Source organism: Melospiza melodia, chromosome 20 (genome assembly GCF_035770615.1).
Source record: "Melospiza melodia melodia isolate bMelMel2 chromosome 20, bMelMel2.pri, whole genome shotgun sequence".
In the NCBI taxonomy this organism is placed as follows: Eukaryota; Metazoa; Chordata; class Aves; order Passeriformes; family Passerellidae; genus Melospiza; species Melospiza melodia.
In genome coordinates, this window is record NC_086213.1 from 15,144,447 (window position 1) to 15,286,154 (window position 141,708).

At 43.8% G+C, this 141,708-nt stretch overlaps 2 protein-coding genes and 3 long non-coding RNA genes across 15 annotated transcripts; 3 read left to right on the plus strand and 2 right to left on the minus strand.

Moving 5' to 3' along the window:
* Window positions 1-491: 491 nt before the first annotated feature.
* Window positions 492-37,098, plus strand: SFSWAP (splicing factor SWAP). 2 transcript variants are annotated; one of them, XM_063173277.1, is made up of 19 exons: window positions 492-962; window positions 3,438-3,607; window positions 4,132-4,269; window positions 5,671-5,756; window positions 8,520-8,745; window positions 9,179-9,294; window positions 10,147-10,282; window positions 11,877-12,114; window positions 12,407-12,538; window positions 12,910-13,003; window positions 15,227-15,401; window positions 17,206-17,439; window positions 18,938-19,128; window positions 26,003-26,268; window positions 30,139-30,294; window positions 31,179-31,304; window positions 33,990-34,160; window positions 34,720-34,792; window positions 36,684-37,098. In XM_063173277.1, exons 1-19 carry the CDS (start codon window positions 709-711, stop codon window positions 36,747-36,749), a joined length of 3,048 nt encoding a protein of 1,015 aa, XP_063029347.1. In that variant the 5' UTR covers window positions 492-708; the 3' UTR covers window positions 36,750-37,098. The 2 variants fall into 2 exon arrangements, with proteins under 2 accessions (XP_063029347.1, XP_063029348.1); XM_063173278.1 differs by lacking the exon at window positions 30,139-30,294 and having other exon boundaries at window positions 576-962.
* A 12,432-nt stretch (window positions 37,099-49,530) lies between these two features.
* Window positions 49,531-56,218, minus strand: LOC134427477 (uncharacterized). Of its 2 annotated transcripts, XR_010030183.1 has the most exons (3): window positions 56,084-56,217; window positions 54,403-54,503; window positions 49,531-52,256 (listed from the first exon to the last, which is right to left on the minus strand). It is a non-coding gene; the product is annotated as an uncharacterized LOC134427477 (long non-coding RNA). The 2 variants fall into 2 exon arrangements; XR_010030184.1 differs by lacking the exon at window positions 54,403-54,503 and having other exon boundaries at window positions 56,084-56,218.
* A 472-nt stretch (window positions 56,219-56,690) lies between these two features.
* Window positions 56,691-106,127, plus strand: MMP17 (matrix metallopeptidase 17). 2 transcript variants are annotated; one of them, XM_063173281.1, is made up of 11 exons: window positions 56,835-56,850; window positions 82,254-82,402; window positions 85,144-85,276; window positions 86,885-87,011; window positions 92,715-92,998; window positions 95,838-96,014; window positions 96,147-96,246; window positions 97,812-97,894; window positions 101,396-101,548; window positions 103,700-103,957; window positions 105,146-106,127. In XM_063173281.1, exons 3-11 carry the CDS (start codon window positions 85,237-85,239, stop codon window positions 105,472-105,474), a joined length of 1,551 nt encoding a protein of 516 aa, XP_063029351.1. In that variant the 5' UTR covers window positions 56,835-56,850; window positions 82,254-82,402; window positions 85,144-85,236; the 3' UTR covers window positions 105,475-106,127. The 2 variants fall into 2 exon arrangements, with proteins under 2 accessions (XP_063029350.1, XP_063029351.1); XM_063173280.1 differs by lacking the exon at window positions 82,254-82,402 and having other exon boundaries at window positions 56,691-56,850.
* A 5,207-nt stretch (window positions 106,128-111,334) lies between these two features.
* LOC134427447 (uncharacterized) lies at window positions 111,335-118,387 on the minus strand. Of its 2 annotated transcripts, XR_010030169.1 has the most exons (3): window positions 117,963-118,387; window positions 113,270-115,169; window positions 111,335-111,444 (listed from the first exon to the last, which is right to left on the minus strand). It is a non-coding gene; the product is annotated as an uncharacterized LOC134427447 (long non-coding RNA). The 2 variants fall into 2 exon arrangements; XR_010030170.1 differs by lacking the exons at window positions 111,335-111,444; window positions 113,270-115,169 and adding an exon at window positions 117,093-117,485.
* A 14,783-nt stretch (window positions 118,388-133,170) lies between these two features.
* On the plus strand, window positions 133,171-138,179 carry LOC134427444 (uncharacterized). 7 transcript variants are annotated; one of them, XR_010030164.1, is made up of 6 exons: window positions 133,171-134,054; window positions 134,731-134,811; window positions 135,422-135,485; window positions 136,177-136,252; window positions 136,370-136,550; window positions 137,020-138,179. It is a non-coding gene; the product is annotated as an uncharacterized LOC134427444 (long non-coding RNA). The 7 variants fall into 7 exon arrangements; XR_010030162.1 differs by having other exon boundaries at window positions 133,284-134,054; window positions 134,747-134,811; XR_010030160.1 differs by lacking the exon at window positions 133,171-134,054 and having other exon boundaries at window positions 134,563-134,811; window positions 137,020-137,138; window positions 137,799-138,179.
* Window positions 138,180-141,708: the final 3,529 nt, after the last annotated feature.

A 141,708-nucleotide genomic window follows, 5' to 3' on the forward strand; every position in this document is an offset into this window, starting at 1 on the left:
TTCAAAGACTGGACGTGGCACTCGGTGCCCTGGTCTGCTTGATAAGGTGGTGTTCGGTCATAGATTGGATTCGATGGTCTCAGAGCTCTTTTCCCAACCGCATGGATTCTGTGATTCCCACCCTGCCTCCCAGGCTTTCCCCTCGAGCTTCATGGGCGCAGCCTGAGGTTGATGCCCGCTTTGTGCCGCAGATCCTTGCACTGCCTTGAGCCCCTCAGCCTCCGCTGGGGCTCCAAAGCAGCGCGGCGGACACCAGGATTTGTTTCGGTTTTGTTTTTAAGCTCCTCGAGCCCGCTCCGGCGGAGCCCGCCGCTCCCCGCCCGCCTCGGGCCCTCAGCGCGCCGGGCGGCACCGCCCCGCCCTCCGCCGTGCTGCACTTTCGTCAGGCCGCGCCCATGGCTCCACCGTCCCGCCGGGCCTCGACCGTTGTCAGTGAGCGCGTAGTGTCCTCGCCGGTACTGCGGAGTCACGTTATCCTCGGATTTAACATTCGGGCTGCCGGAACTTGATTCGAATCTGCCGTCGCCAAAAGCCAGCCCGTCCCTGCGCCTCCAGCGGAACCGGAAGCGTCGCCATTTTGTTTCGGGTGATGGCGGCTGTGGTGCTCTGCGGCCGGGGGCTTTAGCGCGGGCCTGGCCGTGCGGGGACTCGCTGCTCGGACAGTCGGTGCTCCTGCGAGCCGCCTTCGCCTCGCTGCGCTCTCCGGTGATGTACGGAGGGCTCGGAGGGTCTCGACGGACTGCAGAAGAAGCAGGCCCGCCGCCCCTAATGTTGTTGTCAGGCGGGGGAACGGTGCCCGGCCCCCCCGGAGGAGGTGGAGGTGGAGGCGGGAGTAGCCGTGTGGAGCTGCTGGTGTTCGGCTATGCCTGCAAGCTGTTTCGGGATGATGAGAAGGCTCAGTACCAGGAGCAGGGGCGACACCTTATTCCTTGGATGGGAGACCCCAAGATCATGATCGATAGGTCGGTGTAACACAACCCCCAGACTGTGCTGCGAGATCTCCTGTGATAGCCTCTTTCTGTTCCCCCCCTTGTGCTGTGGGCAGTGAGGGCGGGGGTTGAGCAGACGGCTCGCTCTGGCAGGTGCGTCGGGATCTTCCGTGGCGAGGCTGGAGGCAGCTGCTCCCGGCACAGCGCTCCGAGGGTGCTCTGGGAACGCTGCAGGCCCCCCGTCTGCGGGAACTTGGGGTTTCCCGCTCTCGCAGCGCTGGGAGATCCCTCTCCTCCTGGCAGTCAGCGTGCGATGGGTCTTTCTGCTCCGCTTGTCAAGGCAGGTTCGGCAGGGTGGAGAGTGGGAATGATCTGTTCCTTTTCAGTGCAAACCACAAACATCCTCTTTTTTTCACTTGGAATCCAAGGGAGCCTGATTGTCGGAGTATTTATTAGGCACATTGTGTGTTCTGTAGGTGAGAATGGGGCAGTGTTGGGAGTGCAAAGGTGTTTATCCATCTTAAAGAAAATGGGGATTTCCTGTTTCTCGTACATAATCTGGCTGCAGGCTGTTGATGGGACACCCCAAAAGTAGTTCTTGGTCTCTTTACTTTTCCTGGTGCCATGATTTACTGCATCAGACAGAATGGATTTGATTTTGGGTGCTTGCTCTTGAAATTTTATGTCAGGGCTGGCTTCTTGGTTTGTTCTGCCGTAGGTCCAGGTTCGTGGCCGCAGAAAGTAATAGAATCTGCTTTGATGTTTCTTCTGGTCTCTTGAGTTGTTTCAGCATTGCAGGGTGGGATTTGGAAATAAACTCATTCAGAAAAGGTTACCTGAATGTTTTGTTGGACAAAGTGAAGATGAGAGATCAGGTTGGTTATGTTTGAGTGGAGCACTGAAGGAATAATTACAAGTTGTGGCTGACCCTGAAAACCTCAGTGGGAAAGATGGAAGGATTTTGGTTTGAAAAGGCTCACATAACATACTATAGATATTTGTTCCCTCAGTTTCATCACTGCTTTAGTGCTAGACAGGATTTTCTTATTTTGACTTAAAACCATATTTGTTTTGGAAAAATGTCAGTAGGGGAAGGTCTTTTGATTGCCTTCCATAGGACTGGAGAAAAAAGAAAGTGCCCTTGCACTGTTTTGGTGCTTACTCCAGTAGTGACCATCATCATTGAAATAAATTTGTTAAATTGACATAGACACGAAGGCAGGACAAAGCAACCATAAATATTTGTGGTTTTGTTTCATTTCTCACTTACACAGCAGTGGAAGTGTTGTGTTGCACACTTCTAAAAAATCAAAAATAATAACTAAAAGTAATTACTGTGATTGATCTCATTCATAGGTAGAGGCGGATTTTGGGGTGCTCTGCAGCAGAGCCCTGTTCACAGGTGTTACAGAAATTGTAGGGAGCAAACACTAAGTATGTGCATGTCTGTGCACACATACTGAAATACCAAATAACAGTACATTTGTGAGTTAAGGCAGCTTGCAATTGCTAATCTTATAAACTCCTTTGGAAGCTTAGATTCCTTTTATCTCCAGCAGCAGGAAGTCTTCATTTTCACCATTTTGAGAAAAGCACATTGCTATGAGAAGACTTGGGTTCAGATTTTCCTGTGGACAGAGCTTGATTAACCAGACCTATGTTTCATTTGCTTTTTGCTATAAGAATATTTACTTTCTTTGTTTTTGGTCTAGCAAGTTGGCACAAGTCAAGAGTTGTGTGTGGGAAGACACCTCAGCGGAGTCAAGCTTACTGTCACTTTACTTTCCAATCAGTTTCTCTTACTGATGCGTAAACATTATCCCAATGCAGTGCTTTTCCTGCAAATAAAGTGATTTCGTAGTAGAAAGGAACTGTACATCTTTGATCTTTGCCGATTTTGCGGTGAACCTCCTTAAATTGCATGTTTATGTTACTGTTCCTATGTATGTGTGTCTCTCTATCACATAACCCAGAACTTATTTCCTCAGCCAAATGGCTAGGGGCCGAGCCTAGCCATGATTTTACCTCCAATGGACGCAAGTTTCTATGGTGAAGATTTCTCCTGAGAGTTCGGGACTAGCAGAAAGAAGCGAGGAAATTTCGACCGTTTGGTTCTTACGGATAGGTATTTATGTACTCGGGTTTGTGTGAATGTAAGCTATTTGACTTTCCAGAAAAACGTATTTTGCAAGTGGCATTGATTGGTTGGTTGAAGCACGTACGGTAAGAGCTGTTAAGGAAGTGGATCTCACTTAAACTATTAAAGGATACCTTTGGCTTTAATTGTAATAATTTATTAGTTTCTTTGAGAGGAATTTAGACTATTAAACAAATTTTCGATAGTTGGTGACAAATGATTAGCAAAATTAATTGTAACTTCTAAAAGGGAGTATGCATTAACATATAAGTTGTTTTTTTTTTTTTTCATTTTTATTGGGTAAGTATTTAAGTAGTCGCATAAACCCAAGCCCTAAGTTCTTTGCATTGACCAGCTGTTTCATCCTGCAGGTATGATGGGCGTGGTCACCTGCATGACCTTTCTGAATATGATGCTGAGTATTCCACCTGGAACAGAGATTATCAATTGTCCGAAGAGGAGGCTAGAATAGAAGCCCTCTGTGATGAAGAGAGGTATTTAGCCTTGCATACGGACTTGCTTGAGGAGGAGGCAAGGCAAGGTATTGCTCAAGGAATAACATGGTTATTTAAAAAAGCAGGTTTAAATAAATTATTATGAAACTAAATTTACTCCTAATTTTATACTCTCTTTTTCTGATATTATCTTGACAGTACCCAGTGGATTCGAAAAACAGGAGTCTCTGCGTATGTGAGAGGACTCTAGGATAGTTTAACTGTAGATCCACAGAGAAATTGCCCAGATTCTGAGGGCAGACTGGGATTTCAGACCCCCCCAAAATAAACAGATTCTTCTTCATTTTTAGTGTTGTTTAAAGGAAATTCTGTGCTTTTATATGCATAATTGCATTAGCATGTCTTAATCCACAGCCTGTGTCTCTTCGAGAAGAAATAAATAAATGGTCAGCATGTGTACATACTTGTTTTTCTGTTCCATTTTTAATGACAGCTAAAGTGATCAGGAGAAAAGTTCTTATTTAAAAACTAAAGTAAGAAATATTACATTTTTAAAAATACATTAGCTTCTGAACATGTTCTAATGTTGGCAATTGTATTTTTGTTCAAGAGGAGGAATATAAAAGACTCAGTGAAGCTTTGGCAGAGGATGGTACCTATAATGCAGTGGGATTCCGTTATGGCAGTGATTATTATGACCCTTCAGAACCCACTGAAGAGGAGGAGCATCAGCCTGCAAGACAAAGAGGTATGGGGTTAAAATAACAAGGGTTAATTGAAAGGGGGGACATAGCACTTCTGTCTTGCAGTTGAGTGTTTAAAATATATGTGCTATTAAAAAGCAGTTAAAAATTCTGAGAACATTTCATCAGTCTTTATGGTACTCTGTTACTGAGTTTTGAAGACTTTGTTCTCTTTGAGCTTAAAAATGTTTTCCTGCTATGGTACAGTCAGTACTGCAGTAGTCGTGGAATTTAACTCTGCTGTCATGACGATTCTTAACAGAAATAAATAGTAATTCCTTACATTGGCTGTCTGCTAACACTGTGTTTCTCAGTCAAGATGAAAAATATCACTGCAAGCATAAAATAATAATTAATAAGAATGTAAATTTCTAAGTTCTGCTTTTGTCATCTTAATTGCTATAAATGAGTCTGTCTTCAGCTTAGTGTGCCCTGCTCCATGACCTCAAAAATACAGAATTCAGTTGTCATGTTGTCATCTATAATTCCAGTAACTTCATATTTTTGTCATACATTCTTTAGGAAGGTTTCAAATGTTGTTGAACTATGTCTTAGTAAAGTGAGGATTGTTTAATTAACAATTGGGTTGCTCAATTATATCTTGGTGGGTTACTGTGATATGTGTTTTTTTCCCTCCAAGTTGCAGTGCAAGATCATTTTAGGTGCTAAAGTTTATTTAAGTGTTTTTTGCTGTGTCTGAGAGATTGTGTACTTTTGTACTGAAGCAGAATTGATTGTCTTTTCTGGGGTTTAATTAATTTGTTTAAGACCCTATAACCACATACTGTTAGCTGGAGCTGCTGCCAAAAGAAACAGTATATTCTTCTTGTCTGTGGCTCTTTCCTTCTTTCTTGGCTGCTAAAATTTCTCTGTACCTTTGTGGAGTTAAACTATTTGAGTTCATTACAAAAAACATAACAAAACCAAACTCACTAGAAAGTAACCAAAAAAGTGAATTCCCCTTGTTGCATGGTTTGTCCTCAGTAATTACTGGGTCATCTCATTCCTTACGAGGTTGTTCTGTTTCCACAGCTCCCATGGTCAGGTGTTCCTGCACTTGTTCTAATCTGTCAGGGGAAAAGGGGAATACAATTTCTCTTAAGGCTAGTGGAATAGATAATACCATAAGATTTTTAAGAAGTAAACTTTTAACTTCAATTATTATAAAAATCTGTAAAGCAAAGTATTTTCAGAGGAATATTTCTGCTACATCAAGTAGTGGACTGTAATACATGTTATTCTTTTAAACCATGTTTAAATGTCTTCAGTATAAATGCAGTTTATATAGCTGCATTTGATTAGTTCCTTGATTGCACATCACTTTAGAAATATTTTATTTCAAAAAATTTTAAGCATTTGTGTACTTTGTTTTTTTCCTAAATACTTTGTTCTGGCATTTCTTGCAGAAATGGCTCAGACAGAAAATACAGAGGAAAATGAGGAACCTTTTGTTGCCCCTCCAGGACTGAATGTACCCTCTGATGTGGAACTGGTATGTGTGCATGTAATGCAGCCTACACTTCTGCCAGCTTTTGAGCAGTTGATGGTGCTTTGTTTGGTGGTTGGGTTCATTTTTTTTTTCAATTTACTTTTAGTGTGGTACATTTTAAATTATTCTGATGTAGTAAGTTAATTTCAGGTGTTCTGTTGTGAACTCTTGAGTTCCGTGAACACCCTTGAATCTTCTTTTTCACACTGAAATGATTGCTGTGCTTATGCTAAGTGCATTTGGTATCACTTGTGATATTATTTTAGCTAATGCAGAGAAGAGGCAGTTGTTCTTGGAATGGATGCTTGCTGAGATGTAAGATTCAACATTCCAAACATAAAGGACCATTAAACTAAAAGTTCGCTTGTGTTCAAGAATTCTTTTCTAGAATCTTTTTAATTGGGTCCCAGTCTGAAGGGGATAGGAACTGATCAATTCTTAATGCTGTATATAAAACTAGCATATTCGAGGAGAAAAACAGTAATTTATTTCTAGCAAAGTCTGAAATACCTTGAAAGTATTAGAATATAGAAGCACCTTCCTTCATGTGATGTTGCTAGAATTTGCTGTGTTCTATAGACTTAATTGGACTTGTGTATTGTTCTTGAAGGGAGCTGAACAGACACCTGCTTGAGTACAGATCGAATTATAGGGGTTTTCAATGTATTTCAAGTTTCATAAAAGATGCTGGAAAATCAGGTCATATTCTTTCTTGTATAACTGTGGTCATGAAAGTGTTAATTTAGTTGTGGGCTCAGCTTGGTATTCTCACCTTGATAACGTTGGCCAGTGAAGACTCAGAACATGCCTTTAGAATAACTAATACTGACCACAGAGTATTTGTGTGTTTCTATTTTTCGTTAGCTTTTATTTAAAGAACCTTCAGTTTTCAGAGAAAAGGTTCTTATTTTGCATTTTGAAACTGTTTCCAAAACTTACCTGCTGGTGAAAGAGTGTTGGTTTAGATAGCTGCCTGGCTTGAGTTTTTTTCTGAAATTTAGACTGTATTTCCTATTTACATTGCCTAGTGTAGTGTGGGGCTTACTAAAGTAATTTCTCAGTCAGCTGTTGGACTCCAGTATATTCACATAAAAAGAAAGCAAATAGAGGTGTATTTGGTTTTGATTAAAATAAAAATAAACCCAGCAAGCATCAAAATGTCTAGACAGCAGCTCTGAAAGGAGTGTATACTTAACCTTGGATTGGGAATTGTGAGAATTTTTTTTGTAAGCCTTAATTTGTTGTTGCTGTTCTATTCAAGTCATTCAGCTTTACCATGGAAGATATTTATTCTGTTTAAATTTAAGAAATTTGAGAATCAGCTTGCTAGACTGGGAGACTTTGCTCCCAGTCTGCAAGGTGCAGTTCAATAAAGACACATACTTTATATCTCCTGTAATAGAGATCAATGCAAAGTGGAAATATTTGGTGAAGACAAGCCAGGCAGCAAAAAAAAGAACTATGGAATGTTCAGTCTATGGGAGCTCCAGTTGCAGCAGTAATATCATTCTGGAGTTTAGAATGGAAGAGCTGTGAGAAGCAGGTCAAAGGTCTTCCACTACTTTAAAGTGATAATGGGCAAAGATGGTTGTTCTTCACCAGGGCACTTTAAGAAGTCTGTGGATGCTCTTGAAGTGGCCTGTTAGAGGAAATTTCTGCTTAATAACTTCTGAGGAGAGATAGAGAAAAACTTGATACATGATGTGAAACTGATAATGCACAAAATGTTACAAGTTTAAGAACCTCATTGCCTCTCATTAAAGGAATATTTGCTGTGGTTTTAGCAGGACAAATAAAACTTGAAACAGCCAGTCATTTTTCATATTGAACATGTCCTGGTAAATGATTCAATTGGCAGAAAACAGCTTTTAAAATTGGACTGTTTGATAGTATTCAGATTTTTCCCTACATGGAGCACCTTTGTCTCAAGTGTTTCCAGTCTTCTGAGAAACATTTTCTGAGGTTTGCAACGTAGCCGGTTATCTGTGCAGTAAAAATGCAGAGCTAAACCAAATTAATGTGACACTCCAGTCTTCATAGGCACACAGATTGTTTTTTTACAGTTTACTGAGTACAGGATGAAACAGCTGAGTACGAGATTAAAAGCAGTGACTAATGTTCATTCATTCTTTAACTGTACTCCTGTTCTCTTCACATCTTGGGTTTCATATCACACTGCTCCCTAGGGATTTCTGGAGTGAAAAAGCAAGGATGCTGCTAAACTTTATTTACTTTATCTTTTGCTTTATTGATGGAGCTTTCAATGACTCTTAAGGGAATGGACGTGGGAATTGTAGTTTGGATGTTGGTCTTGAGAGGCAACATGTTCTTCCCAAACAAATATGAAGTAAGAAATTTCTAGTTAGGGAGCAATGTTTGTGCATTCAGAGATAACAGAATTAAGGACAGCTTGTGGGAAGGAAACCGTACATGTTGAGTGTTCAGAGCACCTTGAGATATTGTAACACCAAGGTCATCCAGGATCTGTTGCCCTCTTCAGTTTGGTGTTCAATGCAGAAACAGCTGTGCTGGTAAAAGAAGAGGATCTTGCAAAAGGAATGGATTGAGCAGCTGAGGAAGTTTGGGACTGTTTTGGTTATTTTTTTAGGGCTGATGTACTATCACTAGTTTTAAGTGATTATGAAACTTAAGTTGCTAAAGAAAGCCGAGAAGGACAGGGAACTATTTTCTCATTCCCTTTGGAGTTCTAACACACTGTACAAGCTGCTTATGAAAATACAAATATGTCTTATTTTACTTTCACAGCCACCAACGGCAAAAATGCATGCGATCATTGAGCGAACTGCAAACTTTGTGTGCAAGCAGGGAGCCCAGTTTGAGATCATGCTGAAAGCCAAGCAAGCACGCAACTCCCAGTTTGACTTTCTGCGGTTTGATCACTACCTCAATCCCTACTACAAATTCATCCAGAAGGCCATGAAGGAAGGACGCTATGCGGCTCCTTCGGAAAGTAAAGCTGACGAGAAAAAACGTGAGTTTTTCCTTAGGAAATGCTGGCTTCAGGATGGGAATCAGTGAAACAGATGCTGGTCATTTTGTTAGAATAGCCACGTTTTTCTGGAATTCCACTGCAGCTGAGATTGATGTGATGAATCAAAATTTTGCTTACATTGGAGATTTAAAGAAAAAAATATTGTTTGTGGAAACTTTCAGCTACAGGAGCTGCTATGATGTGGAAGTTTTAGGAACAGTCATATAGCTCAAGTCCAACCGAAGGTTGGTCTGTCTATTTAGGGTTCAGTTTTATTGATGTTGGGCAATATCTTGGAACTATGCTTTTGTGACTAAGCTGATGTATATGAATGATGCTTTCCTAAGAATTCATGCTTGTCCTGTATCATCATTCTCCCCCAAAGCAAGGTCATAGCAAACCCAAATAAAATTCAGACTTTGCTTTTATTTAGACTCGAAAGTCAAATCTGAGGAAGATGATGATGATGATGATGACGATGATGGAAATTATCTTCATCCAAGTCTTTTTGCATCTAAAAAATGCAGTAGGCTTGAAGAGCTCATGAAGGTACTTGACATTATTAAAATTACCTTTTTATTTTGTAAAACACCTGATTCATGGACACAAAAATTCTAATATGCAGGTGCTCAGGTCTTTTATGGACAGAGGTCTGGGGTTCTTTTTGGACTGTAATTTAAGTCTGTTTTGGTAAACTTTTGAGTTACCTTTTCTCTAGTACACAATTTGTTATTTTTACATTTCCAAGGAATTAGATTTCTGTTTCTGATGCCCTCTGGTATTGAGGGCACCACTCAAGGATTTATCCTACAGAACCTGTGTTGAAGCAAAGAGATTAAGGTATTTAATGTCTTCTGTATATAAGCTGAGAGAGATATCTTTTTCTTCTTAGGTTTTAGTAGATAAAATGTTGACATGAAATAACAGTTCCAGCAAATAAATAGTTCACCAGAATTTGCACTCATTACATGTAAATTTTGCTAAATGTTAGTTGTTTTTATTTTCTGAGACTGAGCAGCAATGGAATAATAGGAGTGACAGACAGTTGTATGTATCTGAGGCTTTCAGAGGAATGGCTGTGATGCTGTCTGATATTTAGACAAGGCAGGTTTTGTGCCTTATCCCAGACATGGCAGTCATTGGCTAACAGTAATAACCATTTTTTTTGTTTCTGTCATTAATTTCTGTTTACATGAAAATGATTTTGTCTTGTTTTTTACTTATTTTCAAATACATTGATTCGGATGTGAGAGCTACAAAAACAGTAACTTCAGGGTTTGCACATAATTACTGATGTCTATTAACATAGATAAATTTGCTTTCCCAAATATGTTGATGCTACTGTTCTTAAAATATGTACTTCCAATTTTAATCTTTTTTCCTACTTCAAAATACTTTCAGCCTTTGAAGGTGGTAGACCCTGATCACCCCCTTGCAGCACTGGTGCGCAAAGCACAATCAGATAATAATTCATCTACTCCACAGTCAACAGACGGGGCAGCTGTGCAGACATCACAGGCAGAATATTCCTCTGATTGTAAGTGCTTTGTGAGGAGGCAGCTGGTGGTGTGTTTTGATGAATTGTGTGTGGATGCTGGTGAGAAGAGAATAAATTTGGCTTCATGCTTCATCCTGTGTGTTAGTTCTTTTGCAATCTCCTGAATTTTTGAAGTTCTATTCTGAGTATCTGTTGAGTGGCAGCTCAGGGAAACCAGGAATGGTGGGGGGGGGGTGAGCAGGCAGGAAGCCAAGTCTCCCGTCTGTGAGTAAGTTTAGAACAATACCCTTATTATTATATTATTTTGTTCTTGCAGATTTTGTAAATTCTGATACTTAAAAAGATAGTCAAGCTTAAATGAGTTTGTGTGCCTCTTAATTCTTTTCAGCTTTCAGAATTCTGAAAGTCCTTGATTCCTTAAATATAGAAATGCAACTTACCCTTTAATTTATGGGACTGACAATATGACGCTACTGAGATATAAGAAAATTTGTAGTGAAGCCTTCGCTACAGTAGAGTTTCATGTTATTATACATTTGTAAGTAATGACCAGTGTGGTGCTGATTGAGTTCTTGGTTTTTCAGCAGCGTTGCTGCAGTTCAGTTATCACCATAATAACTGAGTTGATTTTTATGCATCATAGATTCAGAACCCCCAAAGGATTACAGGTGTTGTCAGTGTAATGTGTATATGCAAGGAAGTAATTTGTATTTAAAACTGTACCATAAGGGAATCTTAAAATCAAAGTAAGATTTCTGTGAAGAAATTGAAAATCACCTGTTATTTCAAGAAAGAAAAAAATCAGAATAAGTATCTTAATAGAGCAGAGCTAGTCAGCTTTTTGATTACTTTCATGTCAGGTTTGAACCTAAACGTATATGATAGAAACTGGGAGATTATAATTTAGTACCAAAACTAGGTCAGTTTGCAGCTCCTCTCCCTGCTTTTAAAACTTAACAGAACTTTATTCTGTTCTCATTACAATTTATTCTTTGAAGAAAGTAAATACTGCCACATGAGAATGTTTATGAAACTTTTAAGATAATAATTAATTGAAATCTAGTCCATTGATTAAACCTTGCTTCTAGAAGTGCAAACTCTTACTGTAATTAATTTGAAATATTGTATCGCCTATATATGTCTCCTATATATAATATTATATATATTATATATATCTATAATATAGGGCTTTAATATGTGTATAGTGATTCTAGTGGTTTAGTTTGTTAATGCTAATTTTGAATATATGCACATTTCCTTCTTAATGAAAACATAGTTTTAATGGAGTTAAATTGCCAGACATGAGTTAGATTAGGAAGTGTGATTTCATACTAGCTCCTTTTTAAATATGCCTACTCTAGTTCACTTCTGTATTCACATCTATGACCCTCAGTACATTTGCATTCTGTCTCATAATCTACTTATTTCTTACTCATCCTAAATTTGTTAATGTGAGCCTTTCCTTTTTTGCCTTGTGTTTGGTTGGTTTTTTTTTTTTACACAAGAAATGAGATGCCATTTCATAGTGTGTTGTGTGAATCCGGATTCTCAGTGTGTTTGTATTAATGTAATAGTGCATTGCGTTGGGTGGTTTTCGTCTAATTAGAAGTTGTTCTTAAATGTGTCTTTGTAGCAACTGTGGCAGCCATGTATTACAGCTACTACATGCTCCCGGATGGCACCTATTGCCTGGCGCCTCCGCCGCCGGGAATTGATGTTGCTGCCTACTACAGCGCCCTGCCCCCAGGGGTGACTGTGTCCAGCACTACCGGGGTAGCGACGGTTCCTCCCCCTCCCGGTACCACACCCCCGCCTCCCCCGGACACAACTGACAGCGCCACTGGGTTGGCTTCCACCACGACATCTACAAGGTACCTCGGACAGATTTGCTTGTTGATTGGGGGAGTCGTGTTCCTGCACTTCAATACGGAGTGCTTAGCAAGAGTTCTGTTATTGAATCAAGCTATTTTAACAGCACAATGAACAAAGAGAGCAAACATCTCTGTATTGTTTGTTCAGGGATTTTTTGTTGACTTTGTTTTGGTTTTTGTTTATTTAGGGGTTTGTTTTTGTTTTTTGGGTTTTTTTTTTTTTTTTGTTAAAGCAAAACTCTGAAAGATTTTTGTTCTATTTTTAAAAAACATTTACTTGTGATGTTTTCAGCACAATTGCTCCAGTGGTTGCCATTATACCTCCACCTCCAGATATCCAGCCTGTTATTGACAAGCTAGCTGAGTATGTTGCTAGGAATGGGGTAAAATTTGAAACTAGTGTTCGTGCCAAGAATGATCTCAGGTAAGAGAAAATATTGTTTAAACTGCTATTTCAAAAGCTAAGGTTTTAAATTTTTAAGATATTAAATTGCAGGACATGCAGGTTTTGAGAAGAGGAGTATTATTGTTTGCTTTTTTGTTTAATTGAAATTTAGGGACATACTTAATGGCAATGGGAAAGCATTATGGCTCAAGTTATCAAAACAACCAACCTGTGAAAAATGTCTCTAGTAAGCATGCTCTGAATTCGTATCCTCTGAAGTTTAGGATTAAGTATGAGTGCTTCTAAACATCAAATAACAATCCATTTGCTAGAGAAGACTAGATGGTAAGGAATTGTTAGTATTAGCTGTGTTCATGTGCATCTTCACATGCTCAGTTTTATTTCAACAGGTTTGAATTCCTGCAACCATGGCACCAGTATAATGCATATTATGAATTTAAAAAACAGTTCTTCCTTCAAAAAGAGAGTGGTGACAATTGCCAGGTACATGTATTTTTATACATACTTCTATTAAAAATGCAGTAAACGTGAGAAAAGGACTTACCAGTTGTCATACCATGAGATATTTTAAAAGTGAAACGCTAAATTAGGAAGAAATTGATCAGCAAAGGATGTGAATGCTTTTTTTAGTTTTTTCGTTTTGTACAGCATTAAAGTAAGGATCTGTGAGGTGGTGTGATATTTAATTCTTGCTTTTTACTATATGCCAGTCCACTGTGGCTGTAATATAAAATGACAACCTGAAAATCTTCTGGCTTTCTATACGAGGGAAAAGATGCTTTGTGTAGGTTTAGAGCTTTGTAGGATTGTGATTAGTGTTCTGCTGTCAGAAGGGTTAGCTATGGCTTTTAACCCCCATACCTTCCCATATGCCTCGACCTTCTTTGTACAACAGTAGCACAGAGGCTAGAGGAGCTTTCTGACATGCCTTTTTCTGAGGCAGGTTTTGTTAGTGTCCAGTCATGACTGCAACAATACTGGAGCTTCAGAATCTCACAGCAGTTTCCTACTTGCTTTGCTTCTTCTAGTCCATGTTATTAGAAAGTGGTAGCCAGACTTGGCATCCATGTTTTTAACTATTCTCATGTTAGATAATTAGATTGTTCTCTTACTGAAAAGAAAATTGCAAATAATATCAGAACTACATTATCTGATGTTAACTTTTCATGGGAAAGAGCTATTTTTTTTTTAGGCCCTATGTCATTTGTCATCTCAAGGCTTAGATTGGGGAGCCTTAAACTGAAGAAGGTAGGCCTGTGGGTAAACTCCTCGGAATTGCTTTGTGGAAAATGAAGAAATTCAATAATGGTTGCTGTTTGGAACACTTGTGTCTGATGTTTTGTTTTAATAGTGAAAAAATGTTTTGGAAACACTATTTATAAAGATAAGCCATGGTAAATATGATCTTACTCAGCTGATAAATTACAACCAAAATTGTCCTGTGCCACAATGCTGACTGTTGTTCTACCAAGTGTTATTTGCAAAGCAGTGGGTTGAATTCATAATACTTACATAATTAATAAGGACTTGTTAACATGTAGTTGGGGGGAAATTGTACACTAACCAAAGCATTATAGTGTAAAGGATTCATTTTAAATGTTCAAATGAGTACAGCTAAAAAGAAACTGAAACTGGTTTAAGTCCCTTGAGGTCAAGCATAGCAATGCATATTTTTGTACTGCATGGCTTTGTAGATAATACCATTCTCTTCAGTTTCTTAAAATAATGACTTTGATATTATCTTTATGCTCTAGTAATGTATGTATAGGCAACTAATGCAACTGATGCTTTTCCTTTTGGCCATTAAAATTAATAAGAAACCATACTACTGACTTCAGTAAATACAGGGTGAAGTGCTTGATTTCATTGTGCTTTTCCCCTTTGAGGACCTTCAGAAATCTGTTCTGTTGGTCAGGGAATGGCTGCAGGGAAGATCTGCTAAATGTCTCAGTTTCAATGTCATGTATGCTTAACAGCCAGAGCAACCAAACTCTTGGTTGACTATGTTGAATTACTTGATGTTATCACACAACTCACTATGCAAATACTTTGAATGTTCTATAATATCCTTCTTGAATTTTTTTTGATGTGAGTTTAGAAATCATGCTGAATGTTTCAGTCGTGTAATGGTGGAACCAGTAATGCTTTACCTCCTTGAAAATCTCAGCACATCTGTTGTGACAAAAAAAATCTTGCTAGGCCCAGTGTTCTTCAGCAGAATGTTGGAACAAATCAAACATTATTCCTGTGAAATCTGATTCTGCAAAAAATTTACATGCAGTTGTACATAAGGAAAAAGTGTCACAAGCTTTCACCCTCTCCCTTGGAATTGACTTTATGGATTTGGTTTGGGACCCTGGAAATCAAGACCTAAATAAATATACAAAAGAAGTACATGCTTTTAGGGTCTAATTTTAAAAATACGGTTTTAAAGCAGTTTTGGCAGAAGTGTGTCAGCTGAAGAACTTTTTTTTTTTTTTGCTGTAAAATAACATGTTCTTACTGTAGGTCTGGAGGTTTTACAACCTGTGGGTTGACATGGGGCGGAATTATGGTCATGAGTGCTGACTGATATAACATCACCTGTAGTGTGATTGACTGATAATGTGATTTTTCAAATGGCTGACAAAACTGCAGCTCCACAGACATTGTATTAATGATTTCATAAGTATCCTGTTAGTAATTCTGCTAATTTCTTTTGAAAAGGGAGTGTCTTCTTCTGAAGATGTTCCAGCAGACACTGCCAATGATACACCGAGTGAGACTCAATTTGCAGATGAACATGCACCTGAAGATGCATCTGAGCCAAGTGCTAAGGGAATTCCAGGAGCTAAAAAGGATATTCCTTCTAAAGCTGTCAGTGATGGTAAACTGGTGAAAGGTATGTAAACATGATTTATTGGGCATGAAAATATTTCATAACATATACATAAAAAAAGAAAAGAAGGTAGGGAAAAGAATTTCATCATGTGAAAAATGCATTTTCAATGCAGGCATCAAAAAAGTCTGCAATAAGTAATTTGCTTGCTTTCATATTTCTTTCTTATCAGTTTATGGTCTGACACAATAAATTGTTTTACTTCAGTTTTGTGCAAAGTTGAAGGCTTTCATCAGTGATGCCAGTAAAATCTTTTTTTGTTATTTTCAACTTGACAGCTATAAGTTTTGTGGAAGAGTGGAATCATTCATTCTAAAGAAAAGCAGTGGTCTTATTTGAAAGGATACATGTGGAGGATGCATTGTTGCTCATTCTTCCTGTGTTATGCATTAGTTATGCTGGAAGAAAAGGCCCTTTTCTTTTCTAAATGAAATGTTTTTACTCTTGCAGTCATGGCAGCAGAGGGACAAAATGGGAAGATCTCTCTGGAAGCCACTCAAAGCTAGCTAGCACACTATTAGTGTCCTGAGTTACAGAAATTATTGTTTATATCTGGGAGCTGATTTATTGTCCTGTCAGGAGAAGATATGTTAAAAATTCTTATTTTCAGTAAAACTTAAAAATGTGCATCTTTTAACTGGAACTGAAAGCCACTGTAAAAAACAAATAGAAAAAGCACTCTTTAACTGGGTTTCCATGAATGGAAACTTACTTCCTGCCGCCTGAGTGGCTTACCTAATTACTGATAATTTTATCTACTCCCTGTGGTTCCTTGGAATTCTCTCTTCTTGCTTCTCACTGTGCTCGCATTTCCTCCACAACCAGCAAACACTGGGCTCCTTGCTGTGGCTGTCTGACTCTCCAGACTCTGCAGTTTCTTCTCTGAGCAGCTTGAGTAGCTTCCCTGGAGAAGGAACAATCTTCCCTGCCTTCAAAGATGCCTTATTAAGAGCTGCAATGTACACCAAGAAATATGTATTGTTTCTGTAGTCCTGCTATCAATAAGTGGCAAACTGGAGCCTGGACTTTAATAGTGTAATCTGCTCAAATTTACTTAATGGAATATAACCAATGAGTCATTTTGTGGCAATCTGATTCCTATAAACTTATTTTCATTTCCTTTAATATGGTACAAATCCCACTTTATTATAACCTAAATGCGGTACTTGCCTCCAAGACAGACATAGCATCCATACTAGACTTTTCTTCTGCCTCTGAGGAAATAAAATCCCATTTTAGGATTTGTTCAATCCCATGAAAAAATTGGAAATCACAGTTACCTCTTCTCTTGGAATTCTGGAGTTCTTTGTTTCTGAGTCTATTTCCTTACCCTGTTATTACCAGAATCAAAGCTTATTTTTTATAAACTGGTATGTAATTTAATTACTGTATTTAAATTTCCCTAATTGCAATTTCATAGGGCATATATGCAAAAAGCATCTTGAGGAACATAAGTATTGCAACAGACAGTACAGTACTAGGTAGTGAAAATTAAATTCTTCTATTCGTTTTTCTTTAAAGTGGTTTTTTTTATAAATGGGTTAGAGATTAGTGCCGGGTTTTTGTTTGGTGTTTTTTTTTTTTTATTTGAGATCTTTACACTGCAAATGAAGTTTCCCATGTTTGTTTAAAAACACAGAAAGGGCAAAAGTGGATTATGTTGTCCTTTTCACCAAAATAATTAGCGTTATAGAATGATGACTTTTTTTGTGGCATAGTCTGCAGGAGTAATGGGTAAAGTCAGGAAATTGAACCTGCCTTCTACTGTAGTCTAATGATGCGTGGAATCTTACCCATTCATTCACAGCATCCTTTGCTCCAATAAGCTTTGCAATCAAGGCCAAAGAAAACGACCTTCTTCCTTTGGAGAAAAACCGTGTTAAATTAGATGATGACAGTGATGAGGAGGAAGAGGAGGGAAAGGAAGGCCAAGAGAGTGCTAACAGTGCATCAAACCATACTCCAGCAATTACTGCTCCTTGTACTGCTCCTGAAGAGAAAAAGCCTCAACTTACACAGGAGGAGTTGGAAGCTAAACAAGGTATTCCATGCAGCACTGAAAACAAACTGGTTTGAGTCCTTCACACAAACTGCGCAATGGCCATGTGTGGCATTCTAGGTGTTTTGAATAATTTATGTGTCACATTAATAAGAACCAGAATTTTGTTCCCACAATTTCCTCCTTATTTTTAACAATGAAATCTTCATTGTTCTTCAAAGTCAAACTTAGAGCACACAGGGGTGGTTGAATGCTTTGTCCTAATGCCTTATCTTTCTGAATTTTGTTTTGGTTTTTCATTACAACCTTCTAGTAAAGCACTGACTGTGTAGTTTCCAAATTGCATTAACAAAGCCCAGCAAAGACATACCTGTTTGTCATTTTCTTCAGTGAGCAGTGAATTGCTACAAGCTATTTTTCATTTATATAGCACGCCCATATAGAATGATATTGCCTTGTTGATGCTTTGTTGCTGTTATAATGCAATGCCATTAAATCTTTGTATGGGTTTTTCCTGTTACTGTGTTAATGTGCATTAGGGCAGAAGTGCATGCTGTGTGAATTTCAATGAAATAATGCTTTAAAAGAAGCCAGTTTCACCCATTCCTCCCCAAGGCTGTTTCACAGCAGAGTGTGCTTATTAAAGTGGATGCTCTGTCAGTATTTACCAGCTTAAAAATTCAGTATTTCTCACAACTATGAGTATGCCACAGGTATTTAGTTTTTAATTTTCAAAATGGAGGTTTTTTGCCTCGAAGTAGCAGTTGCTTTGTAAACTGCAGTAGCACAAAGTATGCTGTGGTGTTACATATCTAAAGCAAATATGAAGTTTTTTGTATGATAATAAAAATGAAGAGTGAAACACACTTGGGAAGATCTGTGTGTTGAAAAACCTGTGAACAAAACAATCTGGTTGCTTTGTATGTATACCAAGTACAAAAATGAAAGTGAAAGATGAAAAACATTACACTAAGTAGCTGTTAGGTGCATAGCTAAATCAATTCGCTTATTCTCTTCATGTAATCGTGTACAACATGTAATCACACTCAACAAAATCTGCTGGTTGTAAGTTTCTGGAACAGCTCTTTCTATAAACATATTAACATATATTTAAATAGGAATGGAAACTGTGAAGATCACATCAGTGGAAAGAGCAAACTGGAGAGTTAGCATCACTTTAAGACTTAAAAAAGCTTCTCATTTTATGGAGCTAGTTTCTTTAGATAGCTTTTATAAATAGAAAAGGACAAGTATCCTGAATAATCAGGATTGGATTTTCTTGTAATTTTAAGTTAGAAGTTTTTACTTCACTGCTTTACATCTGCTTTACATTAAGCAAATGATGTATGTATTAATTAAGATGGTTGGAGTTTCTTAATTTCAAGCTGATGTTCTTATCATGTCATTGAATGGCTATATTGGGAAGGCTTGAGAATGGCTGGAGGGGCTGTTTGGGATGGGGATGGGTGTTTGTTTTAAGGAAGCCTGAGTTCCCCAAGCATGACTCACTCTGAACTTAATGCTTAATTGTCTTTTTTAGCAAAGCAGAAACTAGAGGATAGATTAGCAGCTGCAGCAAGGGAGAAACTTGCACAGGCCTCCAAAGAATCCAAGGAGAAGCAGCTACAAGCGGAACGCAAAAGGAAAGCTGCCTTGTTCTTGCAGACCCTGAAAAACCCTTTGGCAGAGGCAGAAACTGAGAAGATAGAGGAGAACTCCTTCAGTAGTGAGGTAAGCAAGAAATAAATTTCTCTTTCCCATAAAGCTGGTAGAAAATACCTCTAGAATGTGACTCTGACAGTGTGTTATGAACTTGACTGATGAAATAGAAGCTTTTCTAAATGGAGAGAAATTTGAATTTTAAACACTGTTAAAATGTATGTCTCTCATCTTCATTAAAGAACTGGTAGAGAAGTAGGCTGCACAATTCCTAGGTCAGTTAGACAGGTACAGAAAGGAAAAGGTGCTTCCATGTTTTAACTATGTACTAGTGAACCAAGTGTTGGAATGCTCACCTTGCAAGAATATTGGGATGGCTTACTTAAGCTGTGAAACTTTCTCATTTGATGTGTATATTGATGGTTTTGCTGTACATTACAAATATAAATGCTGATGAAGTAGAATCTCGGGTTCCTGGGTTTGGAATTACATTGCTTTCAGAAAAGCCAGTAAAATCACTCTTGGTTGCACTAGTCAAGCAAAAGGTAATCTCTGGATACCAATGGAAAATATAAGCTTTTGATTGTGACAGACTGGCTACAAGAAATAATGACATGGCTTTCAATTGTTTCCTTTCCCTCAGAAAGAATTCCAGTACCTAGCAAGTAGTTCATTGCCCAGTTCTCGATTTTTCCAAATAAATCATGGATTACCCCTCAAAACACTTTCAAGAGAAAAGTTGAAAGAGGCATACCTGCAGTTTAGGTAGTCCATACCAGCAGAGAGTGGCAGATATGTGAATTAAGTGTGGTCACATCCCAAAAGAGATCCTGTTTGGGTTTTTCATTGCTACTGCTAACAAATTTTCCCTGACACAAGTGTTCAGTACTTCTGTTTTTAGTTATATATTGAAGAGTGAATGCAAAGAGACAATGACAGTGCGAAACTCCCCATATTTGCAGTTCTGCTCTTTTTCCCAAGGGAATTTGTCAAGGACATGGACATTCCTAAGCTAAGGATCCTTTGATATTTTTCTTTAAGAGAATGCCTGAAATAACCAGTGAGAGCTGACTCTTTTTTAGAAGAGCAGATGAGTGTTCTTGCTCACATCTGAACTTACTGAAGTTCTAAGCTGAACTTGCTAGTGAACTTCTCAACAAAAAACTATACCCTATCCCACTTCTCAGTAAATTGAATTTCTAGAAACTTCTTTTTCTTCCACAGAGGTACAGTCTCAGAGAAGGCATCTATTTTTTCTTACACAAAAAATTCCACTGTATTTGAGAATTTTAAAGTAATCAGTTTCACTGTTTCTTACCAGTAGAAATTGTTTATTATTAAAGGGTTTATTTAGCATTTCAGATGTGTATTTAAATATTTTCTGATGTGAACTTGCTTTTTAAAAATAAATTGGCTATTGTATTGGGAGTGCTTGTACTGTTTTAATGAAGAGTCAAAAATGCCCTAATGTGTTTGGAAGTAGTATTCCTGCTAAATGTGGTTTGCTTAGTGACATGCTTGCCTAGATACATGGATATAGACTTTTGAAGATAAAAGCTTATTTTGAAACATAAATGTTTTTCAAGCTTGTTTTTTCATTTGCCATATTCAAAAAAGCATTCATTTCCATTCATTTCAAATAATCTGCCTTTTATTCTCCTTGCCTGTTTTGCCTATTTGTAACAGTCCATTTGAGTTAAGAAATCATATTGAAGAAAGATGAGTGAAATAATACTGCAGATTTGTTAACCTCTGTTCTATTTACCGAGAACCCAGTATGCTGCATTATGATGTCTGAATCAGCTTGTAAATAAATATGTAGCACTGGCTTGGTTTTTTAGGCTTTTTCAGTAGTGTTTCAGACTTTCAGCCATGTTTCAGACTAAAGATGCATCTAACGATACTGATTGCAAACGTAACAAGAGATAACTACAGTGGCTGTAATATAAAGTATGTTAAAAAGTTGAGCGAGGCAGATATGTAAAATTTTGGTAGTTTGGTCAATGGAACTAATTGGGGTAATTAAATCAGAAAACTAATAAAATCAGAAAACAAAAAATTAAATACTTGTGTCCGCCAAAAATGTCACTAAATGTATTTCATTTCTTGTTTTGGGGGTCGGAACATCCAATGAGGAATCGAGGAAACAAAGACTGATATACACTGGTCAGAGTTAATTTAGTAACATGACTTCTGTAGCTTAAAATTTGTCTCAAAAATGGAGGAATGGCTGAGTTGTATAATAAAGCACAGAGAGGAGTTGAGAATATCTATGGGAGGTGCATAATCTCCATTACATTGCCCCAGCCTAATAAGTATATAAAAAAAACAGTAATGCTATTTATGTGTATACACAGCGTACATTTGTGCTGAAAATCGGTTTATCGCGATGTGCAGAAATAAATTAAATGCACAAAGCATTTGTGACCTCTGTCAGATTTTCCTGATACCTTGTATTTATTGAAAGGATCACTGGTACCAAGTGTACATTACATCTTTGAATGAAATCGATTCTACTAACTGCAGGTAAAGGACAGTCAGTACCCCAGAACAGAGCGCTTCTAAGCTGTTTTGGCTTCAGCTGAGTCTTAAAAATAGTTTGTTCTGTGTTTTCCATAGCTGAATTGTTTCTTTTATATGGCTTCCTGTTTTTCTTTAAAGTGAAATCAAGCAAGAGAAACAAAAGACTGACAAAACTTGAGCAGTGAAGCAGCACAGCTTTTCACAAATGGCTCCTTACCGTCCTTGCATGCATTAGAACAGCACAGTTAGGCACAGTATTTCCTCAGACCAGTACTTGGAAAGCATGGAGCTTATTTTAGTTTGCAGAACTGATGAACTTCCAGTGATGCTGTGGCCAGTGAAGTCTGTGCCCTTGTTCAGGACATGGAGAAATAGTAAAAGGTTGATGTTTCCCTTCTTGTGCTTACATGTATAATTCATATAGACTCTTGGTCTTGGTACACATAGACTCTTCAGCACATCTGTCAGTGTCACTGAGAAGTTGTCTACATTCTGCAGTGAATGTAGGTTCCTTGTCCTGGAACAGCAAACAACTGCAGTTCTACCATGCTGAGCTGAAATATGCCAGGTTATATGCCAGCTTCACTGAACTGCCTTTTTTACTTCAGAACAAATAAAGTAAGGTGTTTCATGATCTGAAATGCAAATCTCATTCCAAAATTACTTAATTCAAATTTTAAGAAATAAGATTATATATCCTCGGTAGTGGGACATGGCATGTTTTGTTCTGCATGTTTAAATGTCATATTTTACTCTGTGTCAGAAATGTTTTAGTGGTGATAGTGCTTTGATAGCCATGTAAAAGCCAGTTGGTTATACCCAAACTTACCTGTATAAACCTTAGTATCTGATTTAAACAGAAAAGTAATCCACAGTCATTATGTTGCAAAATCAGACAAGCACATGATTTGAAAGTGATGCTTTTTTAATGGCTTGTCCCAAATGTCATCTGGTGTTATGCCTCAGAATATATAGATTCTATGGCACAAAGCAAAAGTTCCCTTCTTTTGGCTCTTTCATCTTCCCAGGTTTTGAAGCCCTGTTTTATCATTTGTTTCTTTAGATGACTTGTCCTTACTTTTGTCCTGTATGTAAAAATTATTTTTTTCTTGTGGAAAGTAGTCTTATTTATGAGTGAAATAGAAGTGTGCTGTGTTTCAAAAATGAGATGCTCTTCTAGTTTTGTCAAGCATAATAGGGTTATCAACAGCTGTAGATAGTGTATGTTTTTCACACTACTGTAGTTTATCCTACTTTTTTTTGCAGTGGACTGTAGATATTCCTGCATGCCTTTTTGAAATAATAATAATGTATAACATCATTTTAGGTTTTGTGTATTTTCTTTGTTAATTTTTGAGCAAAATATAATTGACTAATAAATCCCATAAGTATTTAAAGATAAAATTTTTTTTTAATATTTTGGAACCATTCACTTTTTTCTGTACTTTTTTTGCAGACTATAGGTATCTACATCTTCTGATTAGCATGGGAGGGGAGGTTAGGTTTGCTTGTACATTCATCTGTCCTTTTGAAAAAGCAAGATAAAGAAAAAACATAAATGTCACATACTAATGTGGCATTTAGGGGGTTAGATAACTTGCTAGCATTTGGAACTTTTTTTTATTGCAATAACCCCGCTTTAAAAAACTACATGAGGGTTGCAGTTCCTTATAGCATAAATACTTAAGTCATTTTTAAATGGGGGAACCAGGGTAAATATTAGGAACTGCCATTTTAATTAAGATAGGTGAAGAGGTAAGAATATTTATGTGTTGATTTTTAGTTTTCAAAGTGCTCAAAATAAAAGGGTATATTGATCCACACAGCAAACAGATTCACAGCCACTAATTTCCTTGCAGTTGGCCCTGTCAAAATCTCTGTTTTTGAAGACCTTACCATGGTCAGTGTACTGCTAAAAGGTGTTTTTTGGTGCAGCAGAGTAACCCTGATAAAACTGTTGAGTCTTTGAGTTCCTATAGAACAAATTCTGTATGAGCGTATTCTATAAGAAATACTTTTATCTCTTCAAATTAACATTTTGGGCCAGTTCATGAATACTAGGACTGACAGGCTTCTAAATAGAAGTAACAGCTTGCTTTGTTCCACAAATCAATGAATACATAAATAATACACTTCCATTGCTGGTAGACAGCTGCTTTGTAATTCTCAGTCAGGGAATACTTCACTATAAGCTTTGAGGAACCTGGAGTAAGAAAGATAGAGTGGTAGAAAAGAATCTGGAGTACTTTTGGATTTTAGTGACCTGAAAGAATTGTTGATTAACTTTTTACAGTTCTGACATTCTTCACTCTTTGCAGTTTTTATCTAACATAGGATTCCAATTGCTGTAAAATGCATCTAAGCTGTTTGTAATATTATTGATGATGTCCTTTGCTAGTTGAACCAGACACAGTGCTAGGGGTTTTTTCCGATTGCAATAAGCATGTTCTGGTTAATTTCTAATTTTGACTTTAAGTATTGATTAAGTAGTGTAACCCCAAAATAACTAATGTATGTTCTGGGCTTACGAATACTGCAAATATGCAAATGCACTGAAGTACTCATTTCTGTTCTCATATGGCTATAAATTCTCCCTATTTACAGAGCTCTTTCCTAATCCATTCCTGCTAAACAAGAGTTGTCAAATCATGTTTTGGCATTACTTGTGTAAGATTTGCTTCAGTCATGCAAATAAAATGCTGAAGAACAACTCTGCCAGAGAATTTGTCTGACAGCATAGCATTTAATAAAGGCCAAAAAAACCATGCTGTTTAGTAGGCCAAAAAAACAGACAAAGAAGTGAGATTCAGTGAATGCTATCTGAATGTTTGCAGTTTAACTTCTTAGAAGAGCTCTCAGACAATGTAAATCTCTCATCCCTTGAGATGCGTAATAAATTTCATCAGGTGACAGGTTTGTTTCCATGCCTTCCGAAACGGTTCTGCTGGCCTGCATATTGGCAGAGCCTGCTCAGTGTCATTCATTTATTAACTTCCTTCTTGGCAGTGATAGGAGAGCTTGTGTTTTATGTGGCCGAACAAACCTGAGCAGTGAAAACCATTGGGTTTTTCTCCTCTCTCATTTTCCTCTTAATGCTACTTTGCCTACGGCTTTTTCATTTGAAGCTACTAGAGGTGTCTACTTCAAGGCAGACTGGGCTATTCCATATTCAGTAGTGTTCAAAGCAGAGGCTCAGGTACCATATCAAGAGGTGAATAATGTTGTCAAAGGAATGAAAGTCGACTGTGGTGGCCTCTTAGGAAACTGGAGAAGAGGTGTCTGTGAGGTGCCTGCAGTTACACATGGGAGTTTGTGAAATTAGAAACAGGACTCTGGACTCAACCACTCAAATGATCATGCTGTAAAATGTTTATAATCTTTGAGGCAAGCTTCTTTAGTACTGCTTTGTTGCTGGTTTTGTAATAAATATTGTGATAACAGTTATCAGTTAAAGCATGAAAAAGTGTCATGTCTCTAACTTGAAGCAGAGCTGCCTTTTTGATTATTCAAATGTCATTGTTCAGTTACCATCTTTATGTATTCATGGTAGGAGAAGGGCAAAAAGAAAGAAAAAGATTACCTGTTTCTAATTTGGTTATTTCAGGTTTTAATGTATTACTTTTTATTCCAGTCATAGTAAGTATCCTTGTATCAAACAGTGAAACTCAGATAAGGTGGAGCAGAAATTATGACAGGGAAACAGATTTCTCCAGTTGCCTTGAAATGGCAGCTGGCGGAATGACAGGCTTTGAAATGAGGTGCATATCTATGGTGCCTGACTTGAATTGTTCTAAAGAAGGCATTGAGCTGAATTCTCTGGGGTTCAAGGTGATAATTTGAAAATGTTGTGGTATGATTTTGCTTAAGCTCCTTCAGCTGGAATTATTCACTGAACATTAACTGTGCATGGACCTGTTCTGTCTTGTGATCTTCCCAATTGTTTACATTTAGAACATTTATTTTGAAAAGTTCAGGCATAATTTCTATCACTACTTGTTCATTTTGCTGTTGAAATTGTCATCCAAACGGCACAGTTCATGGAGGAAAGTGACCCTAAAACTTAGTTTTGAATGTCACTAGTTCCTGATTGTATTTCTAGGTTTATCCTGTTTTAAGTAAAACATGTAAATAAATTAAAAGATACCTGATAGTAGCCATTCTTTTAGAACACATTTCTTCTAAAAACTAAAGATGAAAAGTTCAGAACTATGTCCTGATTAAGCTGACAATCTTAGTATGCATATACCAACTTGCATGTGTATCTTTGGGAAACTGTACAGGCCTCCATTAAATTTTTCTTTATGCATGTGTTTGAAGATGTCAGCCTTACTTCTGAACATTTTACATAATCCCAATGCAGCACTAGCTAACTTTGACTAATTTTGGAAACTGATCACCGTTCTTTGTTTATCTTTGATTTTAGAGCGTCAGTAGTATACCATGTCCTGTGACTGCAGTCAGAACTTTACCCACCTTAGAAGTTAAACAAGCAGAAAGGCCTTCAAGCAGAAGCAGAGATCCTCCTAGGGATGAAGAAAAGGAAAAGAAAAGGAAAAAACACAAGAAAAGATCTCGGTCAAGATCTCGATCACCATTCAAGTATCATTCATCATCTAAGTCCAGGTCTAGATCACATTCAAAAGCAAAACACTCACTTCCCACTGCCTATAGGACTGTCAGGCATTCAAGGTGGGTTTGGAAACCAAACATATTCTTTAGCATTCTGTGTGGGTTAAAACGTAAAACGTCTTTGCACTTCTTCTATTACATAGGTGTTTTTATACCCATTGCAAAGGTCACAGTCACCTTGAAGGCAGTATGTGGCACATACAGATCGAATGTGGCAGGTCTTTTGAAAGTCCTTTTAGTGAAATAATGAATCGGTAATCTCTTGTTACAAAGTACAAAACTTTTACCCGTAAATGCTTTTTCCTGATCTTCTTTGAAATACCTGGGGATAGTACATAGAAATGGGATGATAGCAGGAAGAGAGCTTGCTAATAAATCTCTGTCTGTTACTGGAACAAAGTAACTTAGACAATATTCAGATAAGATATAGAGGTAGAGTACTAGGTGGTTGAGCAGCAAAGCTCAGAGGAAAACAAAGCAGTTGAGTAACAAGTGAAAAAATATGATGGAGATATATGGCAGGAATCCAAGAAGAGTGTGAACAGAGGTGAAAGAGAGAGATACTACAGAAGAGTGTAACCCAGTGCTGTTAACTCTGTACTTAATCATTAATGAGATTAAATACACTATGCTAATTATCCAGCTATAAGATGATGTATATTGTGTTTTACTGATACTGTTAATTCTGTCAAAGGTATTTGGGTCTAGGCACCTTCAAAGCTTACTGTCTGTAAATGCTTTTCTGCAGTGAAGTTACTATGGTCAGTAGGAGGGGCTTTGAGGGTGCATTCTGTGGATCAGTGTACAGAACAGTGTAACTACTTATGTAGCTTGTAGTTCAAGCAAATTGCATATAAATACTGCCACAGCTGTATAAGTATGTGATGCATATGAAACCCTCTAGTACTTCCTCTTTTTGTCTCTGTCTATGACTCATGCCTGAAAAAAGCTGCTAGCCTCTGATGACAGTGTCTTAGTTTTCTTGTGCTTTTTTGTTCAATGAAGTGTCTTAACTACACTAGCAGGAGTGTTAACATGTTACAACTTACTGGTTTATACGTAATTTTTGAGTTTAAGAGCAATACTTTTCTGCAGAAATCTCTGCTATTCAGAGATGCCAGGAATTAAATAAGCGCAACTTGGACTGAAACGATCAGTCCGACATGCTGCTTATTTGACTACCTTTGACAGTAAGTTGTCATGACATGCTATGTCTTAACCAAAAGTCATCAAGAATAGGTAATCTGTAGGAGTTAATCTTGTGTTTGCCTCCTTGGACAAATCAAATGACAAGCACACAACAGCATGAAAATCATGAATCACCACAACACCTGATTAAATTTGGTCAGATATTTCCTTGAGGAGCTGTTGAATTCTGAAATCTCAGAAGTCTAATAAGCTTGATGCTGGCTGGCTGAATTTTAAAATTATTTAGAAGAACAGCACCAGATTTTGCACTGAAAACATTTTGCATATTTTAACTTCATAGAAGTTAGAGCTGAACAGGAAAGGCCTTGAAGAAGAAATGGTGATGATTGAAGGTGTGCTTTATTGAAGGTGTTTGCTATGCCTTAACATACTGTATTTCCAAAGTTAGAGCTCTTGCTCCTGAAACAGAAAAATTGTTGAATAATCAAGAGCAAGAGGCTGATTCATAACCCTTTTAGATACTGATGTGTTTTGATTCTCAAATGTTTAGGCAAAAATAGTACCTTGTCTTAATAATTGCCACAAAAAGGCTCATGTTGTTGCCTAGATAGAAGATATTACTGGTCTTTTTTATCATTATTATTATTTGTTCTTACTTTACTGTTGTTTCAGATAAAATAATTTCAGTGCATTGTGTTGCTTCATTCAAAGCTTGGCATGTTTCACATATCTTTGCTAATCAGTTTTCCTTAGAACAGTATTCTTCAGCTTCACCTAGAACAGTTTTCTTCCCTTGCTTCCCAAAGCACTGGATATTACAGCTTTCAGCTGAATGAATAGTTTCGTAAAGAGCCATCCTCTCCTGGAATAAAGTGTAAACTGTTTCTCGATGTTAATATGTTCATTGTGTATTAAGTGGATGGCGCTTGGAGACAGTCATTACTGTGTGGACAGTGATGCTAAATTACTTTGAAACAGCCCTATTTTGAGTATCTGTGCAGTATTTGAATGCCCCAGTCTAATGATGTTGCCTTATTTTAATCTGTTCAAAATACAGATTGAAAATGATCTTTACCATATAACTTATTGTGATAAGTTACTGGGGAATAAAATGTGGGAAGTGTAGATAAACATCAAAATTTGCAATAACATTCTTTGCTTTTTATTCAAGGAATGTTTAGGATACTTTGCAAGCTCTTCGTTTTTGGTTTATCATCTTATTCTTTTTTTCCAAAATGCATATTGTGCTTAGGAATCCCACAAATGAACTTTGCAGTATACTTCTTTGTATAGCATTTTACATCACTTGCTTATCATTTATTTTTGCATTGTTAGAGGCTTAGAGGCTCTGCTGCATTTAAGAGTAGTCTTTGGTCATAAGATACAATTTTGAAACTGTTGCATTTTTTTATATTTTCTTATGCATCTTCAGCCGTAATAAAGTTGAAAAATTCTGTTCCAATAACATGAAGTTGATTCAGAGCATGTTTTGCATATTCATTTCTCAGGTTAACAGCCAAACCTATTTTACAGAAACAAGTTTAAAAAAATCATAGCTATATAGAGAACCCAGATAATACTAGCTTAATTGTAGCATGTGATGTGCTAACAGCAATTCTCTGTATAAATGCTTGTTATTTTCTGGAACAAAATTAGTCCTATAAAGCTTGGTATCATGCAATTTTAATTCTAGACCTACATGACAGATTAAACAAGCCAAGTACACAGTAAACAGTGTCCCAGAGTTCTCTAAGGTACTGCAGAACAGACCTGTCATTCCCAGAGAGGTCATTCCCAGAGAGTACTTACAAGTAAGTACTTGATATCAAAGATGGGGCATATTTATTAAATCTGTCTTGGAAAACAAAGGTTTTGGTATCTTAGTATTAAGTGTAGTAAATACTAAATCACTGTTTTTATTTCTCATGGGCTTCAAAGCACTGTTAAAGAATTGGGTCTGAGCTGTTTCTGGTAGTGATGCTGGGTGTCAGAGGAGATGAAGGGAAGTGATTTGATTTGGTGAAATTTGGATGTTCATTTCGAACTAGAGATGGAAAGTCAAAACTTCAGTATTGCTGCTTTACTTTATACTGTTTAGTAATGGAGTAGTACTAAAGCCCATAATATATCCAGTTAATGAATATTAGCAGTAATTGGTTGTATATTTTGTTAACAGGTTACTTTGCGGTAAGTTTGGATAGGGTGCACCTGTGTGGGAGTTTCTGTGAGACTTTTTGCCTCAGTATATCAGTAGACTTGGAAGTAGCTGTTCTTTGTTAAAAAAGATTGTTTGGTGTTGGGGTTTTTTTCTCCTACAAAAGTCATTTTCTTATTGCTGAGGCAGTGTCTAGTCACATAATTTTAATTCCAGTTTTGTAATGAGACATGCCAAGCTTCATAACCCTTTGAACTTTTGGGACCCTTCTAAGCATAAGTCATAAAGGAACAAAGTGCCTTCTGGAATTACAGTCTAATGAAAGTTACAATTTACATATTGCAGTAAAACTGATTAGCTGTCTTCTAATTGTTTGGAGCAAATGGCCTAAGTTCTTAATATTTGGTGATTGGAAGAATGCTGTAGAACCACAAATGTCAGTTCATAAAAATAAAGCTAATGTCTTTTTCTTTCTGATTGTTTGGACTTTTTTAGGCTGGTCCATACAGGCGTGTTTCACTAAAGTTCAGCTTTTGGTTAAGGGACTAAGCCTTTTCAGGATTCTAGTTAATACCAAAACTAGGACATTTTAGTCTGGATGTGAAGTGTGTGCCTCCATATCACAGACTCACAGCATCCACAGCGACACTGAGCATGGAGCCGAGTCTGAGCAGCTCATCAGTGGCAGCAGCAGCAGAGTGGAAAAATTATCAGGCAACTTGGGCAATGAAAAGATTTGACTGCTGGAGCTCTTTTGAGGGAGATCCTGGTAAAATGTCAAGGTGTCTGACTGAACCCAAGTTTTATAATCTGTTGGTCTTTTCCTTTTTTTTAATCCTTCTGAATGGCTTGGTAAAGATCAGATTTTAAAAGTGTCAAAGCAGTTAATTTGCAACAGTTATCTGCCATTGAGATTTCTTTTCAGTTGGGCTTTTTTGTTGTAGGTGTAACAGAAATGGCTCAGGACCTTGTAGGTGTGTATATATTATCTATATTATGTGAACCTGAAGCTCTCTGATCTTAACTGGGCATGCTTTCTATTTTCACTTCTTGTTCTCCTCACTTTTCTAGGAAAAATATTTCAAGTCAAAGTGCTAGTGCCAAACAACACTGATAATGGGTTGTTGGTCACTTGCACTGGTGAAAATACTGGCTGTGCTAGGATTGTTCTGCAGCATCCAGGACATTTCCTGGACTTGTCAGTGTTAGACAGCCACTGCATCAAGAATGTGCATTTATCTCTGTGAGACATCAGTTCTAGAAGCACACCACTAATTTAAGAAGACAAGGTCAGGTCTGCCAATCCCAGGCTTTGTGCAAATTTGATTTCTGCATACCAATTTTAGCAAAATGTGTTGCCACAAAAGGTGACTAGAGTAAAAAAAAAGTTTTTGCATCAAATAATACGGAAGTTGTCATAGCAGACAAGAACAAAAAATAATTTCTTTTTTTAGCCCCCTATTGGGCACGAAAAGCAATGGATAACTTCATCTCAAATGTCTTGGATAGGCAAGAAATTTTTATGTAGCTGACAAGTCTTGGAGACTAAATGCACCATGTTGGTATAAAATAGCTGTTTGCATTTGGTGAAGCACAATTCCACTGAAGTAAAAGTTTTGAAATAAGTAACAAAAAGCAAACTTTTGAATGTTTTTTCTCTCCTCAGGTCACGATCAAGGTCACCCCGGAGAAGGGCTCACACACCAGAACGGCGGAGAGACGAGAGAAGCGTTCCCACAGCGTATCGCATCAGCAATAGTCCTGGGAACAGCAGGAAACGGCCCCGCTCCAAGTAAGGGCTCCTGGTCCTGGACAGTGGGGTCTTGGCATCCTAACAGCCTGATGGATTGTAGACTCCTTAGCTAGAACTTAACCATTGTATCCTTTGTAGGTTCTGGAGATTTATTTTGATAGAAAAATACTTTTTCGGGAGAAAAAAAAATATGGATGCACTTGTTGTTCTTCCCTTCTCTTGCATATGTTTGAACAGCAGCTGTACAGTCAAATTGGTGGATGTTAATACACTGCTGTTTGCTGGCTATGAGAGTTCACATTTCACTGGGAGTTTCGCATTTCCCTCTTTTTGGGTCATTTTCTCATGCTGTGATTGTGCAAGCTGTATGACCTCTGTACAAGTCATAGCCCAACTATGATGTCAGCTTTCTTGACATCACATCATATCTGCATAAGGGCAACACTGATTTAGCAAACAGTTATTTAACAGTTGTTTTACTGGCAGACTGGAATGTGAAGTATGAATCATAGTGTCATTTTGAGAGCATCCTGCATACAGTCATTCTTAAACTATTATAATCAAAATGGCATTTAGTCTTCAACTTCTTTCTCCATATGTCTTGTGGAATAAGAAAGAAAGAGATAACTTTCAGCTTCATTTAAAAAATTCTTTTGTTTCTTATGACATCTCTTGATAGCCTGTAATTAATTTATGTGTGGTAGGTATTATTGAGAACTTCTTAAGTATACTTCAAATGATTTAGTTTTTACATTCATCAAATGTGGAATTAATGCAAATTGGGTTAAGCGGAAAATGTGGAAGCTTAAAATATTTGTTTTCCTATAAATGCACAAAAGACGCTTTTTTCACATCTCCATGCTGTTCTTAATGCTGTGTTGATGTGTCTGCTGCTTTAAATGCATTCAGCATTTAAAAGTATGAAGTATTTTTAGAATTTTGCTACTCCAAGTTGTAAATTATAAGTTAGTAATTGTGAATAATATTGCTATATAGGTCAAAATTTTAAACTTCTGTTAGGCATCAAACAGGAAACCAGAAAGTGGCACAATAAAATATGGCAGTAAGTACAGAAGATGTAGACTGAAGAAGGAGTAACATGTAGTTAAACATAGATAAGGATATTTTGCAGCTCTGATTGCAGAAATTAAATCAGAAACTGTTTCAGCCCTGACATGTTAAATTTTCAAGTAAAAATGTGATGGACCAGTTTCCATGTTGAATTATGGAACAGATTTCTTCATCATTCAGCTGTTCTATTTGTTCATTGTAGTCTGAGATGAAAAACACTGAAAAAGCTTACAGTAAAATACTTTTCTTGCACGACAAATATTTGCCAAGATTTTCAAGAGTCAAATATGAGATCTGTTCACAGCTTGGTTACGTGAGGATGTTTAAAGAAACAAAGCGAATAAAGTACATAGCTAGTCAAGGAATAACTGACTTTGTAGTTGATGGTTTTGTGTAGTCATGAATATGTTAGAGGCTGTGGGGTTTTTTGTCTGCCTCTTAATAATTTTTTATTCAAGAAAAGTGTAAGGAGGTTTTGCAATTTTAAATCTTGAGTGTTTTCTGTATATAAAAGTGTATGTATTATGTCTCTATATAAAATATAATAGATCTCTGTATAAAAAATTGTGGGGTAAATTCTAAGGTTCAGAGTTGTACGCTGTTTATATGGAAATTCAATGTGTTACAGTATAGCACCTTTTAAAGTAGAAAATTCCCACAAAAATTCAAAGTAAAGGAATGAATAATATGATATTTAAAAGGTGGCTGAAAGTTTTAGTGTTCTAAGATGTTCTAGAAGCTTTAAGAACATTGCTCTGAATAGACCTCTAGGAGTGCATACTAGAGAGGGATGCTTATAGTGAGATATTGCCTACCTCTAATTAAGGCATCACTCTAGTTATTCTAATTATAGTAATATCAATAGTAGTGTGTAAATCATAAAGACATAAGTTCATAGCCAGGTAAAAAGATTCAGTAGTTTCATCTTTAATATATTACTAATTGAATTCTCTTTGAACTTAATATTGGCTTGCGTGGTGAATATCTCCGTTCCCTTCTGTCAGTAATGAACACATCAGGTACCCATAAGTCCTTTGTTTCAGCTTCCATATTGACAAACATTTGTGGATCTAATTTCCAGGTCTGAAACATGGAAATTCTCACTTAGGCACACTGTTAGGTCCAGATTACTCTGAGCGCAGTACACCATCTCATTTAAAATTTTGATCCTGTGGTTTGTTGCATTGCAGGTTGGATCACAAAGAAAAGGGAGGTTTTTTTTGTTTTAAAAACCAAACAAACTGGATTTGCCTTATAGATATTTCATATAGCCATGATTCCATGTTTTGTTTATTTTATGAGCTAGGAAAATTGTAAGGGATATAAACTCTTACTTTTCTTTTTGCATCCTTAGTGTCTGTTGTTGTTTGGGAAGGAACTTCCCTCTAGCAAAATTATTCTGCAAATCTCCATTGAAAGGCTTTTTGTTGTTGTCCTGCATTCCAAGTGAGAACATCAGGAACCAGAAGTTTCCTAATGTAGTATATTAAAAAGAGCTTCTGATAAACTATTTTGTACAGCCATAAATGTGCAGTATTGGGTAAGACTAATGCTTGCTAAGTGCAAGAGAAACAGAAGTGTGCCAAGTAACTTCAGTGTAGCTAGTGTAATATTGCTTTAAATATTCTTCACTAAAATATTTTCTTCTCACAGAAGTCCCCATGAAAAGAAGAAGAAAAGGCGGTCTAGATCACGTACTAAATCCAGAGCAAGGTCTCCCTCACCATCCATGTCACCAGGCAAACCATCCACACACAAAAATTCTGTACATTCAACTAGTGTCTCTCCTGTGGAGAGCAGGGAATCCAGCCAGGAACGCTCCAGGTACCGTACTCTGTTAGTGTCTTACTGCAGTGCTGCTGCCTCTTGACTGTCAGGGTGTCTGTGACCAGAGTCTGTGTGTGTGCAATGTGTGCTTATCAAAAGTAAAAATCATTAGGAGCACAGCACTGTCTGAATCAGTCTGATAAACATATTGGGTCTCTTTTGCTTTCTGGAGTAAATTTCTCAACCTTACAGGAAAACTGGTGCAGAAAATTCTACAACCTATTTCTAAGTTGGAAATTGGAAGCTTTCATGAAATGGGATAACTCTTTGAAGTAGAACTTTAATAGAGTGGTTTAAATTATAACATGTGTCAAGATTCATGATTAAATTATTTCTAGAATATAGAACAGCCCTGTTAAAAATTCTCAAGCTGCTGTTCAGATTTGTCGGAGCAGTTGTACAAGTGATTTTTCTGACCCTGACTTACATTCTCTGGTTGACTGAAAGAGCTGTTGACTAACATAGGAGAAACATGTACAATAAAACCCAAATCAAGATGGTGAGTGAAATGCATTTTCAAAACTTTTACTATAAATTTCTGATTTTATTTTTTTAGGGGAGTTTCTCAGGAAAAAGATGGTCAAATCTCTTCAGCAATTGTGTCATCAGTGCAGAGTAAAATCACTCAGGTACAAGTGGTCAAAATCAGAGTATATTGCCTAATTAAGTATGTCCAACATATTGCTTTTTTCTCTTACCACCTTGGGCAATTCTGAACTTTGCGTATGATGTAGAGACATGTTCACTGTCTTTTTTAATCTGTTTGCTTATGGGAGCAACGGTGTTGTTGCTTCCCTAGGTGCTGTCCTTTCAATTTTCATCAAGCCTCTAAAGACCGAGCTAAATTCATTAGGCTGCAGTTGTATCCACTGTAAAGATGCTAAAGTCCATGTTATGCTGCAATACTCCCTTTATCAACAGCCCATCTTACCATGTAGAGCCCTTCACAAGTTTCATGGAAGAAGGAAATATTTAACTTTTTTCAATTGGATAAGCCAACTTTAAAGGGAAAATTGTCTTAATTATGCTTTGAAAAATTCACAGTAGAAAATCAGAGCTGCTTTTTATATTCTGATGTTTTTTCAGTGGATAATTTATTCTTTCAATAAATAGATATTGTTCAAAAATATAGTTCTGCTATGGAAATAGTGGTAGTTGGAAATTGATACTTGTGGTCTAGTACCTTACATACAAAATTTGATCCATTTCTTATGACAAACCCTAAACAAGATTATTCAGGAAAAATAATAAGTATAGGCAGCAGAGGAAGAAAAAGGAGTGTTAATATCACAGCATTTCTTATGCTACCAAACAAATGCGTGGGAAGTCGTGGTATGAGAAATGAGATACAAACTACAGCATGGTCTTCAAAGGAGAGTTAACATCCCACCCTTCAAACACGTATACCCTTCAAAGATCATTGGTTTATGCATTTTTGGGTTAAATGTTGCTTATGGCATAGCATTTCCTATTTTAGTATTAGACTGCTTGTTTGAAGTACAGCTGTAAGAGAAGGAATGATTACTTAAGCAAAATACAGTTCTTGGTTGCTATTTGCAAAAAATAAAAAATAGGAATGAAACTTAGATGAATTTTGTAAGATATTTCCCAATAGAGATGAGTTTATCATTAAGGGCTCCAAAAAATGGAATTTAACTAATTATTAAATTGTTGTGCTGCCATTGTCCTGCCTGACCCTAACTAAGTCAGTATTTTTTCTCATTCAGATCCTTCCATCTGTAAAGCAGAAGGAGTAATGATGCTAAATTCCCCTCTGGTGTGTTTTGAGAACTTCAGATGCAATATGCTTTAAAAGCACTAAGGAGTTTATTTATGTTGCCTTTGTGAACAAATGTTTAAGTAACTCAGATTTGTTACCAATACACACTTTTTATTTTGTCATCATTTTTTGCAACCCAGTTATTCAATGCCGTTTACATGAAATTTCATTTCTTTTTGTAATGCTGTTCCAACTGGCTGCTCAGACAAGACTGAGAGTCTGTTTGCTTTTACAGTCACTGTCATATGAAAAAATGCCTCTGCTGTGTAAATTTTTGGTTCAGATTTACAAACCAAGGAAAAAAACTTTCTGTTTTAGAGTAATTGTTACATTCTTTTCTTACCAGCTCTCTCTCTTTTTCTCTTTTCTTTTTTCCCATTTTAAACCTCCAGTGGTTAGTAATTGTGTGTTCATTACAGGATTTCTTTGAAGATGTGGTCACAGTTTTTCTATTCCAATTGATATGATTTCAGTGCTTTGTTGTGTAGAAACTGCTTGATATATTTATGCAGAGCACTGTTGCATTCTGGTAAAACCAGAATTCAGTTGCTGTCATAGGAACTTTGTCCAAATTATTTGACTCATTTAGCCTAGGAGCTAAACATTTGATAGTCATGAGTCCAAGTATCCCACATGACTGGAATGCACACTAACCCTTTCAGGTGGAGTTTTTCAGTCATGTGTTTTAGCTCTTTTCAAACGTCAGACACGTTTGATCATTTTCCTTTTATTGTCTACAGGATCTTATGGCCAAAGTGAGAGCAATGCTTGCAGCTTCCAAAAACATCCAAACCAGTGCCTCCTGAGACCTGTTGGAGCTGACCATCAATAAATTGTGAGAAAAGAACAATTGAAAAAGAACTGCCTCATCTCAAATGTACAGCTGAGTTTGGCTCACTTGGTTCACAACTTGCCTAATTTACCGGAACTCAAGAAGCTAAAACCTATCTTTCTGTACAGAAGCATCTCCTTGAAATTTCATTAAATTTTTTCAGCCAGAATATCTTTGAAAAGTTTTTGGGTTTTGTAAATTGATTTTTTTGACTAATTCTTCGATAACATTTTATGATCAGCAGTCTGTATGTGTATATTTGTAAATACTATGTTTCTGTGAAAAGTATTACACAATAATAAAGAAGGAAACATCTTTCATTAGCTAGAGTTTTTGTGGAGTCCTTAATTGTTTGCAGTTAATTTTGTTACAAATTAATTGTTTTTTTATTATTTTCTGCTTTTTAATTTGACAGCTGTCTTTCCTGCTGACCATCTTAAGCTGAGAAATTCTGTTTATCTTCCTTCATGCACAGGATGATCTCAGAAAAATGCTTGTATACTTGGATGTCAGTAGCAGACAGTTTTTGAACAAGGCAAAATTTGTAGCTGGTGGCTGGTGGTGGTGTGCCTGCAGTCCCTGCTGGGCTACCTGGTAACATCCATCACAGCATTTGTGTAGAGGCCCAGAGAAGGACACTGATGGAGTGCAGGGAGGGAGCAAAGTTCCCAGCTCTTTTTTCTGCAGGTATTTTGCAGCAGGAATGGTTGGGTTTCTTTCTGTATTATGGGATTTTGGGTGCATAGGAGAGAAATCAAGGGATGGTGATGCTCATAGGCAACTCTGCTGCTCGAGCCAGCAGTCAGAGCTGAGCTGAGGGACTTGGCGTGCCAAGGGGGCAAGAAGACTGAGTGGATGTGCAGTCTAGCCCAGTGTGGGAAGGCAGGGAGGGGAACTGTGGTGGTGCCTAATGGATTGTCATTCAGAAATGTAGCATTTGCCTCTGGGAATGATGCTTGCATGGCTGAGCCAGGGGTGCTTGAAGTGAATTAGGCTGTATAGTTTCAGGTTGTCTTTGAGTCAAAGAAAACTTTTGGAAATTCATTCTTTATTGATGTGTTTTCTCTTGCTTCAGAGACAGAAAAGGGAATTTCCTGCAAGGTGGAAAAAAACCCAATCAACTACTTTCCATCTTGCTTGTAAAAAGCGCCTCAAGATTTTTATGAATTCTTTGTTACAGATTGCCAACAAAGTTAATTGAAAGACTGGACAAAAACCCAGATTTTTTTTTTTCTTTATCAGAATCCTTGCCTGTGCTTTGCCTAAGAGCACTCAGTGCCTGCGCTATTGAATGTGTCCATGTGCAAAATGAAAATGGATTGCGGCTGGAAAGTTAAAGAAAAAAGCAACAAAAACTAACCTTGAATTGCTCAAAATAATTCTTGCATGATATCTTGTTGGCTTAAGGCTGACAGTACCTCAGATGTAGAAAACCAACAATGCACCCCTTCTTTCTCAGATAACTGGAGAAGTAAGTGAAGAGAAGCTTTTGTTGTGCCCTCAGCCCTGGCTGGCACTGAACATACCCAATGTTCTGTGCTTTCTGTTGCTAATTGGGGTGGCCTCTTCCTGCTGGGGATCTGTTCCACACCAGCAACAGCAGGTCCTGAAGCCTTTGAGAGCCTCTGATGCCAGTTTGTGCCTGCATCTTCTCACAGCAGAGTGGTAAATTTATGAAACACCTCTGCTGGGAAACCACTGGCTTTTCTTTTGGTCCGGCTTTCGCAGTGCTGGAAGGAGCAATGATCCATGTTGAGAACAAAGAGGGAGGAACAGCTTCCAACATGTTTTACTGCATGGGAATGACAGTGGCACATCAGCTTTTATCATTCACTGAGGGCACAGAGGCTAGCTCTGTGGGGGGATACTGCTGAGGTGAAATCTCCTCCACTATTTTCAATAAGAGATGTGCAGAGCATAAACAGGTCGGTATCTTTGACATGAGCAGCAGAACAGCGCTGGATTCACTCCTGTGTAATGCTCTGCTTTATTTACAGCAGCTCTGGATGTGTCCTCATGTAACATATGTGCCCACGTTTAACAGCTGGAAATGCAGCATGGCCATTGGCCCTGACCTGCTCACACTGCAACAGGAGAATCGCAGGTTCGACAGGAAATCGGAATCATTCCTCAGGCTCCTCTCTTGGCTCAGCTCAAGGTTTGTGCAATTGATGTCATCCTTTGTCAAACAGCTTCCACACCAACAAACCAGAGCAAAAATAACTCCTGTCTCCTGCCTGCTACCTGATTAAGGTTTTTAAGGTCAAGATTCTTTCTTAGTAGCTATCCTGTAACTGCTATGGTACAGTCTGGTCTCGTTCAAGCCCTTTCAGGGCTGTTTTTGTACCAGTGAGTACAGTCCAGGTTGCTTTGGGGCTGGATGCTACCATTACATCCCAGTCACACTCCTGAATGGCAGCCAAGTTTCCTTGCCTGGTAAAGAAAATATATAGCAGCAAGTTTTATGACTTACTGAGGCTACAGATAGAATGCAAGCGGCATGTCTTTCTTAAGGTACATTCCTTTTCATCAGAGTGAACTGCATTTTGAAGTAAAAATGTTGTCAATTTTCCTTATGTGCTGAAAAGCACAGAGAATTAGAGGATATCTGCGTTGGAAGGGACCCATCAGGATCATTGAGTCCTGCTCCTGGGCTTACACAGGATACCTCAAAAATCCCACCATGTTCCTGAGAGCATTGTCCAAATGCTTCTTGAACGTGGGCTTGGTGCTTTGGCCGCTTACCTGGGGACCCTGTTCCAGAGACATTACCTCCCAGAAAGGCTGAGTTTTGTAGCATGAGGGGACTCTCATGCTGCTGCTGTGTCACTGCTGGGCCTGACAGCTCACTGACTCAGACCTGAGTTCAGTAGCCAGACCTGTTAATGTGCCCAGCACACCCCAAGCTGCTCCTGCTGCCCCCAGGCAGCAATGCTGCTGGCAGGGCCTGGATGGGAGCCTGGGAACCCCATGGGAAAATGCATTTGAAGAGTGGGGCAGAAGAAGAGGAGGACACATGGAAGGTGGAGGGCTCAGTATCACAGTCCAGCAGCCACAGGATTAATGCTCAGCTGCTTTTTGTCTTGCATGAAACACCCAAGAGACGAGAGTTAAAGGAACTAAATGGTGACTGATTGAATGGTACTGGCACAGTGAAATCAGATGTGTCAGTGGCTTTTGGGCGCAACTGGAGCCATCAGCTGCATGCTGGGGAAAGGGAAGGGGAAGAAACATGGGTCTGATCATGCCCTTGGGGACATTGCCCTGAGCCCTGTGCTGATGTGCAGGAGACAGGATGGCAGTGGGATGGGCACAGCCTGCCAGCACAGTGGCTTCAGAGCATGGAGAGAGCAGATACCACTGTTACCAATCTGCTCCTTTACTTCTGGGCTCATGCTTTTGAGACAGGTTGGCCTGGACTGGACACATCACATGAGCTGAAGTGCCTTGTTTGATATTAATACAGTTGGGTCTTAGAATAACTTCTGCCAGACATTTATCATCTGTGTGCTGATTGCTGATATTCACCTCCCTTAGACCCAAGCGAGGTGCAAGAAGCCTGTAATCCTTTTCTCTCAGCACATTAGTGTAAAGCCTCATGAATCTCTATTAAATTTGAGAGAGAACATGAAGCTAGGTTGCAGCTGCCTTGTTGATTTTATATTTCCTCTCATTACAGCGCCTTGCCATGGAACTGAGAATTAAATGGCTAATAAGGCATCTGCTCCAAGCAGGAGTCTCAAGATTATGACAAAAGCATCTTACATCAGGGTTTCGGTTATTGGTTTTTCTTGCCAACACATATCATGTTATTAAAATCATTAGTGATACCTGATCAGAGGTAGTGACTGTCAAAGGCAGCTTAGCTGGCAGAGCAGGTAAGTAGGTGTCTCTGGACTTAGCTGGGTGCTGGAGCTGCGTCTGGGAAGTGGCTGGAGCTGTGGGGCTGGGCAGCATCCGCAGGAGGAGGACTGTGGAGGCACAGGGGCCTGGCTGGCTGCTGCTCTCTACAGAACCTGTGACTGATAAGCTGAAATCCTTGAAGAAATAGATTCTGAAAGAAACTCAAGTGTGCTCTGTTTTGGGGTGGCAGATGGAAAATGCACTAAAACATCTCCCAGTCTCCATCTGGAAGAGCGATGCCCAAAGGGAAAGGAACCCTCTCTGGGAGCAGGAGGCAGGGCCCGGGTCAGACTTACTGTCTGACAGGGAGTTGGCTGTGGGCCTGGGAGGTGGTAGCAGTCCTGTGGCATTTTGCACTCATTCCATAAGGATGGGATGAAGTGTAATGTCACCAATTTTAGGGATTAATTAGACTCACATTTTGTGGTATAGTTAAAATACTGTTAAAAAACCAAAACAAAAAAAAAAAAAAAAAAAAAAAAAAAAAACAAAACAAAAAAGCTCTGCAAGAGATTTTCTGCTCTGCTCTAAACCTCTAGCATTGTGTGCCTCTAGAGAGACACATTTGTACCAGCAAAGACAATTATGACTGATGGGTTGGTGTGATTGGCATTACTTGGTTTTTTTTTCTTCCCTGTAGGTGAAGTTCACTGTTAAAATTGGGCTTTACTGTGTCAGAAATCATTCCAAGGCACAACCTTAGTCCCTGCTTTTGAATTTTTCCACATAAACACCAATAGGAGGAGACTGGAGCTGACTGATTTTGGGGAGGACTTGCCTGCCTTCTGGGTCCTGCAGAAGGGTTCAACTCTTTCTGCTCTGTAAGTTCCTACTCCTCCTTCTCCCTCCTAGCAGTTACTACAGGCTGATGTAAGTGCTGTCCAGCCTTGAATGCATTATACAGATACATTTCACCCCTTTAAAATGCTCAGTATGGAAGGAACAGTGTGCTTGTCCTCTCTCAGCTACTCAAACACTCCTGCCTCTGTTTGCTGAATGCTCCAAGTCTTCCTCTGGGCTTTTCTTCCCCCTCCCCTTGGAAAGGGAGATCCTTGTTTCCAGGATATAGGACACTGTAGGATCATTTCCAGCACACTTCAGAGAAGGGGCTTCAAGTGAATTTGTTTGTTTCAAGAACCTTGGCATGAGCACCAGGCTGGTCCACCCTTCATCCTCACTTGAGACAGTCTTGCCATAACCTGGCCCTCAAATGCTGCTTATGCAAATGCTCCTTTGCATAGCTAATGGCTATTTATTAATGCTAACCAAGCCAAAAGAAGTCACTGCTTATTAAAACTGCATTGCCTTCCCCGGCCTTGAATTTATCCTTGAAGTCTACTTAAAAAGATGCTAAGAGTCCCCAGGTGACTGTTACCTTGACTCAAAGTGGCTACAAAGAGTTTTCCCAGTGACCTGGCAGAGCTGTGCAAGCTGCTTTTGCTGGGTTTTTACTCTGAATCTCCCAGTTTTACCCATGTGAACATGTTGCCATGTTTCTCAGGCTGCTGTTAACTCCACCAGACCAGTGACTGTCTGTCAAGAGTCTTTGTGCCACAGCTGTGTTCTGGGATATGGAGGCAGGTACCACGTGTCTTAAGACGGGTACTCTCTTCACTTCCATTTTAAACATCTAATTCTACCTTCAGCAAGGTTGGTCTTCACCCCTTCCCCTTTGCTCCCATCAAGCTAGTGTTAAACACCTTCCACATCTTGCCCCTTTTGGTTTTAACATGCTCAGATTAACAATGACCGTGTTCAGTGGGTAGGAAAGAATATATATATATATATTCCACTTGACTTTGCTGGTGCTCTTCAGGTCAATAGGAAGAAATTTTTCTGGTGATAAAGGGAAAGGCCATTTAAAAATAAAGCTGTGACAGCCTGTGCTGCCAGCACATGAACTGAAAGGATGAGTTCATTTGGGGAATGTTACCTCCCCTCCTGAAATACTTCACTATCTGTTTCTAATTACAGCAGGACTCAGAGAGCAGGGTGATGTTGATGGCCAAGATGAAGAGCAATGGAGAGGCTCTAAAGATCAGGAGAACTGAGTTTCCAGCTCTGCCACACAACTCTGGGCTGATACCTTGGTCTGGAGGAGTCTTGTGTTCTGTAGGCAATGGCCCCAGGAAGGGAACATCTGGCTCAGAGGAAGACAGAGGCTCCCAGAGCTGACCCTGCTGTGTGGGCAGCCAAGACAAGGCTGGGGCTGCAAAGGCTACAGGACACCTGTGCTGGGGCAAAGAGCTGAGCTGCTTTACCCTGGTAAAGATATAGCTGCTGCTACTAAATTTGCCATATCTTCTAAAACTGCCATAAAGACAGGTGACAGATGAACTCCTCACAGAGTTTGGGATCCCTTCCTTGCTGCTCTTTGTAGACATTTCTCTTTCCTCTTCCCCTCCACACACTTATATTTTTGTGGGGTAGGATGCTAAACTCGGTAGAAGAAAATCATGGTGTGGCTGGGGCAGCAACATCAGGACAAAGCTCCCACCAAGGGCTGAAACCAGCGCAATGCTGCCTGCTGGCCTTAAGAGAACATCCTGACAGCATCAGGTGAAGGGAGAGAATGGAGTGGGATGTGAAATCCATGTCTGGCATGGCCAAGAGCCAGAGGTGGGGCTGACTTGAACTGGGACAAAATGTTCTGTGACTGTCTGGGGGGTGGTAAAATCTGGAGCCCTCTGCTCCACTGCATTCCTGTGATCTGCCCTCATGTATGCTGGAGAAGACAGGAGAAAAGGCACAACTCAACCAGACTCCATATCACCAGAACAATGATAAAATGCTTGTCAGGAACACTTCTCCCAGTGTCAGGCTCAGGAGAGCAGCTTGAGGCTGCAGTCTGCTGTCATGCTGGGATAGGGACCAATTCCACTCCCTGCTTCCCTGCAGAGTTGTTTGCTCAGGCTCTGCAAGGTGGCAATTGCTGGAGCTCTGGGGTGTTGCAGCAGCTTGTAAAGGTCAAGACAAAATCTCTCAGCCCTGTGTTTGGTTTGCTTGTTATTAGCTGGGCTGCCAGGGCTGTGCTGCACAGGGCACCGGGGCCTCTGTGTAACTCCCAGGGTGATGTCCTGGCTGTGCATGGGAGCTGCATTGCTGTTTGACAGGGCAGGGGCACACAGACATTTTTTTCAGAGGTACAAAACGCAGCAGCTCTTAAAAACCCCCACAGTCACCCCAAATCCCTCCTAAGCCCATAAAGCAAGACTAGAAGAACCCCCAACACAACTGGCATATACGACTAGGCTCCACTTTTGCCTCACTGCCAGTGCTCAAGTTTAGCACAGCAGTTTCCCACAGCTCCACTCCCGTTGCTCACATTGGGAGCAGAGATGTTGCAGTAATGGAAGATGCTTAGGATAACTGAAGATAGAAGAAGGTACTTCAGTATGGGGCCAGCTAAAAGTCCTGGAGTTATCACACAATTAAATAAGACTTGTACCTTAAGCACCTGAAAGTCTCATCAAATATAACCTGCTCATGAAGGATTTGCAATTTATGTTGAAGTCTCTGAATGTAGCCGTTAAACTTTTTGGGGACCAGCCTGATGTGCCCACTCTAAGGATATCTAAACATGTCACATACCAGCTTTACTCACTGCATTATAATAGCATTCAACAGGATTTAAATTAGCTTCAGCACTCTAATCGTGTTGCTACTATAACAGCAGCAAGATAACTCCCAGGCGTTGGTTATGTAGCCTCTGAGGGAAAGAGATTTCAGATGTGTTCAGCAGAAATGCACCGTGTGAGCCATGGTTATAATTTCATTAACAGGATGCTACTCAGCTCCTACTGGGAGTTGGAGGAGATTAGCATTATAATGGGGATCAGAGCCTTTCCTTGTGTTTGCACCGATCTCCAGCCTGCAGGAGAATGAGCTGTCAGAAGACGTGATCCTCAGACCTCTAGCCTGGTATTTGACACAAACTTGAAGCTTCTTAGAACGTGCTGAGCTCTGCACAGCCTCTGCCTGAGAGGCAGTGCTGCTGGCGTTTGGGACATTTGCTGTGCTACAGGCTCTGGCATCCCATGCTCCAGCCAAGGGTTGTTCTCATCCTCATGGGTCTCCGGCAGCGAGGCCAAGCTTACAGTGATGGTCAGGGCAGCTGGGGACTGGTTTCAGTGGGACATAGTGGGATGCTGGGTGGGAGGTGAGGAGCCAAGTACCAGCATGATGTACCTGCCATCGCTCGCTTCCTTGGAACTGCCTGTCCTATGGCAGGGGTATGCTTCTCAAAGGCCAGGGCATATCCCTTGCAGGACAAATCTTGACTAAACACTTAGGCACATCCAGCTAGATTTGAGCTGCTTACAGAGAGAAGAAGCCTAGAATGACTGCCCAGGTGCCTCCAGCATCCTGGAAACCTTCAGGTCACCTCCTCCTTCCTAAGCATGGAGACTGCAGTGTCCAGCTTTGGGGAAGAACAGGTAGGTATCCATGCTCTGAAAGGTCTGGATGCTTGCCAGGGAAGACTTACAAGTACTGACCTTTAACTCCTTACCTGCTCTGAGACAGGAAAAAGCAGCCCCAGCATGCCTGACCTGCAAAAGGCTGACCTTTCCAAGAGCCCCTAACACCTCTTGCTCAGATTATTGTGCCATCTCTGGCTGTGAACATCATGTTGAGCACTCAGTGTGCATCCTGTGGGAAACCCACACAGCAGCTGGATGCATTGGCATCACTGACTATGCACATGGGAAAGACACGCATAGCCCATGCTCAGCAGGCAGGAGAACTGGGACAGTCCAGCCAGGGTGGCCCCTTGCCATAGCCTGACAGCTTCCTACAGCCGACGTCCCAGCCTTGCCACCAGCCTGGGGATACTGCAGAGAGCAGTGGGAAGAATAGGCCTAAATGTCTCCTCTAACAGAACTGCACCAAAACTCACACCCAGCATGGGTTTCCACAGGTGCATTTAACCTTTGTAACACAGCAGTGACAGATACCCACCACACAACTCCAGGCAGAATGGAGGCAGGAGTTTTCCAGGAGCTTTCAAGCAGTTCCTGAGCATTTTTAGAGATCACAGCAGCCCAGTACCAGCACAGGCCCTGCACCATGTTTACACACACACAAGCTCCATGGGAGCAGCAGGACCCCAGGAGGGGATAGGGGCCTGTAAGAACATCAGCAGGCCCAGGGCACAAAGCTCTCTGTACTACTTTTCCTATTGCTTTTTTAAGTAGACCAAGTTTAAACAAGGTTTCTCTGGGATTTCTTCTGGAACTCCATTGTTTCTCCATTGCTATGGCACCATCTCAAGTCCTTTCATGTGAAGGAGACCTCTGAGGCAGTTGGTTTTGCTGAGCAGATTTCTCACCTTATCACTTAACTCCCATGGTTCATTTTCCTCAGCTCCTTTTATACATTTCAGCCCAAAACACAGGATTTAATTCAACCTGTCAGGGTCAGACCCAGCAGGTTCACCCCAGCTTGGGACTCTCAGTGGGAGTCATTACCCCAGGAAAGAGCTGTCACAGCCAACTGGAACACCAGGGCTGAGACGTCCTTGGAGGCATTTTCTATCTTTCAGCAGTGCTGGACATGATGTGGTTCTTGAATTGGTCTTTGCATTTCAGATATTCAACTTTTTTCCCAGCTGCCTCTGCCACTGGCTGCTCTGCATCTGATGGATGGGAACCCATCACAGCTGAAGCCCCCAATGCTGATCTCTCCAGCCTTCCCCTGCTTGGGAGGTGTTTCTTTCCTCTCCCAAAGGAAATAATTTTAAAAGGAAAGTGATAAAGCTCAATTCAACTCTCTTATTTATTTTGAAAAAAAAAAAATGGAAATATAAATGTGCTCGGCATCTCACAGTTTGTGTGCTCTTGCCCTACCTGTGCAGCTAGGGCTGGAAGTTCAGAGATCATGATGGAGCTCAGCTGTTCTGGGTATCATGATGAAGTTCAGCTGCTCTGGGGCAGAGGGAAAACACCCTGAGAATTCCCAGCAAACTACTTGGAGCACATTATGTGCCTGATGGCTCTCTCCCTTCTCTACCTTGACTGGTTGGACCCTGCACTACAGGAGATGGGAGGCATGAAGCAGGCGTGGAAATGTGTCTCGGGGAAATGGTACAGGTAAAACTGAACTTATGTGCTGTGTAATTTCTACAGGGGTGTGAAGTGTGAGGAAAAGTGACATGGGAAGGGGGAAAAGTAATCTGGAAGAGCAGTTATTAAGGGACCAGAAAACGAAGTAACTCTAAGTAACTCTGCTTTTTCAGGGTGGAATTTTTTTTCTAGATGTCTGGAGTTGTCCTTTAAAGAAAACTTTTAAGAAAATTACTAAAGCTAAAAAAGCCCTTTTCTTCTTTTCCAAATGAGATTTTTCTCAAGCATCTAACACTCTCAGATAAAACAATAACTTTAAACTAGGTTCTTAGCATGTCTGATAATTTTTTTTCTGTAAACTCTGCACAGGATTTTGCAGTTGTGTTTCCTGTTGTTTTGCCACTCAGTCCTTTCTGGGGGCTGGTCACTGGCTGCTATGGCGGTGACACACCTGACAGCTCCTTCCCTGGAGCATTCCATAGCACTGGATCCCCAGCAGAAGCTGGGGATTTGTGGTGCTTGAAGCAAGATGTATCTTGTTTGGGAACTGGGCAGAACTGTGGAACTGTGCCTGGGCTGGAGTGATAGGGCCGCAGCTTTGCCCAAGCAAAGGGACACCTGGGTGCTAAGAAGTTGCAGAAACTTCATTATCTCACCACTGCCTCCTCATTCAGTTCTGGTAAACTAGAAAAATGCTACGAGGGCAGTATTTCTTGTGCCATCAGGTGCTGCAGGATGTCCCCACGTGTGTGACGCACTCAAGAGCAGCCAGTGCTGTGTCCCATTACCAGTCTGGATAATTGCCATTTCTTTGGCTTCCTTTGGATGTCAAATTTCTTGCAGACAGCTGGGAGGTGCTGAGAGGGAAAGCCTGGTGCTAGCTGCATGCTGAGGGTTCCACGAGAGCTCAGCTGGGAGCTATAGAACAGCAGGAAGTCTCTCCAGGCTATTCCCTGTGCAGAGCCAAACAAGGGCTGAGTGAGGCTTCTGCTGTGTTTCTGCACAATTTATGTACATAAATGTTCTATAAAGCAGTGGGACTGTTTCCCTCCTTTTGGTTACTGGTGCCAATAAAAGGAGACCTCTCTGCTACCTCTGAAAGAATTCTCAGCTCTCATACAATAACAAATTTTTTCTGTCTCCTTGATTGTGGCTGTAAAGGTTGTGCAGCCTGTGAGGAAAAGCAAAAATCTTATGGTGGGGTGGAGCGAAAAATGAAAAACATCCAACAAGTGAAACAGCACTGCAGTTACAGGTGCAGAGCAGGATCTTGGCAGGGCCAAGCTGCCCTAGGGTGAAAGATGCTCTTGTGCCCCCGGCTGGGTGGCTCTGCCCCAATACCCTGAGCAGATTCCCCCAGGGCAGGGCTGGTCCCAGTTCCAGGTGCCCTTGGAGCAGTGCTCCAGGAGGGATGAGACAGACCCCAGTCTCTGCCATTGTCTGAGTGACTACAAAGTGCCATTTGTGGAAGGAGACACAAACGCAGGTGAATTCCTGTGCTGAGCCAGCATTCCCACCTAAATTGCATTACAGGTAGGAATAAGCTTAATTGTACCTAGTATGTTTTACTGTCAGGATATAGTCCACTTGTCCTGGGCAGGAAAAGTTGCTCCTTTCCCCTGGGTGAGGACTTGTGTTCACTGAGAGCTCCTGAATGATGGCTCTGGCAGGATGAGGGGTTGGTATTTGGTACAATGTGCATGCTGTGGGGCAGAAGGTGGGTGTTGAAGTGCTGGAAGCAGCACACCCTCACTGAGCCCCCCACACCCCTGTCCATGCACACTCTGGCTGCTCTCACACTCAGGCCAGCTCAACAGAGCATAATGATCTACTGGGGTGGTCAGTTCTAGGGTGTTTCCTGAAAGGCAGTGGAACTGGGACCGCAGACCTTTGCCGTAGCAGCCTCCTTCCTTCCCACAGACACAGCACCATGTCAACCAAACATCTTGGGCTCTGTCCTGTATCTTCCTCAGGGAGCCCTTAGAGACATGATGCTGCTGTCAGACTGGGGTGACAGGGCACTGCTGGTTGTGCCCAATCTCCAGGCCAAAGTGCCTGGAGACATGACATCTCCAGGCCACCTGCTCACCCACCTTCTCCATCCTGCTCCCAAATCATGTAGCTGCCCATTCCCAGGACAAAATAGGGCTAATAATGAGCAGAGCAGGGCCATTTTGGGCCTCCTGCCCACTGGCAGCTCTCTTCTGGCTGTTCAGATGCAATGAGTTCAGGTCTGGATCACTCAGCACTGAGGCTTTAGAAACCCCAAACTCAATTGACTGAGGATTTGCAGGAGCTAGACCCTAGTCTCCCTGTTCAAGCTTTAATAACACAGGGAATTAGTGGGTAAAGTATCAGATTACTTAAAAATAATAAAACATTTCTCTAGTGAAGCATTAGTTTTTAAAAAGCCATTTGGTTGTGCTTTGATTAAGAGAAGAGGCTGTATATAAACCATCCCTTTGAATACCTTGTGTTCAAATAATAATAAAAGTTTGGTTTATGTAACAGCTTTTAATGTGTATGATGCACTTTAGTCTGTGGTGTAGACACAGAGCTGAGCTGTGCTGTGAGTGACAGGAGCTGTGGTAATCTGTTTTTTTTAGGACACAGGGCAAATAGGAGCTCTTCTGTAAAACAGGGAAACTTTTCAGTAAGACCTTTAATAGAGCAGTGAGATTTTGTGTCTATAACTGGCCATCATGGCAAACAGAGATATTTACTAGTAGTTTCAAGCCAGAAGGTTCATGAGCAATTTACTTCCAAAGCAAAACACTGTGCTACCTCATGTTTATTCTTGGGAAAACCATTCAGAGGTTTATTTTTTTCTCTTGTCATGCTGCCATTCTGCCTGCTGCAACTTGAGCTTCTAATGCAACACGACACCAGTAGCTGCTTAAGATCTATGGAGAGGAGAGGAGTCATTAAAATTGTATCCTGAGAAATAATTAAATTCCCATGATTGCTCCACAAATTACGTTGCTTATTTCACATGACTTTGACATGCACAAGCATAATCCTTCCAGTCCAAGTGGAGCTTTCGTTCCTCACATTCATTAGTCCAGGGGAGAGTAAAGTTAAGAGAATGATGTTCCTCCTGGGACTTGGTCTCAAATTTCCAGTAGTGAATCCTTCCTCTTCCAAGAGAATCCACTTAACTTTCAAGCTTAGTGGAAACTGCCATATGTGAGAATAGCTGCAAAGGCAAAATGTTTCATAGTAAGGATTTAATTGATGTTCTTCCTTCAGGCTTCAAGCAGGGAGGACTGATCAAGGGTGTGAAACGTTCCTTTGGTTGTAGCTTTGCTGAGAAGGCAGGTTATGATTTGTCTGGATTTGATGCATTGAAATATCTTTGCCTGAGAAACGCAGGGTTTTCCTATTAGGGAATTAGCAGGGAAGCTGGGCAGCACTGGCAGCTGTCTTAGGCTGTGCTTAGCTCTGCTAAAGGCCACATTAACTTCATGGACACTGTATTTCCAATACATTAATTGTTTATAGCAAGAAAAAGCCCTGATGTTGCAACACTAGCTCCAAAATATCCCTGGGTTTTTGCTGATGTTTCAAAACAGGTTCCATGGTTGCCAACTGGGCTTTGTAAGCAAGTGGTCTGGGAAAAACACCTGGACATGTAATTTGGTAAGTGTCTAGCTCTGAATGCAGACCTGTGGCTCAAACATATCTTAAAGGTTGTTTGCTTACTGAAGAAAAAGGTGACTTTGTAAACTCAGGCTGCAAAATCCCATTATATGGGGGAAGCAGCTGTATGAGTGCAGTAATGGCTTTAGGCTAATGGCTGTTTTTCCTCACCTTTTGGACTTCATAAAAATCTTAAATGCAAGAAGATATAGGTCAGATAAGGAACAGAAGAAATTAAATTTAAAACAAGATTAGGAAGGCCATCAGGAGACTGTTCTCCATTTTCCTGCATCAGATTTGCCTGAACTGGTCCTGAGAGCCTCTTGATCAGCTGGTAGGACTTGCACAGCCCTTCCAGGCAATTTGGTTAAATACTTTACTATTTTAGCTTTGTTAGCTTTCCATATGTTAGCTTTCCACAACAGTTATCTCACATCTTCTGTTTTAATCTCCTCTCTGCCTCCCATCTTCATGAATGATTTCTGTCCCTTTCCTGGTAACATTTTCCTTAAGAATGCTGTCTGAAGCTCTTTCCCATAAAATGTCTGAATGCTTTTTGTTGCTCTCTGTTAATGCTAAGTAATCCTTGCCTCAGAGAGATTCACAGAACTGAAAGGGGAAGGACACCAGAATTTATCCAGAGTTCAAACCCAGGGCTCTCAGCACCCTAAAGTGTTGTTGCCCTCCAAAAAACTGATCTCAGTGGGGAGCAGAGTCTGGTCAAAAACCATTTAAGAGGGACTTCACAGAACTGTCAGGATATATATAAGAAGGTCTGAGCAGAGGAGGATTTTGGAGGTAAAGCAGGAAGAGCAGAGCAAGAAGCCAAAGCCAGAGATGTGCTGTTTGCAGGAGAGTCCCACAGCACAGAGCACCGGTGAGGTCTGTTAACATGTGTCCCAGGGCTCCATGATGGAAATTGCATTGCAGAAGAAGCTCTCCTGACCTTGCTGGCAAAATCCCCCAGATGTCTGGGCCAGGCCTCCAGATAGGCTGTCAATCAACATGTCACAAGTCGAAAGAAGATATATGGCCAGATTTAATTGACAAGCTGTTCTGACATTGCTAAAGTAGGTATCTGCCTCTGTAAGGTACAGAGTATGTGTGAATATAACAGACTGCTGGCTTTTGATGTAGGCCACATAATTTTTTTCCTGACTGACAGAAAGCACAAACATGTATTAAAGCTTTATAAAATACAGGTCAGAGGACTTGTGGTTCTCCCTGGCCAAAGGACAGTCTGTAGTGTCTAAGTAGTGTTAAAATTAGTACTATTTTCCACTGGAAAAGGCAATCTAATGATACTTTGTAGCTTTAAAAATTTTTTGTTTGTTTTTTTTCTTGGACTTTTTCCTCAGTAAAGTGACTGTGTTCTACTTCTTCTTAATTAACCTCCGAACTTTTCATCATTGCTTAAACAAGACATCAACATCCTTTCATGGAGTGTTATTGAAAAGCAATGTGAATGAGGATAGGAATGCTGCTAGTGAAGAGAAAATGACACTTTGCTTTGCATTAACATGGCAGCTCTGACCCATCCTTCTGCCTGGCTCATTATTACAAGACCTTGAATGGAGGCTTTTCTGTATTGGGGACACTGCAGCAAAGCTAAGCCTGCAGAACATGATTTTTTTTGGTATTGTTTTATAATTCATGGGTGTTAATGCCTCAAACACTGTTCTGTGAGAAGAACATGATGCAGCAGGGAGGCAGAAGTGGCCAGTGTTGTTCCAGATGGTCTGTGCTGATGTCTGCTCAGTAGTAACATGGCCTTGAGCTGAGGCTGTGGGTGTTGTTGGGTTGCCACCAATGTTTCTGTAGTGCCAAGGGAGTCCAGCAGCAGACTGAGATGACCTCGTGCTGGGTGCATCACAAACCTGGAATAAAGAGAAGAAGATGGAATACAAGACATGTCTGCAAGCAAGGGAGATAGAAGAAATTACAGAAAAATACAGTTCAAATTCTTGGAGTACAGTTGTACTGGAAAAAATATACTGGGATTGGGTGGTGGTGTCCTAGTGTACAGTGTTTTTATAAGAGGCGAAGGGAGGATAGCCTCCAGCTTGCTGAGAAGGAAATATTCCCATGCAGAAGGGGCAGCATGCAAGAATGTGAGCGCGGGTGTTTGAGCAAGGAAGGAAGAAGGGGATTTCATGGCCAGGTGGACAAAGAAGCTGATTTCTTGGTGCTAAATGAGCAACAAAGCAGGGTTGTCTGTGAAAATCTTTGAAATAAAGAAAAAAAATCTTTTATCTGTTTTATCTGATATAAAGAATTCCACAGAGAACTGCTTGAGAGCTGTGCTGATGGATTTCCAAGTGTTAGACTTGGAAAAAGACCTGTGAAACAGGATTTGCTATGGGTACCTGCAGGAGTATGGCTGGCAGAGGGATAAAAGGGTTTTCCAGCAGAGGAGAAGCAGGCTGGGAAGAGCTGCAGCTTCAGGGGAAGCCAGGAAGGCTGCACTTTTCAGGTGTTAGGTGAGAGAAATCTGTGAGATTTAGACATTAGAGTGAGTCAGAGGGGACTAAGCTGTGCCGATAGTGGGCGCTGGTGGAATAATGGTTAGCGCTGTCTCAGCCTGTGAAGCCGAAGCTGGCAGATGGACATCCGTGAGACGCTGGAGGTCCTTTGTGCCAGTGTGTGATTATTAGAGAACCAAAGTCCTGTGGCCAAGAGCACTGTGAGCATCTCTGCAGCATCGCTACAGAGCCCTGCCCTGCAGGAAAATGCTGGTTTCCATGCCCCTTCCAACTTTGCTTCCTCTCCTTTAGTATAAGCTATGAAAAAATGTCAGGTTGATTTTTCAATTGGAGGACAAGGAAGTAAAAAAGGTGCATACTTCTAAGTCATCTATAAATGACTTGATCTACTTTGGCTTTACTCAGGGAAATGAAAAATCTCTAAACTTCCCATGAGCAGTATTTAAACATACGTGCAACTGGGTGTCTTCCACTGGACTTGGAAAAATAATTGCTTGCTTTTCCAATTTCATTGGTCACCCATCAATCTTAAAAGTAGGAATGCAAATAAGTAGTTTCTGGATGATATCAATTACAAGTAAGCAAACTATACTCCAGCAATTGTTTTTTCCTATGGCTACCAAATCTTCTAGAGAACAGCAGGATAATATCAGAAATGTCCTCATTCTCAGACTTCGCAGGGTCTGAGATTCACTGCTTGGACTTGGGAGGAAGTCCTTCCTGCCCCTTGGGAATTCCGTGTGTGCTGTTGGAGCAGCTGCACAGAGAGGGACAATGGCAGGAGCCTGGCCCCCACTCCACACAGCAGTTTCTGGTTGATAGGGCAGAAAATTCTCATTTCTGAACCTGCTAAAATACAAGCATCTGCAGTGATGTAACAGGGCAGAAAAAGTTTTATAGTATCTACTGATAAGAACTCCTGCATATTTAATGCAAAGAATATTTTCTGTATAACTGTGTAATTAGGAAATTAAATTGTTTGGATGTTGTCATACATGCTAATTATGCTAGACACTGAGGAAAAATCTTCATCTTCCACGTGGCATGTATAGCTAGAAGATAATGACATTTTAGATTCATGCTTGTCATCTTGGTGCACAAAGGTGAAAATATTATAAGTATGTGCATTTGGCTGGAATGTATGTGGAAGGAAAACAAATTGTGTACTTGTTTACAGGTTTTTCCGAACACTGACAATAATGGGCAGATCAGGGAAATGTGAACGTGCAAATCAGCTTTACTAGCATTTCTTGTTCAGCATGGAAGTTTTGGGCTAAAACAGACCATAGGCATCACCACAAATAGCTCTGTGCTCTGGGTGCCTATTTGCTTGCTCTTACTTACAAGCTGCTTGCAGTTATCTCTATTGTATTCTTATGCAAAGCAAATATTTTGGCTAAAGTGTGTTGAAATGCTGTTTTAACTGAGTCATTGGTTTGCAATAAATGAAATATAAACAATGCTTTTTGGAAACTATGCCTAACAGAATTAAAATCATCACACTGTTCCTTCCTTAAATAAATTCTATTCAGCAACTCACCTGGGTAACGAATGGCATGAAAACTCCATCTACCCTCATATAGTTCTTATGATATAAATGCAGATTTAAACCTGTGCCATTGAAGTGGGGTTTTTTGTTTACTGAAAAGGAAAGAGAGGAAAACCGTTCACAGTTCAGTTTGTTATAACCAGGTCCTTTTTATTGCCCAGCTCTGCTCTCTGTAGCTGTAAGGAGCTGATGGCATCCACACAATGTGTCTCACTATTTTGGGCACAACTTCCACTTTCCAGGGAGAGCTGCTCTTCTATTAGATTCACTATGGTAAAGTGAAGTTAGCATGATTACTTCAGATCTTAAATTTGATGCTTAACTTTGAGTATATATGCCATATACATTCAAATACAGTGTTTAGAGGCTCTCTGATATTTCTTTGGGTCTTGATGGTCAAGCAGGGTTTTATTAAAGGAGGAAGACTCATGCAATAAAATTAAACTATTAAAGATTCTTTCCCAGCTCTTTGCACCTGGCATGGCTGTGGACTCTTTTGGTCTTGTAATTTATGGCAGATATCTGCCATCTTGTCTCTTGTAAGTGCTTGCTAAAAATGTTTATAAATACGTTGGGAATTACTTTCAACAAGGTATGGACAAAGCAACTACTCGTCCACCCTAATTAATCATTCACATTGCAGGTTCTTGTGGTGCAAAACATTGAGGTGCTGACACAGCACAGGTGCTAATAACTAATACCTGAGCAGACAGGGAAACAGGGCATTGAGATCTACGGAGGTCAGAGATTGGGAAATTCATTCACATTTGGCCCCCTAAAAACTCTGAGGCTTTTGTGGGGCGAAACAGATGTGGAAATAATACTCTTGCAATATGCGAATTTAGCACATTCTACAACTGTTGAAAATGGATATGCTCTTTGTTTTAGTATGGGGAAAAGCTCTTGAGATAACAGCTAGCTCTTTAGCTCAGGCAGCTGTTGGTGGGGCTCCGAGCCCTGTAATTCAGGTGTTTTCCCTCTGATATATCTGGTGCTGGAGCAGTAACTTCAGTCCAGTTTACAGGGACACAGGGTAGTGCAAACTCACCCCCAGGAAGTGAGGTTTCCCTGCCAGTTCTCTTTAACCAGTTTCTTTTGGACAAAGATTTCTTCTTCCCTTACTCACTGGTTTTCTCCAGTGCTGTCTGATATTAAATATCTCCAGCAGCAGCTACAGTTCATTGCTGGATTAATCTATTTGTGCAGAAGATGTCATATCAATGACCATTACAATTTTGCCTGAGCAGCACCTAGAAGCAATTTTTCATCTCTGTCCATTCTTCATTATCTCCACTTACTTATCTTATAACAGAAACTCTAATTTTATTTTAAAAGCACCCAAATTTAAAAATAATTTACAAAGCTGTTGAACGCATTCACATGCCAGTAGCAACCGGGGAAGGTAGATGCTGAGTAGGAAGTACATGTTCATCCTGAACCAGCAGGAGCTAGAGCTGTCAGGGTGTCCCCTGCCATCTGGCCTGTCGGAGCATGTGGCAGATTCACAGCTCTCGAGGGAGGACACGCTGTAGAGGCCATAGGATCCATTGTGCTGTTTATGGGGACAAGCCAGACATTCGTCTCGCTGACACAGTATGTCAGTGGGTGATGCTAAAACCACGCGGTCTTTGCCATAGCCCCTTCAAAACTCGGAGATGAAGCTGGTACTTACAGAAATGTTGATGTTTAGAAAAAAACCGTGTCGGAATCCTGAGGGATTTCAGCCAGACGCAGATATTAAAACGGGAGGGGACTGAGCCCGCTCCTGCCCGAGCGACGCAGAGGGAGCGGGCAGGGATCGCTAGCGGGGCTCGGCGCTGCGCCGCGGCCAGACGGCGCTTGCGAGCGCCCCCCAACACGGGCGGAGCCCTGACACCGCCTCCCTCATTAGCATCCCTGCCTCCTCCGCCTCCTCCGCCGGCCGGCCGCACTGGGGTGCACGGCAGCGGCGCCGGAGCCGCGGCGACTCCCGGCAGTTGCAGCTGCTGAGCCGCGCTCAGCTCCGTGCCAGCGGCCGCAGCAACTTTGCCGCTCCGAAGGCTGCGGAAGCGGGGCGATGTAACGGCGCACCCGGCAGCGCGGAGCGGAGTCCCCCCAGCCTCTCTTCCCGGTGGGGCGGAGCGGAGCCCCCCTCCTCCATCCTCGGCGGAGCAGCGCGGAACAGAGTGGAGCTCCCCGCCTCTCTTCCTCCTTCCCTGCCTCCTTCCCTCCCCGGCGGCAGCCGCAGCCCGGGGCGGGAGCGCGGATGCGGCGCGGAGCCCGGCGGAGCCCATCGCGGGGCCGGGGCCGGGCGCCGCCAAGAGCGGGGGGATGCTGAGCCCCGCCGCCCGGCACCGCGCCCGCCTCCGGGAGATGCTCCTCGTGCTCGCTCTGTGGCTGGCGTGGCAAGAAGCGCCCGCGGCGCCGACCCCCGCGGCGGAGGACATCACCCGGGGAGTTGTGAGTTACCCGCGGCCCCCCGCTCCTCTCCGCTCCCTCCGCCCCCGCCACCCGACTCGTCGGGTACTCCCCCACCTTCGGGCATCGCGGGCCCACGCGGCGCTGGGCGAGCTTCGGTGGCTGGAAATGCTCCCTGGCGCGCCCCGCTGCCCAGTACCCCCTCTGCGCCACTGCCCTCCGTCTCCTGCTCCCGTTGATCGGGCCCTTTTACACCCGGTGTCCCCTCCAGCATTATCTACGTGGTGCCGCTCGTTGCAGCTGGTCCCCCACCCGCGCAGGCGGAAGGGTCTGTTTCCACCCCCCCGCACCCAGCGCCCCCCACCCCCATACCCACTGCACCGAGCCCTCTGGAAGCCAGTCCCCCTCCCTAGCACCCAGTGCATGGCGCTTCTCCTGCCGCCTCCTCACCCAGCCTGGTGACCCAACTTTCCCCCAGCCGAGCATCGTGGCGCGATGGCCTCACCGGCCTTCACACACGGATGGTGATTTCTCAGGCGCTGGGAAAGGGCTGGTCTGTCTCGAGGGCTCCCTGCCCGCCGTGGAGCCACACAAACTCCAGCAGCAAGCAGGGTAAAACGGCACGTTTTGAGTCAGAGCGATCCCCTAGGACTGAGACATGCCTCGGGGATGTGTTAAGGGGCTGCTTGGTGCCGGCAGCAGGTGGAGGACTGGCTGCACAGCGCGAGCATCTTTGTGGTTCTGCTTCTCCCCTCACAGGTGCCTGCTTAGTCCGCAAGGATATAACAGGTTTCAGCAGGCATGGAGAGCTTAGGTCACGTCTCTGCAGGTCTATACAGCTTCACCTCTCTGAGAGTGAAGAAATTAAGGGTATTCTCCTGAAGGAGGAGAAGTTTCTTGCAGCTTATACCAGTTGTAGCTCAGAGACGCCCCGCGACTATATCAAACCTGCGTTTCAGAAAGCCCTCTGTGGCTGGGAGTGGGCGGGCAGTGCTGGGGTTGGACCCGCCAGTTTGGAGAAATTCCCTGAAATTTAGTACATTTCCAAATGCTGCGAGTGCACTGCTGTGAAGGCGGGAGGGAGGAAGGGTTTGCGGCGCGGTAGGGTTATCTAATGAGCAGGGCTCGCTTAGAGCAGTGCGCCAGGACGCTGCCTCCGCCGCCCAGGCTCCGGCTCCAAGCGTGTGCGTTGGCTCACAGGCTCCGGCTCAGACACCTGCCAGGGAAGACAAAGCCTATCGTTCCCCATCTGTTCCTAAGAGAATAGAAAATGTGGTGAATATAAAGTGTACCTGCATCATTATGGTGCATTCACTTTCCTCTGTAACCAGATGTTAAAGGTGGAATTAATATTTCATGCGAACAGCACACAGATTGATGTATTCTGCCCCAGTCAATTTAACTCAAACTTTGTCTTTGACCTGCTTTTACCCTCGCTACCGAATAAGCTGCACTCAGCTTTTACAGGGTAAATGTTAATACTCGAGGGGCTTATTAGTTACTGATGACAATTTTCAGGCATTAATGTAAAATTTTTAGCCCTGGAGTAGATTTGAGCGCTCTATGCAAACCCTGCTGAAGAGCTGGGGCTGCCTGGCAAAGCAGAAGGTGGTGGGGATGGTGGTACTTGAGCAGAAATTAACTTCGGGAGAAGGAGGTTACATTAGACCGAGATTTGTTTAGGCTGGGAATCTGATATTTAGGATGTATGATTGATGTCAGGGTGCTGTCTCCCTCCTGTTGATGTCCTTACTGGGGCAAAGAATCTCTCCAGCTTGAGACAGCATTGGTGAGGGGGTTGAGTGTAAATCAAAGGAGTTGAATGTAAATCAGGTTTAAGCTTATGCCCTCTACTGAGCAGTAAGGAGCACAGAAGCCAGATATTTTCAGAGGCTTAGTTAGAAAATTACCACTCTCAGGGAAGTGAGAGCCTCAAGAATGATTTGACATTCACTTTATGAAGCAACTACGAAATTAAAGATCTATGGGGCTTTTCAATCAAATATTTGAAATCTAGGAAACATGACACCATGCCAATAGAAAGCTCTGCTAACCTTAGAAAATTATACCCGGCAGTTCTCTGCAGTAAACAGAGCACAATGTCAACAGAGCTTTTCTAGCCCAAATGCTCACCCCTTGTAACCTAGAGGTTTTCAGTGCTGAGCTGGACTGTGCCTCTGATCTCTGTCTTCTGCTCCGCTCCTGCTTGGAGTTTGTTTTAAATGAAACAATGGTGGCGGGCCAAATTAAAGTTCAGCAGAATGAAAGAGGGCTAAAATTCAAAGGCAATTCTTGTCAGCATGCTGCCCAAAGCAATATAACATGGAATGATTCTCCAGATTTCATTACTGGTGGAATATTCTGCACAGTTTATAAATCTAACTTGATTATTAATGTTTTTATTTTTCTCCATTAGCTGCCCTGACAAAGAGAACATAAAATAGCTAATGGAACAGAGCTTGACTTGAGTGATTCCACTGAATTTTAGTACACTGCTTTTGAGATTTATGACTTTGCATTTTTACTGCTGTCTTTACAGTAAACCCCCAACCCCTCCCCACCACAAGATTCACAAATTGCATCTTTTTATGGCTGTTGAGTTCAGACGTCTCAGGAGTGCAAGCAGCAAAAACTTCCTATACACTAGGAGTAACTTAGTAATGAGAGCTCTCATTTCACTGGGCTTTGTACCAGGTCTGGCAGGAGGTGTGCCTTCAAGCTGCGCTTTTCAGAATAGCTGGCATGTGGAACCTGAACACTGAAGGTGCTGAGATTGGAGATTGGCTGGTTTGTAAGGAAGCCGGCTGTTCCTGCAGGCAGCTCCTGCCCACTGGGCTGCATTGCTGCTGTTGTGGGGACATGGCTTTGCAAGGCAAAACCTGTGGTTTGGCTAGCTTGTCCCCAAGGGAGATGTTTTGCCTTAGGGAGTTGCTTTGCCTGGCATAGAGGTTGCCAGAGAGGAGTTGACAGGGTGGTGGTGGTGGCTTCACTGAGATCATCCTGTGTGGGCACGGGCTCTGGTATCAGTGGCTGAAGGATGCAGGAGTGCCAGGAAAGTTTTAGTTTGGTTACTAGAGCGTGGGTGAAAACAAAGAAGACTGTGAGCTGCTTTTTCTTGACTTTGTGGCCAGGGGTGAGAGGGAAGGTCTATGCATGCCCCTGAGGCGTTTCTCCAGCTGGGGATTGCTGGGCATTCCTGGGGGCTTTCGTATGCACAGCCTCCTGCTCACAAAGCCCTGTCTGTGTTGTTCCCAGAGAAGCTGCTTCCAGGGTTTGGAGGCATTTGCATTCGTCGTTGGAGACCACGACCCGCGGTCCCTCTCTGCCGTTATCCCAAGTGGCTCTTTGTTTAGGGCAGGGCCCTCCTTTTATGGCCGCTTCTCATTTGAATGACAAGGATGCATTTGTGGGCAGAACTGTGGTGGCACGGAGCCCTTCGAGGCTGTGCCCCCCTTCCCCCGCCCCCTTCCTCCCGCTGGCTGTGGTGGGCCAGGGGAGAGACAGAGGTTCCTCTGTGTCCCCATGTCAGGGAGCAGCGGGACAGGAGGAACAGCAGTTTCCTATGAGTGTGTGCCCTGCATCTCCCAAGTGCCAAATTTCAGAATAGAAGCCAGCCCAAGACTCATCCTTGCTGTTTCTGGGGTGCTTTCCCAGCCCTGAGTAGGGTAGGACCATCCTGCTGCCCACATGCCGCATCCTGGTCCAGCTGCTCTCGTGCTCCCGTCTGCCCAGAGTTAGCCAAGATCTCCCCTAAACTCCTGCATTTAAGTACCCAGTGGGGCATGTCCCTGTGACATGGCTTAGCTCCTGGTTCAAGGCTTGGGTAATCAGCCTCTCAAAGTAAAATCCTTGTACAAATGTAGGCTGTTCCCTGTATCAGGAGAAAGTACTGTACTTCTTCTGTTTCTGCTAATGGGGAAATTAAAAATTGATAATTTCAGTTGGAGCTTCATTCAGCCTTCTAAAATGGCGAGTCTTTAAGGACAGAATACTTAATAGAGTCCCTAAACAGCCTTGGAGAGAGGAGCTTTGCTTGGTCCCTCTGCCATTAAAGCACTTCACGCCTTCCCATATGGAGCAGCGCCCATCCCAGGTCCATGAATTCCCTTCAAGAAAGCTAAGCTACCGTATTAAAAAAAAAAAAAAAGTTTGTTACATTTTAAAGTACCTCTTGAAGCCAAAATACAATGCAAACTAAATTGACAAAAGACTGTCTGAAAGCTTTCGAACAGCCGGGCTGCTGTGAAAGCATTTAATCTGGTATTAAAGCCCTTGTTGGTGTGAGCTGCTCTTTCCCTTTCAGATTTGAGACCTCCATGTACAGTAATGCAATTTCCTCCTGGGCTTGGCTGCTATTGTGGTCCCAGCCGTGGGAACTAGCCAGGGTAGTCAGGCTAAATTACCCACTTTAATGAAATTCGGGAAGTGTTCAGAGCCAGTGGATGAAACCCTGCTGTCACCAGGGACTTCCCTACAGTTGGTGCTGGGGATGGAGCAGTGAGCTCTTGCACTGGCCTCACTCTTCACCCTTGGTGCTGTGTTGGGGGTAGAAATTCCTGGCTAGCAGGCACCCCCTTCCCTGGGGACAGCATGTAGTGTGGCTGTACCTCCATCTTCTCCTTTTGCCCCTAAAATCTCCTGTGGCGAAGGGAGATCGCTGCCTGTGTGACTCAGCCTGGATATTTAGTTATTCTTCCTCATTAAATTAAACATGCAAAGAGGCAACACCAAATGCAATGCGTCCTCATCCCTGACCAGCATTGGCCAGGGCTCTCCTGTTTTGGTGTTGTGTGTGACTCACCAGTGGGACCAGTGTGTGTTGGCTCTGTGGAGGACAAGGGGTGACATGGGTGATGGATCCATGAGACTGGAGGACAGGGCGGTCTGTGACACTCTGTTTGTCCTGGCAGGTTCATAACTGCCAGTGATGGCTCACTGTGACTCATCATCAGGGCTGTGCCCTAATTTCTCATTATTTACTCATTGTCAAAAGTGCTGCAGGAATGGGGCTCTGTGGCTCTGCGAAAGGTCATGCTGTGGTTGAGGGAACCTTTATTTCTGGAATTTCTAGACCCTGTGGGAGCAGCTGTATACCCTGTGTGGGTCTTGTGTCCTGGCTGGCCCTGTGGAGGTGACAACTTGGAGGGAAAAGCCATCACATCTTGGCTGATGATGAACACAGGCCACCACATTGTCACTTTTCAAAGGGTCTTGCTCAGACTAGAGCACCACTTAAAAGCCTAGGATTTGCTTTCAAAATAACCAGTGATCTGACAGCAGCAGTTCTCAAAATTCTTTCTTTTATCAAAATCACTTTAAATGGGTATATTTGGGAGTTTTGGAATCTCCTGCTGTTGCACACGTGCCAGCTGCATCTTCTTTGTCCCAGATTTTTATGAGGATTGTCTCTGTTTTCTGGGTCAGAGAATTAAGAGATTTGATGTTATATTAAAAAAACACGCACCAAACCACATATGCAAAGTTAAATCCAATGCAAAACAAAGCAGACAAAGGGGCGAAGGGAAGGAGCTGCTGGAGGACCAGACAATTTTAGATCAGAATGAGAAACTGCATTTGACAAGAGGTTTGTTCCGAGGGAAGACCTGACATGGATAATTGCCGACATTCACCGAGGAGCGTGGTCTTCAGATGGAATTCTGGCTTTTTAATTAGCCATGATGATTTAATAGAAAGGAACCCAATTAAATCTGAGGAACTTCCTGCATCAGAAGACACCATGTGCACAGAAAATTGTTCTTCCAAGAAATCTAGAGATGATCTATGGCTCCTGGTGACAACAGTCCAAATACAGTGACTTGGGAAGTGGCAGTATATTCAGGATTTTTTTTCATATTGTTTTTACAAGAGGGAGTTTCTGCCTGTTTCTGACAGTCAGTGGTCAGGCAGAGTTCTTCACACCAGCTCACATTCTATTTCATCCTGACAATATTGATCTTTTGAGTGAACAAAAGCAATTTTACCTGTGTCATGGGGCCCTTGCTCCAAGGTGATGGACATGTTTAGATTATTTTGACATATAACAAACCTCAGCTGGCATCTCTGTGGTTCAACTCCCAGCTGCCGAAGATCATCCAACAGTGTCGGTGCTGCTGTTACATCCTGGGTTTGCTCTGGTGCATCTGTTGCAGCAGGATAATCAGTGATGATGCACAAAAAGTATTTTTCTCCTTTGATAGGCTCTCTGCATTAAGCTGACTTTTACTTTTCTTGTTTGTTCTCAATCTTGATGCTGCTTGGCAAATTCCCCATTGCTCTGTACCGAGCCATGCTTTCTCTACCTTTGCATCCTTCACATCAGAGATGCATTTTTGTTCAAAAGTGAGAGGATATTGGATTCACAAATGGGAAATTCCTCACAGACACGCCTGTGAAATGGCAACATGTTTTATATGAAGGCACAGTTAAAGAGAGATAGGTAGTTTGGGACTCTTGCCACATTTTATTTTATGCTGCAGCAATGTATCCTCCAGGTCTGATCAATGAGACTCCAAAATGAGGAGTCTTGCCAGGCCTCAGCTGGCTCTCAAGTGTACAGCAATCCAGTCCTTCCTCTCGGGCAGGATGCATGTCACATTTCATGACAGAATGACAGGCCTGTCACACAATCTGTTGCTGTTTTGGCATTTCTGATACACCTTGTGCTTTGGTACACACTCAGTGTCCAGAAAGATCAAGATAATCTAGAGGAAATCAACTGTCATGCCACAGAGTCCTGTATGGGCAGTGAAGAGGCCATCACTGATTTGAGCAGTCTTCTACGGGCTCACCTGGGTTAAAAACTCATCCAAGAAGATTCTGAAATTTTCTTTCTCTGCTGAAAGTCCACAGCATCAAGTGCCTGATCTGCCAGGTTCTGTGGCATGAGATATGGTTCCTGACCAAGTGATTTCATCACTCCCTGAAAGGTGACCTGAGCTCTGAGCTCCAGGTCTCCAAGCCAAAAGCTTCCTTTGTGAAGGGTATCCACTCCAGACTGGGGTTGAGGGGCTTTTGTGTGTTTCTCATTCAGATCTTTATGACTGGGGGAGGGAACAGGTGATTACTTTCGCTGGTTTATCTCTTGCCAGCAAAGTCTTTCCATGCATCAGGGTTTGCCAGGAGCCCAGCATACCCTTCAGACAAAGCTCTTTCCCCAGAGGAACAGCTCCCGAGGGTTCATGCTCCCTGCCTGGTCTGTGCACGGGAATGTGGAGGTTGGAGAAAAGAGGTGCCAGTGGGAGCCCCTCGGCAGCCCCCGAGGAACGCCTGTTCGCTTCCCTGCGGCCCCTTGGTATCGGCAGAGCTATTCAAGAAACACGCGTTTTTGAGGAAAAGGAGTTTATTTCTGAAATAGCAAACGTCGTGATGAGTCACGGCACCAGAGTCGAGATCTCCTGGGAGATGTGCATCAGCCGCTTTCGTTCTGCAGACGGAACCCTGGGCGACACCCCGGCCCCGGCTCCCGCCGCCACGGGGACCGGAGCGGGCGGCGCCGCTCGGAGCGGACCTGGGAGCGTCTCGTCAGTGTCGTGTCGGTGCCCTCTTGTGGAAATTAGGAAAATAGCCGAGAAAATATGCTGGTGCTGGGCTGGGAGCGGGGGTTGGAAGCCCATCCGTGGGAGCAGGGAGAAGTGCTGGGTGGTTGGTCCCCTGGAGCTGCAGCCCGAGAGCCTTTGTCACTGATGTCAGTGGTATTGACACTGTGAGAGATGCTATTAACTGAGCCTGGGGATAGGGGCTCCCAGGTCTCAAATCCTGCATCTTGTGTACGCCTTTGGTGGCAGAATTCCTGTACGGTGACAGCTGTCTGTGCTTTAAATGGGTGAAGTTCCCCAAATGCCTCTGCACCTCCTTGCTGTTGTTTTGCAGTAATTCCCATGTCCCTCATAGCAAACACCTTTATTAACAGCAGTACAAACTTTCTTCTTGAGCCTGCCAACTGCAGCAGCTCTGCTGTTTTCTTGAGAAAACATCACGCTGCTTTGGTCATCTTCGGAAAACGTCAGTGGCTGAATGTGCCCAGGAGACCACAGGGCCGACGTGCTGGCTCTTGCCTTCACAGACCCCAGCCCCAAGTCATACGCAGCAGCTCTGGCTGCAAAGGGTGGTTATGAATAGTGGCTCTGGAGCAAACCTGCAGGTGCCAAGCGGCTTCTGACTCTGCCACCCACCTTGCTCCCAAGCCTCTTTGTAAGAGCTGGCAAAAATAGTACTGTGCTGGGTAGGAAACACCAGCCCAGCACCGTCAGTGATTTCCATCCTCTGTTCTGGTTTTTCAGCCCTGTGGGGCACTGGTGAGCCACGTGCTGGTCTCCCACTGCTGCTGCAGAACAGCCCTGGCGATAGATCTGGCTCTGCTGCCCCAGAGCCCCAGTCCCACAGCTCCCCTGACTTCAAGTTCTCCTTATCTTCTCCGTGTTTCTCTTCTATTTAATTTATTAATATCCTTAAAAATCTGCCTCTTTTAAATGTCTAAAAAATTTGAACCGTTAAAGCCATCTTGTCTCTTGCATTTTCCAAACTTGGCAGCTCCTCTCCCTTCCATGTTTTCCTGGAAAGCAGAGTCTATAAAAGCCCATCTGTGTTGTGTAGGTCAGCAGTACCAGCCCAGGAACGGGCTTTACATCATCAGAAGTGAAAGCAAGCCAGAGTTCTGGGAACTTTGTGTGGAATTCATGCAGAGTCCTTGCGGAGACTTGCTGTCCCTCCTGCATTGTGCCTGTCTGTGTGATCACAGATACTCGATTTGCTTGTGTGTTTAGAGGAATCAGTTCTTTGGGCAAGGACATGTGCTGTTGTTTTGTAGCTCTGCGATCATCTCTCAGCCTGTAGGTTATCTAGACCAATACTGTGTCTGAACCCTGACAGTTCTGAATTAATTTCCTTTTGTGGAGGAACAATAATATATTTCTGATGTTGTGTTGAGGGAATTCAGTGTTGAGAGCCAGACTTGTTCAGAGCCAGGCTTGAATGGGGCCAAGGAGCTGAGCTCACCTTCTCATAGAGGCTCTGATCTTATTCAGAGCCAAGAGATACAACTGCAAAAATTTAATTAACATTGCAAACCCCTTCAAAACAGAGTTTCTGGCAAAATTGCCTGTTCTGCTCTGCAGCAGGTAGGATGCTTGAACGGCTTCCATAGGGATCTGTTACAGACATAATACAAATGTTTCTTTGTTTCTTTACCTGGATGGTTGCAAGAATAGCAACCAGAGAAAATCATTATGGCATACTCTCCTTCCCCAGGGTAGTCTAGAACCCTAAAGAGCAAACTAATTGGCAGCCAGGTCCCCAGCACATCACCTTGGGATGCTCCAAAGAACTGGAAGTTGCTGGATAGCAGCTGGGAGTGGGGTGACATGTTGGCTTGGACAAGCTGGGGAAGGGTGCAGGGTCTCACTGCCATCTCTGGGTGATGAAGCTGGGCTGGTGGGGAGCCCTGAGTATGGACTGGTGCAGAGGAGGACATCTCAGTTTGCAAATTTGCCACAGATTGTTTATAGAAAAAAAAAAAAAGTGACTGCTGCAGCTATGACTGAGCCTTGAGAAATTTTAATAATAAAGACAGTGGCAGCTGGAGTAAAATATGTCCCAGCTGGTTCCCCTATGAGGATGAGGGCAGGGGGAATTGCTCTGTTGAGAAAATCCCAATACCTGAATTTTTCAAGGGCCTCAGGTCTCCATCCACATTGTTCTGGAGAAGGAACTCATTCCTGGGGCACTCCATTGTGGGAGCAACAGCACTTTCTGCTGTCACTGTATTATCAGAGTCCAGACAGGACATGCTCAGACCATCCTAAAAGGAGGTGACCAGAACTGACCCATCTTTGGCGACTGTGCAGAAACAGCTGCTGAGCTGAGGAGCCACTGCTGGTTCTCAGCTTGCCTTTTTTTCATGTGGCATAAGGGCCTATCGGCCAGTAGAAAGGGTGATTCTGCTCCTAATTAAGAAGTCTAAGGGAAATTAGTTGTTTCCATAATGTCAGAACAGCAGAGGGAAGCTGGTGGACTCCAGTCTCCCCAGGCCTGACTTGCTGGTAATGCAGCAGGGCAGGCAGTAACCTCAGCATGAGCAGCAACTGAGGCAACAGCAAACAAATCCTTTAAGGACTCTCCTGACATAAATAAACATGGAAAATAAATTATGTCCCCGGTACTCTGCCCTTAACTGATGGGAAACAAGGCGCATTAACTAAGTAGTTCAATAACCTGGAAGAGCTTCAGGAGAAACCAGCTTGCCAGCCCTAGGAGAAGGGGGAGTGCTGCCTGCAAGTGTGCAAAGGAAGTTAGGATGTGTGGTAGAGCATGAAGCTGTACAGTGCGAAAATACTTGCAAATTGAATGATGAGTGATGATGGTTTTCCTGTGAGAAAGAGCAGAAAGGAGAGGTGGTGTCTGTTGCTGATGGTGGATGTGAAAGGGTGAGGGCAAGAGTGCCAAGTTTGTATCCTGAACTTTGGAGCTCTGACCTGGGGAAGTCACCTGTGCTTTTACTTTGTCATATGAGTATTGATCATTTTGTGTAGGGGAATATGCCGTGAATTATGATATAAAGTCTCCTGGGAGAGTTGGTGGTGTAAATGCCACCAGTAAGCGCGTGGGCAGAGGGGCTGCAGGGGAATGCTCCTGCCATTCATGGGCAGCTGTCCTGGCTCTTTGTGACACAGAAAACCTTGAACTTCAGCCCCAGCCCACCCTGCTCTTTCCTGCTTCCCACTACTCCAGCTATCTCCTGCTTCATCGTTTAATTAGACAGGACTGGGCATTACCCGGTATCCAGAGCTCCCTGAAAGCTTCTCTCTTACGGCAATCTCTGAATGCATCAGAGCAGTTAGTGTTTCTTTTATTCACTGTTGCATTTCTCTGGCTTCTCTAGAAAATTCCTTTTGATCATTAAGTGACCTGGCTACTAGGGCCCAGGTGGCTGCTGCTTTTCTTTCAGCTTTAGGAAATTACCTTCTTAATTTCCCTGGTAATATGCCAGCCTTGCGATGGAGTAGGGGGAGGAGGGTGCCCAGCATGGCATGCACAGACATGCTGTGGCTAAGAGGCTCTTGGAGGGCTTCCCTGCCCCTGTCCTCTTGTCTTCAGGGACAGCTCTGAGCAGAGGGGAGGACCAAAAACGGCCACAGTTTGTGGAGCGAGGGCTGGAGGACACTTCTCACTCATGCAGGGTCTCCTGGTGATCCCACTGAAGGAGGCGATGCAGCAGTGGCCTGATGCTGCTGCTGCACACCTCTAGTTCACCTCCACCATGGCTGCCCTTCCTGGGTGTACCACCTCATCCTCACGATTAAGAAATAATGCAGAAGATTATCTTATCTTGAATGCATCTTGATTTAGTCATGCTAAATTTAAAGCTCATCTTTGTGGGGTGGCCCAATGCACGAGTTCATTTTTTGTCTCAACATCCCTTGGTGACACCTAGGTTTGGATTAGCCTCCTTCATTTCTCACTGTACCCTTTTTGACAGATTCAGATATCTGTGCCATTTTTGTGCCTGACTGCTCCAAAAAGACCCTTGAGAAACCATTGTGTTGGAAATGTTGTTGTTGTTATTGGTGGGTTTTTTTTTTTTTTTTTTTCTCCTCGCTGTTCCTTGATATGGTTGGGCATTTTCCAAATCATTCCCATGTGGTGGAGAGCTCAGGGGGCTGTATTTCACATTTCATAATCTGTGTGACTTGATTAATTTGGCCGTATAGTCAAACCTCATGAAATTAGTCCGTTTTGCTGAGATTTATAATAGATTATATCCATCTCCTATCATCAGTTTTGCAAATAACCACTTGTTGGCTTCTTAAAGTGCTACAGATAGAGAACAGGGTGTGTGCTGCCAAGGAGAAATTTTATTTAAACAAGATAATATGTCTTCTGTGTGAGTTCAAATGAGGAAATGGATGATTGTGAAGCTCTTTAAAGCATGGTTATGTCAAGAGCAAGAAGATCACTTTTGTTTTTCATTTGTATGCAAGGTGAAGAAAGGACAAGACTTTTTTATTCTCCTCCTCTTCCAATCTTCCACCATAGAAGTTGGTGATAATTGCTGCAAAATGACCCAACTGGGTCAAGGTGTAATTTTGAATCTTGAGTATCTTTCACTCTGTGAGCAATCTGAATGATTTGACTTTAACACCTTGGCAACCCATCACTGGAACAAATAGAAATCTGGTGAGCAGATGCTAGTGCACAGCAGCATTGATCCAGGCTGTGGAAAAGGCCAGCTGCTGCCTTCCCTCACACCCAAGGGCCTTTTCCATTGATTCACCTCTGTTTTGGGTAACTGCCTTTTGCGCATCAGACTGAGAAGTGCTCTACAAGCTGCTCCTTTTCTTCCCCCAGTTCTTTCTGGGAGATTTTCTTAGGTTTGAAGAAAAAAAGGGTGAGTTTTGAGTTGCAGGGTGAAGATGAACTTTGAGCAGCAGGGTGAGGGTCCTTAGACTGCAGTGGTAAGTAGGAGTGGGACAGGCTCAGCAGCCTGGTGACCCTGCTTCTGGCACCAGCCACAGCCCTGGGGGTGAGACGGTATGCTGTGTAGTGGCTTGAGATTTCCTTTTATATGCAAGTAGTCCCTAGAGTCCCTGCTCACAACTACGGCTCTGCCAACCACCTCCTCAGGACAGAAGAAATGTCTGTTTAATTACTGCAGCTTTGATTTTGACAGCACAGATTTCCCTTGCTGCCTTCTAACCTTCACGGTTTCCTGCCAGCAAAGACAAAGTCCTTTTGCAGAGGCTGTTTGTTCCTGTTTCTCCCACACCAGATAAAAGCAGGGAGAGGAGCAGAGGACAATGCCTGCCACAGCCATGGGACCTTTTGTCTGAAAGTCCTGGGGATTCCAAAACCAGGAATTTACCCTGCAGTGACACCTCCTAGTTGTGTATAAATGGGGCTGGAAAGATGGGGGGCTGTGATTTGGGATATCCTTGGCAAAACCAGCCAGCCCTTTGTCTTTTGGGGGCAGGAAGTTTTCAGCAGGTAAGGGCAGAGCCTGCCCACAGCACCTAGAGCAGGATCCTGTCTGCAGGATGTAGAATTGGGTCATCATGGAGCAGGCTGGCACAGGCAGTGCCAGGGTGATCCAGAGCATTCCCCCTTGCCGACATTAGCAAATGCCCTGGGTTTGTCTGTGGGAGGGATTTGAAGGAAACTCATCATCCAGGTGGTCATTCAGATGAAGTTTTGCCTGCAGCTCATTTGACACCACTAGCAGCAAATGTTTTGTCACCACATTGCAGTACCACTTTAGACTGTTTTCTGCGCTCTTTTTAATGCCAGCTGTGGTTTCGTTAGCATTCCTGGCAAAACCCAATGGTACTTTGGAATGTGTCCTAATTTCCCATCTTATTTTAGAGCAGAAGGCTTGCCCATGCTCCTTGCACCACACACATGGAAAAGCAACAAATCCAGAGTGATCCCACAGCAGGTGGATGCACTTACCTCCCACCCACAGCAGGTGGATGCACTTACCTCCCATTTGCAGTGCTACAGAGCTGTCTCCGCAGCTCCTTTTACATCTGCCCCTTATCTGAGCCCAAGATAGAGCACTGGGGTCTAGGAGAAGGGTTTGTGAAAGCAGGGGCTCAGGGAAGCTCTCCACATCTCTCCCCTTCACTGATAAATGCAAAAATTATCAGTTCAAGGGAGTCCTGCCTCAGTGATGGAGAAGCAAAAAGGTTCTTTGTGATGGTAATTGGGCTGATCCAATTTGGTTGCTTGATTCAGCAATTAGTAAAATATGCACTGTCTTTGATAACAGCTAATTTAGACACATGCATAAAACTTAAGCACCTGCTTATTCCCATTGGCCTCACTGGGCTTTAGACAAAAATGCTCACTGTAGCAGGACCAAGAGAGAGAAAAAGAACCCAAGAAAACCCCGCGCAGACTTCCATCTCCAGGTATGTCTTGTTTTAACTGATACATTTTTAATACGGCTTCACTGGGAGGCATAAATGCAATGAGAAAGTAAAATGTACAAGCCCAGCTGTGTGGATACCTGTGGTGAAAATCTGACTTCTACTGGGGTAGAGACTGTATGGATGAAATTTGTTTTAATTTTATTCTATTGGAAGGAAAAACAAGGAGGCAGATACATTAAAAATTAAGGTGTTGTGCTTCATATCTTGTGTAATTAACAAAGCTGACAAACATAATTAGAAAAATTTGTCTGTTAAGCAAACACTGATTGTGGGTGAGGATGACTAGCAGTGTTTCCTCCAAGAACAGCTGGAGGTGAGGGTCTCGCTTCAGCTCTCCTAGGCTTATTTTGCAGGGATGCTGGTACTAAGCAGCTGCTCTCAGTGCTCGAGAACTTCTTTTGTTGGCGTTGTTTGATGTGCTGTAACAATTGCTCCATCCTAAATATGGTGTTGTGGTGCCAAAGGGCTTTGATAGGGGCATGTTCCTGCCCAGCCCAATCTTTGTAGCTGGTTATGGGTCTACAGGGCAGAGAGGAGTCTGCAGATGGAGGTTTCTTTCCTTTCTCTCTGTGAAGCTCACAAGCTGGTGTTACAAACTCAGTAGTAGGCTCTCCTTGCCTTGGTGCATGCCAAAGACTTCTCTTTTATTTTGATGATCACCAAGAGATGTTTTTCTTGCACAAGCTCCTCAGCTGCAGCTTCTAAATGAGCCTGTATAGCTTGGAGGAGCTGTGTATTGCTACCCTCTGGGTGCAATACTGGTGGTATGACAATAAAGTGTCAGATACTCAGAGTTTTGAGTGGCCTCATTCCAGGACTTCTGCTTTTAGAAGAATTGATGCCTTGTTGTGCATTAAATTATTTATATTTTTTTCTGTTGGTGACTGGATTTGAGAATAAAAATGTATATGTGAGAAAAGGTTTTCAATAATGAAATAAGGTAACAAAAAGATAAAACCATTATATGCATAATTAAAATTATACCTAACTATATCTTCTTTATGTAGCTGCTTCAGCAACTCAGCTAACTTATTAGGCTGAGTAATCAGCCCCCGAATCTTCCCCCTCTCTGAGTTTGGTTCCTGCTGTTGCTAAGGTTGTGGCAGAGCTGCCCTGAGCAGGGCCCTGGCTGGTCCCCTGGGGACAGTGGTCCCATCCCATCCTGCCCCTTTTCCCCAGTTTCTGGGCTTGGAGAGTGGGACATCATATGGCAAGGCAGAAAGAGTCTTCAGTTTGGTCAAGAAGCTGTTTTTGTCATTTCACTTTGCTAGTGTGTTCCTGTTTCAGGTGTCAAGACGCTCACAGCCTTCTGAGGGTGCACTGAGCAGTTCAGACAGCCCCTTATGAGAAGCAGTAAATCTTTTCTCCTTGTCTATTTCTTGGCATGATGTAAAGCTCAGACACTGAACTGCAGGAGGCTAGACTGCGAGTAATTTTCTTAGGATAGGGTGCTCTCCCTGCAGGTGTGGGTAGTTGATGGGCAGTGGCTGTTGGAAGAGGCTGGAACAAAAACCTCCCTAAACACTGCCCTGCAGCAGCCTGTACCTGTAATAGAAAAAGCAATTTCCTGCTCCTGTGGGGCAGGTTTCCTGTGAGTGGTGAGGGAGGGATCATGGCCCCACAGGTGTAAAGAGCCTTGGGGAGCATCTGGCCACACTGGAACTGCTGTCCCTCCTAACAAACCAGGGGGACAGGGAGGGGCAGTGCCTGAGAATGCTGCTTTGATTTGCCCTGGGTGCCTTGGAGACTCATGGCCAGAAAAGCCATAAAATGAGCTTGAAAAACAGCATAGTCAGCCAGCTTTTTAATTAAAAAAATGTGGTTTAACCACTTCTCTAGCTGGTCCCAGCTGGAGCCAGCACTGTGGTAAGTGTGCAAATACAAGGAAATATAATTTCCTGCAAGCTTTCTATTTTCCCTCGAAGCCCAAAGTCCTGCCGGTGCCAAACCCCATGCAGGGCTGTGCATCCAGCTTCCAGTACTTCAAGATACATGAAAGACTTGTGAACCTTCGTGTTCACAGAGAATAATTTCCCTTACAAGATGTGTGTCTGAGGGAGCCTTGCTGTAAAGTCCACCCCTACGTAACATTAAAATGCACTTGCTCACTGGGGCTCTCAGGAGGGCTCCTGTCCCTGGATGCTCCTCGTTTACGCACTGCCTCATTCCCTGCAGGTTCACCTGCCCAAGTAGTGAGGAATTTTTGGCTTTACCTCTGCTATCCTCAGGTCCCTGGTGTTGTGATGGCTGACGCGTGCCCGGATCCTGCCTGCGTTGGCCAGGAGCGTGCTCAGTCCTGTTTGCTGGGGCTGTGTGCAGGGAGCGAGTGGATGCTCCAGCAGCAAAAGGAGGCTGAAGCCACAGACGTAAATTATTTTTCTTGCTGTTCAGATCACATATGTCTTGAATTTACCTTGCCTAAAGTTGTTTGAACTTTTCTTGTCGGAAGACTTTGCTTGTTTTCCCCTAGTAGTTTCAGTTTGCTATAGTGGAGGATTTATTGTTGGAAATGCTTTTCTTGAGATGCTCAAGTTGGCAGGGGTCATCTCTAGTGTTCTGGGCACAGGTTGAGAGGATGAGTGTGGTGTGTACAAAGGCAAAGGAGCAAGAAGCCACATGCCTATGTGACAGTATGTGATCCTCAGGGGGAATTGTTGTGGTTTTGTGGGCAGCATCACCCTGGAGCGCTTGGCTAGCCAAGTGGGATGTGAATGCTGTGCATGGGCTGTTGCTGGTGGGGGAATAACTGCACCAGTTCAGCTGCAGCTGAGTAGCTTGTGCAAGAAAAACATCCTGGATGGCACAGCACACCATGGGAAGACCCCGGGCTCTTGCAATATGCCTGCCCCTGCCTGCTGAAGGTCTGGGGTGCTGGAGGACAGCAGGAGGTGGTGGGCTTACACAGCCTTGGTAGGATCCATGGGGATGAGGCTTATCCCAGAACCAGTTCCTTCTTGGACCTGTCTTGGCTTTAGTAATCCCTGGAATGCAGGTCACTGCTGCAGTTTTCTATTCAGCCAGATCTGTATTGGGGTCTCTTTGTTCTTGGCTGACACTTGCCTTCTCTTACCCACATTTCTGAACGAGGTCATTGGTGGTCAAGGTAAAACCCTATGCTGTGCAGTCAGCAGAACCTGGTGCTTTGCCTTGGTGCCTCCAAGGACATGCACATTCTGCTGTCCTCAACCTTTCTGGCAGATTTTGCTGGTCTCTCTGTTGTAGTATCACCATTCCAAGTCCTTGAGCCCCAGGGTGCAGCAGCTATGGCCACACACGGGTCCTCACTGCTGTGTCTTTCTCAGTTTTGGAATAGGTATGTCAGCAAATTGTGGGCAGTTTGTGTAGTCCAGCTGGAAGTTCCTGTAGACTGCAGTGGCAGGGTGATGCTGATTGCATTTCTGAACAAAGTAGTAGGAGATGAGATTGTTCTTGTGGTATTTAGGAAAGGAGACAGCCGGTCTGGGCAGCTGGCTCCCATATAGTTAATAATGGTACTTGATAGATATAGCCAAAGAGAGCATTGGCCCACTCAACATGCCAGGGCATGTCTCTGCTCCTGATGAAGGGCTGTCCTGGTGTCGCAAGGAGAAGGAGTCTGCTTGTGACATGATAGCCACTTTGACATGTTCAATCAAATATGTTGACAAACCTTGTGTCATGAAGCTGTAGAAGTAAAAATATATGGTCCTTTAAAGAAAGAAAAAGGGCAAAACAGACCTGACGTGGTTAAGCGTATCAAATTTACCAGATGGATTTTTGCTCTGCTGTGCAGGATGCTCTCTTCCAGGAGTTTCTCTGCATTTCATATTCTGTTTATGTAGGAATGTGAGTTGTCTCCATTTAATAAGTTTGATTAGTATCAAAAGTTAGGCTAAAATTGTTCTTGCTGGAATGGATCTTGGGAAGGGACCAGAAGTTGAATTTTTGCATAAATCTTCCAAGCACAGAGTAATGACTGGCCATAACTACAGCCTCATCTGCCTCATCCTGCCATCACCACCAACACATATAGCCCTTACAGAGGGGAAATGTACTTTTAGCAAGGATTCAGCAAGATAAAAACATTCATCTTCCTTTACTGTTTATGCTGTAGGGGTTATGATGCAAAAGTCAAACCAAGCCAGGGAAAGGTTTGGGAGGCCAGCAGTGCTGGGGCAGTCAGATGGGATCCTTTTACCTGGCTCACAAAACACAGACTTCCATGACTGGAGGGATTCCCAGGTCTTTGGTGAGGAGAGGGGCTGGGACCTGTGTCCTTGGCTCTAGCTCTCTTGTGGAAGTGGCTGTTGCTGTTTGCCGAGCTATGGTGGTCTGGTACATACACGACTGGTGCTACATAGTTCAGCATGACTTTTAATACCTAATGAAATAACACTGTTTACAGATGGGCAGATTTATTATTCCTTAAATTAGCATTTGGGGTGAGGTAAGTACCAGTAAAAGCAAGGTCTGTACTTCAGTTCATATGCCAAAGTCAGGCACTGTATAATTTTAATCCTTCTGGGTAAAAGTGTAATGTTAGGATTTGTTTGGTCTCTGCTCTGTTCTGGTTGTTGTCTGCATACAACCTGAGTTTTGGTCCTGGGTTATGGATCAACACCAGTTCTCACTGAAAGCAGAATTATCTGATAGCCAGATGCTAGGAAAATACTCTGGACTGGTCTATTAATTTCAGTTGGTTTGTTTTAATAATTAAAGATTCTTTTTTTTTTTTTTTGGTCACATTTTGAAAATTGTCCAACACATTGTAGTGATGCAGGGCTCCTTTTTCTATCTGTGGGTAATTTCTTCCAGCTCATGCAGCCTGTGGGGTGTTCCTGAAGTACTTTCTGCAGAGTTCCTGGTACTTTCACTTGAGAATTTTGATATTATTGCTTCCTCTGTTTAAATAGCTTGGTTTGTGAAGCCAGAAGGATCCTTTTTGTTCTGGTCACCAGTTGCCCACAGCATCAGTAATTGTTTGAGACACTTGTACAGCTAATAGAAAGAACCTTTCAGCAAGAAAAGCTCGTTGTAATACCACTGCTTTAAAGAGACTGGGGAAAGCAACAAAGCCGACCAGAAAGTAAATGTGTTGTTCCTGTAGTCACATAGTCCTGGGGACAGGAGACATAAGTAGAGCTTAATTCACTCCCAAATGGATGTTCTATTTCACACCCCAGCACAGCTCCTGATTTATGGTTTTCTTAACATCACAATATTTTCATTGCTAAGTCCTGATTTAAAAGCCTGATGTAAATACAGGGTCAGTACTTGCTGTTACCAGTCCTTGGACCAGTCCTAACACCAAGTGTGGTGATAACAGCATTTGAATTCCCGGTTTGCAGAGGACTGGAGAATTTCTACAACCTCCTGAAAGGCAGCCATTCTGCAAGCAAATTTAAACTGTGTCCTGAAGTTACCTTGGGCTAGGCTACCAAGCTTAGCTGGCTGAAGAAAAGTGTGATGCTATGAGGGCAAGAAAGGAAGGCAGGAAGGCACTGATATACGAACTAATGGCAGGAATAAAAATGTGTGGCTGAGCTGATTTGTTGAGGTAAAATGTGGTTGGCTGCTGTAAATGGGGAGTAAGCTAAGTCATTCTGGAGGTGCAACTCTAAAGGCTGGGATGGAGACTGAGAGCTCCGAACAAGGACATGAACAGGCCAATGCAAACTCTGGTGTTCCTGGTCATACTGCAGGGAGATAGGTCTGGAGTCTCCCCTGGAGAAGACACTGTCCTAACAAAGGATCTGGTAAATGGAGTTAGCAAGGATTTGTTTTGATGTATAGCAGTCTGTTCAGTTTGCTGCCAGATACGCTTTGTTTAATGACTGAAACTGAAGGAGTAGGAGCTCATCTCTGTGAGACTGGGAGAGAGTATAGATTAACTCCATTGTGCTCTCTGTGTGACACTCACTTTCCCTACATACCATGAGCCATGTGCTGTTCAGGTCTGGCGAGATGGCCAGGCTCATTAAGCAAAATCAGAACCTCTCATGTCATCCCTTAAGAGAACCTCCATGTGTATTCTCATTTTGGTAAAGCGCAATTTGTACTTCTTTAAAAAGAATGCATCATTCTCTTGTTCATCTTGGTCTCAATCCAACAGGAAGATAGGAGTGTTCAGAACTTCTCTGCACAGTCTTTTTGGGTAATGTCAACAGCCCTGTGTCAGATACTTGGAAGGCTTTGAAATTTTAAGTAAAAATCCAAACATCAGTGTGCTGACAGAGCCTCCCCACTGTGTGCAGGGCAGGTGTCCCCACTCCAGTGATGGAGAGGATTCAGGGAGCCTCCTGATTCTGGGATTCCCTTGGACATGGGCCCCAGCAGCTGCTCTCCCTGGTGTATGGATGAGACAGGGTGGAGAAGCATGGGGAGAGGAAGGTCAAGGCACGTTCTGTTCTCTCAGCCTCTCTTCAGCAGATGTTTCCTGAGGAGCACTGTCCAGCTGGCTGTGCTCACAGCAGCTCCCAGGCAGCTTTGGGCTCTGATGGCCCTTGCACAAAATTCTCCAGGAAACCTTGGTTAGTCCTGTCCTGTGCCCAGAAAACCCCAAATTTACAAAGTTTTGGCTTTCCCTTTTTGTAATACAGAGAGGATGTGATTTCATGGATGAGGCAATCACTCGCTGTGATTTATTGTGTGGTGTCAGGCAGGGAAGCCTCTTCCCTGGCTGCTTGTGGATTGCAGCTGGGCACATGCGGAGAGGAATTCTGGGCTTACACAATGCTGTCAGAACTGGATCTGGTAATATGTAATATAGCCCTGTCACAGCAGATCTGAGGTTAGTCATACCTGCTCAGAGCACAACAGTGGGTGATGCTGGTAAAGAAGGGGAGTTGCCAGGGAAAAAGATTTCCCAGATCTGGGCACATGCTGGCTGCTGGTCTCCAGCACAGAAGCGGCTGGGCTTAGCATCCAGAACTGCCTGTCCTGGGGTTTGTGTGAGCAGTGAACATCACAGATCATCATCTGCAGTTGCTTCAAGAGTGGTGACTAACAAGTCTTGTAGATTCCTGTGCTCCATCTCTTAACACTGGAATTGAGTTTTCCTCTACTCTGCTTAGCCACTGGATTTGTCAATCAAGACCATACTCATGGTTCATCCTGTGTAAATGGAGGTGGAGCAAGCCTGTGAATTAATCCAACAGCTACCACATTGAAGGATGCAAAGCCTGGGTGCCAGCCACACACATAGTCTAAAGTGGGTTTGAAAGTACATCCAAACTGATGCCAGTATTTATGAGCCATATGTTGCAATGGTAGTTATTTATTGTGCTTCTCAATAGAATAGAGCACAGGGGTTGTTTAGCTCCCCTCCAGTGATGTTACTGGCCTCTGTGCCCACCAGAGGACTAGAACTCCTTGTGGTTTTACTTTCCACTACATTTTCCTTTGTAGTGAGCAGTGCTGAGGGTACTCGGGGAAAGCTGAGGTCCCAAGGTTGCTGTTCAGCACTGGATCTGACCATAGGCATCTGTCACCAAGACATGGCATTGCCAGGTGAGAGCCTCCTGTGCCTGCCACCAGCAGCCTCCAACCACACCTGCTCAATGTAGCAGGGCTACTTTCATAGCCAGCCATTTTCATAGCCAGGCTATTTTCATAAACCAGCCATGAATTATGTGATTTATTATACAGAGCTATTTCTGTGGCAAGATAAAAGGATGCGAATTTGGTCACTTACCTAACTTCCCATCACAGTTCAAGAGACCATTATACACCAGGCATTTCTTCTTTTCCCTTCTGGATAACTCAGTGTTGACATGTTGACCACAGCAGGCAGCATGGTGCAAAACTAGGACTGATGTAGAAACAGAAAACTATTACTGTTGGAACCTCTTTTTGATGTTCATGTGGGATTTCAGTTACACACAGTTTTTGATTTTTTGATTTTTTTGGGTTTTTTTGCATTGTTTATTGACTTCAAGTGGAAATTTTTAGGATGTGCTGGAAAGCATCCAGTGATTGAAGGACTTCCTAAAGCCCTAGTGTATTAAATCTCCACCAAGAAAAATACACATTTATGTTGAAAATGCAGAATAAACTGTATCTTGTTTATATGTTCTGTCACTCTTTGGTACTCTGAAAAGAAATCTAAGCCATCTGTACTAAATACTGTGTTGTGCTGCACTGCTCTGTCCCCCTTCTATGTGTTGGAATTGGTTCTTTGATCTTCAGTTCAAAAGGTTTGATAGGGCTGTTTCTGTGGTCTGCAGAGAATTTCCTTCTGCTTCTGCAACTGCTCCTGATTAAGTCTGTGTTTCTGGGAAGGCTCTGGGTATCCATCCAACCAAAGAGATGCTTGCACCTTGTATAACAGCTCTTGCATGGTGGATGAGGCTTGTCTCCAAGTCACCGCAGCCCTCTTCTGTCCCCACCTTTCCAGGCGAAGGGCATCCTCCCCCCAACACCCAGGAGAGTGGTAACATGAGCAGAACTGTTCTAATGAGCATGAAGTTACATTCTAGACATCCGACAGGACCCACAGGCAGCCACGTTAGCATCCAGTTGCTGGCTGTTCCACTAATGGAACATTTAAAGCAAGGGTTAGGGAGAGGAAGTTATTAGCAGCAGCATTAACTTCCACCCTGGATTCTGTACGCAGCAGTTGCTCAAATTAAAGAGAGCTGTTTGGATTCAAGCAACTCCTCTGATGGCAGCTAATGAAACTAGTCCCGCAGTTCAGCAGTGGCATCAGCCAAAATCCTGGTTGTAATCCAAACTGCAGTTTTTTTTCTCCTAATGAATTAATCAGCTGATTGTGTGCGTGCGATTAGAGAGGTGTGTGGCAACCTTTGGAAGGGAAGTGCTGGCTCTGTGGGGCCCGGAGGCCGTTCCATTGCAGGAACATGCTCCTTTGAGTATTGCAGGACCATATGTGTTCCTCTAATTAACGGGTGTTGTTCCTGGGGTCTTTTGATCTCAGGAAAATGGCTGTAAAAATTGTAATACTGTAAACCTTCGATAAATTGGAATAAAACCTCAAACAGCTCAAAGCAATTTCCTTTAATCTAGCTTGTGGTGTTGGGAATTTTTAAAAATTATTATTATTTAAAAGCTTCCACCCTATTTAATGGTAGCTGCAGAGATAAAGCAAAGTGTAATTTGAAAATTAGTTCCAGATGTTTGAGTTGTATCTTTGTTTTACTAATCTGGGTCATTAATTTTGTTGACTAGTATGTTTGGATTTTCTTCCCTTGCATGTGTGAAGCATGGTTGCGGGGTACAACGGGACTTCTGGCAGGAAAAATCCTCTTGTCTCTGGGCAACTCCACCAAAACAAGGCCTGTTTCTCTGTGGTTATCCAGCATGGAAGGCAGGAGATGAGCAGTGGAGAAGAGTGGTGGGGTGGTTTGTGCTCTTGCTGCAGCACAGGGCATGGGGCACGGTCGGTAGGGAGCAGGGGGGGTGCCCCTGCCAGAAAGCCAAGGGCCAGGTTCAGGTCAGGGTAAGGATTTCACCTCCCAGCCATAACAACATCCTTTTTAAATTAATAAAACCAACTTGTCACTTGATTAATGAAAAAAGGTGCAGTTTGGTAAGGCTTTTCAAAGACTATTAATAAAAGAGATCTTTTCAATGGAAGACAACTTGCTTCTGCTCAAGCCTTAGACTGCCCCAAAGATTTGGAAATTGTGACATACTGGGGTCTTCTCAGTGCATGTTGCACATCCAGATGGTCCCTGGGGGTGTGTTAGTCACTGGCTGCAAAGAGGTGCCTGGAGAAATGTTGGTGGCCATGACACAGACCAGGGAGAAGAGCCCGTGGGTATTGCCACCAGCACCTTCAGGCAGAGCACTGAGGGCGCTGCTTGTACCCCTGCCAGCAGTGTTCTCAATTTAACCACAGTTACCCCAGTTTCTTCATTCAGCTTTAATGGGATGTGTAGGGAGACAGTCTGGGATAGTGGTGCAAAGCTCAGGGTGCGGTTCATGAATCTGCCAAGGAGTGAGGGCTAAAGCTCTGCTCTTCTCTGGGCTTGGCAACAGGCTGGGTACACTGAGGATAACAATCTCCATCCCTGATCAAAGGAAATGTTACGACCTCTACGGGATTAAGGCTGTTTTTTTCCAAAAGAAAAAAATGTCCTGATTGTTTGGGGCTAAGCTTTAGATAGATGGTCATTTTAATACTACAAGAGCAGGCAGAATTGTGGAGGCAGCTTGAGTATAATTTTCCTGCTTATCCTGATTTCTGTTTTGCTGTTTATCCTGTTTATCCTCTCCTTGTTATCCTGAACTGGTTTGTCTTCTTGTAAATGCCAAACTACCACCCTTAAAAAGAAATCATCAGGAAGAAAACTTGCTGACCGAGTCTTTCCTGCCTGTGGCAGATCATCTTATATAATATTAATATTTGTAAAAGCAGACTTTCAGAGCTCATAAATCTTCCATAAAAGAGGGGCAATATCTACATCTGTTTTAAAATGAAGCAGGTAAGTAGGTTCTAGAACAAAAGGATATTGATACAAAGGAAGTGGAGAGATGAAAGAAATGAAATTGGCATTTTAATCTGAAAATTGTCTCTGCATAAGTAGTACCAGAGGCCTCACTACTGCGGGAGCTAACGCTTTGCTCTAGGTGATCACTTGACCCTGGAAAGCTCCCGTCCCTGACTGCTACCTGGTATTCCATTCAAGTGCCTTTAGGAGCAAAAAAAAGTCCAAAATTGAAGCAGAGCTTGTTTACAGAGGGGAGGACTGCATTACCATTTTTTCTTAACTTTGTGCTTCTCCAAATGGGAAAAATAAAAGTGAAAAATATTTGTAGTTTTGAATTCTGTTAAACATTTTTTTAAGGCAAGAAGCAAGCTTTTCCCCATTACAGATGGGAACCCAGATGGGGAAAAAAATACGGTTTATTTTTAGCCAGCTGAGTGAATAATCTGTCTCCAAACACACATGTGGAACTGATCCATGAAGGAATGACACTGTGGCATTGCTAACAGGGTCCCTTTGCAAAGGCAGACTCTGGTCTGGAGCAGTTGGTTTAAGACTGTGTAAATCTTTTATTGCATACCGCCCATGGTAGGATGGTAAAATGAAACCATGAAACCAGGGGGTAATGGGAAATTTTTTTTTTTCCTTTTTTTTCACTTTTCCTAGTACCACTGTCCTGAGACAGTTACAGTGGCTTTTCCCACTGCTGAGGACATGGTGCAAGTCCCACAATCTGGAATGGGGCAAGGGGGTCCTCCAGCCCCCAGAAGGGACATTGTTTTGTCCATAAACATCCCAGCTGTGGTTCGTAGGCAATGTGCTGCTGTTGCTGTGCGCTGTGTAGCACCAGGGCTCTTGCTGACAGCTGTGTTTAGCTGGCAGAGAGGAGGGGCAGATGGGTGGGTGGTTTTGGACCTTTCTGCTCGGCATGCAGTTCTTCCTGGTGTGGTTTTTGGGGTTTTTTTTTTGTTTTGTTTTTGTGTGTGGTTTTTGTTTTTGGGTTGGTTTTTTTGGGGTTTTTTTTTTTTTTGGGGGGGGTTGTTTTGGGGTTTTTTTCGGGGTTTTTTTTTTTGTTTTTTTTTTTTTTCCTGAACAGGAGCCAGCGCAATGTGGAGCCTTTAATTCTGTATTGCTCAGTGGTAGAGCTGGATCGGAAGATTCATTCTGGACTTGGCTCCCAGACCATCTTTGCTGGTGGTGATTTCTACAAAAATTGAGCTGGGATCATGTGAGCCTCAAACCAAGGTACCTACCCTGGGGCATGGCATGAGTCATGTAGCTCAGCCCCACTTATTCCCAGCTCCTCTCAGAGCCAGAAGATTGTTAGACATTGGGTTAAGCTCCTCATTTTTTTGATGAAGCAATTTTTTTTACTTTTGAAATAGTTACTGAAGGTGAATCTTCTCGTGGGAGTAGGTCAATTCATTTAGCACAGCACACTTTTAAGGAAAAATTTTTGTAGTGCTGGCTCAGGCAAGAAATATGTTAAAAGAATTTTAGCTTTCAGTTGAAATCACTCTTTCATTTAAACATTTTAGGCTAATGAGAGTTGGCAAAAAAAGTGCTTTTTTATTAAGGAGGAAATAAGAAAGGGATGTGTTCAAGTTATCTCAATGGAAAATGTTTTCATATTCTTATTTATGGATGTATGTCAATTTAGCCATTGTCATTATTAAGGACAAGAAAATATCTGAGAAGCTTTCATGGGGCACACAGATAATTAGGGAGACAATTTCTGCTGTTCTTTCTCATCTCCAAGCCAGCTTCAGTCTCCCTCATGAAATGTTCTGCCACATCAAAAGTAGAATGTTAAGTGTTAAAGTTCAATGTTATGAATTGGCTTTGCTTACAAGGAGAGAGGAAACCAGTCAAAACCCCTACATGGAAAAGAGCTGAATAACAGCAAGATCACAGAGGTCTATAAAACTAAGGAGGATCTGAATAAAGCAGGATAAACTTGATGGTCTAGATGAAAAATCACATGAAGGGAAATCAGTGCTTCTAAGGTAGATCAGGTGAAGGATTTGTGATCTCTGACCACTCATTCCATCTTTTGTGTAGAAAGCCCCCATTTGCTTTGGGGTGTCCGTTCGTGTTTGTGCTTTCTCTATCCCTTGGGGTTAGGAAGGAAATAAGACCTGCACAACTTTTGTTGGATATCCCTCTGCTGTTGCTTTCCCTAGCCTTTTGCTGCCACCTCCATCCCCAGGAGCCCCCAAGGACAGTCGAGTTGTGCCTGTCTCTGGTGTGGCAGTGTCTCTCCTGTCATTAGAGGATAAATGACACTGTCTCCATGGCCAGGGAACAAACCAAATTAAACTCCACTGTCCTCAGCAATTGATGGGTCAGCTGCCGACCTCCATGTCACAGCCAATTTCTCACAAAGAATCAAAGATGAATTGTATCCCTACTTTCTGTCACAAATGGCTTGGCTATGCAAAGGGAAAAATAGTAGTAGGGGAGTAGAGGGGACGGCACTGCGCCTGGCCATCAGCCCGCTGGCAGGGAGGGGCTGTGGTGATGCTTACGCAGTCCCAGCAAGGTGGTGGCTAATGGAGTTGCATTAATCAACAAGAAGTGTCCAGATAAGCTGGCCACAGTATCCCACTGAAATAAGGCAACTGTGAAGGAGGATTGGGAGGGAAGTTAAATGCTAGTGGGAAAACCAGCACAGCAGGCCATGCTCCCCAATGGAGAGTCACACCAAGCCTGAGGAGATCTCTCATAAAGCTCAGTAAGCGTGAATCTGTTTAACTGGACTTTGCAGAGAGGGGCTGGGGGTTCTGTGGCATTTAGGGCGGCAGCTGCAGGTGACACCAAACTATGAGATGTTCAGAATGTAGTGATAAGTAGCTACTGGCTTCTGGCCCTAATCTGGCTACCATCAATTTGTGGTGTATTGGCTGCAGTGGAAGTCTGGATCAATATCAGTCTACAAGAGGCTCAACAGATCAATGTTTGATACAGATAAAGAAAATAGAGAGCAGGTGTTTATGGCATCCCCTGCGTGCAGTTTTACTCTTCCTTTCTCGTTCTTCTGCCAAGGGAAGGGAAGGAGAGAGAAAGAAGCTAAGAAAGGATTTAGAAAGGTAATTCACTTTAAAAAGCAGTTGTAAGAAGGAGATTTATAGCATTTTTTCTAATCAATTTTAGCCTGAAGAGAGAAAGAGAAAAATCTTCATAAAGATATATTGTCCTTTGAGAGACAAATTTTGACTGAACAGTGGGTTTGGGTTTAATGAGATGCCTGTGGCAAGGGGATCACTGGCACAAGGCTGTGCTTGCCTAGGCTTTGGGAAAGAGGGACGTCCAGGAGTTCCACAGGTCCCTGCTGCTTTCTGGTGGTTGAGAGACCCACACCTGGCTGTAAATACTTTCGGTCAGCTGGCAGGAAGATGATTAAACCAGGGAGTGTGGAAATGCTGGAGAGAAGGGCTGTTTTGTGTCAATGCTGAAGTCATCTGCCTCAGGTCTTTGATAACTGTGTGGCACAAAGTGGGCTTGGAGATTTCATGGCTAAGCTTATTTCCAAACAAAATCCTGGTGTGGAAGTCAAGTGTCTTCTGTTGCAAATGCAAAATGTGGCTGGGGGTGTGTATTCTGTCCTTATCTGTTAAGAGGTAGGGCACTTATCTTCTCTTAATTAGGCTGCCTGTTAAAAGCAGGTGGGCCAGTTTTCTTTCTCTCTTCCACTAAAGGATCATTGAGTCTCACTGCATGACTGATAAAATTATGAGTCTTCTAAAGACTCATAATGTAAAGAGCATTGTGAGATGCTCTGCCCAGGGGGATGAGCCAAGCAAGGTAAAACAAGCCACCCCCACAGAATCATTTAAGTTGGAAAAGACCCTTGAGATCATCAATCCAATCATTAAGCTAAGGCCCTCAAACTATCAGGGTGCAGTGGAGGGAGAGGACCTTCAGAGCATTATTTCCTGTATTTCCTTCCTTTCCTTTTCTCATTTCCCCTTCCCCTTGTTTCACAGGACTGGCTGACAAAATTTGGGTATCTGCCTCCTCCGGACCCTGTCACGGGGCAGCTGCAGACGCAGGAGCAGCTCACCAAGGCCATCACTGCCATGCAGAGGTTCGGGGGGCTTGAGGCCACAGGAGTCCTAGGTCAGTGGCTCATGACCCCTCCTCTCCTTGGTGCAGAGCGAGACAGGGATGGGTTCTCGCAGGTCCGTGAGGGAGAAGGGACTCTCCTGTGTTCTGGAGCTGCAGCAGGAAAAGCTCCACCGTGGGTGGAGCATATGGCCCATTTTGGAGCTGTAAGAGTAATTACATGGCTCAGGTGTTCTGTTGCCTTGTGTTTTCAAGAACCTGAGGCAAGCAATTATTTCAACACACCCACAGACCCTTGGGGCTCTCAGTGTGATTAAAATAGCTTTTGGTGTGTTCAAAAAAAAAATAAAATTAAAAAGACAAAGGGAAAAAAGGGAGAAAGTTGTCCTGTTCAAAGCTTTACTTGCAGCATCAAATTGAATTGAACAAAAATCCTGATTAAGCCTCCCAATTTGTATGCGAAGATCTTTTGGGTTCCTTGCTGCTGGGGCACAGACAGGGAAGGGAGAAGAATGATGTTGCATCACCCCAACTTTGTTTGCAGGAGGCTTTTTGGGGCTCTCCTGGGATCTCACTGAGCCACAGCATCTCCAGGTACTCCTCAGTCATGCCCAGCCAGCTGGGAGCCCATCACCTCCTCCAGCAGCTCCGTTGGCCAGCAGAGGCAGGCAGTGGCATCTGTGTGGCAGGCACATCTGCCTGGGAGGGAGAAGTTCAAGGGGAGGCTGAAGCAGCACGAGTTCACCAGCGTGGCTGGGGTCATTCCTCTCAAAGCCTTCATTGAGGGAAGGAGAAAGCCAGCATTATCCCTGCCTGCAGAAGGGCACCTCTCTGCTCTCCTCCCCTCTGTGACCCTCCTGCCATGGGGCCAGCATTAAGGAATGGCAGCTAATTAGCAGGCGAGTCTCTATCCATCCCAACATCCCAGTATCCCTCTGCTGGTCTCCTGAAGGCGCAGCTGCCCCCCAACATGAGGACTTCCTTTCTCTGGTCTTAATTGAGCTTGTGCAATAATTTCTCTTCCACTGCATCACAAGCTGCAGGAGACCCTGGAACAGAAGTGGCCATTCAAATTGCATTTTCAGAGGGGGTGTTTGAAACAGTCTGGGGGTGGGAGGCATGGCTGCCCTGCACAGGTCATAGTTGTGGTTTGTTCATGAAAACAGTTTAAGAGGTAAAATCAGCAGGAAAATGAGTGAACAAAACAACTTTTTTGCATTTCAGCTGGTGAGAATAGACACTTCAAGCTTTCATTCATAAAAAATTAATTAGAAAGAACCTGTACATTCTTCAAATAAGCTCGTAGCTGAACAGAGATGGAGTTTATTTATATGTGAATGTCTCTCCTTGGAAATTCATCAAGAGAGAGCAAGACAGAATATTTGAAAAAAAATATTTAAAAGCAGAATCAAAGCTGGCCACAGGTGGGCTTCCAGCAGGAATTGCTGTCCAGTGGTGGGAGCAGCAGTGAGACATAGGGGGCTCAGTGTTCTGTGGGTGTCACCACAACATGCTGGGGCTGGTGCCATGTCCCAGTGGGCTCTTGAGTATCCACTTTTGCTCTTCTGGTTCATTCTTAGCACTTCATTTCCTATCTCTTTGTCTCCCTGGGATTTCTTAACCCACCATTCCCATGATTTCTTGTTTTTCCTCTAATCCTAGATGAAGCCACCCTGGAGCTCATGAAGACCCCTCGCTGTTCTCTGCCTGACCTCACCATTGAAGCGACCAGGAGGAAGCGATTTGCCCAGGCTGTCACCAAGTGGAGCAAAAGGAACTTGTCCTGGAGGTAGGAATTCATCTATCCCTGCTGAAATCTTGCAGCAAAAGACCAATTTCACCGTCACCTTTGTTAAATATGGCTTTGAGATGAGTTTCAGGGTGATGGTTAAAACATGTCCCTATGGCCTCCCAAGATCCCATAGACTACTTACTTTAATTCTTCTCCTCACAGTCTCAGCAGTGACTTCTTGGACCCACTTGGCAGTGCCTGAGAATGATACAGATTTGGCTGCGAGCCTTTTGCTGGTTTGCAATTGTTGTTAGAGCATCTTTTTTCTTGAGTTCATTAGTTCTGTGCTGTCTCAGGCAGCTGCCAAGCCTGGAGCTTCTTCTCTTGCGTTGCCCAAGTCCAAGGGCAGGACAATTTTCGGGGTAATAAAGTCACTCTTTTTTCTCCTAATCCTTGCCAACAGGCAAGTATTTTTCCCTCAGTGCCAGGATCCTTCTGCACCCGTGACACACAGAAGTTCAGGTCCAGCTTTCAGAAATATGCTGCAGGTCAGGGATGGCAAGCAAATTGATCCCTGTCCCATTAAGATTTGTGCTTTTTGGGACTCATTTTTCCTCCCTCAAGTACCGTGTGCTGCAGTGATTTTTCCTCTAAGAACAGTGTGCAGCAAGAGATGCTTGTACCGTTTTGAAAACACATGTGGATCTTATGAAAAGTTCTCCTTATTAATAATGTTTTTCTTTGATCCTGGCATAGCCCCTAGAGAGAGTCCTCTTCCCACTGCAGTAACAAATCTCAACTTGGCTGTTGGTGTCAACACCTGTTGAAACTTAGCAAAGATTTGGTCTCTGTTCCAGCAGATTCCTGTGAGACTTAATTTTGAGAAATAATAAACATAATTCAGCTTCAGTAAGAAACAACTTTGGTTCATAGATGGCTTCATGTTGTGAAGTGACCCATTTTATAAAAACTCAACCTGTCTCGCTGTTGCCCAGGCCTGACTTTATGGGGAAAGAGGAAGAACTTCACATTTCAGAAAGGAGAAAATCCGTTGCGGGTAAAAAGAAAACCTGCCCTGGTGTTCTGGGGCTGCCAGAACCAGTGCAAGGGCACGGCTTGCGCACAGCCTGACCCCAGCAGCTCCTGACAAACCTGAATGACATCCCATGGCTGGGCAGCAGGGTCAGGGAATTGGCACTGCAGGTGCCATCAGGACTTTGGATGTGCTGACACAGTATCCCCAGTTCCAGGCTGGACAGAAATGTGGAGGTGAAATGTGGTCTGGCTGTTCTGGTGGATGCAGCCCTGGGATATTCCCTGCCTCCTACCCCCTTGGAAACTGATGCTGCAGCAAGGATTGGCATAAAAAGGGGTTGAGGTCCGAGACAATATTATGTGTAAGGCATAAAAAAATCCATCTCCTGACAATGTAATTTCTGCTTTTTATTCTTTGATCCTTTCAAAAATCTTGTCTTTTGTCCAAGAAAGGGCTGTATTTTACAATGGTAGGTTGTAGCCAGCAGAACACTGCAGCATTACAGAAACTCCAATGTAGTATTTATATCCAACACTTGAGACTAAACTGGCTTTTTGGAAACTGCCTGAAAGTCAGCCAATAGAGACATAGAAGTTTTACTCGCTTACCTTTTACACATTGTTTGAAGATTTTAAAAGGGGAAACCATAACTAAATGCTACTCAGACATGGATTTAAAAGTTGAAGAAAAACCTGAACAATTGCAGGGCTGTAATAAACAGGTAAGCAGAGCTGTAGGAAAGGAGGGCATCAAAACAGGCACATGCACTGATTGAGAAGGCAGTTTTGGGCAAACAAAATAGTATAGGTATACAGGTCATTCATATTTCTTCTTTTTACCTTTGAGTACAACCAGCCTATGGGACTGGAGGGCCCAAGGAGCAAAACTATACAGGTTGCATCCTGCACAGCTCACAGTACAGTCTTGTAGCATCCAATTGCTGCATCAGAAATAGATGGTTTTCTGTGCCTCATCTCTATGTAGAGTTTCCAGGATATTACAGCATATAAATTTTCTTTTCACAGGATTGTTTTTGTTATTATTTTATTTTCCCTGCGCTTTCCCCAGGTGCCAAGGCAGCTGCTGAGAGAGTGGTATGCTGCCAGCATCAGCGCCAGAGCTGCCTACAGCCACTTCCCCCCATGCTTGCAGCCTTGTTTTTCACTTGTTGATTTTGCTTTATTACTTCTGGTTACACCCCACAGAAGGGGAGTTCATAGCTGGCACATCTCCATTTCTTCCCAGTGCTTGCTGTTTCCCCGTAGTCCTGGGAAGTGCAGCAGCAGGGCCATGCTCTGTCTCCACATGCTTTGAGCTCCCTGGGGAAAGAGCAGCCATGGAAGCTCAGCTTTTAAAATTGCCCACTTCTTTCCTTTCAGTGCTGAACTGAGCTGGCTTTCATCTGTCTGTAGTTAAGGACTACTCCCTTGTGCCATCTCATCAGAGCTGCAGTCTTTGACACTGGTGCTCAGGCCATGGACTGCCGGAGTGGGAGCAGAGCCCACTGGCAGAGAAGCAGTGACACCAGTCAGTCAGTGCCCACCACTGTGATTGCTGTGATTGCCATGTGATTGCCATGTGATTGCCATGGCCTGAGCCCAGATGTGGATTTACTCAGGCGTGGAGGGGTGGCAGTCTAGAGGAAGGTGGCATAACTCTCAGTTCTGCACTCCAATCCCCACAACGGTCCTGATCCTTCTGCTTTCTTCCTTTAATCAGTGGCATCCTGCCATGGGGACCTCCCATCCAAACTGAACACTTTTGGTTGTTAGTCTAACTGCTGGGAGAGGGTTGATGGAGGGTTCCAACACCCGCTCTTTTCCTCCTGCAGACAATGGCAGTGTTGCAGCACTGCCAGGGTAGCACTGGATCAGGGCTGCTGTGCCATGGATGGTTCTGGGCAGCTGGAAAAGCATCTTTGCCAAGGCAGCAAGCATCTACCCTTTCAACTATCCCCTCTTCCTTCCCCTTCCAAGAAAAATCAGTGTGGGTTTATCAAGCACTCTTTAGCTTGCTGTGTTTGGTAGTTCTCTGCATTTATTTTATTTGGCCATAGTTTCAGGGCTGGGAAAGTGAGAGAGTGCTTTAATTAACAAGCTATTGATTTCTCATCCATCACTGATACTCTCCCACTTTTGTCTTTTGGAGGACAAAACTAATAAGGAAATCGGAAATCAAAATAGGTGTGGGTGCCCCTCAATGGCAAACAGAGGCAGATCAGTTCTCTCTAGTCTCTACTTATTAATCATTATACATACAAAGTCTGCTTGGGATGGGTCAAGCAAAGGAGGTGACTCAGGGGACACATGAAGGACTGGCAGCGCTGTGTGAGAGTCAGCATTCATTTGTCTGCATGGCAATGCTGCTGCCTGGCTGAGCACTAAATGCAGAGGGGAGATTTTTCTCCTTGGTATCCCAGTTGTGTCCCTCAACACCACATCCTGCTCGGCGGCTGCCAGTTCCAGTGTTGTGGTTGATGTTCCCTCCTGCAGCCCCGTCTGCCACAGGGATAGACACTCCTCAGGATGTCCCAGAGTGTGATTTGCAGCAGGATGTTACTGAGCCTACAGCTTGGGGCAGTGTTGGTGGGGTGGCTGAAGGAACTGAGCAGTCCAGTTGTCATCACCCTCCCTCTGGCTGGCAGAGGCTGTCTGGAACAGAGAGCTTTCTCTCCAATTATTCACATTAGGCTTTGATCTGAGTTCTGTAAGAGGAATCTCAGAAGGGATTTACATCCAAGAAGAAGGAGTGCTTCTCTTCACTGGAAACCTAAACACCATTTACTACTACTACTATTACTAGTAATAATAATTTAAGGTAGGAGGAAGGTTTTTTATCTGCATGCTGTTAGAAATGTGCTTCCTTTTCAGTGGAATTGGGTGATGCAAGGCCAACAAACATCCTATCATAATAGTCTTTTCCTAATCTCATTGAAAACAATTAGCAGAGTTCCAGCAATCAAATCAGATGCTGAATTAAAAAAACCCTGATGGGATTCTCTTAAAACATGACAGTGATAATGAATCAAGGATAAGGGACTTTCCACTTACACCTGCAGCATATGAATAAAATGTGGATCATCTCAGAGGTGTAGGACTTTTTGAAAGAAGTAAAATAGGTATTGATTCTGTTTCTGCCTTAATCTGATGCTTCTGGAGTCAGATCTTGGGATGAATATTAATAATATTTGTTTCTTTAGACAGGGCTTTTTATCCACCATCCTATTAAAGGGAGATATCATTTATTATCCTCATTCTACAGCTGGAAAGAAAAGGAAAGGAAAATAGCTCACATGGTGAGCAGGGCTTGGGAAGGAAAGAGCAGATAATGTCCCTAAATGTGACTCTGTGCCTTAGGCACTATGATCCTGGAGAAAGGTCATAATTCCTAGGCTAAACATGGTGTGTGTTACACGTATAATGACTTAATAGAAATTAAAGCAGCGAAGGGTTTACCTAAGTCCTGAGGAGTGTTATGAAAGATGAAGACAGTTAGTTAATGACTATCTGGAATCCAGGTGGCCTTTATCTCTGTACTATAGAGGATTACATCTGGGCATAATCTCTTCTATAAATTAAAAATTGCCTTGAAAACTTATTTTCTAATCACATGCTAATACTGTTTGTACCTCTGTGCTGTCTCCTTTACAAATGTGTTTTCTTTGAAGTCCTACAATCATATGGTGTTACATGCATGTAACTCATTTAGATTAGTCAATAAGGCTTTTCTTTGCCCAAAGAGTCAAGGGATAGCAAAGGAAAAGGTACAAATGATTTTTTCTCTTTTGGCTATGATGTGTTTTTCCTGATTCATCCACTCATTCCCACTGTCTCAAGGATGAGCATCCCAAGTGCTTCAGAGGAACTGCTAGTGAGATTTCTGCTTATTTTCATAAGCCCCTTTTTCCTCAATCAGAGATTCAACCCCGACTAGTTTTGCCCTGGCCCAAAGGTGGTGCCTGCTTTGGGCTGCCTGTCTCTTGAGGGTGTGGGATGTGTTCACAACCTCAGCAAGCAAGTTGCTCCCTACTTTTCACACCCATGCTGTCTCCCAGCACTCAGATCACTATTCAGGAAGAGCTTGAGTGGTGTGACTTCCCCTTCTGATGCTTGTAATTATCTCGTGAAGTGTAGTCAGGTCATCACTGCCCGTTGGAGATGGGAAGTGGTGTGGTACCGAGTGATGCTGTCACAGTCGTGTTATGTAGCAGGGTAAGTGATGTGGTCATAATTGTTGCTTCAGCCTTTAAAAATCTGTCAAACCATGAAAACACTTCAGCTGGTGTGCTGGTGCACAAAGAAGAAAGTGTCTGTTATTACAGGGGTAGAGCTGGCCAGAAGGCATCCAAACAGGCTTTTGTCAATAATTACTCAATCAACAGTACATTTGCTTGGAAAGCGTGTATATTTTTGTCAAAATCGCCAATCAAAGATTATGTAAATATACTCCTTTAGAAGCCAAGGTGCCTTGTAGCATCTTTGTCTTTTCATCTCTTCTATTAAATCAACAATATTAGGAATTCTTTTTCAAAGTTGGGTTATACATTGACTTTTCAATGGGAAACATTGACTTTTATTCCATTCCAGATCAGCCCAAAACTGCAAAAAGCTCTGAAGTCCTCACTGTGGCTCTGAGGCACCAGGCACCTGCAGAGCCAGTTCTGATTGTTCTTGGAGATCTTTCATGCTACTGACCCATCCTCTTTTTTGCCCTCTTTGTTTCAGAGTTCGCACCTTCCCAAAAGAGTCCCACTTGGGCCACGACACTGTCCGAGCCCTGATGTACTATGCCCTGAAGGTCTGGAGTGACATCACTCCGCTGAATTTCCATGAAGTGGCCGGAAACAATGCTGACATCCAGATAGACTTCTCCAAAGCAGATCACAATGATGGCTATCCCTTTGACGGGCCTGGTGGGACGGTGGCACATGCTTTCTTCCCCGGAGACCATCACACAGCAGGGGACACTCATTTTGACGATGATGAATATTGGACCTTCCGATCATCAGGTAGGTCAGGGTGGTCGAGCAGCAGCCAAGAACGAGGGCTCACAATTTTCTCTTCTGCTCGGGTGGCTGGAGTGGTTTAGCCTCTGCCACACCTTCACCCTAGGCTTCAGGATCCCTGAAGTCATCTGATTCCTCTTGCTAGCAAAATCAACCCAGGCAGTGTTGAGGACACTCTTATGTTCCTGGGTGCCTCAATGGCATCTCCATATTTCTCCTTATCCTGCCAGAAATTGCAGAGCTCCCCATCGCCCAACCACAGTCCCCATCTCTTCTGAGACCTGGAAGGTTGCAGGTTGGGTATGTGGCTGCTGGAGCTCTTGGATGGGGACTGCATTCTCTGACTTTGACACCTTTTGGGTGTCTTCACTGCCACATGTCCCAGTTCCCTATTTTTAAAGTATACTGTTAGCTGACTTACATATAAAGGGCTCTGTGTCGTGCTGGGAAAAAGGTCTAGTTTTTTCCTGCCATCTCCTGTCTATTACCTAGCATCAGGATGGTTACAAGTTGCAGTTCTTTTCTTTTTTATCTTCATCCATCTGGCCAAAGCAGAATTTTAATTAGCAGAGGGAATAGCAGAGGCAAGTGTTCCTCAGTTGCAAAACCATCTGTGGGGATCAGGTCCCAAGCCTTTGTGTCAGGCGTGTTTTGACAGATTGTCTTCTCTGTGGCCACCAGCTGCTAATTTATTTCTCATTCCACCTCCTCCACCAGCCTCCTAGTGGGATCCTGCTGCCTCAGCTTAATGACTTTGTTTAAACCTGTCTTCTCTGAAACAAGCTAATACAAGGCCACCAGCTGACCTGTCATCCATCCCCCTGAGTGTTCATGGGCAGAAGGGTTCACCAAGAGTGCTGGAAGAGGTCTTGAGATGAAGGTTAAAGGTCTGGACAGGCTGATCCTTGAGAATTATACCTGCTTCTTGTTTCATGTTTCTAGCCCCAACTGATGGCTCTTATCAGGAAGGAAAAAAAAAGCAGCAGTTTTGATCTGCAGACATACAGGGCAGAGACAAGCACTGTGGTCAGTAGCTTGCCAGAGGGAATGTGTTAGTGATGGAGTCAGTTTTGCAGCTAGTGGTTGGGAGTGCTCATTGTGAAACAAACTCCAATGAAGGAGCGAGCTCAGAGCCAGCGCTGCCACAGCAGTGCCCCTCTGAGCTCCACCAAGAGATGAGCCTGCCAGCAGAAATCTGCCCTCTGTTTTGAAGATCTTGGAGCTATCTGAGCTTCATCTTTTATTTATTTTGTTCTCTCTACTGATTCAAAAACAACAACTTGGTAGGTGATATAAAAATATCCCCAAGGTTGTCAGTCTGGCATTAAAATGTCAGAGAGCATATGTCTTGTTCTCTCTTAGTGCAAGGGAAAACAGCACAGGTTATAAAAGTCTCGCCTGGTTACAGACCCTGTAAATAATAGTCATGAAGGAAAAGGCAAAATTCCGCAAAAACTATCTCCTCCCTGCTCTGGCACCCTGAGCCTGGTGAGGAGCACTAAGGACTAGGCAGGATCAGCTACTTTTGTGCAAAAAAGTAGCCATCTCAGATGGCAAAGAAGCCATCTCTTTTGTCTCCAGTCATTCTCAGGGAATGTGACTCTCCCCTGAGCTCCACAGGGATCTTTCCAAGTCACTGCTTCTTTATCACAATACTTGACATCATGATCTTTATAAGAACCACACTTAAAATCATTGCTGTCCTCTGGTATCTCTCTGCAGGACATTGCTGTGCAGAGAGGGGCAGAAATTACATGGACATGCGGTCCAGCCTGTCTAGAGCTGGGTTGTGGAAATGCACCAAGCAGTCTCAGTTCCATACAGCTGGGAGCAGCTCCTCCTTTGCTTTGGTAGCAGTGGCATATGTTTGGAAACGAGCATTAACCCTTTACATGAGTGTCTCAGGCTCTGGAGATAGGATTGGTCTTTATGTGGGTGTGGTGTGAGGCACTGGGGGTCAGATTGCAAGTAAGGAAATTTGGGGAAAGAGAATATAGTAGTGATAGCCCAGACTGAAGGAAAAAAGTCATCAAAGCCTTGAGGTATTGATGTTCAACAGTGTCTCCCTAATGCCCATTGTGGCATGTGAGGACCGAAGTGTTTGCCAAAGGCAGCAGACACAAGAGCTGCAGCACAGGATTTGTAACAGGAGAAGATGGTAAATCCTCTAAAAACAATCTGGACACAGTCACCTACTTGTGTCAGGGTACCAGTGAGATGAGCAGGTTGGTGGTCGGTAAGCAGATGAACATTCCTGCACTTGTGTGCATACGGGATGGCTGAGGGGTGGATTTGGCTGGGGCAGCATCGTGCAAGGCCAGGCAGGGAAAGCCCTGCGGGCAGGCAGGCACTGCCAGCACTCCCCAGCTCCTCGGCTCATGTCTTGGCTCATTGTCACAGGATGTGACAAGCTCCTGGCTGGTGGCTGCAGAAATCTGGTATTTTGGGCAATGCAAAGGCTGTGTCAGCAGCTGCAGCAGGCATGAGATGCAGGGAGTGACTGCTCTGGCTCAGCTTCTCTAGTGCCACTCAGGAAATGGTTCTGATGTGGTTTCTGTCTCAGCCCTTTTTTTTCCTCAGGTGCCGACAGTGATTTGGAAATAAGAGGGGTGATACCCAGACTGGTGTAGGCTGAAGTCTTGCTTTCCATATTCATATGATCCACCCCATTCCCTAACTGGAAAAAAAATTTTTTTTTGAACTTTACCTATTCCAAAGCTCTTCTTTCCAGTTTATTCAAGATAAACCTACATTTTCTCTTACTGCCCCTGTAGCCCACCCAAATCCTCCAATTACTCTCAGCACTTAGTGAACATTATTTCAATTTTATCCTTATCTCCAGACACTCATGGGATGGACCTATTTGCTGTAGCTGTCCATGAGTTTGGCCATGCCATTGGCTTGACCCACATCTCTGCCATAGAGTCTATCATGAGACCCTACTACCAAGGTCCAGTGGGGGACCCTCTGAAGTACGACCTGCCTTATGAGGACAAAGTCCGAATCTGGCAACTCTATGGTAAGTTTGTGTCCCTCAACTGGCTACACCTTGTTCCTGCTATGGTAGGACACATTGGAATAGCTGTTCTCTGGGGTGAGTGGTGCTGGTAGGAAGGATGGTGTTCCCTATTACTCCTTTTTTTCTACACAGGAGTCAGGGAATCTGTGTCCCCCACAGCCAAGCCTGAAGTAAGCAAAACAGGTGATCATCCAATCCTACCAGAGCTGCCAGAGAACCGCTCCACTGTCCCGTAAGTCAAATTCTTCCTTTCCTGCAAAGGATGTGTAGTACTGAAGCTCTGCTTCATCCATATTCTTTCCTGCTCACTTTGCCTTTGGTATTTCTCTCTGGATATTTTGCTAAAACTCAGATTTTTTATTCATATTAGTGGAAAGTTGTCACCGTCACCCTTAGGTAAATTCATCCTTGCTGGAATTTTAAACAAACTTCCTCTGCAGTATCCTGAATTGCAGAAGTATAACTTACCTAAATTGTTCCACAGTGAGCAACTGCCTAATGTACCTGAGGGAGTGAATATTGGAACAAGTGGACTGATAGTCTGACTCCAATGCAGGTTAACATTGGCAAAGGGCTGCTTACATGTGTCATCAAGCAACCAGCATGGCCTCGTTAAGGGAAGTGCAAGACATAGCTCATTAATAAATGTTGACCAAGACAGCAGGACAGTTAAGAGAAGAAGGGACACTGAACAAAAAGGCAGGAGGTGATGGTCACACATTTTTGCCAGACACTGAAAGCCCCCCAGTTGAGAGCAGCAGAGATGGAGCAGGTCACCTTCACCTCGTGTGCCTTTTGTGTGAACATGCTGAATGCCATTAGTTACATTTCTCCGCATGTAGCTTCTAAAGGCGCTTGTCCACCAGGCTCCTTATGGCCATGTTCAGACCTAGATATAAGAGAGCCTTTCTCCCTGCTGTTGTAAGAGGCCACCATCTCATACCAGCAGCAGGAAACTTGCTCACGTCATCCCCTTGTTCCTGCCTTGTATTCTGGGAGACTGGATGGGGTTTGCCTCCACATCTGTCATTTTGTGGTCAAAAAGCAAAGAAGCTGGTGCTGGCAGCCCAGCACAATTTGTCTATCCGCAGAATAGATTCACGCTTCCTTGTCATCCACAGGAGCTTTTCCGTGCGTGTTCACTGCATCCTCTCCTTGTTCCTCCATCAGTCATTATTTCTTATGTGGGCTTTGCGGCTCTCTCAGTTCTTCATTCTCTGTGCCTTCCCCACCCACCTTGTTAAAGCAGCTCAATATCTCTGCTGCCACTTGCCAGGTGGCTTTCACCAGGTAGATTTCACTGGACATCACGTAGCTCCTCCAGGTCCCTCTGTTTAAGCTCAGCTGCTTTCTGCTTTGCAGCTCAGTCACCTCTCACTGGCACTTGGGAGCTTAGCCCTGGAGCAGTGGCATCCTGAGCTGCTGGAGTGAGAGGCTGCTTGGCTGATTTCCATGTCCTGCTGCCCTGGGGTAGCTGGTCGAGCCACACCGTGCCACTGGGAGCAGGAAGCCAGCTCTCACCAACTACATGAGCTGGTGAATGTAGAGCATGTCCTCGCTCGACTCTTAGCAATGGCTTCCAGTGGCTCAGGGTTGTCAGCCCAAGCTGTCTTCAGGCTGAGGTTTGCCCGAGCTCGCCTTGGAAATGCTTGTGCACGTGGCTGGGCTTGAACATGAGGTGTGACAGATGGGCACAGCCTGTAGTCTTCTCCAGGAGCAGGGGTGATTCAGTCTGTGGGGTAGCAGGCATCGGGGGGGACACAGCCCCTCACTGCCTACCTGGGAATCTCTCCACAGGCTCAGGCGGGACGTGCCCAACAGGTGTAACACGCACTTCGATGCAGTGGCCCAGATCCGGGGAGAGGCTTTCTTCTTCAAAGGTGAGCACCAGGGGTCTGTGCCACCCTGCGGTGGCTTTGATGTGGCAGCAGCAGAGGCAGGACAGTGTGGAATAGGCTGGAGTGGGTGGTGAGGATGAGCTGGCTGGGGTTTGTGGGCTGCTCCCACATACCCAAGGAGGCATCTCATACCTGAATGTGGGGCCGGACTGGTGACAATCCAGCGCAGCAGTTTTTACTCTGATCCATCACACTGGACTGCCCGCTGAAGGACTAAAATCTGATCATTGTGCTCCCAAAAAGTCAAAATCGAGCTCGAACCAAGGATAAGCAGAGCAGCAACACTCCACTGCTTTCCTCCTGGATAGCTCTAGCCTTTCTTTCCTCCCATGCTTCACCTTCCCTAATTTTGCTTGTCGTACATCTCTCAAAGACAGTATGTACATAAATGAGGACCATCTGGTTTTGTGGCAGCGAATGCTTGCTGGCACTGTGTTCCCAGGATGCCCAACTGTTGATGAGGATCCCATCGGTACCTTCTCAGCTGAGCAGAGCCTCTGTAGGCTGGACTCTCTGGGCTTGATTTCTCACATTTCCAAGATGTAAAAATGCCCATGGGTGTTTCTTTGCATCCCTAGCCACCATCTGGCCACCCCAAAGCCATCCACCAGGTAAGCAGAAGCATTTTCTCCAGGAATGAGCAGCAGCATCCTGGCATCTGGGTATCACAGCATGAGCCTTGGGTCACAAGCAAGAACAGCAAAAGGACTTCGGAGAATTTGGTGTTGCCTGTGCCCTGAGGGAAGCACAATATGGGGACTGTTCCACAACATTATTTGTTCAGATGCCAGCTCCAAAAAGCCACAGCTAAGAAGGGAAACTCAAAGTCATGAACTGGTGTCAGGATAAATGGCTGGCTGTCCCTCGGAGGGGAAAAACTGATGAAGTAAAGAGAAATCCATCTCTGTGTCTATTTTTGGATATATTTATTGCAGGCCAAAAAGCAGATGTAAAGAGCACAGGCTCAGTGGATACCAGCTGCATGTATGCCTCCAGCACTTTAGTTGCAGCCTCCGTTGTTGCCCCCCGAACCATCCTGTGCCCCAAGGAGAGGGGATGTCACCTCTGGGGCAGAGTAAATAATCTCCAGTGCTGAGCTTTGTCCCTCGATAGGCATTTTATTCTGAGCTGGTCCTGCTGGTTTCCTAGATGGAAAGAAGCCACTGCAAAGGTCCCAGGACTGGAGCTCCCCAGACCTCATAGGCTTGTTGTTTTGAAGGCAACAGTGTGTACTTTGCTCTTTGGAATCACCGCTTGCTTTGATGTAGGTGCCTCACCACAGACTCCCGAAGTTTTTGACACCTTTGGCCTGTGTGTGCATCTGCATGGTGTGTGCAGCAGTCTTGCCAAAGGCACCCAAAGTCTGGATAGCGTGGAACACGGCTGGGATCAAAATTAACTGAAATTAAAGAAAGCAATTGCCTCAACCTATCATGCATATCTTGGTGCGGCAGGACCTCACACTTGGTTTTTATTGTGTTCAGTTTTTCAGCTCAGAGGAAGGTTTAAATTGAGCTTTTTAACAAATATGGGGTTAGGATTTTGGGTTTTAGATTATTCCTGCATGCTAGTGGCAGCAGTTCTCCTATGGGTCTGGCTTTGGCTGATGATCATCCATGCAACACCAGCACTTTTGGTGAGCAGGCTGGGCTATGGCAGATCATAAGCCCAGGCAGACTGGGGCTGTCTTGTTCAGCATTCCTTGCTACTTAAGTGCTTTATTTTCTTTCTTCTTCCTGATAGCTTATAAAAACCCAACCAAAGTCACCAACAGCTCAGGCTATTTATTCCTGACTTTTGGGGTAGATTTAAGGTTTTCCTCCTGCAGCAGCTCACCTGCTGAGCCCATCACTTCCAAAGGGACAAAATGTCAGCAGTACTGAGGTTTCCTTTTGTGTCTCCAATGAGCCCAGGAAACTTGGAAGTTCAGATGTTGATCTGCTAAAGAATGAATTAAGTTGGGCTGTATTTCTTGCTAAAAAGGTGGAAATCTGACCTTGTCTAGTGCCTTGCTATTTACAGATGCAGAGATCATCTTTATTTAATTACAAATGTTTCCATTGATGTAAAATAGCCACCAAATTTGAATCCTTGGGATTTTTTATATTCTTTAAAGGATCTGTAATTATGGCAATTCCCACCATATTGGAATTTATTATTAATTAATGTTTCAGTAAGATAGAGCAAATACGCAAACTGGAGCAGAAGAACAATTATAATTGTTCTTATAATTAGAATAAAATTCCCTCTCTGGGAATGTTAAGGTGTTAGAATTCTGTGTCCTGCATTATTACCCTAAGACCTGATTTCCATAAAATTTTAAAAGCCGGTGTCACAATCTGCCAGCTCTGGAGAAAAATCTTGAGTGTGTGGGGCATAGAAATCTGAAGATGCATCTTTGTTTTCTATTGCTTTCATGCAAGAAATTAATGCAAGACCAGATGCAAATAATGTGCAATAATTTCTAACGGGCAATAACAAATAAAAGACAAAGTTGAGAGTTGCCTCCTAAACATCTTGCTGTGGCTCACATCACTCCATGGAGCTCTTTGGAGAAAACACAGCATGAAATGTGCTGCAAAAAGGCTGAGAATCCCAGAGCCAACACAGAGTTGGGTTTGGAGTTGCCCCTGAAAACCATTAAGATTCCTCGGGAAATCCCATATAAGGCTCTTTCAGCAGGAAAAAGTTTGTCATCCTTCCCACAAAGGATAAATCTGTTTTCTTTTACACCATCCAAAATATTTCAGAAATCCCCGAAATACTCTTTCCTAGCTGGGGCAGTGCTGCTGCAGGTGTTGAAGTGCGTTTGCTGGTACCACCAGTACATTCATCCTGGAAGCTCCACAGGACTGCAGTCTCTGCTTAGTATCCTGCAGCTCTAGATGGTATCAAAGTCCTTAACTGCCTCCTTCCCCACCACAAGCCTTCCAGATCTATTCAGATGTTGTCCTCCTCCTTTATTTTCTCAATCCTTTTCTTCATTACAAAACAACCCATCTGGTATTTCTGTGTTTCACTGTAACATACCAGACATTTCCAAACATAAAAGCAGCTGGACTGTGTGCAGGAAGTTGTGGCTGCTTCAGGAGAGGAGGAATGGGGATGTTTTTTTGGAAGTTCTTGCTTAAGGCTGTCGGTGCCTGGTCCCACCAGCTTGCAGGAGGTCCTGAGCAGAGAGGGAGGGAGGAGACGGAAGGCTCCTCTCTCCTGCCCCAGCTCAGCAGCCACGCTGTGGCCAGGAGTATAACAGCTCCAGCACAATGTCCAGAGGATTAATTTCATCCAAAAAAGAAAGGGATTTCTTCTAATGACTGCTAGAAAAAGAAAGCAGTCACAGCTGCTGCTGGAAAGCAGGATGGCTCTAAATCATGGCTCCCATCTCACACGCTTTGCTTCCTGCTGCTGCTACCCACCTGACACTCACCCCCCAGGGAAGGTGGGGTTGAGTGTGGTTCAGTAATGTCCAGTCTGTCCCTCCAGGCAAGTACTTCTGGAGACTGACTCGCAATAAGCACTTGGTCTCCCTCCAGCCGGCTCAGATTCACCGTTTCTGGCGGGGCTTGCCGCTCAACCTGGAGAGCCTAGATGCAGTCTACGAGAGAATCAGCGACCACAAGATTGTCTTCTTCAAAGGTGAGAGCAAACATGGTGCTGGAGGTATAGAATGTGTTGCTAGGCAGGAGACACCAGTGCCACATGTTAAGCATCTCAAGTGCCAGTCTGAATCCTGTTGTCCATGAGCAAGGCCAGAAGAAATGTGCTGGCAGGGAGGGCAAGCAAAAGTTAATGGTCACGTTCCCCAGAAACTGAGGGAAATGTCATATTAGATAAAGTTCAGCCAAATGTAGCATAAATCTTTTCAAGAGCTTTTCAAGAATGAAACACAAGCAAAAACCACCCCTGCACATGCTCAAAGGTGGTGTGTTCCTCCTTTGACCTTTTCTCTTTTCAGTATGTGTTGCTGAGAAAAGAAATTAGTCAGAGAGGAAATAAAAATGAAACTGAAGACCTTTGGCTTTAATAATTATATTTCTGTTACTGTGTTTTTTTCTTAAAATTAGTAGTATAATTCTCTCTTTTAATTTAAAAAAACTTGCAAGCTTTTATTTCAGAAGAGCTGGAGGAACAGTTTACCTCTTGGTTTCTATACAAATGTCTGAGTCCCCCACAGACCATCTACTTGTGCTGGTTAGACACCACCCATGCACTCAATGGCACCCAAGGCCCTGGCAAGACTCTTGTTTCACCAAGGTTGTGCACTTGAAGTGCTAAACACATTCCAGCTCTCCATTCTTCCCGTTTGGAAACTACTTTTTGTCTCCCAACCGTTCTGCTTGAAACATGGCGCAATTATCGGTTTGAGAAGTGCTGAACCAAGCACTTCTGGAAGCAATCATTTGCTTTCAGTTCCCCCAGCTAGGCCAGAGAGATGGCTCATCTCTCTGGCCCTAGGCTTGCAGAAGGTCTTTCCAAGTGCAGCTGACACCCTCCTGGACTGCTGCAGCTGAGAGCAGAGCCATGCTGAGCCCCACATCTCTTCATGGAACAGCATATGGAAGGCTCTGCCACGTGTGTTCAGCTGCCTCAGGCAGCCTGCTCTGCTCTGCTTTCCCAGAGGAAATGGGGCCAGCTTAAGGGGTGTGCCACCCCTTATGCCTGGCTCTAGACCCTCCCAGTCAGGTCTGCAGACCACAGCAGTCCTCAGTCACTTCCTTCTCTCTCTGCTGGGGATGAACAGACAACCAACCAAGAGCACAGGTCCAGGGGCTCCTCTCAGCTGCCAAGGAGGCTGAAATTCCAGATGTGCCACGGCTGGCAACTTGTTCCAAGACATGCATTCTCTCTGTGTGTTAGTCCTGCCTAGTTCCCAACACAAACTCAGAATTTTCTTTCCAGCTATAAAATACGACTCATTCTCTCCCTCCAGCTCTATTTCATTGATCCCTGGACTGAAATCAAAGAACACAAATTACCTTGACCTCTAAGGTCCTGCTGCTGATAGATGGGCATGCATTTAAGGGCCCCTTCAGATATTCTAGAAAACCAAGGGAGGAAAAATTCTGATCCTTAAAATAGGCTATGCAATACCCAAAAGGGCACTGCAGGCTCCTAAATAGGTGTTGTAAAAGAAGACTATTCCAGTGGTTAGAGAGCTATGAAGAAATTGAGACATTTGGGTTAATTTGCTTGTTCCATCCTTCCCAAGGTCAGGCCAAGGGGGCAGCTATGTAAGACCTTTGAAGACCACTGAGCTGCTCGTATGGGATGTATCCAGTCCCTGTGCATCCTCATAATGCACAGGTCTCTTGGCCCATCTGGCCTTAGAAAGTGGTGATTTCTCCTCCAAAGTGGACCACACTTGGCTTCTCAGGAGCCAAATAGTCTGCAGAAAATGCCCAGTTTGCCCACAAAAGCTGCTTTGTTTCTTTGGATATCAGGCAGAAATCCAAGGGGCAGAAAACCAAATGCCTCCATCAAATACATAAAAGTGACAGATCTATTGATGCTGTCAGTGTGTTCATATCCTGGGACAGTCATGCTTTCAGCAGCAAAGAGGGGCTATGTGCATGGACAGCCTGACACAAAGAAGCAGCTGTTCAAAGCCAGACGTTCCCCAATGGGCTGACCCCTTCCTATTCCCATCCTTAAATGCCCAGAGCTCAGCCCCGAGACTTTGTCACCACAGTAGATAACGAAACATTAGCTCAGCTCATCTGTGGGGAAATACTGGTTTAGGCTGTGCAATGAATATGATTTTATTCTGTGCTTGTTTCCTTTCCACAGGAGACAGATACTGGGTCTTCAAAGATAACAATGTGGAAGAAGGGTACCCACGCCCCATTTCGGACTTTGGCCTGCCCCCGGGAGGAATCGACGCTGCTTTCTCCTGGGCTCACAATGACAAGACTTATTTCTTTAAGGACAATCTCTACTGGTGCTACGATGACCATGAGCGGAGGATGGATCCCGGCTATCCTTCAGAGGCCGTCCCGTGGAAGGGAATACCTAACCCTTTAGATGATGCCATGAGGTGGTCAGATGGTGAGTCCATATGGCAGTTTAAAAAAGCACAACAAAGAAAATCAGTGCTCTATTGAGCTGTACTCCCTTCTACCCTGCCTGCCAACACAAACACTGAGCCCCTGATGGGATGTTCCTGGTGACTGGAAGCTGAAGAGAGAGGTGTGATTCCAGCCAGAGTTCCCCATACTGCTCACCAGAGGACTTTGTAATTTTAAACAGGCACCAAAAATAAGGTGGGGGGATAATTATTGCACTTCATTAAAAGAACACAGTTGACATGTGATATCACTGTTTTGCAGTGATTTTTATCCTATTATGGGCTGATTTGGTCCTTGCTGGTCTTGTTGTCATTGGATTTTTAGGTGCATATATGAGGATGCAGACAGAAAATACTTTTAAAGATGTTTACCCAGAGTTACAACTTATTTTCTGATGAGATTTCTCAATTGTTTCTTTCCCCTGAAAAGACCACAAAAATTTTGTCACAATCAGCTATTCGCTCACAACAAGGTGGTACTTCCAGGGTTTATTTACTGGTGACCTAACAGTGTAGTAGCAATCATTAAACCAGGCAGAGAGGAAGGCTACTTCCAGAGACTTTTCAAGCTGAATTTCCAAAGCCATTGAGAGTCACATTCCCATAGGTAGGAGTCCTCCTGAGCATGGGGCCTGCTTAGAGAATTCACAGCCTCCCAGTTCAGAGCGGAAAACGTGCACCTGAAAGCAGAAGGTTCCCAGGGCTCTGTCAAGCTCCGGTTATTTTTCTGAGCCCAGGGTCAGCAGCACACACCTCAGTTCATTAATGAATAGTGGGGTCTCCAGCTTTACCATGCCCGATTACAAGAAGGAGAGTAGTGCATGATGTGTCCAGCTGTGGGTTCACAGGGCCTCGACCCTACACACGCATAGCTGCTCCGGGACTCACCACAGAAGAAGCAACAGCTCACCATCCACCTCCAACTGCTGGTGGCTCCTGGCTGAGGTGAGAGATCCTGTGCAGGCACAGAGTTACCTTCCCTTCTGGAGCATCCCTCCTGCAGCGAGAGGGGATATTGACAACAAGCAGTGATATCTCATGCGCCTCTGCTCCCCGGGCCTCAGCTGGGGTGGGAACGCTCCTCTGCTGCTCCAAGTGCTCCTTTGACCTTTCTCTGGGATGCCATCCACCGCCACTCACCTCATGTTTGGGTTTTGGTCTCTTTGCAGGTGCAAGTTACTTCTTCAAGGGCAAGGAGTACTGGAAGGTGCTGGACAGTGATCTGGAGGTGCAACCCGGGTACCCACAGTCCATCGCTAGGGACTGGCTGGTGTGCAGTGACATGCAGGCTGATGCCCCTGAGGCAGCCGGGAGCAGCAGGACTGGGGCACGCTCCAGGCCAGGACAGCACAACGAGAGCCGCTCGAAGAACCGTTACGAGGTCTGCTCCTGCACCTCAGGCACCCCATCCCTGTGCCCTCACCCCATACCTGAGAGACTGACTGCCAGCTTCGTGCTGGCTGTGTGGACAGCAGCACTGGTCTGTGTGGCCCTCTGACGGCTCATCTCACCAGCAGGACAACACCATGGTGCTCCGGGATACAGCTCCGTGATTACTAACTGTTGCAAGCAGAAAAAAAAACATTCCTAAGAACATGCTAGTGAAGGGTTTGAATTCTCCATGAGAAATGAACGGTGATTTTGTTTGGGGATTTTCTTTCTTCTTAATTTGAGTTTAAAGGTCTAATAACAGAGTTGAGTTCTGCATCTTCTTATTCCCCCATCCAGTTAAAGATAAGAGCAGCCTTATATTGAATTTAGAAATGCTTCTTAGAGATGTGTTGCTCTGGATGTTTAAACACAGCAAACAAGGGAGGGGAGAGCTCCCGGGATGGAGTGGGGACAGAAGAGATGCTGCTGCGATAGATGGCGACAGAAAGGCAGCTGGCAGGAGGTAGTAGTTGTGTGCTGAGACGATGTACACATCCCATTGGATGTACACTAGAAGAAACCATGACTCCACTAAGATTAACTGCAAGGTGATCATTATTTACTGTCAAGCCTGCTGTAGTCACTGGTGTCTGGGTAACCTGTATCAGTTTCTATGCGTCAGAAACACCTTTGCCTTTCAGAAGGTGCTGCAGCTTATCTTTGTATTCAAGTCATTGTAATTTAACAATTTCTCTAATAAACCTTGGCCGCCTACATGGAGATCTCCCAGTCCTGTGCCAGATCAAGCCTGATATCTGCAGCAAGGTACTGTCGGCTGAGGCTCATAGCAGCCTTCCCTGTGGATGAGGGTAGTGCAGCCAAATGAGATGCAGTTACAACCACTGCCCCAGACTAATCTGTGCACACAAATTCCTGGTCTCACAGAAATCCTGTGTCGGGTTGGCCTTATGTTTTGGAAGGAATCAAGATTGCATTTGTTTGTGACTCTGCCATACCTGGCCGTGCTGCACACGATGGGCCGGAGCAGGGAAGATCCTGTGCAGTCAGCTCAAATTCCTTTTGATGCCCCTGACAGGAGTTTGGAATGGCAGAAGCCAGGGTCAAGTGCTGCCTTAGGATGCACCTGTTTGTATTTATTCCTCACTGTTTATCAATTTTCTATGGTATGATCTGGGCATTTGAGAGTCCTTGAAAATGGTGAGTGAAAACTTGGATGAGATGTCAAAGAAGCCAGGGCCCTCAAGTCTGCTGTTGTCAAAGTGCTGTTGTCATGGGTGGAGACCACTAGGACACAGTCTTCTCTGCCCTGCTTCTGCAAAGCTCCCGCACAAATGTCTTTTGCTGCCCTGCCGAGGCCAGCTTCTCAAGGAGACATGGAGCAGACAGTGTCACTGCAGGACCCAAAGCTGCTCCAGTGGCCCTGGTGCTAGGTGTAACACAAAGCCCTCTGTGGCACAGCAGGAAAGGCAGGATAAGTGCACAATTGCATCCTGACTGAAAGAGGGGATCATCTTGAGTTTCCCTCTGCTATTTGCATTTTTGAATAGTCCCAAGCACTCACAGGTGTGCTATTACATGATTTTATGGGTCATGACTCAATGAAACATCCCAGTAAATCACTAAATAGCCTTTAGAAACATACAAGCAAAAAATCTCAGGCATACAGCTCCGTCTGCTGAGTGAAGCTGCCTCTGTTGTTCAGAGCAGCTCCCCATCCCACCTCTGCCAGTCAAGCGAAGCAGAGGTTGCTGGGGCTGTGGGAGATGTGAAGTTCGTTTGATTGATTCCCATTGCATTTCTTTCTCTTCAGTCATGAAGACACAGATTTTAGGCCTTTACTCTAAACATCAGTATGTTACAGATTCCTCTTGGAGCTGTAGCCAAGTAGCAGATAACACCCTCTCTCCAGTCCTGGAGTACTCAATTGTTCATCTGTTGAGCTTGGAAGAGACACACTGGACATGAAATTGCAGGGAAGCTACACTTGCAGTAGCAGTTGGAAGGAAAAGCAGTGGAAACTGTTCACTGTCTGCTCATTCCCCATGCTTCCCTCAATCCTCTGGAGCTCCAGGTCACTAGACATCAGCTTTGCTTTTCCAACCATTTTGCTGAAGGGTTTCTAAATGTGGTGGTGGGCTTTGCTGCAGCTGGAATTTGTATGTATTTCAGGAAGCGTCACATAGTATATCCTGCAATTTAATAGATCCCCTGCTAGGTTACTTGTAGTGGAAGAAGCTAAATGAAACCAGGAGACTGAACTTGGGTGCACCAAACCCCTGCCAATCACAGGTTTTCAAATAATAAACCCACAGTTTACAACAATGTTAAAAGCCCAGCCTACAAAAATACCAAACTCCCAGCCAAAAAAAATACTAAGAACTTGACCTACAAAAATACCAAGCAAACCAGCCTATAAAAAACTGCATTTCAAAATACCAGAACAACCTAGTTTCAAAATAATAGGAAACCCAATTTCAAGGTACCAAACCGACTCTCAGGGGGGTTAAGGGTGACACACAGGAGCTGAGGGCTGGGGGGCAGAGGGACGGGTTGAGGGGTAAAGGGAGAGGGCTTGAGGGCTGGACAGTCCAGTGGAGATCAGGGGTACAGGGTACAGCTGTTTCACCCCTCACCCCAGCCCTAACCTCAGCCTGACCAGCCCCCCCTAAAAACAGCCTTTTCCCCCAACGGCAGCACAGCAACCCTAACAGCGAGACCAGACAGCAACCTGTGTCAGTCCCTCTCCAAAGCCCCCAGACCCTCCAGAGCACTCCCAGAAAGGAGAGGGATTATTAGGAGAAAAAGGGTTTAGAAAAAAGGGAAAAAGCTTCATTTTCCATTACTTTTTGTGTTCAAACTGGGAGGGACTCTGCTTCCCCTGGAATTTTAATGGTCTCAATTGAAAGAATCTCTGCCTTTTCTATGCTGTTAGGGGTGTTAATTGATGGGGAGTTCCCATTTTCCATTATTTTCCAGTTTAAATAGAAGGGAAAAACCTTGACAGTGTTTCTTTTGGGTTTGAATTAAGGGTAGCCACCCCCTTTTTGTTGTCCTGAGGCCCAAATTGAGGGAGAAGGCCAGCTATCCTTCCATCCTAAGGGTTTGAACTGAAGGAAAAATCCCTCTTTTTTCATCACTGGAGACATTTAAAGTAAGGAAAACCCCTCTTTTCCCAATACTTAAGGAGAGTAAATTAAAGGGTAGAAGCTATTTATTTGCCATTGTATGAGTTTCAGTAGAGGTAACTGCCCCATTTCCTCTTTTTAAGGGGTTCACTGCCTTTTTCAGCATTTTAAGGGTTTAAAACTACATTTCAGGGCACTTCTTTCTGTACTGTAGGACCAAATATCTCAGAGAAGGGTGAACCTGGCATGCACCTAGCCCTTACACTGCCTGGGAGGCTTTTATTTCCCTTATTTATACTTGTCATGTAGATGGCCTAAATTAGAGGTTCCAAGGAGACTTAGACTATTCATATCATTAGGATTCTTCTCCACCCAGCTTAGTCACACATGAAGTACTATTCAGTAGCCACTAAGGAACAATTATCTAAGTTAACATCAAATTACCCAATTTATCTAGTTATGCTGCCTAAACAGAAAGTTTTATTTTTTAGCATTTTTTTGCCCTTTTGCTCCAAGAAGTTGTAGCAGAAAAAAAAGTGCTGTTATTTCCCTGAGTATTTTTCCCCTGCAACAAGCCCTTTACTCCCCTTGAATTTGAGTCAGAGGGGCCAAACAGCTGCAGCTGCTCTGAGGGCTTTTATACCCGGTGGGATTCGCCCCCTCCCTTTTCCCGGGTGGCATGGGAACGAGAGGCGGGGCACAATCAGGGGTATATTAACCCCAGCCTTGGCTGAGGGGCTTCATTCCCTCTCTGGGATGTGCTGGGGTAAGAGCTCTCCTCTCATTTCAGTGAAGAGGCTCTTTTAGCTTTTCTGAGCTTGTTTCCAGCAGGTGTTTCTGGACATCTAAAGCAACAGAGGCTTTGAGGATACTGTGAAGAAAACAGCATGGAAACAGGGAGTATTTGAGTTCATGATTTTGAGTTTTGTGTTTAGGGGGGTAAAGCTCATTTGCATATTCTGGTGTTGTTCTTGGGGGTTTTTTTCTTGTTTTTGTGGGGGTGGTCTTGTTTTTTGGTTGTTTTTTTGGGTTTTTTTGGTGTGGATTTTTTTAGGTTTGTTTTGGGGGAGTTTGTTTTGGGGGCAGGTTTGTTTGGGGGGGAGGTGTGTTTCTGTTGTTGGTTTTTTGGTTGTTTTTTGAGGAGTGCAACTCCCTAAAATTCCAGTTTGTGTCAAGCATAACACTGCTTTCAGCAGATTTGTCATGTCACAAAGGGGATCTACCCAGTGTCATGGATGATGCTTGAGATTGAGGATTCAGATGAATTGAGGATTGTGACTGGGAGAGGGAGGGTGAGCAGGTATCCAGTTAGGAGTTATTGGGGGGGGGGGGGGGGGGGGCGGTGAGGGCAGATAAATTTTGTCTATTTGAGGCAGAGAAATCGTGTCTATTTGAGATACAAGGCTTCTCAGAAGCATAGCAGAGGCATTCCCATGTCTTACAGCACACAAGGTCATCCACTGCACTCACAGCAATGCCATTTAACTTTGCCTTTGTCTAGCCCAGGTGCCACCCCTAATGAAGGCCACAGCCTTGGAATCAGGATGAAGCTGGAGCCTGAGGGAGCCAGGCACACTCAAGAGAGGGCAAGTAGCTGACTTGCTGGGATTTGGCCCACATAACTCTGGACTCATACTTTGGTTTTGGTTTTCTTTATTGTAGCTGACCAGAGGCTAACAGGTGATCATGGGGCCCTCCGAGGCAGACTCATTGCAGGTGCAACGTGGATTCCCATCACCGATCATCCAAAAGATAAGTCGGGGGCCACGGCCTGGAGATGGGAGTGTAGCAGGTTGGTAATCCCTGGGACAGATTTAAAAATTGGCAGCGGGAAAAGCAATCTTGTCCAAGGGCCTCTTAGGACAGCTAAAGGGAGAGGCTCTACTTTTGATGGCAGCTTTCAGGCGGGCAGTGCAGAACAGCTCTGGTCTGTGTCGTGTTGTCCGGTGTGCCGTGTTCCCTAATGTGTCTTTGGGGTCCCTTTTGCCTTCTCCCCTCACCACAAGCATGATGTGTCGTGTTTGATGTCCCCTTGTTTGTCACGTTCTGTGTCACGGGTGCCTGCACACATTGGTGCTGGAGCTGTTCTGCCCTGCCACATGGCCTGCTGCAATAGGACAAGCCTGGGGAGTTGAAATTAGTAATGTGGGCTGTACTTGGGCTCTAGATGATATTTCTAGAATGACATAAGGTGTTTACAGCTTCAGTGTTATCCTGGAGGTGTTTGACATATGTTCTAACTTTCTTTCAGGTGCAGATGCATTGCATCCATAGCAGAGGGTCAGGGTTAGGAGGTGCTGGCCTACTTAGGAGCACGGTGAGTAGCAGGGTGGTGGGGTTTTGGGCAATGTGGTGCCAAGATCAGGCACTGATGTTTGGTTTTCTTTAATACAGCTGTCTGAGAGACACTAGTGTGGTGCCAGCAGGACCTTCCCAGCTGACGAGGTGGCCTTTCTTTGCACCTGAGACCAGCATCCCCAGAAGTCTGAGAGATAAGTAGAGGGCTATGACACACAGAGGGGATGAAAGCAGGGTGCTGGTTTGGGAATTACTGGGAGGGGTTTCTGAGTCCAATTTGGAGGTGGGGGGTGTTCATGAAGTGGCCCCTTAGGCCCCATAAAAGCCAAGTCTCACTTTTGATCACAGTGCTGCGGTGTGCAGGGCAGAGCAGTCCCGGTGTGTCTCGTGTCACTTGTCTATTGGGCATTATGTGTTGTTTGTGTATCTCATGTTTTTTTTTACCTTAACCCTTTGAGGGGCCTGTCAGAAACCTTGGCATCATTGTTAGTATCTGTGATCTCTGCATTCCTTGGCCTGGCACCCAGGCCACAGAACTTTTGACTCGGGAGCTCAGGCAGGCATCAGACTCTCTTTTCTCTTTGGAAGCATCCAGTCAGGTGTCTTGTCAGGTCTTGTTCTGAGCTGTATGGACGGCTATGCCCCGCCAGGATCTATTATGGCAGATTAGGACTTGTAAGAATGTGAGGTTAGGGAGAGGATTCTGACTGCAAAAAGGTTTCTGTCTAGATTAACAAATGCCTAAATTTTTCTTGGTTACATCCCATGACCGGTTTTAGGCAGCGACTTTATACTGCTTTTAGGATTTTCTTGTACACTGGTGAGAAAATAGGCAGGTCTGATAGTGGTTTCACTTTTTTTCTACTTCACGTACCATGGGATTCTTTCATCCAAGCACTTGTTTTAAAATTCTACTGTAAGCGTTTATGGTTCACTTTTTTTTTCTTTGCAGCACCCGTGACTTTTTTTTTTTTCCTCTAAATCGGCAGTAAATATAGCTGAGTAAAATTACCTTGGTTTTCTTCCTTCTTTTTTAACTTAATTGTTTTTATTAATAATTCTATTTGAATAAGCAGAAAAAGTGGGTATGTCCTGTAATGTATGCTAGCTTTTCTCGTTTACAGGGTACTCATAAAATATGTCTCCCTTAGAGTCCCACAAAAACATTCTGGGTGAAATCTGAATTAAGGTATGTGTTTTCAAATAAGTAATCAGTTTAGATATTTGCCTGTGAATTACCTTTTCCTGTAATTCAGAGCTTGCGTTCTGTGGGTTTTATGATAAACCTGTAAAACATGTAAGAATGGTTTTGCAAGTCTGAATCGTTGAAGGCAGCAATAAGTGGATTTAGAGCCTGTTCTTGACCAGAGAAAGGGAAAAAGTGTGACTCTGATGCTGAACTTGTCATTTTTCATTTGACTTGCCTTGAATTATTGAAGAAGAGAGAGAACTAGGAAAAGAGAGAAATAGAATTGATTATTGAGCCCTCCTAAAAAGCTCACCATGATTCTGTGTAGAGCCAAAGTGAAGGGTGATGGAACAGAGCTCTGTGCGTTAGAAGGAAATAAACCTGACCTCCACACAGAGTCTTACTAATTTCTATTTTTAAAATACAAAATAAGTTTAGGAAGTGTTGGAAGTTAGTGTTTTGGGAAAGAAATGGCAGTTCCACAGAACATTCCATTTAAGAGAGGCCCTTGGAAGGATTCATTTTGTAACTGCTGTCACTGCAATCAGTTGGTGGTTCAGCCTTGAAACGTGCACTTGACCTTCTATAAAGCACTGTTTTGTTTGCCTTTCAGTGCTATGAGTCTTGATAAATTGGAGAAGAGCCCAAGAGAAATGTTTCATCCCTTGATATAAAAGGTAGGAAGTGACTTTTTTTGGTTTGGTTCTTTTTCTTTATTATTTCCTGGAAATAAAAGTAATTAAGTATAGGTACTACTGGTTTGTTTCTTCCAGTAGCAGGTGATAATAATAGTAGTAGTACTAGCAAAAATAATAATAGACATAATAATAATAGTAATGTAATACTACTTAAACTGTCTTTATCCATTGGACTGGCCATTTCAAATCAAAACTTCTAAACACAAATCAAACCATCAGCCTTGTAGGATCTTTCACAGCAGCGGGCTAAAAATCCTGGTTTTGTTGACAGGATTTATTGGTTCTGGAAGAACAAGAGGGAAGTACAAGCCTAACTTCTTCTAGCTCACAGACCCATCCGGTGAACCCAGCTTTGTATTTTGATGGGCTTGTGATGACTTTGAAATCAATTGCTCATTACAGTTAAAAAAAATTAATGTTTTTTTGAACGTGACAGCAGAAATAACTTTATGCACCAACTTAATAATAATAGATCACCAGTTTAAGTTAAAAATTCATGCTATACTATCAAAATTTAAAGGTAAATTATTATGTATTAGGTGATGGTATAAAGTGTATGTTCTAATGTGTAATGCAAAAATACATACATACCTGAAAGTCCTTAGAGGAAACAAATTTTTATGTCTGCTGTTTGATTGTTTACGATACGATATTTGGCTTTATTTCCCAGGGATCGGTGAATTTTAACTTTGGAGTCCTCTGTGCTAAGGATGCTCAGCCTACAGATGATGAAATGTTCAGTAATGGTGAGTTTTTCACCTTCTCTTTAATTGCTATGCTGATCTGAATAAGAAAAAAAAAAACAAAAGCAAGAGAAAAAAAAAAGGATGGTTTATTATTTTTTACGCTGTTATGTTTGTTTCCTCAGTATTTGCTGCAGCTCTGCTTACCCAAGCTTTGGGTTCCTTCTGTCCCACTGGGAGTGGCCCAATTTGGTTGCATCTGGTGAAATTCACCCTGAGACCTTACAGAACCAGCTCCAACTACGTGAGAGCCATTTGCAGTTCTCTCCAGACGCCTGGAGAATGGGTGACGTTTCTGAGGATCCGGCGAGCGTGCTTCCATCAAAACTCAGTCTGTGAAATTTCTGGGGAAAACCCTTCTGTGTCCTGAAGGGTTCAAACTCTGGTGAGGATCCAGTTATCAGGTGCTCACCTGGATGGTTCCAGCTCCCAAAAGTAACACTTGTACTCTTGCCCTGTAGGTTACATCTATTGTATATTTGTTATTTTGCAAGATTTTTTGTCTTTGCAAAATATTGTGCATTTCACTCTTTGGAATTTCTCAGATCGTTCTTTGGTGCAGCACCACCCCATGGGACACTTGGCTGCTGTCCTGAAGGGCTTGGTCGCTAGAATTGTAAATCCTGGAGAGTTTATGAGTCTTCTGTCCCCAGGGAGGTGTCATGCTTTGTTTACTTTTGTTCTGTTGGTTAGGCGCTGCTTCTCGTTGCAAGTATGAATTTCAAACTGCCCTGTTCTTTTTTTAACTGTTTTCCTGGTTCTCTCCCTATGGCAGGGAAAGACTCTCGTATCCTTGTCGTCGGGCTCGGTGCTGTCCAAGAAGATACAGAGACTAAAAAAACCATAAGAAGCAAAATATGACTGCAGGGAAAAGAAGCTGGAGAGAACAGAAGGTGATGTTGTTATCCTTACCCTGTATTAGAAACATCCGCTGTGCTTTGATGCTGGCAGCTGCCAGGGGCTTGTTAGCTCTTTGTAGGCAGGTGTAGGTGTTCACTTGTAGGTTTTTTCTCTGGGCAAGTCAATTCAAACTTTGCTAAGCTTATATTTGCAGAGTACTCTCTAGAACAGTCCAGCGTGACATGCTGGATGTCGTCTCCCAGAGGGACCCAAAACTGCCATAAATTTCACAGGGAGGGGTGGGTGTAGAATACTAAAACCTTTCAAGGTTTTCATTTTTATAGGTATTGGCAAAGAAAAGGAATTTATCTCTAAATTCATTTGGAAAGAAACCCTCTCTCTATCCACTTATTTGTATACAGGAATGTAGGAAACTCTGACTAGAGATGGGTAATAGTTTTGAAAATAAAGACATAAGTTTTATCTAGAAATGAACCAATCAAGTGCCCTGAAAGCATCAGAACAGCTGCAGGGACTGAAGGGAACAGAAAGGGTTCTATCTCATGAACAGAGGTACCTTTTCCTTACAGGTGCTTGTGCTGTATTTTGGATTCTGCTTCCTAACATTTCTAGTGTGACAGGGTTTACCATAGAGACAATCTGCCAGGAGGTAGCGCTTTGGGGGGTATGGCAGTCCTGGGTGTGTATTCTGAACTCCTTCAGAATGTTAGGTTTGGAGTATTTCTTATCTCAGGAAAACAGCAGTCTTTTGCATCTGCATATCAGCTGTTGAAATTTTGGGTTCAATTTCTTGAATCACAAATGTCATAGGATTCCTCCCAGATGGCAGCTGTCATGAAGTATGGCTCTTCTTGGTCTTGGGTTTCAGGGGCTGTTTCCAAAGTGACCTACAGAAATTGGAATGAAATAATTTTTTACTGTGTAAAAGAATCAGTCTCCAAAGCATCAGCCAGGGTCTAAATGTGCCATTCTGCCTTTTAAAAGTACCAACATCACAGGATTTTTCTCAGATTAAAGCTTCCATGGAGTCGGATCTCTCAAGCCTGGCCCTTGAGAATGGTGGGCCTCCTGTGAACTGGTCTTGCCAGAAGGGCTTGCTGAGTTTTCCATTGTGTGGAAAAGAGATCTCATTTGCAGCCTGAAGCCTCATGTTTCCTGTAGGATTTCCACTCCTAGAATTGCACACTTTGAAGGATTTCTTATAGCAGAAGTTTTTTGGGAACTAGGACTCTGGCTGGATTTGGGTCTCTGGACTCTCAGGTGAAGTGACCTGGAGACACTAGGGCATGCAGATTTCCTTGCTGTTGAAAAGAGCCATTGTTCGCACCCAGGAGCCATGGTCTGAATGGAGGTGTCACCTCTTAAATTTGCAAATGTCACAGGATTTCTTCTAAATGAATGGTGCTAAGAACATAAGGTCTGGCTGGCTTTCGACTTAGAGGCGCCTCCTCTAAATTGGTCTTCAAACGCTAGGTTGGAAAGTGTTCCTACATATGCCAAATAGCCCTTGCTATGCAATTAATAAGCTTCAAATTACCATGGAGTTGCTGCCCCTGCAAAGATTTTGGCAGAGCCTGGTTGTGGTGCCCCACTCCACTCCACCTCCCTTAGCAGGTCCTTATGGTTGTACGGGGAATCATCGTGGAGCATGCCAACCCAGCTCCATCCTGGGAACAGCACCTGTATTTTACCCTAAAATTTCTGTCCCATTATAGCTCCTGTTAGGATACAAATGTAACTTCTCAGTTTCCACTGATTTTACCCCCAGTCATCTTTCCATACAAACACTGCTCCACTCTCCAGAGGATTATTGTGAGCAGATGTGAGCTCTGCTGTCCCTTTGGACTGACAAAGACAGAGGTTTTGTCCCAAGTTGCTTTTGAACCTGTCCTGCACCTGTTACGAGTCCTCAGTCTCCTGGAATTTTGTGGGTCAGTCACATGTAAAACAGCACAGCTGGCTGGCATGCTTTGCTCATGAGGGGAGACAAGAGAAGAATCCCTCTGCTCACACCAGACCTGCAGCTGCCAAACCTCACCAAAGCACCTGAGGAGCCCCCAGGGACTGATGGTACAGAAGGGAGGTGATGGAGGACAGCACAGCAGGCAGCCTGCCCTCCATCTGGGTGTGAAGAAGGCAGGGCTGGGAACTGTCAGCAACATCCCAGCAGGTCTGGCTGATGGTGCCACCCTGAGGGCTTCCCCTGCCTTTGGGCAGTCCCAGCTGCTGCAGCTCACTTGACAGAGACTCATTGTCTATACTGTGCTTGGCTGCACTGGAGATGATGAAGCCGAGGACAGCAATGGTTGCCTTCACATCCCCTGACTGCAGATGGGAAGGAGGGCGAGCTCTGTCACCTTGGGAAGGCATCTGCAGATTCATTGCTGCCCGTCTCTGGAGCGTGGCTCCATTGGGGGACCGTGGTAAGGACAGCAGTGCTCACTTAACTGTGCACCTGAGGACAGCTTCAGGATCTTGTCATACTGTGGGAGAGCAGAGCTTCACAGTAAACACCAGCTAACACACTGACTGCCAGTGTTAACACTAACAGTTCTTACCTAAATATTAATACTAGTAACACTTACTATGCGTATTATTAATCCTAGTAGAGGCTGGTAGCGTTCTTTAGGCTGAGGCTTGCATGAAGAATACAAAATTAATTAACGTTGCTGATTATGCTATTGTGTTGAAATACTTGGCCTCCACTGCGGTAGCCCCACGCTTACCTCGATGGCCTCCCCCAGCAGGTCCCAAAACACCTGGATGCAGATCAGCTTAAGCTTCACTGATGTGATAAACAGAGTTCACTCTTTATAATTTTTAAAATTTTAATGAAGGATAAAAGGACAAAATAATCCAGCACTGGGATGCTTTTAGCACACAGCCAAAGAGCACAGAGGTAGCTTAAAAACATGTTCACTATATACTGTTACATTGCTGAGGTTACAGGCATATTCATTAATTTACACATTATTCAAACATTCCTTTGACTTTTTGATGTTCCAGGAACTCTCTTGCTTGGTTTTAACCTCTGACTTGTCTGCAGAACGTTCTGTAAATTAGGTCTACATATTTTATTTCTTCCTGTAGTTTTATCTTGTTGCTTCAGACTCCCTGATAACACTGGTAAGAGTCGATAAATCCTTCCTGGATGCTTAAGCTCTTGTTGTGTCACTATTATCTTATCACTTGGTAGGGGCAGTCTGCAGTTATAAGAAACAGAATAATTGCTTTACACCATTTTCTGAGTTAGTTACACAGAAGTATTTTAGTTTCTATTTTAACATTTTGCTAAAGCCTACCATATATTTATCATGCTACTATTCATATGAAATATACAGTGCATACATAAACTGGCATATTACACTATACAAAGCAGTTCAAAGTAAGTATAAGTTTTACCACATCAAAATACTTGTAATGCAAAAAGCTAATCTATGAATGTGAAAGCCAGTATTGTTTTATCATCTATAACAGCCGACGACGAGGGTGAGCAGCGGGCCCGCAGCAGGCGGAGGGCGGGCAGGGGGACGCGGGCACTTAACTTTGGCCAGGGTGCTGATCTCGGCCAGGCGCGGCAGGCCAAGTCCCCACAGAAGCGGAAGCACTGCGGTAGAAGAGGCACCCAGAGCCCGCAGCGGGCGCTGCACGCCCTCCCCGCTCCCGAGCCCTCTCCTCACCAAATCGCCGCCGCTCCCTGGTCCGCGCTGCTGTCGCAAAGACGACCCGGAACCCCTCCCGGGCTACACTCCTCTCCGCCTCCTGCCCCGAGTGCCGATGGGGCGCTCCGGTAGGGGCTCTGCGGGGGTCTTTTCGCCGGGATTTGGACACGAGAGAGGGCCGGAGAAGGGGAGGGGGGTTTCGCGAGCGGGACCGCCGCCGCCGCCTGCGAGCCCTTCGGGCAGCCCGAGCTCCGCCCCACGCTCCCACGGGCCGCAGCCTGACGGCTCCTAAGCCTGCCAATCACGGCCCGCCTTTCTCCGTCCGCCCTGTCCAATCACAGCCGCCCTTTCAAACCGGAAGCGGTCCCGCCAATCTCAGCCCGCTCAGTCGCGGCTCGCCGCCTCAGACTGGCCCCGCTCGCCCGTACGTCTGAGGCGCCGCTCCCGCCACCGCCGCTTTGGGAGCCGGCGGAGCAGCGTCCCCGCTGCCGCTGCCTCGGCAGGCGCTGTTGCGGACGGGAAGGGCGGCCGGGAGCTTCCAGTTCAGGTCCTGGTCGGGATCAGGTTCTGGTCCAGGGAAACGGGCAGGCGGCGGGGAGCGGGCGGACGCGGCCACAGCAATGGCGGCGGCGGGAGCAGCGCTTGAGGGGACCGCGGGGAGTCGCGGATCCGAGCGCGGCGGGAATGGGCGGGCTGGGATTGGTGGAGCCGGCAGGCGCTGCTTCGGGTTGTGATTGGCTGGCTGTCCGCCCGTGGGGCATAAATAGCGGGCGTTGGGGCGGCAGCGGCGTCAGTTGGGCGGTGAAGCTGGGAGCGACGGGAGCTGCGGATGCGCGGTCCGAGGAGCGGCGCTGCGGCAGGACGGGACCCCCGCGGCAGCTGATCCGGGGAGCGCCGGTGAGCACGGGCGCGACGCCTGCGGCCGTATCTGGGGCCGGCCGTGTCCAGTTCTTTCTGCCGCGCCCTGCGTGGCTCGGGTAGCCGGCGGCTGGTGTGGGGCCTGGAGTGGCGCGGTGGGGGGGGCACCGCCTGCTGTCACTGGGGGCTGGGAAGTAGCCGCTTCGCGGTTTCTGGATTTAAAGAAATGTTCAGAATACGAGGAGTAAAGCTTGCTTTTTGTATTTTTATTACTTTATTTTGTTTTTACTTGTAACGTTTTTCTTTCTTAATTGTGTTATTTAAGTATTGTCCGTTTTAATACATCTTTTTGGTTTGATTTGTTTTCTTTACTGGATGTCTCATGTTAATTCGGTAAGGGTTGTGGGACTGGGGCTGAAACACCAGTTGTGAGAGCAGTGAGGACATAAAACCCCAGGGTGTGGAATAATGATTTTGGCATGAGTCAGGCCCAAAACAATGTGGAGTGGTGGAAATGCTGAGGCCAGATAAATGCCATGGGAGGAAGGCATAGAGCTGCAGCACAGGGCCTGCAGGTTATGCCTGGGGGTTCCCAGCCCCTGCCCTGTGGTACCAACGAGGGGCTGAGGGTGTGGGGGCTCAGAGGGTTCTAGGGCCCAAGAACCAGCCCAAGAGTGCCTTTTGGGATGGGGGGGCAGGAGTCCAGTGGCTGTTCCCAGCCCCTGGAGCTGCCTGAGGGGAGGTGAGGCGGCCTTTGTGCAGGTGCTGGGCTGAGAGCCAGGGTGAGGGGGAGGGTGGATGTTGAGCTTCAGACCTCCAGTGTCCCCAGAGTTGGGATGCCACTTAGGGTTGCCACTTAGGGCTGGGTGGGTGGATGGGACAGCTTCTAGAGATACTGAAATTGAAATGATGGCAGTAACTAATTTGTGGCCTTATCAACAGCCCCAAGGTGCAGTGAGAAGCATGAGCAGCTTTTAGCTGCAGCCAGTAGGAAGCTGAGGAGCTGGAGCTGAGTCAGCAGAGCTGGAGGAGACAGAAATATGGTAGGGTTTGATGTAAAACCTCTGTGGGGCTGGGATAGGGATTGTGGAGTGGGGAGGTGAACTGCATGGTTGGAATTGAAATTGCTGTAAGGGCTGTGATCTGAGCTCAAGAACTAGAGCTAAAACAAAGATCCTGTCCTGAGAAGCACAAGTAGTATTGTGTGGCACTACTGTGAAGATGTGGAGCAGGAAGTGCAAGAGAAGAGCTGGCAGTTAAATAAAGCTTGTGGGACTGGAGCTGAAATCACTGGGGACGGGGTGGGGACTGCAGTGCTGCAGAAACAGTCACTGCTACAAGGGATACTCACTGTGGATCTGAGGACTAAACGCAGAATGGGACACAGAGCTGGAAGAAGAGAGCTGGCAGTAAAATAAAGCTGGTGGGTCAAGAACTGAAAGAGCTGGAATCACTGGGCCTGGTCTTCTCATCATTGTGGGACTGGGATCGGGTCTGCACAACATGGGAACTACAGGGCTGGCACAGAGACGGTAAAATAAAGCTTGTGGGTCATGAGCTGAAAGAGCCTAAATCACTGGGCCTGCTATTTTCATAATTGTGGCACTGGTATTTTGTGTGTTAATGTGTTAATTGCAGCTTAACACATCACAGCCACCTTAGGGCTGGTAAAGGCAGTGTAGTGTTCTTGCGCCGAGATCACTGTAGGCCTGTGACAAGGATGCAGGGGCTGGGTATTGCCACTAATAGTAGAACAGGATGTGTGGAGTGGGGAAGGGGGGCTACAAGCTTGCGCCTGAATACCCCGTCGATGGTAGAATATTGCCTGCGCCTGTGATGGCACCTCTTGGGGTGCACTGTGGGGCTGGGAAGTGGACTGCGGGGCTGGCAATTTGAATGAAAATGGCAAAGGCATTTGATGGGGGTCTCAGAGCAGCACCAGGTGTGAGTGTGAAGATGGTGGGGGCTCGGAGCAGCCCAGGTGTGAGTGTGAGGATGAGGAGTAGCTCGGAGCAGCCCAGGTGTGAGTGTGAGGATGATGGGGGCTCAGAGCAGCCCAGGTGTGAGTGCGAGGATGATGAGGGGCTGGCTCCTGCCGGGGCGAGGCTGTTTTAGGGGGAGGCTTTGCCTCAGCACCCTTTTGCATGGAGCTGCTGAGTGGAGGGGTTTATGGGGCGCTCCCGGCGCTGTCTCATGGAAGGACTGCGAGAGCTTCCCACAGGGTCGGGGGCAACACCTGGATCCGCGCTTGGGTACGTGGAGCATCGCTTAAAGGAGGCGCCGAGGGACGAATCTTTGTGCCGGGGAGCAGCAGCCGAACAGGTGAGCCCGTGTGGGTTTGGAGCGGGGAATTTTCTCCTTCCCCTTTGCAATTTCATCTTGCCAGTCCCTCCCCGGTTCCCCAGGAACAAAAATGGAGCTTATGAGGACAAAAGGGATTAAGGAGAAGGAAGCAGCTGTTCTTCTTTTATTGTCTGCGTTTGACCTGAGGGGATGCCTCTTGACTTGTGGTTTTAAGGGTGTTGATTGCAGGAAAAGCTGCCTTTGCCAGGCTGTTAGGGGTATCACAGGGGTGACAGGGAATCCCTGTGTTCTATTTTAAGGGGAATGGGAAAAGTATTCTTGTGGTGTTATGGGTTTGATTTGAAGGCAGCTACCCCATTTTCATCACCCTCGGGTTTAAATGGAGGGGGCAGCCCTGGTGTCCCTCCATTTCAAGGGTTTGAATGGAGGTCAAAATCCCCCTTTCCCATCGGTCGAAGGCTTTCATTTGAGGAGCACCCCTTTTTTCTGCTGTTGTAGGGGGTGAAATTTTAGGGGAGAACGGATTTCTTTGCCCTTGTTGAAGTGAGGTGAGCCCCGCCTGCGGCGTCAGTTTCGGGGTTGGCTTGCGGGAAGCCGCAGCTCCGGCAGCGTTTGCAGGCCTGCAATGGGGCTGTGCCGCTGCATTGGAGGGCACTTCTCGTGCCCGCGGCCCGGCCCGGAACGTTCCCGGCCCGGAACGTTCCCGCTCGGGAGCGCTGCTGGCACGGCCCGGGCAGCTGCCGGGGCGCGCGGGGGATTCGGCGCGGCCGGGCCGGCCGAGGGCGGCAGTGGCGGAGCCGCGCCAGTGCGAGCCGTGCGGAGCCGAGCGGAGCCGGGCCCGCCCAGCCAAGGGCGGCAGAGGCGGCGCGGGCGCTGCTGCGCCGGCGCGGGCGCTGCTGCGCCGGCCCGGGCGGTGCCGGCCGCTCCGTCCGCTCCAGGCGCGGGGCTCGGGCGCCGCCGGTAGCCCCGGGCCTGGTGCCGGCCCCGCCGGGCAGGGGCAGCGGGCGGGGCTCCCCGGGACGGCGCCGGCCCCGCGCGCCGGAGCAGCCGCCGCAGGAGCCGCTTTCCTGCCGGGAGCCGCGCTCCGCCTGGGGCCGGCAGCGAGCGCGGGGTTCGGCCGCTCAAAGTTCGGCGGTGCCGTGGCTCGGAGGCACTTTGGAGGTGTTGATTGCATCGCTGGGTTCGGTTTGCAGCGGGTGTCCGCTAAGGGATACGGTGTTTTTCCTGAGTGGTACGGTTCTCGGTGCCAGTAGGGATGATAAAGGTTTGTTTTGCATTGGGTTTTGTAGTCGGATTTTTTTTTTTCCCGGGGTATTATGTTTAGAAGGGTGCGCAATGTTTTTTATGGGTCGTAGCGCGAAGCAGCGGTTCGCATTTTAATTCTGTTGCGGTGGCTTTTATTAGCGTGAGTGTGTAGTGTTTGTTTTGGGGGGCTTGAGGTAGCGTCCTGTCGTTCATAGCAGCGGGTTTTTAATCTTTATAATTGCATGTGTGTTTATCGTCTTCCAGGGCTTTTATTTCTTTGGTTTGTTTGATTGTAGTGTATGTTTTATGGTTACGGGTAATTTGGGAGACATTGTTTATGGTTACGTTTGTCTTTAGTCTTTGTGTTTGTTTCTAGGTGGTATTTTTATTTTGATAGCTTGAGGCACTGTGGGTTTATTCAGTTGGGAATAATTTTTTTGTTGCAGATTTCAGTTTATCTGATTTTTGGTATTCTTCTTCTTGTTGGTTTCTTTATTTTCTTTTTTGTTGTTGTTGTCTTTTAATGTATTTGAGTATTGTTTATCAGAGTTTATTTTGGGAACATGGGTATTTATATGGTGGGTTTTTAAAGTATTTATTTTTTTGGGTAGTTAATTTCTTGGTTTTTAGTGGTTGAGATGTTTTTCCATTTTGTTAATTAGTTCAGGTTTTGAAGTTATTTTTACAGAGGATTGTTTATTCTTTGAGTTAGTGTAGAGGTAGAATTTTGTTGGTTTTTTTTTTAAAGTAACGTCGTTCAGGGTGAGTGGCACTGGCTTGAGTTTAGTAGATTGGTTTGACTTTTCTTTAGTACTTTTTGTAATTTGCTGTGTGTGTTTCTATAGGATTTTCTTTTATTTTGGTTCCATTTTTCTGTCCTGATGAGAATTGTTATTGAAAAGAGTGTTCTTTGTTTTTTCGCTGACACTTGTTTGGCTGTTGGAGGTATCTTGATGTTTTTGGAAGATATTGGTGGGAATTTGATGCTGTTTGTTTTGTCATTTCATTTAGGAATTGGATTTTAAATATGCAATTATGACTCTAACTATATTGAAACAAAAGAAATAGATGTGTAGCAATGGGAATGAGCCAATTTTATTTTTATATATTCGGTCAATTTTTAAAATTTAACATGTAACATAAGTCATTATGTTACAATAAGTTATTCTAATTTTAATAGAGTATTGTGTATGTTTATAGATATATGAATAGAGAATATAAATGTAAATACAACCCAAACAAAAATACAAATATATAAGTGTATTGCAACTATATGCAGATATATAAAAAATTAATAAGAAATTGTAAATGTAAAATAACATAAATTTATACAATATATAAGACAAGTAACACTGTATATATTTTGTGAAAAATATTATAGGAAATGGATATAAAATAGATATAAATACGGATGTGATCTATCTATCTATCTATATCTATCATTTGTTGTATATTATGATAAATATAAATATAAAAAAACATTTAAGTAGTTTAAAATAATGCATGGTTTTGTTTTTTCTTTGCCAAAGCAGGGGTTTTCGTGTAAAAATTACAAATACAAATAATATAAAGGTAGAAATATAAGTATAGAAATATATAATAAACACATTAAAGATTTATATAAAAATTAGAAATATAACGAAAAATAAGTTGTAGCAGTAGATATGGTAAATAATTTAAAAAATAATTCCCGTATATTTTTTGAATAAGGTGCATATTATATATAGTTATTAATATAATGCATCAATATAAACTATAAATATATATAAAATGTCAACTATCTATAAGAAGGAATAAAAGCTCTATGTCACGTGCAGCAGTAGAAAATTTCAGGCTCCCAGGGAATAAATCGTTTTCTTTAAATCATTTTCGTTTTGGAGTTTTTTTTTTTACTCCCGGGTAGCCTGAAAGTTTCTACTGCTGCTTTTTTATTCTAAAGCTAGAAAGCTAAACCAAGATCAGAAATACAAGAAAGGGGAAAGGGGAAAGGAAAGGGGTGAAAAACAGAGTGAAAAAAGTAAAAAGAGTTGGAGGGAAAAAGAGCGGGCATTCGGGAGGAGCGGTGCTGCCTCTGGTCCTTCCCCGCCCTGGGGCGAAGGAGCCGTTTGATGCCCGGGAGGGACTGCAGCTCCCGGTGGCGGGGGACGGAGCCATGGCTGTCAGCCCGAGACTACAACTCCCGGCAGGCCATGCTGCCGGCGCGGCGTGTGACGCAACGGCTGACGCGGCACATGAGTGGCTGGCGTGCCAGGCGGCCGCGCGGGGCTGTGCGCGCGCAGCTGCCGGCGCCTCTCCCGCTCGGGACAGCGACGCTGGAGGGGCGCAGCCTCCGTCTGGCCGACCGCACGGAGCTGAGCAGCGCAGAAGGAGCGTCCGCCCGGTTCCTCGGCCTCCCTCAGCGGTGCCGGGTGCGGGGGGCGAGGCGGTGCTTTGCTGCCGCGGGCCGGGAGCTGCAGGAGCCGCCCCGGGCGAGCGACGCCGGGCGCTCCCGCGGTCCCGGTGGGGCGGCTGCCCTCGGGCTGGCGGAGGCGCCGGAGGAGCCCCCGAGCTGCAGCCGTCTCCCTCGGGCTGCTGCCGGTGCTGCGGGAGGAGGCGGCTCCGCCGCGTGTTGGGCGCTGCGAGCAGGGAGCGCTGCGGTATCGCCGGCATGATGGGGCTGCTGCCTGCGTTAGTGCTCGTGGCTCTTTGTGCCATGGAAACGGATCGAGCGGCAAAGCCAGAGATGGCCGGGAGAATGCCCAGCGCAGGGAGCGGGCGGGCTGTGTGCTTCGGATGGCACAGGTGCGAGCTGCAAAGTCACCCCCCCTTCCGCCCCTGCCCTCCCGAGCCCCAGGGAAAATGCTTTCCAGCATTGTCGAGCTTCTGAAAGACAAAACTTGTGATTTGACACTTGCATCCAGAAAAGGTTTCTGTCTAGATTAGCAAATGCCTAAATTGTTCTTGGTTACATCCCACGACCGGTTTTAGGCAGCGACTTTATACTGCTTTTAGGATTTTCTTGTACAATTGTGAGAAAATAGGCAGGTCTGAGAGTGGTTTCACTTTTTTTCTGCTTCACGTTCCATAAGATTCTTTTATCCAAGCACTTGTTTTAAAATTCTACCGTCGGCGTTTATGGTTCACTTTTTTTTTCTTTGCAGCACTCGGGACTTTTTTTTTCCTCTAAATCGGGAGTAAATATAGCTGAGTAAAATTACCTTGGTTTTCTTCCTTCTTTTTGAACTGAATTGTTTTTATTAAAAATCCTATTTGAATATGTGGAAAAAGTGGGGATGTCCTGTAATATATATTCTAGCTTTTCTTGTTTACAGGGTACTCGCAAAATATGTCTCCCTTATAGTCCCACAGGAACGTTCTCAGTGCGATCTCTATCAAGGTATGTATTTACAAGTAAGTGATCCCTTTAGATATTTGCCTGTGAATTACCTTTTCCTGTAATTCTGAGCTTGCGTTCTGTGGGTTTTATGATAAACCTGTAAAACATGTCAAAATGGTTTTGCAAGTCTGAATCGTTGAAGGCAGCAGTAAGTGGATTTAGAGCCTGTTCTTGAGCAGACAAAGGGAAAAAGTGTGACTCTGATGCTGAACTTGTCATTTTTCATTTGACTTGTCTTGAATGATTTAGGAATAGAGAGAACTAGAAAAAGAGAGAAATAGAATTGATTATTGAGCACTCCTCAAATGCTCACCATGATTCAGTGTAGAGCCATAGGGAAGGGTGATGGAACAGAGCTCTGTGCTTTGGAAGGAAATAAATTTAAACCTGATCTCACAGAGTCTCACTAACTTCTTTTGTTTTAAAATGCAAAATAAGTTTAGGAAGTGTTGGAAGTTAGTGTTTTGGGAAAGAAATGGCAGTTCCACAGAACATTCAATTTCACAGAGGCTCTAGGAAGGATTCATGTTGTAACTGCTGTCACTGCAATCAGTTGGTGGTTCAGCCTTGAAACGTGCACTTGGCCTTCTATAAAGCACTGTTTTGTTTGCCTTTCAGTGCTATGAGTCTTGATAGATTGGAGAAGAGCCCAAGAGAAATGTTTCATCCCTTGATATAAAAGGTAGGAAGTGACTTTTTTTGGTTTGGTTCTTTTTCTTTATTATTTCCTGGAAATAAAAGTAATTAAGTATAGGTACTACTGGTTTGTTTCCTCCAGTAGCAGGTGATAATAATAGTAGTAGTAATAGTAAAAATAATAATAGAAATAATAATAATAATAGTAATGTAATACTACTTAAACTGTCTTTATCCATTGGACTGGCCATTTCAAATCAAAACTTCTAAACACAAATCAAACCATCAGCCTTGTAGAATCTTTCACAGCAGCGGGCTAAAGATCCTGGTTTTGTTGACAGGATTTATTGGTTCTGGAAGAACAAGAGGGAAGTACAAGCCTAACTACTTCTAGCTCACAGACCCGTCCAGTGAACCCAGCTTTGTGTTTTGGTGGGCTTGTGATGAGTTTGAAATCAATTGCTCATTACAGTTAAAAAAAATTAATGTTTTTTTGAACGTGACAGCAGAAATAACTTTAGGCACCAACTGAATAATAATAGATCACCAGTTTAAGTTAAAAATTCATGCTATACTATCAAAATTTAAAGGCAAATTATTATGTATTAGGTGATGGTATAAAGTGTATGTTCTAATGTGTAATGCAAAGATACATACATACCTGAAAGTCCTTAGAGGAAACAAATTTTTATGTTTGCTGTTTGATTGTTTACGATACGATATTTGGCTTTATTTCCCAGGGATCGGTGAATTTTAACTTTGGAGTCCTCTGTGCTAAGGATGCTCAGCCTACAGATGATGAAATGTTCAGTAATGGTGAGTTTTTCACCTTCTCTTTAATTGCTATGCTGATCTGAATAAGAAAAAAACAAAAGCAAGAGAAAAAAAAAAGGATGGTTTATTATTTTTTACGCTGTTATGTTTGTTTCCTCAGTATTTGCTGCAGCTCTGCTTACCCAAGCTTTGGGTTCCTTCTGTCCCACTGGGAGTGGCCCAATTTGGTTGCATCTGGTGAAATGCACCCTGAGACCTTACAGAACCAGCTCCAACTACGTGAGAGCCATTTGCAGTTCTCTCCAGACACCTGGAGAATGGGCGACGTTTCTGAGGATCCGGTGAGCGTGCTTCTGTCAAAACTCAGTCTGTGAAATTCCTGGGGAAAACCCTTCTGTGTCCTGAAGGGTTCAAACTCTGGTGAGGATCCAGTTATCAGGTGCTCACCTGGATGGTTCCAGCTCCCAAAGGTAATACTTGTACTCTTGCCCTGTAGTTTACATCTATTGTATTTTTGTTATTTTGCAAGATTTTTTGTCTTTGCAAAATATTGTGCATTTCACTCTTTGGGCACTCTCAGATGGTTCTTTGGTGCAGCACCACCCCATGGGACACTTGGCTGCTGTCCTGAAGGGGATGGTCGCTAGAATTGTAAATCCTGGAGTGTTTATAAGTCTTCTGTCCCCAGGGAGGTGTCGTGCTTTGTTTACTTTTGTTCTGTTAGTTAGGCGCTGCTTCTCGTTGCAAGTACGAATTTCAAACTCCCCTGTTCTTATTTTAACTGTTTTCCTGGTTCTCTCCGTCCGGCAGGGAAAGACTCTCGTATCCTTGTCGTCGGTCTCGGTGCTGTCCAAGAAGATACAGAGACTAAAAAAATCATAAGAAGCAAAATATGACTGCAGGGAAAAGAAGCTGGAGAGAACAGAAGGTGATGTTGTTATCCTTACCCTCTATTAGAAACATCCGCTATGCTTTGATGCTGGCAGCTGCCAGGGGCTTGTTGGCTCTTTGTAGGCAGGTGTAGGTGTTCACTTGTAGGTTTTATCTCTGGACAAGGCAATTCAAACTTTGCTAAGCTTATATTTGCAGATTACTCTCTAGCACAGTCCAGCATGACATTTTTGAATGTTGTAAAAATACCATGTTACTTGGAAATTGCTAATGAAGAGAAGCTTTAGGGGAAAATAAGATGTCAGGGTTGGAAGGTGTGAGAAGAATTTTGTGTGGATGTTAGACTGAAGTAAAGCACACTTGAAGCTGGACTGGCACGCTGGCAGGTCCCCTATTAAACAGTAGTGCTGAGATTAGCCTGGGGGTTGCCCATTGTTTCTGTAGAAATCAATGTTTCCTGGTCTTGAGAGGGAAGCTGCTTTGAAAAGCTGGAAGGTGCAGCATGCTGACAATCCCCGTGCTTTGGATTAAAAGTAGATTTCAGAAGGGTCCTAAGCTTTTGTCTTTGCCTAGAAGTCGATGTAATCCTATCGAGGAGTTTTTAATTCTGTGTTGCCATGTCATCCATCAGAGCCCTGTCGTACTAATCATCATACAAGTACAAAACAAAAAATCAGACCCTGTCCCAAGCACTTAGAGCCCAGAACACGATTTCCTCGGGCTGCCATTTGTGTGCCATCGGTACTCACCATGATTTGAGCCCTCTGGCTCTGACAGAGCCCCTGGATGCTGACGGAAGGAGGCTGGTCACAGACCCTGGAGGTGCCTGTCCTACAGGGAGGGAGAGGACGAGGCAGTGTGGCCTGCAGGGCGGGTCTGGTCCCCAGAGAGCAGCCTGCGACTCCATGCCTGCCCGCAGCTGCGGGTGCACCCTCGCAGTGGACGCCTGCCCTCAGGTTTCCCTCTGGGCCCCCGGGGAGGGAACCAGGTCCATCCGTGTGGCAGCTGCAGGGCCTGCAGGCTCTGGGGCTCTGCAGCCGTGTGCCTTGTCACAGGGTGGCAGGGATGCGACACTGCCCGGCCGCGCCGCTGGCCTCGGATCCTTGCTGCTTTGCTCCTGATCCCATATGGATGTACCAGCAGTCTTCTGTCTTTTCTTTGAAAGTGTCCTTGGGAGAGTTCAAAGAGAGGGTAATTAGATATGTCAAAGCCTACATATTTGACCTGTTGGCACTCAAGAGAAAAGACAAAAACCTGCTTTGCATCCTTGTGCCTGCAAGTCATGAAGGGGCTGGGCGAGGTCACTGAGGCTCTGAGATGGAGGTGAGTTTGCATTCCAGTTTATTGGAACGGAGGCTCATCAGAAGTTTCCTCGGCTATCCAAGGCACAGAGCCCTGGAGCCGAGTGAGCCTGAGCAGCTGCATGCTTGCTGTGAGCTTTGGGGTGAGGGTGCATCGTTGCAGGCCTGGGATGGATTGAAATGCGCTGAGGAAACCAGAGGGAGGGAGGGAAATGCTCTGTTAACTTGTGCCAATTCTTCTGTCAGACTCATCACGGCGGGACAGCGTGAGGACTGAAAGTGTAAGAAGATGTGGAGGGAAACAGAGAATCTGACAGGAGCAGCGTACGCACGAGTGCACGAATTTTGCTTTTTGCTTGGATATAAACTCAGGAGTTGAAAGGAATTTTGGAGTGAGAAGGGACATTTTAGAAGGAGAAGAAGAAAAAGAAGTTGTTGTTGTTGTTACAGTCCTGGCAAAAGCTTTTGTTCTAGCTAATAAAAGAAGTTAGCTTAAAAAACAAAAAGAAAAAAATGTAGTGGTTTTTTTTTTCCTTCACTATTATATTCATTGGTGGTATATGGTGTGTTGTTTTATTTCTTGGTATTATTAACTCTGTGTAAATTGTTTTTTGAGTGAAGCTGACTTTCTGGATGGGTTGGTTTGTATTTGAGGCAGGATTAATTTCAGTAGGATTCTTTCATAGATTTCTGATGGGTATTACTGGGATTTTGGTTTTGTTTGTTCTATGTATAAACATACAGCTTTGGTAGGGCCAGCTGGGCTGCTGGAGTTTTGGGTGTGAATTTATTAGATGGCTTTTGTTAAATGCAGTTTTTCATTTTTGAAATGTTTTTCAATGTAGTGGTTTTAAGGTGGTTTTTAAGAATTCCTTGTATTGTTTTCTGTTGTTTGTAGTTGCTGTATGATAAGGGATGTGGTGTGACTTTTTGAACGCTATGGTTTTAGGGTTCCTAAGTTCTGATTTCTTTCTGGTTCGATAGTTTTTTTTATTTTTTGGGACAGGGGCGTTTATATGGTGGGTTTTTATAGGCAATACGTTTTTTAATTTGGGTAGTGATATTTTTTAGTATTTTAATGGTTTGGGTTTTTTATTTTCATGGTTTTAATTATTTTTTTAAATTTTTTCAAATAACTTTTATAGATGATAGGTTATTATTTGTGCATTAACATAAAGGTAGAGCTTTGGGGACTTTTTTTAGTAATGTTTAGGGTCAGCTGTGCAGTTTTGAGTCTAGTGAGTTGGTTTGATTTAATTGTTAATGGGTGTTTGTTTTTATTAGCAGTTGTGTCATTTTTGAGTTGTTTTTGAGTTGTTTTTGAGTTTTTTGAGATACTGGTTTAGGAGGAAGTTTATGATGACAATGTGCGGAGGTTTTGGGCTACTTTATAGTGGGATTTAACATTTATTTACAGTTAGGTTTATTTGAGTTTTTATTAGGGTTCAATGACGTTGTGGGATATTTGTTCCGTTAGTAATAGAAATAGGTTTTGTTTTGATGTGCTGCGATGGGATGGGCGTGTGCTGCGTGCCGGTGCTGACAAAGGTACAGTATTGTTGTGGCTCTGGTGTGTCGGGTTAATGAACTTCTATGGTTTAATATAGAAATGAAAATAGAAATAAATATACATTTAAAAATAAATCTAAAATTAGAGTGGTAAACATAAATATAGATAACAGATACATACATAGAACTATAATATATGGTATATAATTGGAACATATTATCACATAGATAAATGATAGTCTATTATATTTATATATATACACACAAAGATAAATAAATATAGATTGTAAATATAAAAATATTTAAATAGAGTTAAAATAAATTGGGGGTGTTATTAGGTTATAGGCTGGGGTTTTTAAATAAATGACAGAAATAAAATATCAATTCAGATATACAAATATATATACAAATACAAATCTCTATAAATATTTAATTTAAATAAATATGAGTAAAAGAAATATACAATACAGAAAATATATATCTATTATTATATTAGAAGGTTCTCTCTAATATATATATATCTATGAATAAATAAATAAAAATATCCATATAAATATCACTATAATTTTGAAAAATAAATTTACTTCCTGCATTTTAAATCTGGTTCAAATAAAGGGGTGTCCTTGGTTTTTATTTGGTTAGAGGCAGGAGTTTTATTTTAAATAATATAAGGAATATAGAAATGTGGATCTTAAGATAGAAATATATAATAAATATATAAAGAGAAATTGCTAAAGCATGAATATAAATTTATATATAAATATATGTAAGTAATATGAAGAGTTGTAGTATAGCATATAAATAACATTATACGAGAATATAAATATAAAAATATGTAAATATAGTTTAAAAGAAAGGGAATGTTTTGGCTTTTATTTAAGTAGAGGCAGGGGTTTTATTTTGAATATTATAAGTGTTAGAGAAGTAAAAATCTTGACGCAGAAATATTTAATCAATGTATAAAAATATGTATAAAAATATATAAATAACTACTCGCATCAGATGTAATATAGAATGTAAATTTATTCATAACTTGACATTGCTAAAGATAAATGTATAAGTAAGCAATAGACATTAACATACATTATTATAAATACAAATAGGAATATAAAAATCAGACATAAGGATAAAAGCTATTTAAATATTTTTTAAAAGAAAGGGTTTGGGTCTTTTTTATTATTGGGTTAGAGGCAGGGTTTTTATTTTAAATAATATGAATGTAGATATTATTGTTATATATTTCTAAATATTGAGATATAAAATCAAGATATATATATAAACACAAAATATAAGTAAATATAAATAATAGGAAGAGATGTAATGGAGAATACAAATAAGAGTATACATTAGTATACATTTTAAATGTAAAAGTGAATATGAACCTGGAAAATAGAATTTTAAAAAATATTTAAATACAGTTTAGAAGACTGAGGTTCTTTTTGGCTTTAATGTGGGTAGAGGCAGGGGTTTTATTTTAAATAATGTGTTACAGATGTAAAAATCCTAACACAGAAAGATATAATAAATATATAAAGATATGAGTAAAAGTATATAAAAATATAAGTAATAGGAACACATGTAACATAGAATATAAATTTATAAATAAATCGCTAAATATAAATGCAAAATCGATCATACATCAGTAAACATTTTAAATATAAATTTGAAAAATATTTTTTAAAAAAATTTAAATACAGTTGAAATGAAAGGGGGTTTTATTTGCCATGTATGGGGTAGAGGCAGGGGTTTTATTTTGAGTACTGGGAGTGTTAGAGAAGTAAAAATCCTAACAGAAATATATACTTACTATGTAAAAATATGTATAAAAATATAAAAATAAATTTAAGTTTTAGGGATATATGCAATATGGAATAGAAATGTATTCATAAAAACAAATGTATAAATGGACAGTGTAGATCAATATACATTATTAAATAGAAATGTGAATATGAATATGAAAAAATATTTTATAAAATATTTAATTTTGTTTTTTAAAGAAATTGTTGGGGTTTTGTTTTGTTTTATCCTATTAGATTAGAGGCAGAAGTTTATTTTTCCTCTTCCCGGTTGTTTTGGGGCATTTATCTCAGAGCAGTTTTCGGCGGGGGTCGCCCCTGTTCTTTTTTGCCGCCTTCGCTGCCCGCAGCCCCGAGGCGCGCTGCGCCCCCGGCCGGGGCGGGCGGCACTGCTGCCATCTTGTGGGCAGAGCGCGGTACTGCAGCCCTGCAGCGAGAGGCCGCCACCTTGGGAGTGGCGCGTCGCGGACTTTTAATTGACCTTCTCAGCATGGCGGCGAAAAGGGCGGGGAAGTGGAGGACCGGGGTGGGTGTAACTGGACTGCCTGCATGGAATACCGACCCCGGCGCGGCCCCGGTGGTATTTTCTGTGGCGTTCCAAGTGTACCCGACACATGCTGTGGTCTCAGCGGCGCCGCAGGCGGGCGTATTTCGGCGGGTTTGTGACAGGCATCTGGGTAAACGCCTCGCTGTGCCGGGGTCCTCTCACGGCCGCCTTCCCGCCCCGAGGGAGCCGAGCCGGGCCGAATTGTTCCGAAGAGGCGAAGAGCCGAGTGTGGCCGGAAATAGCCGAGTTTCCCCGAAGAGCCGAGTGTGGCCGGAAACAGCCGAGTTTAACCGAAGAGCCCAGTGCAGCCGAAAATAGCCGAGTTGAGCCGAAGAGACAAGTTTAGCCGACAACAGCCGAGTTTAACCGAAGAGCCCAGTGCAGCCGAAAATAGCCGAGTTGAGCCGAAGAGACAAGTTTAGCCGACAACAGCCGAGTTTAACCGAAGAGCCCAGTGCAGCCGAAAATAGCCGAGTTGAGCCGAAGAGACAAGTTTAGCCGACAACAGCCGAGTTTAACCGAAGAGCCCAGTGCAGCCGAAAATAGCCGAGTTGAGCCGAAGAACCGACTGTAGCCGAACACGGCCGACTTGAGACGAAGAGCCGATGATAGCCGAGTGTAACCGGTACCGAGTGTAGCCGACATTGGCTGCATTTAGGCAAAGAGCCGAATATGACCGACTTTAGCCCAACCGGGCCGAGTTCTGCCGAAGAGCCGGAAAAGCCGAATTTAGACGAAAAGCCAAACCGAAACGATTTTAGACCTAAGCCGAACCAAGCCTAATTTAGCCGAGTTTATTTAAACAGAACCGAACGACGCCGCAGCGCTCTGCCTGCACAGCGCCGGTGCAGACGGCAGGGGGCGGTGTATAAAGTGAGTATAAAATATCAACTATATATAAGAAGGAATAAAAAGCTCTGTGTCATGTGCAGCAGTAGAAAATTTCAGGCTCCCAGGGAATAAATAGTTTTCTTTCAATCATTATAGTTTTGGGATTTTTTTTACTCCCAGGTAGCCTGAAAGTTACTACTGCTGCTTTTTTATTCTAAAGCTAGAAAGGAAAACCAAGATTAGAAATACAAGAAAAAGAAAGGGAAAGGGAAAAAAAAGGGGGGAAAAAAAAAAGGAAAGGAAAGAAAGCAGGAGAGCAAAAGGGAAGGGAAGGGAAAGGGGTGAAAAACAGAGTTAAAAAAAGAAAAAGAGTTGGAGGGAAAAAGAGAGGGCATTCGGGAGGAGCGGTGCTGCCTCAGGTCCTTCCCTGCCCTGGGGCGAAGGATCCGTTTGATGCCCGGGAGGGACTGCAACTCCCGGTGGCGGGGGACGGAGCCGTGGCTGTCAGCCCGAGACTGCAACTCCCGGCAGGCACTGCTGCCGGCGCGGCGTGTGACGCAACGGGCGACGCGGCCCGGCATTTTTCTCTAAATCGGCAGTAAATACAGCTGAGTAAAATTAGCTTGGCTTTCTTCCTTCTTTTGTAACTGAACTGTTTTTATTAAAAATCCTATTTGAATATGTGGAAAAAGTGGGGATGTCCTGTAGCATATCGTAGCTTTTCTTGTTTACAGGGTGCTCAGAAAGCATGCGTCCCTTAGAGTCCCACGGAAAGGTTCTCAGTGCGCTCTCTATCAAGGTATGTATTTAAAATTAAGTGATCCCTTTAGATATTTGCCTGTGTACCTTTTCCTGTAATTCAGAGCTTGCGTTCTGTGGGTTTTATGATAAACCTGTAAAACATGTAAGAATGGTTTTGCAAGTCTGAATCGTTGAAGGCAGCAATAAGTGGATTTAGAGCCTGTTCTTGACCAGAGAAAGGGAAAAAGTGTGACTCTGATGCTGAACTTGTCATTTTTCATTTGACTTGCCTTGAATTATTGAAGAAGAGAGAGAACTACGAAAAGAGAGAAATAGAATTGATTATTGAGCCCTCCTAAAAAGCTCACCATGATTCTGTGTAGAGCCAAAGTGAAGGGTGATGGAACAGAGCTCTGTGCGTTAGAAGGAAATAAACCTGACCTCCACACAGAGTCTTACTAATTTCTATTTTTAAAATGCAAAATAAGTTTAGGAAGTGTTGGAAGTTAGTGTTTTGGGAAAGAAATGGCAGTTCCACAGAACATTCCATTTAAGAGAGGCCCTTGGAAGGATTCATTTTGTAACTGCTGTCACTGCAATCAGTTGGTGGTTCAGCCTTGAAACGTGCACTTGACCTTCTATAAAGCACTGTTTTGTTTGCCTTTCAGTGCTATGAGTCTTGATAAATTGGAGAAGAGCCCAAGAGAAATGTTTCATCCCTTGATATAAAAGGTAGGAAGTGACTTTTTTTGGTTTGGTTCTTTTTCTTTATTATTTCCTGGAAATAAAAGTAATTAAGTATAGGTACTACTGGTTTGTTTCTTCCAGTAGCAGGTGATAATAATAGTAGTAGTACTAGCAAAAATAATAATAGACATAATAATAATAGTAATGTAATACTACTTAAACTGTCTTTATCCACTGGACTGGCCATTTCAAATCAAAACTTCTAAACACAAATCAAACCATCAGCCTTGTAGAATCTTTCACAGCAGCGGGCTAAAGATCCTGGTTTTGTTGACAGGATTTATTGGTTCTGGAAGAACAAGAGGGAAGTACAAGCCTAACTTCTTCTAGCTCACAGACCCATCCGGTGAACCCAGCTTTGTATTTTGATGGGCTTGTGATGACTTTGAAATCAATTGCTCATTACAGTTAAAAAAAATTAATGTTTTTTTGAACGTGACAGCAGAAATAACTTTAGGCACCAACTTAATAATAATAGATCACCAGTTTAAGTTAAAAATTCATGCTATACTATCAAAATTTAAAGGTAAATTATTATGTATTAGGTGATGGTATAAAGTGTATGTTCTAATGTGTAATGCAAAGATACATACATACCTGAAAGTCCTTAGAGGAAACAAATTTTTATGTCTGCTGTTTGATTGTTTACCATATGATATTTGGTTTCATTTCCCAGGGATCGGTGAATTTTAACTTTGGAGTCCTCTGTGCTAAGGATGCTCAGCTTACAGATGATGAAATGTTCAGTAATGGTGAGTTTTTCACCTTCTCTTTAATTGCTATGCTGATCTGAATAAGAGAAAAAACAAAAGCAAGAGAAAAAAAAAGATGGTTTATTATTTTTTACGCTGTTATGTTTGTTTCCTCAGTATTTGCTGCAGCTCTGCTTACCCAAGCTTTGGGTTCCTTCTGTCCCACTGGGAGTGGCCCAATTTGGTTGCATCTGGTGAAATGCACCCTGAGACCTTACAGAACCAGCTCCAACTACGTGAGAGCCATTTGCAGTTCTCTCCAGACACCTGGAGAATGGGCGACGTTTCTGAGGATCCGGTGAGCGTGCTTCTATCAAAACTCAGTCTGTGAAGTTTCTGGGGAAAACCCTTCTGTGTCCTGAAGGGTTCAAACTCTGGTGAGGATCCAGTTATCAGGTGCTCACCTGGATGGTTCCAGCCCTTAAAGTGAACACTTGTGCTCTTGCCCTGTTGTTTACATCTGTTGTATTTTTGTTATTTTGCAAGATTTTTTGTCTTTGCAAAATATTGTGCATTTCACTCTTTGGGCACTCTCAGATGGTTCTTTGGTGCAGCACCACCCCATGGGACACTTGGCTGCTGTCCTGAAGGGGTTGGTCGCTAGAATTGTAAATCCTGGAGAGTTTATGAGTCTTCTGTCCCCAGGGAGGTGTCGTGCTTTGTTTACTTTTGTTCTGTTGGTTAGGCGCTGCTTCTCGTTGCAAGTATGAATTTCAAACTGCCCTGTTCTTATTTTAACTGGTTTTCTGGTTCTCTCCCTATGGCAGGGAAAGACTCTCGTATCCTTGTCGTCGGGCTCGGTGCTGTCCAAGAAGATACAGAGACTAAAAAAACCATAAGAAGCAAAATATGACTGCAGGGAAAAAGAAGCTGGAGAGAACAGAAGGTGATGTTGTTATCCTTACCCTGTATTAGAAACATCTGCTGTGCTTTGATGCTGGCAGCTGCCAGGGGCTTGTTAGCTCTTTGTAGGCAGGTGTAGGTGTTCACTTGTAGGTTTTTTCTCTGGACAAGGCAATTCAAACTTTGCTCAGCTTATATTTGCAGATTGCTCTCTAGCACAGTCCAGCATGACATTTTTGAATGTTGTAAAAATACCATGTTACTTGGAAATTGCTAATGAAGAGAAGCTTTAGGGGAAAATAAGATGTCAGGGTTGGAAGGTGTGAGAAGAATTTTGTGTGGATGTTAGACTGAAGTAAAGCACACTTGAAGCTGGACTGGCACGCTGGCAGGTCCCCTGTTAAACAGTAGTGCTGAGATTAGCCCGGGAGTTGCCCATTGTTTCTGTAGAAATCAATGTTTCCTGGTCTTCAGAGGTAAGCTGCTTTGAAAAGCTGGAAGGTGCAGCATGCTGACAATCCCCGTGCTTTGGATTAAAAGTGGATTTCAGAAGGGTCCTAAGCTTTTGTCTTTTCCTAGAAGTCGATGTAATCCTATCGAGGAGTTTTTAGTTCTGTGTTGCCATGTCATCCATCAGAGCCCTGTCGTACTAATCATCATACAAGTACAAAACAAAAAATCAGACCCTGTCCCACCCACTTAGATCCCAGAACACGATTTCCTCAGGCTGCCATTTGTGTGCCATCGGTACTCACCACGGAAGGTAGCTGGGGATTGTTGCAGCTGTTGGGAACAAACCGCTTCTCATCACACAGCAATGGAATTGGGACAACGCCTCGGCCAGCCCCTCTCTGCCATCATCTCCTGAATCTGCAGCAGAGCAGTTCCAGTCCATCCGGGCACGTGTAATCCAGTTCCTGATGATCTGAGCACACGGAGCAGCGCTCAGCTGCTATGGGGGGCTCAGGGAAGGCAGAGTGTGCATTGTCATCTTCCTGAACCTACAGACGAATCAAAGTGAGAAGCAACAGCGTGGAAATCAGTCGCATATATGCTAAATAAAACTTGCAGATTTTTATAAGAATTGTTGTTTCTTGTTCTTTGTTGTGCCTCAGTGCTTAGAAAACCTCCCTTTAAAATCAGTTAAATTCATCAGTTGAACCTTTGTTTGCAGACCCTCACTGAGCAGAATTCATTGCAGACTCAGTGCACGCTGTGCCGGCCTCCCGGGAGTGTGAGGAGCTCATGTGTGCTACTTTTTGCTTTAGGACGCTCTAAGGTATTTATTCCTTTTGGGATACGTGATGAGAATTCCCAAGAGAGGTAGTTATAAGGTATGACATCGGGAAAAAGCCTGTGTGGTTAGAATGTTGTTGCTGTCAAAAGTTAATTTTTTCTTAGCCAGTAGTTAGCTTTTTGCTTTATTTTTGTGGTATCAGTATTTTATTGTTTAAAAAATTCCTTCAAAATAACTTGAGTGGCTGGCCATCAGTACCTTGTTCAGATTTGCCTATTTGCTTGTAGCTAAAATGTTCACATCTTGTTTATCATTATATTTAAGAAACTGCTGCCCAGCCAACTAATAACTGAATATCCATCTGTCTGGGACACGGGGAGAGGATTTAGGTAATGTCTTTGTTTCCAGAAAAAAGTTGTAGTGTAGTTTCTAAATAGAGGAGAAGGGGGTGAAGACTCGGGGCTCTGATGCCGTTGGGGCACCCCAAGGTCCCAAGGAGAAGGAGCCCCACTGGGGTGCAGGAGCAGGTGTGTTCTCATCTAATAATGAACAAATTATAAATATAAATATGACAATTATAAGCATGAAAATATTTTTAAAATACTTAAATAAAGCGGGTTTTCTTTATTGGTCAATAGGCAGGGTTTTGATAGTAAAAATTATAAATACAAATAATATAAAGGTAGAAATCTAAGTTTAGAAATATATAATAAATACATACAGATAAATATAAAAATTAAAAATATAAGAAAAAATTAGTTGTAGCAGTAGATATTATACATAATTTAAATAATAATTTAAATCTATTTTAAAATTTTATATATATAATATATCATTATTAATGTAATACATCCAAAGAAACGATAAATTAAAATATGAATGTATAATTATACAAAGTATAAATAAAAAATATTTCAATATCCTTTAAAAGAAGGGGTTTTTTTATTTATTTGGTTAGAGACGGGGTTTTTATTTGAAATAATGGAAGTATTATAGAAGTATAAAACTAAATATAGAAATATACAGTCAATATGGAAAGATATTTGTAAAAAACACGAGCGAACGACGCCTCCTCCGGCCTAATGGAACGAGCTCAGCCGAACCAAGGCGAGACCGGCGGAGTCTGACGGCCTCGAGCGAACCGAGGCCAGGCTTGCGAGGCTGCCTGAACCGAGCCGAGCTCAGCCGAACCGAGCCCGCTGCTCTCGTGCGCGCTAATTAGCGCGAGTGCGGTCACAGCCCAATGAGCTCCTGTGCAACGCCGCGCTCCCGATCGTGTCCGTGGGATGGCCGGGCCGCCCGCGGGACGCGGCAGCAGGAGAGCCCCGAGCCGGGCGAGTTTAACGTGAGGCGGCGCCGCTTGCCCGCCGTCAGGGAGCCGAGCCGAGCCGAGCCGCGCCGAACGTACAGAGAGGCTCCGAGTTGGGCCGAAGCGAGCCGGGCCGCGCCGAGCGCAGAGAGCGGCTCCGAGTTCGGCCGAATGAAGCCGAGCCTCGCCGAGCGCAGAGAGCGGCTCCGAGTTCGGCCGAATGAAGCCGAGCCGCGCCGAGCGCACTGAGCGGCTCCGAGTGCGGCCGAAGCGAGCCGAGCCGCACCGAGCGCACTGAGCGGCTCCGAGTTCGGCCGAAGCGAGCCGAGCCGCGCCGAGCGCAGAGAGCGGCTCCGAGTTCGGCCGAATGAAGCCGAGCCTCGCCGAGCGCAGAGAGCGGCTCCGAGTTCGGCCGAATGAAGCCGAGCCGCGCCGAGCGCACTGAGCTGCTCCGAGTTCGGCCGAAGCGAGCCGAGCCGCGCCGAGCGCACTGAGCGGCCCCGAGTTCGGCCGAAGCGAGCCTCGCCTCGCCGAGCGCACTGAGCGGCTCCGAGTTCGGCCGAAGCGAGTCGAGCCTCGGCGGGTGCACAGAGAGGCTCCGAGTTCGGCCGAATGAAGCCGAGCCGCGCCGAAGAGGCGAGTACAGCCGAATGCAGATGACAATGCCCGAGTTTAGCCGATTACAGCCGAATTTAGCCGAGCATCTGTGAGCCTTGCACGCTTGAGGTGAGCGTGCATCGTTGCCGGCTTGGGATTGAGTGAAATGCACTAAGGAAACCAGCTCTGGGGAGGGAGGCAGGGAAATCCTCTCTTAACGTTTACCAATTCTTCCGTCAAACTCATCACGGCAGGAAAGCGTGAAGACTGAAAGTGTAAGAAGATGTGGAGAGAAACAGAGAATCTGACAGGAGCATCGAACGCACAAGTGCACGAATTTTGCTTTTTGCTTGGATGTAAACTCAGAAGTTGTAAGGAATTTGGGAAGGAGAAGGGACATTTTAGAAGGAGAAGAAGGAGAAGAAGTTGTTGTTACAGTCCTGGGAAAAGTGTTTGTTCTAGATAATAGAAGAAGTTAGTTTAAATTAAAAAAAAAAAGTGGTTTCTTTTTTCTTCACTATTATATTCATTGGTGGTATATGGTGTGTTGTTTTATATCTTGGTGTTATTATCTCTGTGTAAATTGTTTTCTGAGTGAAGCTAACTTTGGATGGGTTGTTTTGTATTTGAGGTAGGATTAATTTCAATAGGTTTCTTTCATAGACTTCTGATAGGTATTACTGGTGTTGTGGTGTGCTGTATTGTCCCATTTTGGCCTTCCAGGTCACTTTCCCAGGTGTGCCTATGTCTCTCTCCCTTCCCCCTTACCCCCATGCTGAGTGAGTCCTGTCACTCAGACCTAACGTTCCAGCAAGGCGTCGTGTGGTTGGTCAAGTTTAAAGGATGCCCCTATGCCCAGAGGTCATTGGCCTGTCTGGGTGTCATCTTCCCCTGAGACCCTGCCCCTCTCACCTGGTTGGTGGCTCACCTGTACCTCCCCTCCCCCTGTCCCTGAGCTTAAAAAGGTGATCAGACCATGCGGTCTTCGTTCTGTTGGAGCAGGTCCTCACGTTCAGACCTCTGTAACCATGGAATAAACCTCTGGACATTAAACCCTCCAGCAGAATCCATCTCCTTTTTCTCTTCACCATCGCCTGAAGCCTTCCCTCCTGAGGTAACGGGGTCCCTTACAAGCCTGGACTTGTTCAGTGCCCAGCTGCAACCACCAGCAAGCTAAGGTATCTCTGGGGTGACACGCCGCAGTTGCTGCCTTTGGCCCAGCAGCGAGGGTCAGACTGGCCCAGGCACAATCTAACTGGTAATATTGGGAGCCTTTTTTTCCAATATTTGGCGTCCCTGAGGCGGGCAAAGCGACTCTGCAGCCCAAGACGGACCCGCAGCACCTTGGAGAAGCTTCTGGCAGCTGTGCATCCAGCTGAAAGGGGCTTTGGTTGCAAAGCCCTCGGCTAGAGACTTTGGGAATATTCCCAGAAGAAGTTTCGTGGACTGTTCGGCGCCTCTGGAAAGCCC

What these genes read in the sequence shown, in the direction of transcription:
- MMP17 (XM_063173280.1), top strand. Translation starts at nt 56,722, where the DNA reads ATGCTGAGCCCCGCCGCCCGGCACCGCGCCCGCCTCCGGGAGATGCTC. An exon ending in GAGAACCGCTCCACTGTCCC is followed by an intron (nt 96,247 to 97,811) that starts GTAAGTCAAATT and finishes ATCTCTCCACAG; the next exon opens with GCTCAGGCGGGACGTGCCCA. An exon ending in AGAGGCTTTCTTCTTCAAAG is followed by an intron (nt 97,895 to 101,395) that starts GTGAGCACCAGG and finishes CTGTCCCTCCAG; the next exon opens with GCAAGTACTTCTGGAGACTG.
- SFSWAP (XM_063173277.1), top strand. Translation starts at nt 709, where the DNA reads ATGTACGGAGGGCTCGGAGGGTCTCGACGGACTGCAGAAGAAGCAGGC. An exon ending in AGAACTCCTTCAGTAGTGAG is followed by an intron (nt 19,129 to 26,002) that starts GTAAGCAAGAAA and finishes CTTTGATTTTAG; the next exon opens with AGCGTCAGTAGTATACCATG. An exon ending in AGGACTGTCAGGCATTCAAG is followed by an intron (nt 26,269 to 30,138) that starts GTGGGTTTGGAA and finishes TCCATATCACAG; the next exon opens with ACTCACAGCATCCACAGCGA.